The following is a 121,896-nucleotide window of genomic DNA, read 5'->3' on the forward strand; positions in this document are numbered from 1 at the left end:
TAACCTTCCAAAGTTTGTATTTAAAAAATTTACGTTGAGGTCTAAAATATTAAATGTTGAACAGAATTATAGACCATATAATTTTTGAACGTGTACAAAATTTATACAGATTAGGAGTGTTACGAACAAACAAAAAATGGAATTAAAATAAGGCATTAATTACACTCTGGTACAAAAATATTTAACTAAAAACATTTAAGTTAATAAGAAATAAATATACCAGAGACGTGCTGCATTTAAGAATAGCAGGTAATCGAGAGCGACAGAGTTCATGTGAATGCTTTCATGCATAACTTTGTTTAAAAACATATCCAGACCCTTTAGGTGTTTTTGTTTTTTTAAGTTATATTTGCATGTTGCATGAATGTCATTTGACATTGAATGGGAGGGGGGTTTAAGGTTTTTTTTTTTTTTATTCAGGTAAAAAAAAAAAAGCCATTTATTGGAATCAAATTTATTTTATTTGGAATTTTGTGTAGAAAGTTAGAAAGCAGCAGAAATTAGGACAATGACTTTAATGAAAACTGATTTGGAGGCAAGTTACAGCTTATTATTTTCATTAAAATCAGCCGTAAATTGACAGTCCATACGTGTGGAAGATGTGCATGAAAGGGTTAAATAGATGTGCAACTGAACACGTGATTTGTAAATATAATTTGGTGGTATTTATTTTCGTGTTCTTGCTCTCTCTCTTGCTTGCACACACACACGCATGCACACACACGGGGGGACACACCCGAGGGTGGGGCAAGTATTAGGTTTCTAAAGTGAGGATTGTTAACAAAAGAGCTTAAGTTTTTAACATAATCCCATTTCCCATGGGAAACCACTGAGCACCAGCCGTTGCATCCATATCACATCCGTATCAGCTTTCAAGTAGCAGAAAGACCATTTGGCATAGCAGTGCAAGAAAGTCATGTGTAAAATTTTGCTAGAATGTATTCGTCAGAACAACTGACTCAAGAAATGTCTAATCCTCCTTAGGTAAGTGGGTTACCCACACCTGATCTGATCTGGCAGCTGAATGGCCACACCATCCGTCCAGATTCCTCCCACAAAATGCTGGTGAGGGAGAACGGAGTCCATTCCTTGGTAATCGAGCCTGTCAGTAGCAGAGACGCAGGAGTTTATACATGCATTGCCAGCAACCGGGCCGGACAGAACTCCTTCAACCTGGAGCTCATTGTTGCTGGTATTCCCCCACAACCTTTACTGATAATGAAGAAGAACAGACGTGAACACCTTTATACACAACAAACCATTTGTCATTTGTTTAGTGCTAAAATGTCTCACATAACAGTTTTTAATGTTCTGTGTTACAGCTAAAGAAATGCACAAAGCTCCTTCCTTCCTCGAGAAACTCCAGAACACAAGCGTTGCCGAGGGTCACCCTGTGCGCTTGGAATGCCGTGTGTCTGGAGTCCCGTTCCCTCAGATTTTCTGGAAGAAAGAGAATGAGTCAATCACTCACAACACAGACAGGATAAGGTATTTTACTTTCATCACTCAGCCTTTGTTGACTGAACCGCAAGTTTCACTGATCATAGTGCATGAAATGATTTATATTTAAAAAAAAAAAAAAACCTCAAATAGGAGCCTAAGAATAACAAATGAATAATAGACTAGCATCACCTCCTTTTTTTAAATTGCACAACAGCAATTAGAGTGGAGATATGTTGTCGATATTGTCATAGAAACAAAACGTGTGCAGCCATGTGTTAAAGCTTTTTTTGATGAAGCACTGGGATGAAGCGCTCCCCAGTGCCCTGTTAGCACTTTTCTTCCAGAGAAAAACATTATATGGACATGCCCTAATATACAGTCTATATATAAATATATATCCACTTCAAATTGAGACACATTTATTTTGGTTTTGTCTTAGAAGTATGGACATTTTAAAGTATGTATTCATAAGTATATCAAAGATACAGTATTTAGTATTCAGACACCGCAAATTACCAACATTAGTACTTTTGTTGCAAAACCATTGTTGGCAATTACAACATCAAGACGTTTACAAGAAGTAATTCAGTTTTTGCAGCGTTGTGGCTCAGTTCTGGTCCGTTCATCTTGTCCGGTCATCTTCACTTCCCCAATGTTCCAAAAGTAAATTTGATGGCCTCGCAAATTTCAAAATCCTCTGTAAATTTTCCATGAGATTCTGTCTGAGGTGGTTGTTTTGTTAAAACTCCCCAGATTCACTGTCTTGGCTGATGAGATGAAATTCTCCTCTCACGTTCCAGTTCACACCTCCATCCACCTTTCCTTTGATAACATGTAATGCCCCAGTACCAGTTACAGAAAAGCAGCCAAGTATTACGATGCACCCTGCCTTCAGGTCGTCCTGCAACTCTTTTCGAATGACTGCCAGCTTCTCTCTGACCTTCCTTATCATTTAATGTGGGAGTGTGTTGGGGAAATTTTGCATGGTGCACCTAGATTAGTTGTGGCTAATGCATATTATTAAGTTGTACTGACCAGGATTCTGAAGGTCTTTATAACACGTTCCAAATTATTATGCAAATTGGATTTAAGTGTCAAAGATTACATTTTTTGTTTTTCAATTAAATTCATGGATGGTATTGTGTCTCAGGGCTCTTTGGCTCACTGAAATCAATCTCCGACACCTGTGATAATTAGTTTGCCAGGTGAGCCCAATTAAAGGAGAGCTACTTAAGAAGGACGTTCCACGTTATTAAGCAGGCCACAGGTTTCAAGCTACACTACCATTCAAAAGTTTGGGGTCACTTTGAAATGTCCTTATTTTTGAAAGAAAAGCACTGTTCTTTTCAATGAAGATCACTTTAAACTAATCAGAAATCCACTCTATACATTGCTAATGTGGTAAATGACTATTCTAGCTGCAAATGTCTGGTTTTTGGTGCAATATCTCCATAGGTGTATAGAGGCCCATTTCCAGCAACTCTCACTCCAGTGTTCTAATGGTACAATGTGTTTGCTCATTGCCTCAGGAGGCTAAGGCAGCTGGGCCATAGAAGGTTCACGCTGCACGCTACACGCTACACGTTCACGTGAAGAACCGGACCCTGGGCCATTAAACTTCATGCTTGGATGTTCACGTGTTGCGTCTGTTCTACTTTGACCGAGTAACCAACAATATGGACTCTTCGGATGACGACGATTGCCTCATTCTGCTTTTACTGAGACAGAGGAAGAGAAAAAGGAACAGAATTTGGAGCCGAGAACACTTCCTTCTGAGAGAAACCCGTGGTGAATTTCACCGAACATTCTATAATCTGCTTGACAATCCCGATGAAGAACTATTTTTCAATTATACCATTCAATTATATTTTTTCTGAAGTTTTCCCCTGAAAGCATAGAGTTATCTCCCTAGACCCGTTCTGATTGGCTGGCGTGGCGGTGACCGCATGCATTGACTGGAATTTCCATCTTCACGCCTAGAAAAAAGTGTGCATGTTCATTTCTCGCTTCACGCGTGAAGCGTGCAACGTGAACGCTGTTCTATGGCCCAGAGCAAGTCATGCTACGTTTGTCCACTTTTCTTTACACGCGTGTAGCGTGCAGCATGCAGCGTGCAGCGTGAACCTTCTATGGCCCAGCTGCCTAATGGATGATTAGAAAACCCTTGTACAATCATGTTAGCACAGCTGAAAACAGTTTAGCTCTTTAGAGAAGCTATAAAACTGACCTTCCTTTGAGCAGATTGAGTTTCTGGAGCATCACATTTGTGGGGTCGATTAAATGCTCAAAATGGCCAGAAAAATGGCTTGACTATATTTTCTATTCATTTTACAACTTATGGTGGTAAATAAAAGTGTGACTTTTCATGGAAAACACAAAATTGTCTGGGTGACCCCAAACTTTTGAACGGTAGTGTATATGGGAAAGAAAAAGGATCTCTCTGCTGCCGAAAAGCGTCAAATGGTGCAATGCCTTGGACAAGGTATGAAAACATTAGATACTTCACGAAAACTTGAGCGTGATCATCGTACTGTGAAGAGATTTGTGGCTGATTCAGAGCACAGATGGGTTCATGCAAATAAAGGTGTAGGATCCTCCAGAGGCTTGCAGTTGTGCATAAACCCACTATTCGGCCACCCCTAACCAATGCTCACAAGCAGAAACGGTTGCAGTGGGCCCAGAAATACATGAAGACTAATTTTCAAACAGTCTTGTTTACTGATGAGTGCCGTGCAACCCTGGATGGTCCAGATGGATGGTTGGTGGATGGCCACCATGTCCCAACAAGGAGGTGGCGGAGTCATGTTTTGGCTCGGAATCATGGGGAGAGAGCTGGTAGGCCCCTTTAGGGTCCCCGAAGGTGTGAAAATGACCTCGGCAAAGTATATAGAGTTTCTGACTGACCACTTTCGCCCATGGTACAAAAAGAACCGTGCCTTCCGTGGCAAAATCATCTTCATGCATGACAATGCACCATCTCATGCTGCAAAGAATACCTCTGTGTCATTGGCTGCTATGGGCATAAAAGGAGAGAAACTCATGGTGTGGCCCCCATCCTCCCTTGGCCTCAACCCTATTGAGAACCTTTTGGAGTATCCTCAAGCAAAAGCTCTGAGAGTGGGAGGCAGTTCACATCAAAACAGCAGCTCTGGGAGGCTATTCTGACATCCTGCAAAGAAATTCAAGCAGAAACTCTCCAAAAACTCAAGTTCAATGGATGCAAGAATTGTGAAGGTGATCTCAAACAAGGGGTCCCATGTTAACATGTAACTTGGCCTGTTAAGATGTTTTTGATCGAAATAGCTTTTGATTTCAGTAAATATGACCTCCTAATGCTGTAAATTCTGAAAATGACCATTTTCAGTTATTTACAGCCTATAAAATGTTTTGAAACTCTGTTGTGCATAATTTGGAACAGTGCATTTTGAGAGTTTGTTTGTTTAATTATTTTTGAAAAAAATACTGTTCTCATTGGGAGGTTTGTTCAATAAAATTCGATTTATACTCTAACGGTTGATGACTTATACTGACTCATTTGCATCGACCATTTAGGAAAATCAGAGAAAAATATCATTTGCATAATAATTTGGAACGCGGTGTATTGCTCTGTAGCATTTTTCCATTCGAGTTCACTGAGAATTTTAGGAAGCTCCTACTTCTTCACCATGATTGCGTCGTCTTGTGTGAAGTCTTCCCAAACAATAGGCGCTTTCAGACCGGAGGAACTTTTTCCATAGTTCTTAGAACCGTTGGAGGAAGTTCCTCCTTTTTTGTGTGTCTGCACTACAGGAACTGAGAACAATCATAGTTTTTAGAATGCTGTTTTTTGGGACTTTTAGCTCCATTCCCCGGTACTTCAGAGCAGGTACTCTCCCAGCACAAGAGGAACCATGAGTGATGCAAATGCATGGCGATTGGTTGAACACATGAGCTAATGCAGCACCAGCAACTGCTACTGTATTTTTAAAAGTCCATGTAAACAGCTCTTAGCATTAAAAATGGGAGGGGGGACATGGACAAATGGATAGACAATGAAGTCCAGGCTTCTTTGAATAAGATGTTCCAGAACAAGTTGCACCACCATGTAAAGTGGAGCAGGTTGTGTCCACTGGTGTCAAATTGTTCCGGAACAAATCGTGTTTACACGGGCAACTTGTTCCGGCGCAAGTGCCCATGTAAAAGCAGCATTCCATACAGACATGAGGAGAGATGAAATTTGTCTCTCTCTCTCTGGAGGTAGGTTTCATTCGCAAAGCAGGCGAAGCTGTAGCACACCGGCAGCTCCATAAATGGCAACTCTGAGCAGCTGGAGTTGACAAGCTGGCTAAAAGGTTACAATATGTATATACAAACAGCGACAGGCAAGGCCTTGTAAAGGGGAGCGCATACACAGTACAGTACACAAACAGCGTCTCCACCACCTCAGAGATGTCTGAGATTTACAGCTTCTGTACAGAGCCTGGCTTTCTTTAAAACAGCAGAAAATAGTTAGTCTTAACCAAAGCAAGTTTTGGGTTTTTTAATTGGTGGACCACATCAAGAAAGTAGTAAAAGTGCTGTTTTTGGTGTGAAGGACGCAAAGTGTGCGCGTACACTGATTTGGTGGAATTACGTATTAGTCGTTGCTGTGTTGTTGGGTGTGGGAGTTTTGTTTTTTTGTTGTTTTTTTTGGGGGGGAACCACTTTTGGCATTTAAGTCCTTGCCTAACACTATAATGTGCTCCACTTCCCAGCATGCACCAGGACAACTTTGGCTATCTGTGCATGATTATTCAGCCAGCTTTGAAGGAGGATGCAGGCTGGTACACGGTATCAGCCAAGAACGAAGCAGGCATTGTCTCTACCACAGCACGACTCGATGTTCACCGTAAGTATTCTACATGCATGTCCAGATCACATACAGATGTTTTACAACACCTTCAGCTTAACGCTCAAATGATACGGTCATGAAAGTGGACCTGGCATGAAACATTTTCATGTAATTTAGACCGAGGGCCAAACTCAGGTGACGTAGATGGAAGTGGCGTGTGTGTGTGTGTGTGTGTATAGATGCAGGCAATCCAAGCAACCCCCCTCCCCCTTCCTAACATCTTTACATCTTTACTTTACTACTGTTTTCCATCAACCACATATAGGTGGTGTTTACATTAGACCGTATCCGTCTCGTTTTCGTCGCGGATGCACTGTCCGTGCACATTAAAACGCCGGGAAACGACTCCACAGGCGGAACAACTTGAATCCGCCAGGGCCCACGTATTCAACCCAGTTCGTATCTGATCCGGTGCTGTGTAAACATTGAGGAACGAGGAAACGCAGTGCTGAGCTCTAGCTGACGTCGTCATTGGACAACGTCACTGTGACATCCACCTTCCTGATTCGCTGGCGTTGGGATCACACACACAGCGGCTCATGGTGCGTTCATGTGCTATGGGAATTATGGTAAATACCAAACGCCGACATGGAAAGCAGACATGAACGCCCCCTCTTGTGGTATTTTCCACTGGGCAACTCGTAGAAAATTTTGATACACGAGTTGCCGAGATGAGATGAACTTTAACCTTTCAACATGGCGGCGAGCGGTACAAGACTAGCTTATGAACCAAGAAAGAAGTGGTTTTCACCTACGGAAAGCTGACTCTCACCTTTTAAACGAGTCATGTTATGTATATTATATTATTATAATATGTATATTATAGCCTAATGCAAAATATTCTGTGGCTGTCCAAAGAACGCCAACAATGATCTAGATACTGGCTACTCTCATTGTGGCTACAGCCAAATTTCCAAAAACTGCATGGCATTCAATGTGTTAAGAAAATCTCTACTTGTCATGATGAGGAAATATTCAGCATTATTTACCTTTTGATAACTCATATTCCTGCTGCAGCTGATGAACAAGGCAATCTATAATTGTTTTAGCCAAATAACAGGCCTGATTCTGAATCTGGTCAACCATCTTTAATTTGTCAACAACAACAAAAGCATGTGAACACAACACACTGGTAAATACCACTTCCCAACTGGAAAATATCATCTTCCCATAGCACATGAACGCAGCATCAGTCCCGAATCACTGCTCATGCGCTTCACTCACTCGCTCTGTGAGCTGCACAGGGCCGGAGTGCGCACCCTCCAGAGGGTGTTCAGGGCGGAGTGATTTGGAGCGCAGGAGGAAGCGCTGAGCCACACTGAGGTTTATTTACACATTTCAACTTATTTACCTCCTTCAGGCGCTTAAACTCAGTGAGAACATGAACATCACAGCCAGGTGTGTTTATCTGCTGGAGGAGGTGTTCACTTGCCATCCTTCCACTTGCAAGTGGTGAGTGACTTGCACATGCCCGATATGCACTGGGATCATGTGACGTGCCGTCTAATTAGTCATGTGATTAACGTATCCGTGTATTGGCGTTGCTGTGTGCACGCGAATCGTTTTAAAAACGTTAATCTGATGATCTGCTGATACGGTCTAATGTAAACACCACCTTAAAATCAACTCTGTTACATGTGACAGAGTTCAAGAAGTTCACAAAGCATCATGCTACTGTTATGGGAGCGTCTTGTAGAGAGGACTTGTATAGTAACCATTAAAGCATGCTGGAAAGCCTTAGTTATAAATAAAACGATTGTGTATGTATAAAGTGCTAAATGTTTCCCTGACGCAAGTGTAATGTCATGCTGTCTTTGGGTCATCTCCACTTAAGGGTTATTATTATTATTATTATTCCATGCTTAATAAAAAGTTGTGCAAGATCGTTAGTGATTGTTGGTTTTTAATTGATCACTAGCTTTACCTAACTAAAGAAATTTCATTCTCTTTGCCTCCTAGACCAATATCAGCAGACACACACCCCAAAGCCCAAGAAGGTACGCCCTTCGACCAGCCGCTACGCCGCACTAACCGAGCGCGGTCTGGACGTGAAGGCAGCTTTCTTCCCAGACTCCAGCCCCCTGCCCCCTGGCACCCTGGTGGAGAGTGATGACCTGTAGAGGCTTGCTCCGGCTTGACACTATAAACCCTGACCCTATGAACCCAGTGCCACTGTCCCAGAAACAGACACCATCACGGCCATACCAGAGCGATCTGTCGACTGTTCTCCGATGTTTGAAGAAGCTCAGCCAAAGAAAATCAATCCCGGGGGGAAATCAGTTTTTTCCACAGAGAAATTCCAATTCATTACAAATTTGGAAGATTTTATTTTGGTCCTTGTGAGAAGAAGTGAGGAAGTGTGATAGGCATGGAAGTGAGGTCATATCCAGTTTCTTTCAGACTGTACACACACACTCTGCTTATTTGAAGGAGGAGGTCCTACACCAATGATCCCCTTTTCTGCCATAACTACATAGTGCCTGAGATATGATAAAATGCTTACAACAAAAATCTATTAATTTTCAATAAAGACAAAGAGCGAGTTCTGCATGTGTTACTATGGTGCCATTGTGTAGTACTTGATACTCAGTGCTTTAGTCTGTATTTGAGTTGCTGTTCGTTTTGTCGCAGAAAGACTTGTGGGTAATGGGGTGGTGTTTCTCAGAGAACATTCAGCATTGGATAGGTCTAATAGTTAGGTTTCTGTTAATGGCGTTCCCTTATTTGTCGCGAACTTTTTATGTGAACCACAGCAGTGTGAGTGTAGATAGACCGATCACACTACCACAGAGATCCACCAGGTCTGGATGCCGTAGATATTGCACAAGGCCAGGCTTTATTTTTATTTTTTTTTCTCCATCTTGTATTTTGGGCATAGGGAAGTGGATACAGGTGCCGAACTGGACTGAGATTGAATGAATGGTGTTTGTGGACATAAGTGACTGAGGTGGAGGGATCCTAGGAATGAAGGCAGTTTGGTGCAGGAATACTAGCTGAGGAGAACATGGCATGTACTGGCTGTGGCGAGATTACACTGTCACTTTAAATGGAAAGTGAATGTGAAGTAAAAATTACAGTTCAAAAGAATTTACATGATAGAAATTAGAGACACCAGTGATGCTGATGCTGTGGATGATAAAGGTTTTTTTTTTCTTTTTTTTTTCTGGTCATACAAACATACATGCACAAGTTCAAGTTATAGCAATGGCAGAAGTGTATTTAACACTTGCACACAACCGTGGACTCTTTTTCATATGAGGAAGACGGAGAACAGTGGAGTGGAGTATTTATAGCCAGATTCAGACATTAAATTATATTAGTGATTTTCTCATGGCTTTATGCACAGTCTTTAACTCTATATTTACCACCATTCGGATTATTTACACTTATATTTTTCTTCTTATTATACATACATACATACATACATACATACACACGTCACGCTGGTACTTGTATTACATTACAATATCGTAGTAAACTAGAATCAAGGGTAGCTGGATTGCGCAAATGTAAAGCTTGCAAAAATATAGCCTAGACATATGACTTCAACTCCTTTCGGTATGTTTTGTCTTTTTAGTTTTCTTTTCTTTTTGCTGTTACTTCTGTCTCAACACAATACATACTTAAGGACTGCTGAAAGATTTTGTTCTTTTAGTTCCAAGCTGATATGCCTGTATATGAAATGTTTCTTCTGACTTTTTTTTTTTTTTGCTTTTATGAACTATCTAAATAAAAATCTCTCTGGAAATACTAGGCCTGTAGGGAAATGTGCCTTTATTTGTTCAGGAATAAAACACTCAAAGCTGTGCTGTTGCAGAAAAATAATCAACTCCATATACAGTACTGTGCAAAAGTCTTAGGCACTGTTTTTTTTTTTTTCTTCATATAAACCTTGTTATAGATTTCTATTTGACGACTTTTACATTATCGAGTCGGTACAAAAACATTTTAGAGTCCAAATGTATGTTTTCCAGCACAAAATTAAATATTACAGGGGAAAAAATGCTTGTATCTGAGCAGCATATTCCATAAGAGAGCACGTTTCAGATTAAAAAAGAAAACATAATGAAGGCTGCTGGGTTTTGGTGCAAAATGAAGAAGTGAGTGTGACAGTCAAAGTGTCCAGAAGAACTGGGGCTGCTTCTGTAAGACGCTCAGTAAAACCTACAGCTCATTTCCTTATCAAACTGCACTCACTGTACCTGTGACTATTTTTTTTAAAGCAAAGGGTCGTCGCACACCAAATATTGACTGTTTAATTTATTATGGCTTACTGCTGTTTATTGTATTCTTTTTTTTTTAAACGTTGAAACATTTCATTATATTTAAGCCACTTTTAGTCTACAGTGCTTCTTTACACATGCCTAAGACTTTTGCACACTACTGTATATTGCTGATTATTTTCCTGTAACAGCACACGCTATGTTTTATTCCTTTTATACCACAGCACACTGACAACACTTGCAGTTTTCTTATTAATGACCGGTCATAATTTTGAACCATTTATGGAGACAACTTGTGTACTTCCTTTAGTATTAGGAACACCCGTACACCTACACATTCATAGAGTTATCTAATCAGCTAAACATGTGGCAGCAGCACAATGTGTAAAATCGGGCAGATACAGGTCAAGACCTTCAGTTAAATGTTCATAGCAAACATCAAAATTAAGAAAAAGTGTGATCTTTATGACTTTAACCATGGCATGGTTGTTTGTACCAGATGGACAGGTTTGAAGATTTCAGAAAGTGCTGATCTCCTGGGGGTTTTCACATACAACCGTCTCAAATATTGAGAATGGTGTGAAAAACAAGACATCCTGTGTGCAGAGAGTCTGTAGGCTGAATCACCTTGTTGATGAGAAAGATCAGAGGAGAACGAGCTGACAGGAAGCCTATAGTAACTCAATCACTCTTTACAATCACAGCGAGCAGAAAAGCATCTCAGAATGCACATCAAACATGAGGTGGATGGGCTACAACAACAGAAGGCCACATCAGGCTCCGTTCCTTTCAGCCAAGAACAAGAATCTGAAGCTATCATGGGCCCAAACTTAATGAAACTGAAAGGTTCAAGACTGGAAAAAGACCAAATAATTTTTTTTTTTTTAAAGATTTGTTTTGGGCTTTTTTCACCTTTATTGGATAGGACAGTGTAGAGACAGGAAATGAGCGGGAGAGAGAGACAGGGAGGGATCGGGAAATGACCTCGGGTTGGAATTGAACCCAGGTCCCCGGATTTATGGTATGGCGCCTTATCCACCCGAGCCACGACGCCCCCAGACCAAATAATTTTTAAATTAATCGTTGCCTGTCCAACTCTGCTACATGTGTATTTTTCAATATTAACAGGATGTTCTAGGGCGGCACGGTGGTGTAGTGGTTAGCGCTGTCGCCTCACAGCAAGAAGGTCCGGGTTCGAGTCCCGTGGCCGGCGAGGGCCTTTCTGTGCGGAGTTTGCATGTTCTCCCCGTGTCCGCATGGGTTTCCTCCAGGTGCTCCGGTTTCCCCCACAGTCCAAAGACATGCAGGTTAGGTTAACTGGTGACTCTAAATTGACCGTAGGTGTGAATGTGAGTGTGAATGGTTGTCTGTGTCTATGTGTCAGCCCTGTGATGACCTGGCGACTTGTCCAGGGTGTACCCCGCCTTTCGCCCGTGGTCAGCTGGGATAGGCTCCAGCTTGCCTGCGACCCTGTAGAAGGATAAAGCGGCTAGAGATAATGAGATGAGATGTTCTATGATTTCAGGTGACACATACAAATTATGTAGTGAGGATGAAGATCTAAAGAACATTTGTCGTTATATTCCACACTGATGCTTATCATGAACACAGCCTGCAGTGAGTCCAGATGAATCCTTACACACTCTTTAGGGATTTACCTAGTTTTGTTTCAGTTTATTTCAGAAAAATGAGCATCAACTGTTTTCAGGGCCTTTCTTACTATATAAGACCTGGTATGTGTATCTTTGCGTGTATGGTATCTCAATGACTGGAGGCAGAGTAAAGATGACATCATTCCTCGACTCAGATCCTCCACACGTTGACCTCTGACCTCATCCTTTGGCACAATGAGTGTACAGCCACAAGCCGACCCCCTACCATCCCCCCAAATCACTCAGTACGCTAAAAATAAACCTCAGCCCCACTCTTAATCCAGCTCAGCTGTACGTCTGTGATGAGAGGCTGAGCAAAATTTCTCTCATGGGAAGGGAGGATAAAACAAGAGTTCCTATTACACTGCAAGAAAGTATGTTCTGGTGTCATTTTTTAAAAATATAATCTCTGTGCTCTAAGAGTTTAAAATTAGTGTATGTGTGAAAAGATGAGATTATTCAGTTGCAAGCCCTGCAGTGAATCCTGTAAAATAAGTGCGATATATTACAGCACATGAATTACTAAGCTATTAAACTGTGTATATAGGATTCTCACATGGTTTCAAAGCTACACTATTTGACCAAAAGTGTGTGCACAGCTGACCGTCAACATAAACAGCTTTTAGATGCACACAATTTTACAGAATGTTACATTACAATTTCCCTTCACTAGAACGAAGAGGCCCAAACCTGTTCCAGGACGACAATGCCCCTGCGCATAAAGCAAAGCTCCATGAAGACATGGTGTAACCAGGTTGGTGTAGAAGAACTCGAGTGTCCAGCACAGAACCCTGACCTCAACCCCACTGAACACCGACTGCACCCTCTTCCCTGATATCAGTGCCGGATCTCACTAAAGCACTTGTGGCTGAGCACAAATCCCCACAGCTACAATCCAAAATGTAGTGGAAAGACATCAGAAAAGAGTGGAAGCTGTTACAGAGATGTGAAAAAGGAGACCAACTCTTTGTGCTGTCCACAAACTTTTGGCAGTACACAATGGTACTGGTATAATGCAGTCTAAAATGACGTTGTATTATGACTGAAAGTGATAAGCTTTAATGTGTGAGCGAGTTAGAGACATGTAGCATAAACTCTCTCCAAGTCAAGGATGTTCAATCTTATCCTTATAGGATCAGTTAAAGAACTGAAGGCAAATTTTTTTTATCTTCAAAATTCTATTTCTCATTTTATTAAATACAGGAATGCATTTCTGACGGCTATTTTGTCACTGCTTTAGCAAGTTATGAGTGTTTGAAATATGCTCTGTAATACACTACCGTTCAAAAGTTTGGGGTCACTTTGAAATGTCCTTATTTTTGAAAGAAAAGCACTGTTCTTTTCAATGAAGATCACTTTAAACTAATCAGAAATCCACTCTATACATTGCTAATGTGGTAAATGACTATTCTAGCTGCAAATGTCTGGTTTTTGGTGTAATATCTCCATAGGTATATAGAGGCCCATTTCCAGCAACTCTCACTCCAGTGTTCTAATGGTACAATGTGTTTGCTCATTGCCTCAGAAGGCTAATGGATGATTAGAAAACCCTTGTACAATCATGTTAGCACAGCTGAAAACAGTTTAGCTCTTTAGGCTACATCCACACGACAACGGCAACGAGATGTTATTTAAAAAAATATCGCGTCCACATGGGCAACGATCAGTAAAATATCAGGTCCATATGGCAATGCAACGCTTGCTGAAAACGATGCAATACACATGCCACACCTCTAGGTGCGCTGTAAGACGGTCCCTTCGGAGACACCAGAACAATAGAAGAAGTAAGGACGCATGCGCATAAACTATTATGCGCGAGACTTCATATTAGCCACAAAGTCAGAAAAATCTGTTCGTAAAATTACATTATAATGACCAAATACAATGAAAAGTATTTTTCCAGTCTCACCTGTGAAAGGTAATCCCATGTGATCTCGTTTGGACGGTAAACCTGTTGGTACAGTTAAACGCAGCACATGAATGAGGCATCTTTATTCTCTGCTTTGACCCATCCAATATGGCGGCGAGGATGACGTATGATTCTACGCGGAAGGCGGCGTCTTTAATGGTCCAGAATAAATTGAATGCTACACGTTCATCTCATCTCATCTCATTATCTCTAGCCGCTTTATCCTTCTACAGGGTCGCAGGCAAGCTGGAGCCTATCCCAGCTGACTACGGGCGAAAGGCGGGGTACACCCTGGACGAGTCGCCAGGTCATCACAGGGCTGACACATAGACACAGACAACCATTCACACTCACATTCACACCTATGGTCAATTTAGAGTCACCAGTTAACCTAACCTGCATGTCTTTGGACTGTGGGGGAAACCGGAGCACCCGGAGGAAACCCACGCGGACACGGGGAGAACATGCAAACTCCACACAGAAAGGCCCTCGCCGGCCCCGGGGCTCGAACCCAGGACCTTCTTGCTGTGAGGCGACAGCGCTAACCACTACACCACCGTGCCGCCCTGCTACACGTTGTTGGATTAATTTGTTCTTCTACGCCCTTTTTGAGGAATGTATTGTAGGACTTAAACCAACATCTGAAGAGGTGAGATCGCTCCTTTTTTTCCCTATTTTTGCTGGCGGGATTGACTCTGCCCTAAGGGCTATTCTCTCTCTCTCACTTTGCACCATTACACAATAAATATTCACAGTGAAAATATTTTGTAAGCGCGTTTCATGAACCAAGTTATAGGATTTGTTGACAACTCGCATCGAGTTCATTACACTTCTACCCGGCGTGAAGCACTCACAGTCATGTGGTTGTGACGTCATCGTAAACAAATCTGTTCTACTCATACAGACGACTTCGCAACGGCAACGTTGCCAGATCTTTCCACTCTGGAACCTGTTCTCAAAAGATTTCGTTTTGGGGCACCCAAAACGCCGGTGCCGTGTGGACGCCAGGCCGAAACGATAAACAATTGTATCGGATTCACCTGAATCCGTTGCCGTGTGGACAGGGTCTTATAGAGAAGCTATAAAACTGACCTTCCTTTGAGCAGATTGAGTTTCTGGAGCATCACATTTGTGGGGTTGATTAAATGCTCAAAATGGCCAGAAAAATGGCTTGACTATATTTTCTATTCATTTTACAACTTATGGTGGGAAATAAAAGTGTGACTTTTCATGGAAAACACAAAATTGTCTGGGTGACCCCAAACTTTTGAATGGTAGTGTACATCAGTCCATATGTCAAAGCAACGGCCGTAAACGAGATGCGTTGAGACCTGTGCGAGACATCGTAGGATGGAAGTAAAACATACAGCGGAAATCAAAGTGACTGACGTCTGCCAACCTTGTCAAAAGACGGGTGCGCCCTCTTTCGAATCCTGATGTAATCAAGCCGGAAGTTTTGTTTGTTCTGATAACAATCAGGAAAGTTTGAATAAAAGCAGGCAGTAATCGTCATTTAAACTCGTTTTTGTGCAATATTTCATTTGGAAAACAGTTTTCAAAATGGCGGCACTGACACCTGGCTGACACTTCGCATTTCGAAGTCTCGCACAAGTCTCGTGAAGATCGCGCAGATAAGCGACGCCTGCCGTGGACCAAACAAACGAAAATCAACATGGCTAAAAACCGAATAGGCTGATAAGTATAATATTTAATTGCAATTAGTTGCCAATACGAGTCACAATATAAGGTTACTAAAACCGAAAACGTAATTGAATAACACGTTAATTAAGAAATAAAGCAAGTTTAAAAATGACTTCAGTTCTCCTTTAAAAGGTTTTTCATTTCAACCAAGCACCAGGCTCCTGCTTGGTTGGAATGAAAACCTTTAGCTACACTGATGTTTTGTAGATAGGATTGGATACCCTTACTCGAAAACAGTGGTTCGCAAACCTTTTGTAGCCAAGGACCCTTGAGCTTTCTATTCCTGAAATACCCACTGATGGGACACATTAAGCCTGAGTTGACTTTGGTGCTTGGACCCCTAACTGTAATACCTTTGATAATATATGACACGGTAATTTCCATTACTGTAACCAAAAAAAAACAAAAACCCACAACTATAATTCACACGGATATCTGGTTGTTCCTGGACCCCAATTTGAGAACCACTGCTCTGAAATGACCAATAACTCACTTTATAAAGCACTACACATGAAATATTTGACAGAAATTCTAGACCTTGCACTTATTAGTGTCTGCAGGTCATGTTCCCAAAGACTGAACAACAGATTTTGCTGAATGGTGCAGTGTTGGTACATGTGTAATTTATATATTTATAATTTATGTGCACTACCGTTCAAAAGTTTGGGGTCACCCAGACAATTTTGTGTTTTCCATGAAAAGTCACACTTTTTTTTTTATTTACCACCATAAGCTGTAAAATGAATAGAAAATATAGCCAAGACATTTTTCTGGCCATTTTGAGCATTTAATCGACCCCACAAATGTGATGCTCCAGAAACTCAATCTGCTCAAAGGAAGGTCAGTTTTATAGCTTCTCTAAAGAGCTCAACTGTTTTCAGCTGTGCTAACATGATTGTACAAGGGTTTTCTAATCATCCATTAGCCTTCTGAGGCAATGAGCAAACACATTGTACCATTAGAACACTGGAGTGAGAGTTGCTGGAAATGGGCCTCTATACACCTATGGAGATATTGCACCAAAAACCACACATTTGCAGCTAGAATAGTCATTTACCACATTAGCAATGTATAGAGTGGATTTCTGATTAGTTTAAAGTGATCTTCATTGAAAAGAACAGTGCTTTTCTTTCAAAAATAAGGACATTTCAAAGTGACCCCAAACTTTTGAACGGTAGTGTATAACCAAAAAAGTGGAGATGGTTCACATAAATGGCTGTTGAAACACTATGGACAACTGCGATCATATTTACAAAGACTCTCCTGGAGGGGAGATGGAAATTTGAATTCAAGCTATGTGACTACATGAAGTTCTTCATGTCCTTCCTTTGTTATGAAAAGCTCCCTTATTAAGGACAATGAGATGAGATCCTTGATATGAGTATGTATGTGTGCGCATGTATGTATGTGTGTACATGTTCTGTATGTACGTCTGTATGTTTCATATATGTGCACACATTCTGTTCATTATTTTTTCACTGAAGAAACTGGAGATGTCAACTGCTCATTGTCCAATAAATAAAGATTAAAAAAAAAAAAAGCTCCTTTATTAGACAGACTTGTCATACTGCTAGTCCCATCAACAGAGGCTTACAGGCCAAAATGGGCAGAATCAGGAATTACATGGTCAGCTGTAGTCCTCCATCCACCAACAGGACGTGCCCTGTGATGTACGAAGACTCCAAGAGGAACAGAACAGCGTGTGCCACTTCCTGTGGCTCACCAAAACGACCCAGTGGAATCCTCTTTCCGTACTCTTTTTCGTTCAGACCTGCTGTCATGTCAGTCCGAATGAGTCCTGAAAGAGGTAACAGAGACAAAGAGAGATTCACTGTAGCGCATGCTTCATTACTACGTACTCCCTGTGTACTAATAAACTCCACATGGACATTAGTTCAGGAAAAGATATAATACCATGATCCAGGAAGTTATATAAACCACAACTACCTAAAGAAGAAAGGAGTCTACCTGGAGCTACCAAGTTGACTCGTATGTTTCGAGAAGCCACTTCTTTGGCCAGAGAGCGTGTGAAGCCCTCAAGGCCGGCTTTACTGGCGCTGTACGCACTCTGACCAGCGTTTCCCTTCACACCCACCACTGAGCCTGTGGGAATGTAATCTTCCATTAACATGCAGGAAATGTTAGCTTCTCTCACACACACAGGAAATTATTCTAGGCATATTTTAATAAGCATTTCTCAAAGATCATACCATCTGATCCAGTGAAATGACCTCAAGTTTCAAAAGTTCACTTGTTATTCCATCAGGTTAAAAAGGGAAGTGGAGACCAATTATGCTTTAATGCCACCTAGTGGCAATTACACGAATTACACACATGTCCCTTAGGCATTGTTTTCTTTGACTTATATTCTTGGAGCTCCATACTGACTAATGATGGGAATTCCAGCTCTTTTCATCTTTCAGCTCCCAAACAACTCACTGGCATTTTTTTAAATAAACTGGACAAAGTTTGTGATATTCTGGATAAGCATTTCATGGGAAATGTCAGAGGACACTTCATATAGGCACACTCAACTCAACTTTACGGTCATTCTTCCACGTATACAGAAGAACAAAATGTCGTTCTCAGTAGACCAAGGTACTTAGACAGTGCAAACAACAAGGATCATGACAAAACATTAAACATTAAATATTACAAGAGCTAAGGTAGGTGTGATAAGTGTGATGAGGTAGAGAGATAAGAATAAAGTGCTAATGCACAGTTTAAAGCAGGGGTCATCAAACTACGGCCCGCGGGCCAACTACGCCCCGCCACCCCCCTTTGACTAAAACTTTAACTAAATTGATATTTAGTTATAAACTGAACTATTCATATTTTCCGAATTTTCGTCATATGCTCGTGACCAAGCAGTGACAGGCAGCGCACGCGCAGAGAACTGTCAATGTTCAGGACAGCAAAATGGCTAGCGGTCAGCGAAAAGCTGACAGAGAGTGCAGAGTTTTTAAAGAACAGTGGACCACCGATTATTTTTTCGTTCAGTGTAAGGACCGTGCAGTTTGTCTTGTATGTAAAGAAAGTGTGTCGGTTTTCAAAGAATATAAACTGCGTCGTCATTCCAAAACCTGCCACAAGGAGTATGCTAGTTTGCGAGGGCAAACAAGAGAAGACAGGATTCGGAGGATGAAATGCGGACTGGCTGCACAACAGAATGTATTCCTTCGCCAAACCCAGATCAACCAGGCTGCTGTCCAAGCTGGCTATAAGGTAGCTCACCTACTAGCTACCCATGGAAAGCCGTTTGCTGATGGGGACTTTGTTAAAGTATGCATGCTTGCTGTGGCCGAGGTGTGTCCCGACAAGAAGGATGCGCTCAGCGCGGCGAGTCTCTCCGCACCTGCTATGACCAGGCGAACCGAAGATTTGGGGGACAACGTGTATGACCAGCTGAATGAGAAAGCGTCAGAATTCGAGTTTTTTGCTTTGGCCATGGATGAGAGCAATGACGTGCAGGACACAGCACAACTGCTGTGATCTATTGATCTATTGCTCATTATAATTTCACTGTTTTTTTTAATGTATTTATTTTATAGGCCTATTTATTTGACCTTTATTAAGTGCTGCACACAATTATTATTAATATTATTAATAATATCAACAGGCCTACCTACAATTTATAATTTTCCACTCACCTTTGCCAGTGTCAATCACCTCAACTAGGCAGATGTTTCTTACCTTGACAGCTTTGATGTTATTTTTATTAGAAAATAAATAAATGGAATATCTGTGGTATTTCAAATTAAAACAAAGTGTGAAGACTTGATTACTACTTTTGCAAACCACTAGTAAAGATAAACAAATATGTGCCAGGAATCAAGTGTTGATATAGTAGTGGGGGATATAGTAGTGGGGGATATAGTAGTGTGGGATATAGTAGTGGGGGATATAGTAGTGGGGATATAGTAGTGTGGGATATAGTAGTGTGGGATATAGTAGTGTGGGATATAGTAGTGGGGGATATAGTAGTGGGGGATATAGTAGTGGGGGATATAGTAGTGGGGGATATAGTAGTGTGGGATATAGTAGTGGGGGGTATAGTAGTGGGGGGTATAGTAGTGGGGGGTATAGTAGTGGGGGGTATAGTAGTGGGGGGTATAGTAGTGGGGGGTATAGTAGTGGGGGGTATAGTAGTGGGGGGTATAGTAGTGGGGGATATAGTAGTGTGGGATATAGTAGTGTGGGATATAGTAGTGTGGGGTATAGTAGTGTGGGGTATAGTAGTGGGGGATATAGTAGTGGGGGATATAGTAGTGGGGGATATAGTAGTGGGGGATATAGTAGTGGGGGGTATAGTAGTGGGGGATATAGTAGTGGGGGATATAGTAGTGGGGGGTATAGTAGTGGGGGGTATAGTAGTGGGGGGTATAGTAGTGGGGGGTATAGTAGTGGGGGGTATAGTAGTGGGGGGTATAGTAGTGGGGGGTATAGTAGTGGGGGATATAGTAGTGGGGGATATAGTAGTGGGGGATATAGTAGTGTGGGATATAGTAGTGGGGGATATAGTAGTGGGGGATATAGTAGTGGGGGATATAGTAGTGTGGGATATAGTAGTGTGGGGTATAGTAGTGGGGGATATAGTAGTGGGGGGTATAGTAGTGGGGGGTATAGTAGTGGGGGGTATAGTAGTGGGGGGTATAGTAGTGGGGGTATAGTAGTGGGGGTATAGTAGTGGGGGGTATAGTAGTGGGGGGTATAGTAGTGGGGGGTATAGTAGTGTGGGGTATAGTAGTGTGGGGTATAGTAGTGTGGGGTATAGTAGTGTGGGGTATAGTAGTGTGGGGTATAGTAGTGTGGGGTATAGTAGTGGGGGATATAGTAGTGGGGGATATAGTAGTGTGGGGTATAGTAGTGTGGGGTATAGTAGTGTGGGGTATAGTAGTGTGGGGTATAGTAGTGGGGGATATAGTAGTGGGGGATATAGTAGTGGGGGATATAGTAGTGGGGGGTATAGTAGTGGGGGGTATAGTAGTGGGGGGTATAGTAGTGGGGGGTATAGTAGTGGGGGGTATAGTAGTGGGGGGTATAGTAGTGGGGGGTATAGTAGTGGGGGGTATAGTAGTGGGGGGTATAGTAGTGGGGGATATAGTAGTGGGGGATATAGTAGTGGGGGATATAGTAGTGTGGGATATAGTAGTGTGGGATATAGTAGTGGGGATATAGTAGTGGGGGATATAGTAGTGGGGGATATAGTAGTGTGGGGTATAGTAGTGGGGGATATAGTAGTGGGGGGTATAGTAGTGGGGGGTATAGTAGTGGGGGGTATAGTAGTGGGGGGTATAGTAGTGGGGGGTATAGTAGTGGGGGGTATAGTAGTGGGGGGTATAGTAGTGGGGGGTATAGTAGTGGGGGTATAGTAGTGGGGGTATAGTAGTGGGGGGTATAGTAGTGGGGGGTATAGTAGTGGGGGGTATAGTAGTGGGGGGTATAGTAGTGGGGGATATAGTAGTGTGGGATATAGTAGTGTGGGGTATAGTAGTGTGGGGTATAGTAGTGTGGGGTATAGTAGTGTGGGGTATAGTAGTGGGGGATATAGTAGTGGGGGATATAGTAGTGTGGGATATAGTAGTGTGGGGTATAGTAGTGGGGGATATAGTAGTGGGGGATATAGTAGTGGGGGGTATAGTAGTGGGGGATATAGTAGTGGGGGATATAGTAGTGGGGGGTATAGTAGTGGGGGGTATAGTAGTGGGGGGTATAGTAGTGGGGGGTATAGTAGTGGGGGGTATAGTAGTGGGGGGTATAGTAGTGGGGGGTATAGTAGTGGGGGGTATAGTAGTGTGGGGATATAGTAGTGGGGATATAGTAGTGGGGGATATAGTAGTGTGGGATATAGTAGTGGGGGATATAGTAGTGGGGGATATAGTAGTGGGGGATATAGTAGTGGGGGATATAGTAGTGGGGGGTATAGTAGTGGGGGGTATAGTAGTGGGGGGTATAGTAGTGGGGATATAGTAGTGTGGATGGCTGTGCCAGGCTAGTACTAATCTCTACTACACAATGAGGCCTGCTGGTGGTCATATTTGTCTGGGTCATACAATTCTATGTTATATAGCTGACCCGACCCCGGCCCCCCATCACAGTCAGGAACGACAATGTGGCCCCCAGAGAAAAAAGTTTGGTGACCCCTGGTTTAAAGTATCTGTATGCAGTTTGTGTATTGACTGTTCATTATCCCTTTATTCAGTGACGGAGCACAGACACTTGGGATCCCCACTGTCTATTATGTGTAGACAGGGTCCTCACGTGTTTGCTTCACACACCCTATCTGCTACAACGAAACCGTGCTATGAGTAAATCCATTGAGGGAAATAGAATGTTTCATCAATTTCTATTCAATCTACCATTACAATAGTTCAACAAAATCATCCAAAATTGTCCAAACAATGGGCCACCAAATACATTAGTAGCAAACCTTGTCCTCAACCAGCGAGTGGCCTAGTGGTTAGCATGTCCGCCTCTCGATCGGGAGATCGCGAGTTCTACTCGTGGGCGGGTCATACCAAAGACCATCATAAAAATGGTACCTACTGCCGTCTGGCAAGGCACGCTGCAATACAGATGCGAATGCGGAGTCAAACTCTCGTGGTTACCAGAGGACTAACCCCCCACTATAACCCTAGCTATGTAATAGGCGAGAGGCCGAGGGCTACGGAAACGGAGATCGGCGCCGCCCTGTGCACCACATGGCGTGGGAAGGACTTAGTCCTCAACTACAGTGTCTTGCAAAAGTATTCATCCCCCCTTTGTGTTTGTCCTGTTTTGTTGCATTACAAGCTGGAATTAAAATGTTTACGTTTATAAAAGGTTTGCTCCTGCAGTCCAAAGATATGCGGAGGAGGTGAACTGGCTGCTCTAAATTGCTCATAGGTGTGAATGTGAGAGTGAATATCTCTCTGTCTCATCCCGGTAAGAGATGAATGTAACCCAAAACAAACTTAATTGTTCTTTAATCTTCAAAGTACAAGAAAGTCTTTTGAAAAAGCTATATTTTATTTCTTACACATGATTATAATTAATTATACTTACGTGTAGCCCTGAGCTCAGAAGCAATGTGCTGCCCGATACATACGACCCTGGTCACACTATTGGTCCCACTCCAAAAAATGTCATGTCTAAGATCCTATTAGATCACGTTAGATATTTATCACCAAAAGCACAACATGTCATAATCGTGTTCATATAGGACTAGCTTGGGTAGCATCATGATTTTTTTTTCTGATCTATTTCCAGGTGACCACATAGGTGACCCCAAAGCCTCCCATTTGGCCATATGCCGTGTTGCATGCAGATACAGGACCAGATAGGAACTGTTCATAGTTTTTGCATATTTAGCATAGCCTCTACATTTCTTGTTGGCTGAACTACTAAGAGTTGATAGTTTAAATGTGTAGTAAGATTCAAGCTACATGTTGAATGTCAGTCCCACCAGATGCAATGCAAACCCATGGTTCCATGTGTGACATTTTCTGGAAACAACTAAGTTATTTATAGTAGGCTGCTGTGTCCCAACAGGTAACAAGAGTGCTCTGAGAGCACAATGTCCCCCGCTGGCAACTAGGCCATAATTCTGGTAAAATGCAACTGAATTGAATGAAATTACAATACGCGCATTACCGACATATAACAAAGAATCCGGCCAAGTTTCGTGAAATTCCTCCAAAAATTGTGAGAGGAGTTGATTTCAGAAGGCGAGTACCCTTCCCAGGACAGACAGACGGACAGACATCGCCACGACATAATCTCCATTCAGGCCTTTTGTCCAGCAGCGGATAAAAATTGTGAGGGAAGTTGATTTCAGAAAGCAAGCACGCCTTGATGAAATTGCCCAAGTACAAGTTTGCTACTAATCAAGGGCATAACTCTGGTAAAATTTCATCTCATCTCGTCTCATTATCTCTAGCCGCTTTATCCTGTTCTACAGGGTTGCAGGCAAGCTGGAGCCTATCCCAGCTGACTACGGGTGAAAGGCGGGGTACACCCTGGACAAGTCGCCAGGTCATCACAGGGCTGACACATAGACACAGACAACCATTCACACTCACATTCACACCTACGCTCAATTTAGAGTCACCAGTTAACCTAACCTGCATGTCTTTGGACTGTGGGGGAAAACGGAGCACCCGGAGGAAACCCACGCGGACACGGGGAGAACATGCAAACTCCGCACAGAAAGGCCCTCGCCGGCCACGGGGCTCGAACCCGGACCTTCTTGCTGTGAGGCGACAGCGCTAACCACTACACCACCGTGCCGCCCCTGGTAAAATTTGCCCAAATTAAACGAAATTTCAATATGCGTATAACTGTCATATAACAAAGCCTTCTGCCGAGTTTGGTGAAATTCCTCCACAAACTGTGAGAGGAGTTGATTTCAGAAGAACGTACACCCTCATGAAATTATCAAAATACAAGTTATTTCATCAAGAATCAAAACTCTGGTAAAATTTTCACAAACGAAATTAAATCGCAATATGCATATTACTGTCATACAACAAAGGCCTTTTGGCAAGCTTTGAGAAATTCATCCAAAAATTGTGAGGGGAGTTGAGTTCAGAAGGCGAGCACACCTTCATGAAATTGTGAAAGTACGAGGTTGCTAATCAAGGGCTGTAACTCTGGTAAAATATGACCAAATTGAACAAAATAACAATAAAGCATACTACCGACATAACAATGCCTTTTGCCAAGTTTCGTGAAATTGGTCCAAAAATTGTGAGACGAGTTGAGTTCAGAAGGGAAACACACTCTCATGAAATTGTCAAAGTATAATTTTGTTAATCAAGGGCTGTAACTCTGGTAAAATGCGACCGAATTTAACGAAATTACAATATGTGTATTACCGACATATAAAAAAGAATCCTGCCAAGCTTTGTGAAATTCCTCCAAAAATTGTGAGAGGAGTTGATTTCAGAAGGTGAGCACCCTTACCGGGACAGACGGACAGACATCGCCACGACATAATCCCCCTTCGGGCCTTTCGGCCAGCGGGGGATAAATCTGGAGGAGTCATTCAAAATGCTCTCTGAGAAGGCTGAGTCTAACATATATAGGTTTAATACACAGACTTCTGAAACCCTGAGGATTTTAAAATGTGCCATCTGGCCAAAGTTCATTTGACTATTTTCCATAAACATTTATGTCACATATGGAATGTCAATTGCCTCTGTGTCTGGTGGTCCGATTCTGCTGAAATTTTCACGTTTTGCCACAAAGAAAAAGTGTGTTTATCTTGCTTGGCTCATTGACAACCCTAGGCAAAGTGAATTTTAGAAACATTGAGTTTACACCATCTTCTTATTTGAAGCAGAAGAGCCTTCTTGTTGCTTCATTCAGAAGCCTGGATAACGTGCACTAGGTCCCATTAAGCTCTCGCTCCCTGTGATTTGTTAATGTTAGGGTATTAGGAAATCATAAAGTATAGTACTGGGTATATACAAGGATGTTTCAATTTTACCCCTTGTGCAACATAACTGGGATCAATAGCATGATCAGGGCCATACACTTTTTTGGGGGGATGGGGGTGGTGTAATCATTGCAGAGAGGAGCTTTATGAGTATTATAAACAGATAGAGATGACAGGTTACAGCTCACCTATATTGACAATAGCACCTCCATTACTGAGCATGGTCCGTAACACTGCCCTGCAGGTAAGCATTGAGCCAAGCAGGTTGGTGTGAAGAACAGAAACCATGTCCTCATATTTACACCTCATTAATAATGCATCTCTGAAAAACAAAGACAGAGAACCAGGTTAGTAATCACAAGACATGAGGCAAGCCCTTATCTGAGACTCTGTACACCTGTTCAAAGTTTAAAATAGCTTCAGATCCGTTACACATCATGAATCCTATGGCACTGCGTCAACTGTTCGGGTCTGTAAAGCATATGGTGCACTTATAACCAAAAACAATGCACACTTTGGTGTCCTCTCTGACCTGTTGATTCCTGCTGCATTGACTAGGTATCCCACAGGGCCACAGGTCTTAGTGATGGTATCGAACACTCTCTGCACCTCCTGCTCTTTGGAAACGTCACAACTGAGACCCACATGTTCCACTGTAGTTAAAAACAAATAAATAAAAAGAAAAAGAAAAAAAAAAACTCATCCTAGTTCCATTTTTTAAGTTTGGAAAGTTGCATGCAGGTATCTTGAAATATGTTTTAGGGTTAAAGTGATCTACCTCCAGAAAGCGTCTCTGCTGTGGCCTGTGCTGCTTCCTTGTTCCGGGAGATCACCACAACTCGATGCTCTCTTTGAGCCAACAGTTGGGCTACTGCTCGCCCGATACCACGGGAGCCGCCAAACACCACAGCCAATCTGGACATCCGCTGTCAATATGATGGGGGGGGGGGGGGGGGGGGGGGGGGCACATTAAGATCCCATTTTATTGCCAGCAACACGCCAGTTTTTATATAAGAACTTAGTAGCAGAAATGCAAGATGAAAAGGCAAACGCACAAATGTTAGATGTTCCTTCAGGTGTTGACAAGAATTAAAGTTTTTAAAAAATAACCGTTCTTATGGAACTTGGATTAAACAAAAATCCTATATATTAAAAAATCCTATATATCAAAGAAAAACCTTTCTAGAATTCTGTAGAAAATAAACATCAGCCGATAGTCACATGTTTTATTTCATGTCAAATAATCGGAACAAAGGAACCAGGAATGCACTCTAAAGATTGAATAATTAACATGCTGAGGTTGAATTCTGGGATGTAAGTCTTACACAGCAGTCAGGACAGAGTGGCTGTCATTTTGCTGCAGTAGAAGTGTGGACACATGAGTGGCACAAGGATGTCAACTGCCACCCTAGAAATAAGCCTTGCCACCCCAAATCGGACATCTCTGTGACATCCTGCACACTTAGTGAATCATATCTACTTCCATCCATCCATTCTGGCATATCACTACAGGTGACGTGGCCGCTCTGACGGCTTCAGCCATCAAAATGCTTAGGGAACATTACAGTACTGGTTTCCCGTTGCCTTCTACTAGATTATTATAGAGGTTTTCTCCTTTCACCCATTCACATGCACATTCACACCTATGGACAATTTAGAGCCACCAGTTAGCCTAACCCGCATGTCTTTGGACTGTGGGGGAAACCGGAGCACCCGGAGGAAACCCATGCAGACACGGGGAGAATATGCAAACTCCACACAAAAAGGCCCCCGCTGACCACTGGGCTCGAACCCAGAACCTTCTTGCTGTATGGTGACAGTGCTAACACTACACCAACGTGCCACTCCATATCTACCTCATGGTGGTTTAAATCACTGTAGTATTGTAGGTATATGCAGTAGTGTCATTATCCATCCATTATCTCTAGCCGCTTATCCTGTTCTACAGGGTCACATGCAGGCTGGATCCTATCCCAGCTGACTACGGGCGAAAGGCGGGGTACACCCTGGACAAGTCGCCAGGTCATCACAGGGCTGACACATAGACACAGACAACCATTCACACTCACATTCACACCTACGCTCAATTTAGAGTCACCAGTTAACCTAACCTGCATGTCTTTGGACTGTGGGGGAAACCAGAGCACCCGGAGGAAACCCACGCAGACACGGGGAGAACATGCAAACTCCACACAGAAAGGCCCTCGCTGGCCACGGGGCTCAAACCCGGACCTTCTTGCTGTGAGGCGACAGCGCTAACCACTACACCACCGTGCCACCCCGTATCTACCTCATGTGCTTTAAATCACTGTAGTATTGTAAGTATATACAGTAGTGTCATTATGTGGCTGTTAATTTCCATAAGATTTAGTTCTGTACATAATTAAGTTGTGCATGCTCTTGGTCAAAAGATCAACAAACCGCATTAAAGTCCTGTTCATCAGTTACACTACTGTTCAAAAGTTTGGGGTCACCCAGACAATTTTGTGTTTTCCATGAAAAGTCACACTTTTATTTACCACCATAAGTTGTAAAATGAATAGAAAATATAGCCAAGACATTTTTCTGGCCATTTTGAGCATTTAATCGACCCCACAAATGTGATGCTCCAGAAACTCAATCTGCTCAAAGGAAGGTCAGTTTTATCGCTTCTCTAAAGAGCTCAACTGTTTTCAGCTGTGCTAACATGATTGTACAAGGGTTTTCTAATCATCCATTAGCCTTCTGAGGCAATGAGCAAACACATTGTACCATTAGAACACTGGAGTGAGAGTTGCTGGAAATGGGCCTCTATACACCTATGGAGATATTGCACCAAAAACCACACATTTGCAGCTAGAATAGTCATTTACCACATTAGCAATGTATAGAGTGGATTTCTGATTAGTTTAAAGTGATCTTCATTGCAAAGAACAGTGCTTTTCTTTCAAAAATAAGGACATTTCAAAGTGACCCACTCTTTTGAACGGTAGTGTATATCTCATTAAGACATAAATGTTCGTTTTAATAGTTATTCCTCTAAATGACTTTACAAACCTTTGCTCGACTTTACAGGTTCCAGTGGGAGATCAGTGTGTCCCAGCGTGGTTTTTATTGCCTTTTGCTGAAGAGGAAAATCTGAAAACTAACTACTTCAATACACAAGTCAAAATTTGCACTAAATCCTGTTTTTCGTCTTTGAAAACAAGTTATGAACCTAGCAAGGCTTGTAACTAGCCAGGTCATGCTCTTAAACTAACAAAACATGCCAAAATGATTATATTACTAGCCTTCTTGTAGTTCTATCATCAACTTCTCCCGTGTATCCTCAAAACAAACATGGGTGTCGCCATCTTGGATCAGCTGTGTACCTTAACCACGCCCACAACAGAGCGTGACGTGTTTACGCCTTAAAGGCGTACGCTGTTGTTTTGTTTTCCTCACCCGTATTCGAACCAGCCCCTGTGCAGTTAATCCTCAAAAGAGGCGTGGCTTTCCGGAAAAGAGGTGGGAAAATGTTCTAGACGGATTCTACGCAGCTAGCTTAATTAAAATGGCGGAGCTCAAGGAAGAGGACGCAGTGCAGCTTCACCAGGAGGACGCCAATATTAAAGGCAAGATAACTCATGGTTTTCTATCGTAATGCATAAACAACTGCGTTATGATTTTTCGAAAATGACGTTAATTTCTATAGATGGCTGCATGTTGCATCTAAATGTGCTTTTAACGTGACTTTTAAACTGCTGAAGTAAATATGGGCCTCCTCACGGAGCTTCATCACAGGACCTAGATGCAGATAGCAATAAATAATGAAATGCATTTTCGTCCCTGTTGATAATATTCGAGGATTCAGTTATTCACTTTGTGTGCACGAGGTGAAACTGTGTAAGGATTTATAAATTTACAGTCAATTGGAAGTGCAGGTTGATTTAACTGTGGTGTAGTGGTCTGATCACGGAGCTCCGCAATAGGGCCGTTACCCGTGGTGGTTTCCCGGTTATTATTCAATTGTGTCACATGGGGGTGCCCTACTGTACTGTGTTTTAAGGATTTAACTTCAAAATCTTGCACTAACGAACACCCTGACGTCATAAACGTTCACTTAAAGGGGGAGTTTATCATTTGACCCTTTTTGAGTATGAGAGTGCTCAGGCAGGTTGTTGGCTTTATACATCCAGCGGAAAAACTCAGCTGTGGCTCAAGTGGAGGAGAGCCCGCAGCAGGCCAGGATCTCATCCTTCGGTGTAGAGTAGTTGTCCACGACGTCTTCAGAGAGTGAATGGTAGGCCCACTGCGTCCACAACCAAGCCCCCTCAGAGTTGGATTAAACCCCTCCATCCTGTGCCTCCAAATACTGGCCCCTGGTGTAACCTAGCCTGGGCCCGCCCATCCTAAGTGTGACGCAACACGAGGGCCTGTTGCGAACTTAGTCTGGCAAGGCAAGCTATCTCCAGCTCTTCCAAGCTCCCGAAAAATCGGGAGCCAATCAACTTTGAGCATCTCCAACGCCCCTGGGTAGAGGCGTGTTCAAGGCAGTGACGTAGTAGAACTGCGACCGGAAACCATAGATTGTTTACAGACTCTATGCCGGAAGCGTTCATTCACTAGAAACATTACGAACGTGGAGCAGCGGCAAGCCTTTGACACAGCGGTAGGTGCTGTATTGAAAGCATTCAACGGGAAGTTCTCATTGAAAACGGAGCAAAGAGCAGCCCTGGAGGTATTTATCTTCTTCCCGTTACTCAAGCAGTTTCCGTCGCATCACATACGTCAGAGGAAAGAGTGATGTGATTGGTTTAAGCTTCGTCACAGCCTTTTCTGGCTTCGACCAGTAGCAAACTGAGGCATTTCAGGGAGGCGGGTCAACCACGTGCTTTGGGAAACGGTTGGGCTTAATATCTTTGCCAGACCAAATGCTCGCAGAGCTTTGAAGTTGCGTTAGCCAGACTAGGTGTAACCAAAATTATGACTTGGTCTTTTTGCCTCAGCCCCTGGTATAACTTTAATTTATTAAATTATAACAGCTGCCTGCCCCCATCCAGGACCACTCCCCACACTGAATCACCAATCACCCGAATCACGACGGGATTATATTGGCCATCGTGAAGAAAAGTCTATCTTTGGTTTTGTTTTTATCTTTAAAAAATTATGTTTTGAGGAAACTTTTTTATGTCACCGACTCATACTTGGAGTCATAAATTCATCTGATTTATAACTTTTTTTATTTTGCAAAACAGTCATTTGTGGGGGGGGGAGCCTAAAACTGCATGTATAGACATAAATACTGTCTGAAGTGATTAGAAATCGCAGAATATTTAGATCTCCTCTTTTAAATGTTCATTTCATTCAGATGAACATGCAAGAAAATAAGGCAAGGTAAGGCAATTTTATTTGTATAGCGCATTCCTTACATCAAGGCATTTCAATGTGCTTTACAGAGAAAAAAAAATCACACATTTACAATAAACGTTTAAAGCATAGACAATGGAAACCTATGCATAGACGATGAAAAGCATGGCAACAAAATAATAAACCTTTAGTAAGTAAGGGATAAGAATAAAAGATTAATATAAAACTAGAGTACAAAAAAAGTAGAATAAATAAGTAAATAGAATAAATAAATAGATAGAATAAATAAGTAAATTGATGATTAAAAAAAAAGGAACCATTTAATTGAAAGTGTCACTAAAAAGCTTAGTCTTCAGTTTGAACTTAAAAATAGCAATTGTGGGAGCATTTTTCATCTGGGAGTTTATTCCAAAGTCTAGCCCTATAAACACTAAAGCCTAGGTCACAACCGGACGTACGATTTTTTGGCTGTGCGATTTTTTTTTTTTTTTTTTTTTTTTTTTTTTTTGGGCATTTCCCAAATCGCTGCGTTTTTTTTTTTTTGTTGTTTTTTTTGTTCATGGAGAAAGACGCACGTTGGCCGTAAGTTTGTCTTGCAACCTGAAAAAAACGTAAGCGCCCATAGAGTCTGTTTGACATGACAAAGAACCTCTGCAGTTGGTCTACGGCTCGAAAATCAGCACGTCGCACGCGCGCTCTCGGTGCATTTCTTGCGTTTTTTGCACGTAGACCGGCCGTAGGAGCACGTACGGCCGGTTGTGACCGAGGCTTAAAGGCTGACTCACCACATTTAGTATTGGCAGCAGATTGAACGAGAAGATTTTTATTTTGAGATCTTGTTGATCTGGTAGGGGCATGCTGTCTAAACAGGTCATGTATGTAGTTTGGTCCAATGCCATTTAGTGCTTTAAAAACAAGAAGTAGTGCTTTAAAATCAATTCTATAACTAACAGGAAGCCAGTGTAGGGACCTTAGGATTGGAATAATGTGTTAATTCCTTTTTGTTCTGGTTAACACCCTTGCAGCTGCATTTTGTATGGTTTGTAGTTGCTTTATAGTTTTTCTTAGGAAGTCCAGTTAAAAGTGCATCGCAATAATCTATCCTGCGCGTGAATAAGTTTTTCTAGATCACTCTTGGACATGAGGTTTCTTAATTTTGCAATATTCTTCAGGTGAAAAAAATGCTGATTTAGTGACTCTTTTCACATGGTTGTTGAAGTTCAAATTACTGTCAATGATGATGCCAAGATTTCTCACGGCATCCTTTGCCTTAAGTCCTTTTGTGTGAAGTAGGGCAGTAATCCTAACTCTTTGTTCCCAAATATAATGACCTCAGTTTTATCCGTATTCAGCTGAAGAAAGTTTTGTGACGTCCAGGTGTTTACTTGGTCGGGACACTGAAAGGGAGTGTCAAGGGGTGCATAATCATTGGGAGACAGAGCAAGGTAAATTTGAGTGTCATCTGCATAGCTATGATAACACATTGAGTTTTCCCTGACGATCTGGCCGAGTGGGAGCATGTAGAGATTAAACAGTAAGGGGCCTAGGATCGATCCCTGAGGAACACCACAGGTCAGGGATGCTGGTGTTGAGGTGCAATAAGAATATTTATTTAATTTAATGCAATGCATATTGCTTGCTATAGAAGACTCTGTGAAGATGGCAGTAGCTTCTGAGGATGAGAGCAAGCAGATGATGGTCACATCCAGTGACACTGTGAAAACTGACGACAGTCAAGGACAAGCTCCTGTCTCATCAGTGTCAGGTGGTAGCTATGTGGATGAGAATCCTTTTCTGGTTTGGTTTCTGAAGGAAGCCACTGAAATTACCAAGGAAGCTATTCAATTAATCTTTGTTTGTTTTTAGAGAGACATATATCCATCCAGACTTCACTAGAAGGTCTGGAGATGCTAGTGGACTTAAATGGAGGTAAAGACGACTTTCGGTTGATTATGAAATATTGGAAATGACTCTGAACCTGTAGTAGTGACAAACAGTAATGCTCACTTTACCTCCTCTTAAACATATTGATTGTGTTTGTCAATTGAATTTCTTCACAGCTGGTAGAAAGTCTTGTCCGTTATGCCCAGAGGAGAAGTTCAAAGCCTGTTACAGCCACAAACTGAGACGCCACCTGCAGAACCTTCACTGGAAAGTCTACGTGGAATTTGAAGGTAATTAACTGAATGCGTGTTGAAGCAGCACTGTATATCATTTTAATTAAAGCAGTATGACGTGCTGTGACAATACTTTTTTAAATTATACACGTTCTGTATAGCTCATCGTATTTAGGGATAATGACTGACTTTGCTTGTGTTACTTCTCACAGGTCAGAGGATGTGTATTTGTCATCTTCCATGCAGACAGATGAAGTCCAACCAGGGGTTAGATCAGGTGAACATTCAGTTTTACTCTGAGTCTCTTTTGAGAATTCAAGTCTTCAATGGACTGAAAATTAGAAAGCATGAGATTTGAGACGTGCTTTATGTATTTGTCATCAGAAAGCATTTTCAGATGTACTTTAGCCTCCAGAAATCGCAAGTTCGAATCCTGATGTCACAGCCATCCATGACCAGGAGGCTTGGAGCAAAATTGGCCATGCTTTCTGGGTAGGAGGGATGGTATACTCTCTCCCATGCCAATCATGGTGGTCTACGAGGTCATGTATGTGGAAAAGGGCAGATAGCACTTTCCTCTGAGAGGGTTACACCAGCCTGTGATGCAGCATGAGCAGCAGCTCAAAAAGATTCGCTTGGCAGCTTCATGTGTCTCTGAGGAAGCATGTGATGTCTTTCAAGGCTTCTGAGCTGGTAGCTGTCACATGATGGGGACACCTAATGTATAAAATATCCCAGAAAAGTTGGGATATTTTTCAAACTGCAATAAAAACACACACAAATCTGTGACTTGTTAATTCACATGAACTTTTATTTAACTGACAAAAGTATAAAGAAAAGATATTTTCAACAGTTTTACTGACCAACTTAATTGTATTTTGTAAATATAAATCATGTTAGAATTTGATGCCTGCAACAGACTCAAAAAAAAGTTGGGACAGAAGCAAAATAAGACCAAAAAGTTTACAAGATATTCAAGTAACACCATTTTGGAAGATTCCACAATAAGCAGGTTAATTGGTAACATGATGGGGTATAAAAGGAACAGCACCAAAGGCTCAGTCTTTGCAAGCTAGGATTGGTCATGGCTCACTCCTTTGTGCCAAAATTCGTGAGAGAATTGTTGGTCACTTCAAAGAACATTTCTCAACATGATTTTAGGTCTTTCAAAATCTACAGTCCATAATATTGTGAAAAAATTCAGGGAATTCTGAGACATCTCGGTGTGTAAAGGGCAAGGTCGGAAACCACTGTTGAATGTGTGTGACTTTCGAGCCCTCAGGCGGCACTGCCTGAGAAACTGTCATGCTAATGTGACAAATATAGCCACGTGGACTTGGGAGGACTTTGGAAAACTGTTCTCACTTAACACAGTTTGCTGCTGCATCCAGAAATGCAACCTGAAACTGTATTGCACATGGAGGAAGCCATTTATCAATTCTATGCAGAAACGCTGCCGATTTCTCTGGGACTGAACATGACAGACCGAAAGACAGTGGAAACGTGCCGTAATCAGACGAGTCCACATTTCAGCTTGTGTTCGGTAAAACCAGACATAGAGTTCTCAGTGCCACAGGTGAACATGACCATCCAGTTTGTTAGCAGAGAAAGGTGCAAAATCCAGCATCTGTGATGGTATGGGGGTGCATCAGTGCCCACAGCATGGGTGAGCTGCATGTGTGTGATGGTACCGTTGATGTATTGGGATTTTAGAGAGACGTGTTCGTCAAGGCGATGTCTCTCTTCCTGGGAAGTCCATGCTTATTTGAGCAGGGCAGTGCTAGGCCTCGTACTGCACGGGCTACAGCAGCGTGGCTCGGTAGACACAGAGTGCATGCACTTGACTGGCCTGCTGCCAGTTCAGCTTTGTCTCCTGTTGAGAATGTATGGTGTATCATGAAGAGGAGAATCAGACAACAGTGACCATGGACTGTTGAGCAGCTGAAGTCTTGTATCAAGCAAGAATGGACAAAAATTCCACTTGCAAAACTGCAACAATTAGTATCCTCGGATCCCATACGATTAAAAAGTGTTATTAAAAGGAAAGGTAATGTAATACAATGGTAATAATTCCTCTGAGTGTGTTGCAGGCATCAAATTCTAACTTCATTTATATTTTCAAAATACTTTGCAAAATAGTTTTACAAAATTCAGTAAAACTAGTAAATCTTTTCTTTGTACTTTTGTCAGTTATATAAAGGTTCAGGTGAATTAACGAATCACAGATTTTTGGTTGTATTTCATTTTGGAAAATATTCCAGCTTTTCTGGAAATGGGTTTAGTATGTGCTTATCTCAGGACACCTTTTCACAATAATGAACATCATTTTCACACACTTGGTATTGTTTGTTTTTGTATACTATAACGTTTTAGAATTCCACTATCTGGTGTTTCCTTTTTGAATCTTGTTCCTCTCAAAGTTTCTTCCTCATGTCGTCTCAAGGAGTTTTTCCTCACCGTTTGTTTCCTCTGGCTTGCTCTTTCGGGATCTAAATTTACATCTGGAAGCACTATACAAATACAATTGAATTGAATCGTCTAGGAAACATGACTCATTTTGTTATCTGCCTTTTCGAACATGCGCATGTCCTCCAGAGTCAGACCCGGCTGGTGGCACACTACCATTGTGTGGTATGCTCCGTCACCATCGCCCGAAAAACAGACATGATTAGCCACCTCAAACGGCACATCAACAAAGGCGAGACCGAAGCAAGCTATTCTGGTGCTTCAGATGCATCATTTGAGGAACCGGGTAAGAGGACACACGCTGTCTCTCTGTGTGTTGCCTTCAGGTTTGAGAGCAAATTGTCCATTGTCCTTCTTTCTATTTCTTTCAGTGCCAGGTCAGGCATATGAGATCATGAAAGAACTGGGCACCAATGTGCAGCTCATGCCCAACTATAGCACGCCCATGAAGACGGACACATATTTCAACCGTAAGATGAAGACCAACAGGTCAGTGTAACACACTAGCTTTTATCTCTGTTCGAACGATAGTTTTCCGCAGAGCTGGTTTTCCATATAATGTGAAGTTTTTCTTTCTTTGGTAGGCAGTTGGTGTTTTGTTCTCTTGCTGTTCTTGCTGAGGAAAGGAGTCCACTAGAATGTCTGGATGCATTTGGAGCCACTGGTGATGCTCATTGCCTTGATTAACGCAAATGGGATTTCTAATGAGAAAGTTTGGGGGTCAAATTAGAAGCAGCAACTTCACAAAAGGGCATGCTTGTTAACATTGATTGACAGTAAGCATGTGGTAGCAAGGATGTAACATAAGTTGCCAAATAAGATGAATAGCAATTATTGAATTTATCTGTTAGACACACGTTACAGAGCAGACCAAAACGGAACAGATTTTGAGCTTTTGCAAGGTAAAAAATGCTTCTGTTAAACATCTGTTCTGACTCGTTGAAGTCGTCATCTCCTCCAAAGGTGCACAGACTACAGGAAACTGGGGTGGGTTTTAGTTTGAGAGACTGTAGCTATAGTGTTTGTGCTCATTTTCACCTCCGTTCACTGACAAGTTTTTATTTTTAAAGCTATTTCCTGATGGTATGCTCATGAGGGGTCCTATCTGGCACCATGAGACGAACACATAGCAGTAAAACAAAAAGAACTTTAAATACTCTACATACTGTACTCAAGTAGGAATAGAGAGGGTTTTTTTAATAGGCACGTAACGATTCATCCAATTCCCGATTCGATACACTTCAAGATTCAATTTTCCGGGGCGTCGTGGCTCAGGTGGAAAGGCGCCATACCATAAATCCGGGGACCCGGGTTTGATTCCGGCCCGAGGTCATTTTCCGATCCCTCCCCATCTCTCTCTCCCGCTCATTTCCTGTCTCTACACTGTCCTATCCAATAAAGGTGCAAAAAGCCCAAAAAAAAATCTAAAAAAAAAATTCAGTTTTCCCACAATATTTAAAAAAAAATTAATTAAATGAAAATTTTATTACCAAAAAATGCAACATTTTATTTTTCTATTCTTTATCAGCTTAAATATTAATTTTGTTAATTTAAAAAACACCTTTTGCTTCATTTTTCTCCCCCCGGCATATAATGCGGGGGATATAGCTATCGCTCTGTCCGTCCGTCTATAAACGTTTTAGTTTCCGGAGCATAACTCAAAAACACATTGGATTGTTGAATTGGTTGCCATGGAAATACAGGGGGGGTGTTTATGTTTATGGTGGGGGGGGGGGGGGGGGGATACGTCATCTCCTGATGACTCTTGTCTTAATAACCAACAATAATTATTGCCCACATTTGTAAGTGTTGGAGTAAAATATAATGGTCTATTAACTAAGTTATTCCTTTTATTAAAATTGTAAAAGCTAATAACAAATAGACCTTTTCGTAATAAACATTTATGAACATTTGTACTCCCTCTGTTTGCTTCTCTTTTAGCTTTCAGCAGTCTGTAAAAAAGAGTTCTGATTTCTTGTTGAATCTAGTTGTCAATCACACAACAGCTCTTTCTCATTTTACTTTTTTTTTTTTTGTTTGTTTTCATGGCATTAGAGCCGTGTTACTTCCGCCTACGATGAAGTTGCATGCATTCCCACTATTGTAAATTATGTAGACCCCTCTGCTCTCTCAACAACGCAGTTACAGCTAGGAAAAACTAATTGTCGTCAGCCTGAATAATCACAATTTTTTTTTTTTATCTCATGGATATGAATCATCATTTGTATTCTGATTTATCATCGCACAATTTTTTTTTTTTTAAACTTCTGGGTTTATCCCCATTTGTCACCAAATCAATTGCTGCCCACTGGCCAACTCTCTCCTGTCACATGACCTCTGCCAATGCAAGGAGCCTGTGGCAAGTACATACATCCTCTGAGCCACGTGAGGCTAGTCTTTTCAAACTGCTGCTCATGCAGCATAACTCACTCGGAGGAAAGTGCTATCTGCCTGATTCTGCATGCATGAGCTGACAGATGCCCATGATTGGCTAGTGTGGATCTGATTCACAGAGTGAAATTATGCCATCCTTCCAGGCCATGTCTTTTATTCTTCCTATTCTTTCTCACTTCGATCATGATTTTGTTACGTACAGTACGTGGCAGTCATTTCTAGATGGTTCCATTCAGTTGATCTCTTATAATGGAAGATTCCTGCTTTGTTTAAATCTTGTGTATGGTACCTACAGTATTTTACTGTTCCTGTGCAGGGATAATGGGCTTGCAGTGGGCCAAGCACCTCCGCAGTGCCGTTAAAGTGACAATAAACGACATCAATGAAGCCTGTGTCAATATGATTAAGGAGAACTGCCACCTCAACCACATTCAGCTGGAGGGGGGAGACACAGAAGATGGCGATGCCCCCATCAACACTGTGGAAGTGACCCAGATGGATGCTAATGTCCTCATGCACCTGAGAGCTTTTGATTACATGTGAGTAAAGTCAGAGTGCCATAATGCAAACAGAGAAAAGGACAGGTTTCCTGAAAAACGTTATAGTGCCCAGATAGCATCATATCAGTGATGAATCTTGTGTGTAGTTGGAGTGTATGTAAATTTGAACAATGACTGATTTGCAGTTAAATAAACCCAATTATCAGTGTCATTAATAGTCAACCAGATAGACTGTGACTAAAGTCACAGTCATTTGCGCTAATTGTTACAAACCAGGACATCTGGTTCACTGTACCCTGTAGATCCGGAACAGTAAGAGATGATGCTTAGTGAGGAACAGTTGCGCCTGGCTACCCTGAACAAAATTTAAAAAAAAAAAACTAATTGAGGGGGTGGCACGGTGGTGTAGTGGTTAGCGCTGTCACCTCACAGCAAGAAGGTCCAGGGTTCGAGCCCCGTGGCCAACGAGGGCCTTTCTGTGCGGAGTTTGCATGTTCTCCCCGTGTCCGCGTGGGTTTCCTCCGGGTGCTCCGGTTTCCCCCACAGTCCAAAGACATGCAGGTTAGGTTAACTGGTGACTCTAAATTGACCGTAGGTGTGAATGTGAGTGTGAATGGTTGTCTGTGTCTGTGTCAGCCCTGTGATGACCTGGCGATTTGTCGAGGGTGTACCCCGCCTCTCGCCCGTAGTCAGCTGGGATAGGCTCCAGCTCGCCTGCGACCCTGTAGAACAGGATAAAGTGGCTACAGATAATGAGAGAGAGAGAACCTAATTTAAAAAAAATCACGAAAATTGACAGTTATAAGTGATTTGAAAAAAATCCTGTTTTTCATGGATCATTCCGGATCACTACCAGAAGTCATGGCAAAGTAATTCAGCCCAGAGGTATTCTTCATGTGAAATTTGATGATTTTTTGAAAACTGCGGGAGAAATAGCGTCTTGAAAACATTCGGAGAATAATAAGAAGAATAAAGTAGAAAGATCCTGAGTGAGGGTACCAGTTTGTGCCAGCGCTACTAGTGCACACTGATGAGGAAAATTTTATTACCAAAAATGCAACATTAAAGGGATCCTCCAACACATTTATTCTCAGTAATTTTATGTAAAGTAGTTACAGATTTCAAAAATCAAACTTTCATTTTCGGAGACCAAATAGTGTTCGAGAAATTATTTTTTTAAATTAATTAATTCATTTTTTTAATGCCAGATGGGCTTCCTGTGGTGGTGACCTATGCGATGACGTCAGGTAGTGGTCGCTTGGAGCAACTCATCTGTTTATATCTCTGTTTCCATTGTAGTTTTTGATTAGTTTTCCAAGTATTTTATCAAATTTATCAGTTTTTAAATAAGTATGCCTCATTGTGTAGCATATAAATGCCACAATGATGCTAAAAAGAAAGCACAAGCTGGAATTAGACTGCACTTCCGCAGAATAAATGCCAAGTGTGCTTGCTCAGCTGTGGCAGAAACAGGATCCGACATAAGACCTCGTGCTGCAAAACCCTTTTTATTTATTTATTTTTACATTATCTACAGATAGTGTGTGGAAAATGTCATCTGATTTGTGTTTTAACAACATTTTGCTCAAGAGTTATTGATCTGGGAAGTTTGAATCTGTGACCGTATATCAAACTTTACTGCAGTTCAACCCAAACATGAAATAGAACTTGATTAAATCATGTAAATGAGCCACATTACCCAGTTTATTCTCCACATTACCCAGTTTATTCTCCACATTACCCAGTTTATTCTCCACACCTCATTCAAACCATAGATTCAAACATTAGTTATCATGTTATAACGTGACAATATGCAATACACTTCCGTAACACACTACCCTTACAGCACACTTTACTGCTACCATTAATTTCACTAAAAACATTAAAAGAAACCGTTAATTTTTTTTTTAATTCAAGATTTTTGAGGCTTTTGTTTGTGTGTGTTTTTTTTTTTTAAATCTATCTATCTATCTATCTATCTATCTATCTATCTATCTATCTATCTATCTATCTATCTATCTATCTATCTATCTATCGCTGAATGCAATTGTTTTGACAGGTGCATGGGGTTTGGGCAAATCATATGCATGTGACATGTAAATAATAGACTTGCGTCCATGCAGCTGAAGCTGATTCATTAGTTTAATTTGTGATGTTAATTTCACAATTAGTTTTGGTGCCATGACACACAACAGTGGAGATTTGTTGATGCGTCATTCAAAGCGCACTAATCTGTGGAATTTTATTTATTTTATTTTTTAACCCAGCATTGATAAATTGTTCACAAATCCCTGCCATCAGAAGCGTGTAAAAATGTGCTACTTTCTTTTCTTGCAGTACATGCTGTGCTCTAAACCAGGAAATAATCCAAGTCGTTGAATGAGTATTGAACTAATCAGGAGGGTCAATGGCTTGAATGTTGAAGACACTCAGTAATAAGCACAATTCATACACGCTGTGTTCAGATTCATACCATGACGCTGTTTTATCCTGACAGACACCTGGACCCTTTTGGTACATCCGTGAACTACCTGGATGCTGCCTTCCGGAACGTACGCAATTTGGGGATCGTTTCTGTGACCTCAACTGACACCGGCTCACTCTACTCCAAATCTCCGAATGTGACGCTCCGCCATTATGGTTGCCAGATCGTCAGGACAGAATACTACAGAGAGCTTGCAGCACGCATGGTGGTGGCCTCTATAGCTAGGTAGGGCTGAAAATATTTAGCTCATCTGAAAGGGGTTAATCAGTTAAACTGTAAGTATTGTGAAATTCATAGTATTTCCCTGATCCACATTTTTTATTTATTTTTTTTTAAACCTCACATATATAAAGGAATCAAAGGCCACCGCTCATCTGTGGCAAGGTGCAGGATTAAGTGAAAATTTTGAGTAAATAGAATACAAATCCGCACACTTGAAGTCTGTGCAATGATTTCTTTACTGAGATAGCAAGCTTTCGGTCGCTAGACCTTCATCAGGCAGAGTGCATAGTCCAACAAACAGTGCTGAGTTAATACATCTTAATTAGGAGCACCTGCAGTCAGTGCTGCAGCCACTCTGTGTCAGTAGAGCATCATGGGAAATGTAGTGAAAATAGTCATGAAACATATACAAAAAAGAACAAGTCCATGCTGTGTACACATCAGGCTCCTGCCATCATAAAACAAAGCATAAACAGTTCAACATTCAATAAACAATTCAGAATTAAATAAATACACTCATGTCAAAATCCTCGTTTAGACCTGATGGTTGTAGTGCTTCTAACGTATATATCCAAAAGAGTTCCCATTGGCATAACTTCTTGTCAACGTCACCCCCTCTGTGTAAGGTGACTTGTTCTATACCTCTAAATCTGAGTGAGGAAACAGGATGTGATGATCATTAAAGTGACAGGCAACAGGATAGTTTACATCTTTCCTATAGAACTCTTATGTTTGCTAATTCTTTTTCAGAGGGCGGATGGTTTTACCTATGTAAATTTTGTCACATGGACATGTTAACATTATAGATAATATTCTTTGTGTTACATGTGATGATCCCCCTGATTCCAAAGGTTTTCCCAGTTCTAGGGTGCTTAAAAGTGTTTTTCACTGAGTTGTGACAATGAGCACAATTTCCACAGGGATAATTCCCTTCTCTAATGGGAGTTAATAGAGTCTGTTTCGGAGGAGGTAAGATGGTAGCTCTGACCAATTTATTACGGAGGTTTGGTCCTCTTTTGTAGACAAAAAGAGGTGGATCCTGAAAAAGTGCAAACAAGACTGGATCTGTGGTTAGAATATGCCAGTGTTTCATAAATTTTTTTTTTTTTTGATAATGTGGGCCTGGGGAGTGTATGTAGTGATACAAGAGACTGAAAAGTGTCTCTTTTTTTTTTTTTTTTTTTTACACTTTTTTCAAAAGGTCAGCTCTGGACTTACAACCCCGATTCCAAAAAAGTTGGGACAAAGTACAAATTGTAAATAAAAATGGAATGCAATGATGTGGAAGTTTCAAAATTCCATATTTTATTCAGAATAGAACATAGATGACATATCAAATGTTTAAACTGAGAAAATGTATCATTTAAAGAGAAAAATTAGGTGATTTTCAATTTCATGACAACACATCTCAAAGTTGGGACAAGGCCATGTTTCCCACTGTGAGACATCCCCTTTTCTCTTTACAACAGTCTGTAAACGTCTGGGGACTGAGGAGACAAGTTGCTCAAGTTTAGGGATAGGAATGTTAACCCATTCTTGTCTAATGTAGGATTCTAGTTGCTCAACTGTCTTAGGTCTTTTTTTTGTCGTATTTTCCGTTTTATGATGCGCCAAATGTTTTCTATGGGTGAAAGATCTGGACTGCAGGCTGGCCAGTTCAGTACCCGGACCCTTCTTCTACGCAGCCATGATGCTGTAATTGATGCAGTATGTGGATTGGCATTGTCATGTTGGAAAATGCAAGGTCTTCCCTGAAAGAGACGTCGTCTGGATGGGAGCATATGTTGCTCTAGAACCTGGATATACCTTTCAGCATTGATGGTGTCTTTCCAGATGTGTAAGCTGCCCATGCCACACGCACTAATGCAACCACATACCATCAGAGATGCAGGCTTCTGAACTGAGTGCAACTTGGGTCGTCCTTCTCCTCTTTAGTCCGAATGACACGGCGTCCCCGATTTCCATAAAGAACTTCAAATTTTGATTCGTCTGACCACAGAACAGTTTTACACTTTGCCACAGTCCATTTTAAATGAGCCTTGGCCCAGAGAAGACGTCTGCGCTTCTGGATCATGTTTAGATACGGCTTCTTCTTTGAACTATAGAGTTTAAAGCTGAACATGCAATTTTTACAAATCCTCCAGGTCGCTGAATGTTCAGAGGTAGGGGTGTGTGTGTGTGTGTGTGTGTGTTCAGGGCAGCAGCACGCTGTAATAAAGGTATCGAGGTTTTATTGGCCGTGGCGTTGGAACATTTCGTGCTGGTGGTGGTGCGGGTGCTCAGAGGTCCCACGCAGGCTGACGAGACGGCCAAAAAACTGCGGCAGCTGTTGCATTGCCAGTGGTGTGAGGAGAGAGTGTTCCTCAAACCAGGCAGTATGGTGGAGGGTAAGTATAGAATTGGGACCAAAAAAAAAAAGTTTAAGTCTGTGCATACACTTTTGTTGTGTTGACTAAATACAGTTTTAACATCTGCACTATTGAGCTGCACAATATATCATTTGTTAGGCCAGTTGTTGAAATATTGGCCTTGAGTCATTTTTTTCCATCAAATTCATGAAGGCACAGGTTCACCGGGGTGATTTCGTGGATTTTAAATAGATCTTGTGCGGTTATTTTTTAATGCAACTCAATCATATATACATAAAAAAATGAATTTGTTTTTTTTTTCTCTAGAGAATCAGTACAGGCAGCTCCCGTGTCAGTGCCATGGCAGCATGCCGGGGAAGACTGCAGTCGAGCTGGGACCTCTCTGGTTAGATGTGCTTCATGCATTCATTTATGAAACCTCATGCTCTGCTCACAACATGATCTTATTGTCCTCTATTTTCCCTTTATAACAAAAGTAAAAATAACTGGGAAAGTCTGTTCTTCGCCGTGTTTATGGAAATAGACGTAATATCCTTTTCCAGGGTTTGGCTTGGTGAACCTTCTGAGGTCATGTGATAACCTGAACATAACCGCTAAAAAAGAAATGTAATTTTCATATTTATTAAAGATGTAAACTGGGTAAAAATGGACATTATTTGGCATGTAACACTATATCGTGCAATGATGAATCGCAGTATAAATTTGTGACTATTCAAATCGATGAAATTAAAAAAAGAATCACAATTATCATTCTGCTTAACCTGTTTTTTCCTAGCTGTAATTGCATTGTTTAGACAGCAGAGGACACAAAGTGCAATAGCAGAAGTGCACGTGACTTCAGCGTAGGCAGAAGTAATACAGCTCTAATGTCATGAAAACACCAATAAACGGACGTAAAATGTGAAAGAGCTGTTGGGTGACTGACTGACTGACTGACTGGACAAAAAGATTTAACAAGAAATCCGAGCTCTCTTTTTACAGACTGCTGAAAGCTAAAGAAAAGAGAAGCAAATGGAGGGAGTAGAAATGTTCATAAAAGTTTATCTAAAAAAGGAATATTTCGTCTTTTGTATTTTTATTTTAACAAAAATATTTAAGTTGATAAAGAATAAGAAAATGTTGCTTTTTTGAGTAATATTTTCATAAAATTTATTTATTTTCTATAACACCATGGGGGAAAATTGAATTGTGAATTGCGTGAATCATTACATACCTAGATATTTGATATTGTTACTAACCATTAGGCCATGGGGGAGCTATAGCCTAATGATTAGAGAAGCAACTTTGGGACCAAAAAGTTGCCGATTTGATTCCCTGGACCAGCCGGAATGGCTGAAATGCCCTTGAGCAAGGCCCCTAACCCCCAAGTGCTACCCAGGCTGTCCTGGGTCTACTGCACGTTGCTCTGGATAAGAGCGTCTGCTAAATGCCTGCAATGCAATATTGGAAGTTATTATACATACAGGACACCTTTTTTTCGATGGATTAAAAACATGTATTCTATTCTCTTCTAGTGGGTTCCATTCATTTGGTTTGATAGCATGCAATATTGTTAGCGTATCGCTTATCCTACATGTATTATGTCACTCTATCCAATGGAGAATGAGCGTTGAATATGGTTTACAATGTTGAATGGTTGTCAAGACATGACGACGTCACACGTCGGAGACGTAAAACTTCCGCACAAGTGAGCGACTGGGACAATTTGTAAACAAATATGGCTGCCAGGTTTGCTTCGTTAAATATGGAAGGTTTTAGGAGAATTTTGAAAGAGAAAGAAGCGTTAAACACCTGAAAGGAATGTGTTTTATTATTATTATTATTATTATTATAGTAATTGTTCTGGGGTTTTTTGTGGTATATCAGATGTATTCCATTCAGCTAGCATGATATTGAACTTGTCTTTGGCTCGTTCAGTATCATGCTAGCTGAATGGAATATATCTGATATACCATGAAAAAAGCCAGCCAATATTATATAATTGATTCACTGTGTGTGTGTGTGTGTGTGTGTGTGTGTGTTTTTGTTTGTTTGTTTCCCAGGTCAGGGTCTCTGTTCAACACTGGCTTCTTGAGGCGTATGCTGGTGGCAGCAGTGCAGCACAGCATGGAGGACATTCAGCCTCTGGTGAAGACTCTGATCTGTGAGGCAGACTGCACCACGCTCAAATCCTTCTCTGTCACAGGCCAACTGATTCTAGCCAACCAAGGTATGTGAGCGAGCGCACACACTCCTACTAGGGCTTAGATAGACTTCCTTGTCCTTTAAAGCCAAATTTCATCAAGGCCAGTGCTGTGGAAAAGATCATTTTCACTGCTGTGGGTTGCACATCACAGTCCAATCCCACCCAGCTGGTTTAGTGTTGGATCAGCTGTGCTGACCATGCCAGCTCAAAGAGGCCAGTCCACATGTGTTTTGGGGATGTTGCTGAGATTGGCATAGCATCCTTCTTCCAAAAGAAGGCTGGTCATTAAGCTCTAAGGAGGGTGACAGGAGCTTGATTTTAGCTGAGCCACATCGCCCAATAGTACATGTTAAAAATCAGTGTATCTTTAAATAGTGTACTTTTTGATCCACTGCGGCTGTATGGCTTTTGATTAAAGTGCTAAACGTATTCTTTGCACTTGCCTGTGAGAAATTAACTGAACTAATAAACTAGTCTAAAGTAGCAACGTCCTGAATCAGTTTTTGGAAAATGGCTGGAAGCTAGAAAAATATCACTAATATGGATATTTAGGCAGTGCCTAAAAGCGGAGCTTTTGACAAGTGAATGAGCAAAATATTTACAAGTACACAAAATCAACCTGAATAGAATATTATTATTGCGTATGAACCATTGAATTGTGTAGTGTTGTGTATTTCACGTCAATTTTCTGCATCGTCTTGTGACAGTGATGCTAATAATGAGATGCGCATTGCAGTTACGAATACTTATATTTATTCCTTTCTTTGACACCACATGCCATGCGCCAGAAACAACACCACGGCATTTATTATAGTGTGACTCTGCTGGGTGCCTGGTGGACAGCAGTGTACCAGCGCTTTCACTTTACATCAGTATTGTATAGTTACGATCGAACATCAAACTTGATGTCAAACAGGTGTCTGGTTACATCTCTCATGTCCATGCGTGTTGGAGCTCGCGCACCGCCATTAGGACTAATTACCATGCACCTGTTCCTGATTAGAGCTTAGTCACAGCACATACGTATAAGGACTCTCAGCAATGCACAGACTTTGTGAAAGCCTTATATTTTGTATCACTTTTCTGGTTTTGACCCTGTTTGTGTGTTTGGACTGTGAGTATTGCGTTACCTCTGATATCCTGTCTGTGCCTGACTCGAACACTGCCTGTGGTGGTGTTTTTTTTTTTTTTTTTTCTTCTTTGCCTTTGTCTCCATTTTGGATCTGTTTGCTAGCGTGCTTTCAATAAAACTCTTCCTGCACTTGCATCCATCAACCGCCATTTTATATGAAACTGTCATGTTTTAAAACGTTAGTAAATCCCACATTTATTTTAAAAAAAATTTTTAAAATAAGCGCTGGATAAAACCCCATCTGTCCTATGTAAATAAACATAACAAATTTCATTGTCCGGTGATCAAGTGTTTGAGAGACGTTGCCTTGCACTTCAGATCAGGTTCCCTGTGATGGGATGCGTACGTCGTTCGTACGGACGTTATACGGTCAAAGCCATCAAAAATCAGGTAGATGCATTTGTAGAAGTATGCACGATTAGTAGCTTACTACTTACTTAACCATATTGGTCTTGAATACCTACTACTGTGATGTATGTTAATATCTAATCTTCACTGATCAGTAAATTTCATAATAATGCTAAAGGATGCTCATTTCTTTTCTTTTGGCAGTGGAGTGTGGTGTCGTCATCAAGACGTTACAGAAGGTGGCAGAAGCAGACACTGTTGATCAATCAGGTAGTACTGTAGTTTTGCTGGTTATTCAGACCTTTTAGTAATCTCTTTCTCCCCTGGAGCTGTTTCATTGTGATTCAGAGAAGGAACTCATGAATTGGCCAATAAACCAAAGGTAAACTGCTATAAAAATGTGTAAATCAGTCATTTTCAGTAATAAAAGAAATTTCCATGTCGTTGTATTGAATGCTTAAAGCAAATGGGTTGAGCTTTTAAAAGCTGATTTTCTTATATATACATACAGTACTGTACAAAAGTCTTAGGCACCCTATTTTTTTCATACAAACTTTGTTATAGATTTCTATTTTATGATTTCTGCATTATCAAGAAAGTACTAAAACATTTTAGAGTTCCAAGCGTTCATTTTCCAGCACAAAATTAAAATGTTGCGGAAAAAATGTTTGTATCTGAGCAGCATCTGTATAATAAGCAGCAAAGTTTGTTTGTTTATCTTAAGCGAACGTTGCCATTTCTCGACAGATTTTCACCAAGTTTGGCAAGTAAGTCTGGAGATGACTTGGATTTTTGCAGATATAAACAAAATTCATGTACGGGCCCCAGGGAGGTCCTGAGGGGGCACGACATCCACCCACCCCCCCTTCCTCAATGCCTTTCACGTTACATTTAATCAACACAAACTCTTGATAGATCTTCACAAAACTTGGCATGTAGGTACAGGAGATTGCCACAATTTGGCAGAACTCAGAAATTCTATATTGGGGCCCCTGGGTGGTGGATGTTTTGGATTTTTGTTTGTCTTGGGTTAACATCACCATTTCTCAACGAATCTTCACCAGATTTGACATAAGTCTGGGGGCTGCTTCTGTAAGACGCTCAGTAAAACCTACAGCTCATTTCCTTATCAAACTGCACTCATTGTACTGGAGACTACCAATTTTTTTTTTTTTTTTTTTAAAGCAAAGGGTCATCTCACACCAAATATTGACTGACTTTCATTTATGGTTTACTGCCTTTTTTTTTTTTTTTTTTTTTTTAAATGTTGAAACATTTAATGTCATTATTTTTTAAGCCATTTTTGGTCTATAGCATTTTGCACAGTACTGTGTGGGGTGGGTTTCCCCCCCTTCAAACCTACACGGGGCTGCAAAAGTAGGTATACAGTAAGGATTATTCCCGTATTACCATAGTGGTGCTAGGTTTCATTTAATACTAACGTTTTGTGTGAACGTTTTGTTTTTCATTACTGTATACCTACTTTTGCAGCCGTGTGTGTATTTTTTATATATAAAAGAAAGGGAGAAAAGAATAGGATGGATGTTTTTGCACTGTGTCTTGCCCCCTAGGTAAGCGGAGGATTGGAGAGGAGTCGAGTAATGTACTGAAGAAGCTGAAATCAGACGTGTCCTTGGAGCACCCTGCATTCTACTACAGCATCCATCGCCACAGCATCCGTGGCATGAACATGCCCAAGTGAGTCCGCTTTCACCTCACTGTGGTTTTGTAACGTGCGGCAAAATTTAGTTGTTAGAAAAGTGTTCCAAATACGGTTTTTTTTTTTTTTTTTTTTTTTTTTTTTTTTAAGCTTTCTAATAAAACATTTTAATTAGTATGATGGTGTATTAGGGCCATTGTAGGTGAAAATGTGAGGAGCTCACAGATATCTTTACAGACATCAACATCTCGTTGAGCCAGGCTGTTGTCCCCACATGCCTCAAAGCCACCACCATCATCCCGGTCCCGAAGAAGCCATCTCCCTCCTGCTTCAATGACTACCGCCCGGTCGTACTCACTCCCATCCTCATGAAGTGCTTCGAGCGGCTAGTCATGCGGCATATCAAGTCTGCCCTCCCCCCGCCCTGGACCCTTTCCAGTTTGCAGATCAGTTCGACTGATGACGCCATCTCCACTGCCCTCCACTCAGCCCTCACCCACCTGGAGACAAAAGACTCGTATGTCAGAATGCTGTTCATAGACTTTAGCTCAGCATTCAACACAATCATTCCTCAGCAGCTCATTCATAAACTGGACCAGCTGGGACTCAACACCTCCCTGTGCAACTGGCTGCTGGACTTCCTGACAGGGAGACCACAGGCTGTACGGGTCGGCAGCAACTCCTCCAGCACCATCACATTGAACACGGGGGGCCCCCTCAAGGATGTGTGCTGAGCCCCCTCCTCTTCACTCTGCTGACCCACGACTGCACACCAACATCCAGCTCCAACCTTTTCATTAAGTTTGCAGACAACACGACTGTGGTGGGTCTCATCAACAATGGCGATGAGACAATCTACAGGAGTGAGGTGAGCCGCTTGGCCATGTGGTGCAAGGACAACAATCTCCGCCTGAACGTGGAGAAGACGAAGAAGATTTGTTGTGGACTTCAGGAGAGCACACACCCAGCATGCTCCACTAACTATTGACGGTGCTGCAGTGGAGAGGGTGAGCAGCACCAAGTTTCTGGGTGTGCACATCTCTGAAGACCTGTCCTGGAACAACACCACCGCATCACTGGCCAAAAAAGCCCAACAGCGTCTGTACTTCCTCCGCAAACTGAGGAGAGCAAGAGCCCCGGCCCCCATCATGCACACATTCTACAGAGGCACCATCGAGAACATCCTGACCAGCTGCATCACCGTGTGGTACGGCGCCTGCACCGTGTCCTGCTGCAAGTCTCTGCAGCGCATTGTGAGAGCAGCTGAGAGGATCACTGGTGTCTCTCTCCCTTCTCTTATGGATATCTATAACTCCCGCCTCACCCGCAAAGCCATCAGGACTGCAGGTGACCCCACCCACCCATCTCACAGCCTCTTCAGCCTGCTGCCATCGGGGAGGAGATTGTGGAGTCTCCGGGCCAAAACCAGGAGGCTCAAGGACAGTTTCTTTCACCAGGCGGTCAGGAGGCTCTGCTCCCTCCCTGTTCTGCCCCCTGCCACAGATTCTGCCCACACACACCCCTGCCCCCCTCTTCAGCATCTAACATAATGTCACCCTCACAGTCGTCCCCCCCCCCCCCCCCCCCAAAAAAAAAAAAAAAACACACACACACAACATTCATTCGCACACTGAACTCAGGGACTGTTACCTTGCTCATTTGCACTATTCTGCACTACCTCACCTTGAAAGCTATTAGTTTGCCCTTGACTGTTTTATTTTACAGTGGTGCTTGAAAGTTTGTGAACCCTTTAGAATTTTCTATATTTCTGCATAAATATGACCTAAAACAACATCAGATTTTCACACAAGTCCTAAAAGTAGATAAAGAGAACCCAGTTAAACAAATGAGACAAAAATATTATACTTGGTCATTTATTTATTGAGGAAAATGATCCAATATTACATACCTGTGAGTGGCAAAAGTATGTGAACCTTTGCTTTCAGTATCTGGTGTGACCCCCTTGTGCAGCAATAATTGCAACTAAACGTTTCCGGTAACTGTTGATCAGTCCTGCACACCGGCTTGGAGGAATTTTAGCCCGTTCCTCTGTACAGAACAGCTTCAACTCTGGGATGTCGGTGGGTTTCCTCACATGAACTGCTCGCTTCAGGTCCTTCCACAACATTTCCATCGGATTAAGGTCAGGACTTTGACTTGGCCATTCCAAAACATTAACTTTATTCTTCTTTAACCATTCTTTAGGAGGGCGACTTGTGTGCTTAGGGTCGTTGTCTTGCTGCATGACCCACCTTCTCTTGAGATTCAGTTCATGGACAGATGTCCTGACATTTTCCTTTAGAATTCGCTGGTATAATTCAGAATTCATTGTTCCATCAATGATGGCAAGCCGTCCTGGCCGAGATGCAGCAAAACAGGCCCAAACCATGACACTACCACCACCATGTTTCACAGATGGGATAAGGTTCTTATGCTGGAATGCAGTGTTTTCCTTTCTCCAAACATAATGCTTCTCATTTAAACCAAAAAGTTCTATTTTGGTCTCATCCATCCACAAAACATTTTTCCAATAGCCTTCTGGCTTGTCCACGTGATCTTTAGGAAACTGCAGACGAGCAGCAATGTTCTTTTTGGAGAGCAGTGGCTTTCTCCTTGCAACCCTGCCATGCACACCATTGTTGTTCAGTGTTCTCCTGATGGTGGACTCACAAATATTAACATTAGCCAATGTGAGAGAGGCCTTCAGTTGCTTAGAAGTTACCCTGGGGTCCTTTGTGACCTCGCCGACTATTACACGCCTTGCTCTTGGAGTGATCTTTGTTGGTCAACCACTCCTAGGGAGGGTAACAATGGTCTTGAATCTCTATATTACGTTCATTATGTCTTCTTCTTAAATCAAAATAATTAGTTTTTCTTTTGTTTCAGACATGTAAAAGCTTTTTTTACCTTTACCTGACATGTTTCGACGGTGTAACTTCCGTCTTCATCAGAGGGTCCCTCTGATGAAGACGGAAGTTACACCGTCGAAACATGTCAGGTAAAGGTAAAAAAGCTTTTACATGTCTGAAACAAAAGAAAAACTATTTTGGTCTTGAATCTCCTCAATTTGTACACAATCTGTCTGACTGTGGATTGGTGGAATCCAAACTCTTTAGAGATGGTTTTGTAACCTTTTCCAGCCTGATGAGCATCAACGACGCTTTTTCTGAGGTCCTCAGAAATCTCCTTTGTTCATGCCATGATCCACTTCCACAAACATGTGTTGTGAAGATCAGACTTTGATAGATCCCTGTTCTTTAAATAAAACAGGGTGCCCACTCACACCTGATCGTCATCCCATTGATGGAAAACACCTGACTCAAATTTCACCTTCAAATGAACTGCTAATCCTAGAGGTTCACATACTTTTGCCACTCACAGATATGTAATATTGGATCATTTTCCTCAATAAATAAATGACCAAGTATAATATTTTAGTCTCATTTGTTTAACTGGGTTCTCTTTATCTACTTTTAGGACTTGTGTGAAAATCTGATGATGTTTTAGGCCATATTTATGCAGAAATATAGAAAATTCTAAAGGGTTCACAAACTTTCAAGCACCACTGTATGTCCGTTTTGCTCCAATTTGTGTGTGTGTGTGTGTATATATATATATATATATATATATATATATATATATATATATATATATATATATATACACACACACACCTGTGAGTGTTTAGTCTATTTCTTGTCTAGAGTGTTTATATTGTTTATTTCAGTTATTCTGTTTTTATTTATTGCATTGCTTGTTTACACCGTGGGTCAGAGAGGACTGAAATTTCATCTGTGCTGTATGTTGAGCATGTATAGCATATTTGACAATAAGCTTGACTTGGTAATAATGCATGCTGGATGCCAGTCGTTAATTATGCCAATGAGACTTTTGGCACCTGTGTAAAGTGTGTTCCTTTTCCCAGGCTGAATAAGTTCCTGCAGTACCTGAGTGAGGCCGGATTCAGGGTGAGCCGCACGCATTTTGACCCGACGGGAGTTCGCACCGATGCCACACTGGAGCAGTTCAAGTCTGTGCTCACCAAGTACAGCGTGCCGACCTACAGCTCAGGACCACCGAGCAGTCTCAGCACAGAGGACACGATGGCCAAGAAGGACTAAATGTAGACAAACTGAACAGTAGTAATAATAATATGGTGAATAGTGTTGCTCTAGCAGCAGGATGCCACAGAGCTGTGTGCACACATCCTGTCTGCTCATACTACTGTACTCTATAGTACACCACTTGGAGTATTACTGTGCTATACGGTACAGTAAATACCATGTTAAACTATTACACCAGTATTGATTCACCTGCTAGCTTGGGCCAAGTTTCCACAAAGATCAGCGTTAAATGGTTGAGTGAGCATCACACTGAACTCGCTCTCTCTGTCTCAGAAAAGAGGAGTTCAACTTTGTGATGCTTTTGGGAAACTCATCCTGTTTAGTTGGATGGTATTTAATAGTAATACTTGGCTTTCAGAGGTGACCAGTATTTGTGCTTCCTGCTATCTAGGAGGTTCATGCTTTCTGTTAAAGTTTTACTCGACATTATACCTTGACATTCCGTGTAGGTTACTATTTAGTACAGTCGTATGCACAGGGATCCTAATGCACTGAAACTTTTATGCCATGTTTTTGTTTTTCTCATGACTTGTTTAATCTGTTGAACTGAGCCTGTATGCTTTCAGTATCTGTCTATTTATTTTTTCCATGTTGGAATATGAATATTTTAAGAGCTATTTGATATTTTTATTAAGCTTGATTGTGCTTTTCTGTGCCTTTTTTTTTTTTTTTTGGTATTGCAGGGCTGTAGCCTGGGAGCTGCCTAGTCACATTTCAACAGCAAATGTTCAGTTAGCCTAGACAACTTTTAATAAACTCCATACAACATGAATCAGCTGTGGAAAGCTGTCTTATTAGAAAATGGAAACACACAAGATATGCAGATAAACTAAGTCATGTCTGAGTTCGTTGGTGGAAAATGTGGCCGTCTTCATATAGGAGGAAATCTTTCACTGGCATTCGAACATCGACTTGTACAGTATTTTTAGCTAACGCTGAAAGAATTTTCATTCACCAATGTCCCCAATCTTTATTATTAAAATGTTAGCTTGCTGGATGACATCCACTAAATTTACAGGGCATTAAATGTTACTTTTTCAGTGAAATCTAATTGATTTTGAAGGCTGTGTGCCTGCATATACTAGATTTAAAAAATAATAAAACTATTTTAAAAAAAAAAAAGAAAGACATGGTCTGTGTTGTGCAGACACATGTCCAACTTTTAGGATGCCAAAATTATACAAAGCTTTGGCTTTAAAAGCTGTGTTTTTTCTGCTCGCCCCTCATAACTATTTTACAACCCCTATTAAAAAAAAGGGGCGGTGTAAAATGTAATAAATAAAACGGAATACAATGATTCGCTAATCCCTTTTGACCTATATTCAATTAAATACAATACAAAGGCAAGATATTTACTGTTCACACAAACTTTTATTGTATTTGCCTGGGCAATATTTACCACTGTGTTGTGTCGCCTTTTCTTTTAACAACACTCAGTAAGTGTTTGAGAACTGAGGACACTAAATGTTGAAGTTTTGAACATGAAATTCTTTCCCATTCTTGCTTGATGTATGACTTTATCTGCTCAACAGTTTGGGGTCTCTCTGTTACTGTATTTTGCACTTCATGATATGCCACGTTTTCAATGAGAAGCAGACAGGCCAGTTTAACACCCACACTCTATGTAGCCATATTGTTATAACTTGTGCAGAATGTGGCTTGAAATTTTCCTGCTGGAATAAGCAGGGACAGCCCTGAAAAAGACATTGTCTAGATACAGTATATGTTGCCCCAAAACCTGTATGTACCTTTCAGCATTAATGGAATCTTCACAGATGTGCAAGTTACCCATGTTGTGGGCACTAACACGCCCCCATATCCTCACAGATGCTGGCTTTTGAATTTTGTGGTGGGTTTCTTTAATTTTTTTTATTTTTTGGTTGGTCCTTTTCCTCTTTACCCTAGAGAACACAATGTCCATGATTTCCAAAAACAATTGGTCCACTTTGTGCTAATCCATCTCTGATGAGCTCAGGCCCAGAGAATTCAGCAGCGTTTCTGGATGATGTTGATAGCCTTCACTTTACATTTGTAAGTGCAGCAGCAAACTGTGGTTACTGACCATGGTTTTCTGAAGTGTTCCTGAGTCCATGTAGTAATCTCCTTTCTACAATCGTGTCAGTTTTTCATGCAGGAGGGATCGAAGGCCACATGAATTCAGTGTTGTTTTTTTGCGCTTGCCCCTTACATGCAGAGATTTCTCCAGACTCTCTGAAACTTTTAATGAGATTATGGAATGTCAAAAATGAAATCCCTAAATTCCTTGCAATGGTATGGTAAGAAACGTTCGTAAATGGTTGGACTATTTGCCCATGCAGTTTTTCATAAAGTGATGAACCTCTCCCCATCCTTGCGGTGAACAATTGAGTCTTTCGAGGATGCCCCTTTTACCTGTTACTAATTAACCTGTTTACCTGCAGAGTGTTCCAAGCAGGTGTTTTTAAGCATTCCACAACTTTCCAAATATTTTGTTTCCCCCATCCCAACTTATTTGGAACGTGTTGCAGGCATCAAATTCAGAATGAGAGTATTTACGTAAAACATTCATTATCTTGTCTTTATATGGTATTCAACTGAGTAGAGGTTGAAAAGGATTTGCAAATCATTGCATACTGGTTTTATGTTTTACACAGAGTCCCAATTTTTTGGAATTGCAGTTATGATTATTATTATTATTGTATTTTTGAGATATAGACAGTTCACTTCCATTTACCAAGATACGTTTTAAATATCTGGCTTCATGAGATTGGTAAGTTACTGCTTCAGAGATGGCTTTTGACACTACTTCTAGAGTACAACACAAATTCCAAAAAAGTTGGGATGGCGTGTAAACTGTAAAAACAGAATGCGATAATTTGCAAATCGGTGAAACCCTATATTTCATTAAAATAGTACAAAGACAACATATCAAATGTTGAAACTGAGACATTTTATTGTTTTTTGAAAAATATATGCTCGTTTTGAATTTGATATCAGCAACACATTTTTAAAAAGTTGGGACAGGGGCATGTTTACCACTGTGTTGCATCACCTCTACTTTTAACAACACACTGTAAACGTTTGGGAACTGAGGAGACCAATTGCTGTAGTTTTGAAAGAGAAATGTTGTCTCATAGGGCGGCATGGTGGTGTAGTGGTTAGCGCTGTCGCCTCACAGCAAGAAGGTCCAGGTTCGAGCCCCGTGGCCAGCGAGGGCCTTTCTGTGCAGAGTTTGCATGTTCTCCCCGTGTCCATGTGGGTTTCCTCCGGGTGCTCCGGTTTCCCCCACAGTCCAAAGACATGCAGGTTAGGTTAACTGGTGACTCTAAATTGACCATAGGTGTGAGTGTGAATGGTTGTCTGTCTCTATGCGTCAGCCCTGTGATGACCTGATGACTTGTCCAGGGTGTACCCCGCCTTTCGCCCATAGTCAGCTGGGATAGGCTCCAGCTTGCCTGCGACCCTGCAGAACAGGATAAAGCAGCTAGAGATAATGAGATGAGATGTCCCATTCTTGCCTGATATACAATTTCAGTTGCTCAACAGTTTTGGGTCTCCTTTGTCGTATTTTGCACTTTATAATGCGCCAAATGTTTTAAATGGGAGACAGGTCTGGACTGCAGGCAGGCCAGTTTAGCACCCGGACTCTCTTACTATGGAGCCATACAGTTTTAATATGTGCAGAAAGCGGTTTGGCATTGTCTTGCTGAAAGAAGGAAGGCCTTCCCTGAAAAAAAGATTTGTCTGGATGGCAGCATGTTGCTCTGAAACGTGTTTATATCATACAGCATTAATGATGCCTTCCCAGATGTACAAGCTCCCCATGTCATGTGCACTAATGCACCCTCATACCATCACAGATGCTGGCTTTTAAACTGTGTACTGATAACAAGCCAGATATTCCCTCTCCTCTTTAGCCTGGAGGATATGGTGTCCATGATTTCTAAAAAGAAATTCTACTTTTGATTCATCAGACCTCGGGACAATTTTCCACTTCGCCTCAGTCCATCATAAAAGAGCTCGGGCCCAGAGAAAGTGGCGGTGTCTCTGGATATTGTTTATATCTGGTTTTAACTTGCATTTGTGGATGTAGTGATGAACAGTTTTCACAGATGATGGTTTTCTGAAGTGTTCCTGAGCCCATACAGACACATGTCTGCTTGTAATGTAGTGTCGCCTGAGGGCCTGAAGATCACAGGCATCCAGTGTCAGTTTTCAGCCTTGTCTCTTGCGTACAGAGATTTCTCCAGATTCTCTGAATCTTTTAATGATACTATGTACCACAGATGATGTAATCCCCAAATTCTTTGCAATTTTACATTGAGGAACATTATTCTTAAATTGTTGCACTGTTTGCCCACACAGTCTTTCACAGAGCGGTGAACCCCTCCCCGTCTTTACTTCTGAGAGACTCCGCCTCTCTGGGATGCTCTTTTTATACCCGATCATGTTACTGACCTGTTGCCAATTAAACAAATGTTTTGTTTGCTTGTTTTTTTTTTTTTTTTTAGCATTACACAATTTTTTCAGTCTTTTGTTGCCCTTGTCCCTACTTTTCTGAAATGTGTTGTTGACATCAAATTCAAAATGAGCATATATTTTTCAAAAAACAATGAAATTTCTCAGTTTCAACATTTGATTTATTGTCTTTGTACTATTTTCAATGAACTATAGGTTTTCTATGATTTGCACATTATTGTATTCTGTTTTTATTTACAGTTTCACAGCATCCCAACTTTTTTGGAATTGGGGTTTTCGCATGGCCTGGCAATTTACACACACACACACACACAGAGAAGTTTCCACCAGCAGGCACAGTATTTACCACAGACTTTCTATTGTTAACCAAACAGCAACGGTCTCATGAAAGCTTGGAGTTGCAGCTCTGGTACCATAAATAGACCATCTCCCCAGGGCATCTTTGGGTCAATCGATTCATTTTCTCCATCTACAACACAAGTCCATTGTTCTAGGTAATGATCAGAACCCTGGCTGAAGTCATTTGGATCATGAGGGACGTTGTTAACTCCTTGTTCTTTAGCCATCGCCCATGTTCCTGCATTTTTTCTTTGTTGTTGTTGTCCTCCAGAGATTTAGGAAAAGTGAGAGTGAGCCGTTCTGACATTCTCTGGTGCTCCTTTTTGCCAGCAGTTTTCATGTTGACTTATAACATGAGGAATAAGAGTACAGAAAAGTACCACCAGACTTTGTGCACTCATCTCATCTCATTATCTGTAGCCGCTTTATCCTTCTACAGGGTCGCAGGCAAGCTGGAGCCTATCCCAGCTGACTACGGGCGAAAGGCGGGGTACACCCTGGACAAGTCGCCAGGTCATCACAGGGCTGATACATAGACACAGACAACCATTCACACTCACATTCACACCTACGGTCAATTTAGAGTCACCAGTTAACCTAACCTGCATGTCTTTGGACTGTGGGGGAAACCGGAGCACCCGGAGGAAACCCACGCGGACACGGGGAGAACATGCAAACTCCGCACAGAAAGGCCCTTGCCGGCCACGGGGCTCGAACCCAGGACCTTCTTGCTGTGAGACGACAGCGCTAACCACTACACCACCGTGCCGCCCCTTTGTACACTCATATTTAAGAAATGAACATGTAGCTTTTTCAAAAGGTTTACCCATGTCTTTAATCTTCAAATGCAAAGTCAATGAATAACAACAACAATCCGGTATTAGAGAAACTTGCAGGAAAATTAGCCTGGCTTTAAATAAGTCAAGTAAAATCTAAAAGTTGGTTATGAAACTGAAAAATGCGAGAAAAGTAAAGCAGATTGTTGATTCTGTTCTGAACCAAAATCAGATTTCCCTCATTATGATGTTGGAGAATCACAATATCACTGTAGATCAGTAGTCAGTGGGGTTAGAGTTAGAGGCTACAGTGTCAAGGCTGTAATCTGAACTTGGTCTTGAGTACGGTACAAGACCATAAATGCAGAAGCACAGAGCTGAATCTTTGGTACTTTTTGGACAATCGCCACTATAAGGTAGTCTGGTAGTATCAATGGGATCAGCATTAATATTGTACAGTACATGGTCCCTTACTGCGAGCTGGCCTAGTGGTTACTGTGTCCACCTCTCGACCAGGAGATCGCGAGTTCTAGTCACGATCGAGCCATACCAAAGACCATCATAAAAATGGTACCTACTACCGTCTGGCAAGGCACGCTGCAATACAGATGCAAGTAGGGAAGTCAAACTCTTGTGGTTACCAGAGGACTAGCCCCCCACTGTAACCCTAGCTGTATAGGCGAGAGGCCGAGGGCTATGGAAACGGACATTGGCACTGCACTCATACGCCTCAAATAGCTGGTTAGTACTGGGATAGGAGACTACCTGGGAAGACCAGATCCTGGCATGGAAGGGACTCTGATTTGACTTTGACATAGTCCCTTACAAATAAAATAAAATAGAAATGAAAACAGACATACTAGCTAGTTAAGTTTTACGTTGTATATGGGTAAATATTCAACTATGGTCCATTTTGATCTGGAAAATTTTAGAAAAATCTAACTTTTATTCAAAAACAAACTAGAAATCTGAAATTGTCACTGACAATTTCGAGTCTTCATCTATTTCAAACGTAAACTGACAACGTTAACAGCCTCGTGCCATTTGCATCGCGCTGAACGACAATCGCCTCGCACCACGCGTCTTTTGCCTTGCAACATTCGCCTAGCTCCTAAAGCTGTCTAAATATTTGAATCACCTCGCGCCAAGCGATATTCACCTAGCGAATCACTTCACAGACAGTTACCCCTACACAGACACACAGCTCTGTAATGGTACTCTTCTTACAGTACACTACAATACACTACATCTAATCTACACTTTCACTGCACTATTTACCAGTTACACTTTTTAAAAGCCTGATGATAATTTCTCTTCTTACATACTGACAACCAAATATGATACAGTTCTCTTTTAAAGAGAAATTTCTTATGTATCATTTTATAGAAGCTCCATCTGTTTGTAATTTATTTCCATTATAATATGCACTGAAGATTGTGTTTATTGTGATACCTAAAGTATCTGTACATGTAAACAGCTGACAACATTAGTGCATTAAAAACTGAAAATGACCTACCTGACCTTGGAAAGGAGGTCAAATATCAAATCTGACAGTTGTTTCAGGTAGAATGTGTATATATTTGGGGTAGTTTATTATAGCATTTTATCAGCCAAAAACATTATTTTGTGGTGAAAATTACATTTTTGTCTCTTTTGATAGTTTTTCAGACTTTTGACTTTGACCTAGTCCTGGGTTCGAGCCTAGAGTAAAAGGCATCTTATTATATAATAAAATGAATGACTGAGCATTCATTCATTCAGCTAGCTTCCTTCCTCTTCGCATGAAAAGTGTAACAGACAGACAAACAAAAAAATAATAATAAATATAGAAATGTTTTCCGGCAGCACTGTGGTGTAGTGGTTAGTGCTGTTGCCTCACAGCAAGAAGGTCCGGGTTCGAGCCCCGTGGCTGGCGAGGGCCTTTCTGTGTGGAGTTTGCATGTTCTCCCCGTGTCCGCGTGGGTTTCCTCCGGGTGCTCCGGTTTCCCCCACAGTCCAAAGACATGCAGGTTAGGTTAACTGGTGACTCTAAATTGACCGTAGGTGTGAATGTGAGTGTGAATGGTTGTCTGTGTCTATGTGTCAGCCCTGTGATGACCTGGCGACTTGTCCAGGGTGTACCCCGCCTTTCGCCCGTAGTCAGCTGGGATAGGTTCCAGCTTGCCTGCGACCCTGTAGAAGGATAAAGCGGCTAGAGATAATGAGATGAGATGAGATACAAAAATTACCAGAGTTGAAGAAAAACCCATATACACTAGATACACTGCATTACAATAACTTTTGTTTTGTCTTTCTGTTTGGAACACTAAGAATTTTTAACCCATGATTTGAAAGTTTTTGTTCCTAACTGATCAGATTTTTTATATGATATATTTAACAGTTATTCCATGAAATTTAGTCGTACATGAGCTGATAGCCAACGAGGTGCGTAGCACCGAGTTGGCTATCAGCCATGTATGATGAGATTGAGTGGAATAACTGTTTTATTCTGTCCACATTCACTGGATTTTGAGAAACAGAGCATTTTTATTTTTTGCAAATTTGATAAATAAAAACTTTATACAAAACATCCGACAAAATCATTTCCGCTTAGAATGTAAACAAACTGGCGAAATGACAGTAGCAATTTGTGAAAAATGCTATAATAATTCTTGAAAAAAAAAGATATGTTCTTACCATCAAATACTTTCATTCCACATTTTGTTGCTTTTTTGGGGATTTTGTTTTCAAGTAGAGTTTTTATTTCGTCCTTGGTTGGTTCAGCAACACACTCCGCCATTTTGTTTTTCTCTACTCACGGTATATGAGCTGATAGCCTTGGAATAGAGCAGCCAATCAGAGTGTGTGATTGCTCATATCCAGTGCATGTAGAGATTTTATATATATATATTAGTGCTGTCAAGCGATTAAAATATTTAATCGCGAATAATATCGCGACTGTCATAGTTAACTTGCGATTAATCGCAATTTAATCGCACATTTTTGTCACATGAAAAACCATTGTAATTCTCTTATCAGCATAAAAAAGTGAATGGGCTTGCTTTGTACCAATGTTTTTTTTTTTATTGCAGAGCATAACACGTCTTGTCACAGCCACTGCAAAGTTGGGCTGGAGCCGCCGATGGGAAAACGAAACCTAAGTTCCTGGCAGTTTCAAAAGCTTATGAAAAACCTACATCATGTCACAGAGCGTTAATCTCGAGATAAAAAAATTATCGCTGTTAAAATTGAGTCAAGTTAACACAATAATAACGTGACATTTTTGACAGCACTAATATATATATATATATATATATATATATATATATATATAATTTTCATAAATAAAGATTTTTCTCGTTTGTCTTAGAATTTTTTGACACCCTCGTGTGTGTATTATTCATGAAAATAAAGCTATTTCTCTACATATTCTCCATTTAAGTCTGAACACTTCTGCAAGCGATGTTGCCATTGGAGAATTCCTTTTTTGAATTCCTTTTGAAATTATAACATCTGTCTTAGAACTTTTTGACTTAGCCTCATATATAATATTATATATATATGGACACAACTTTTTTACTGGGAAATACACCGCTTGTATTTTTCATACGGGCTACATCTGGGACATGGAGATCCAAAACTGTAACATATTTAAATACTATTGCCTGGCGTTCAGTTGTATATCAGATATATCCCATTCAGCTAGCATGATACTGAGCGAGTCGAAGATGGGTTCAGCATCATGCTAGCTGAATGGAATATATCTGATATACCATGAAAAAAGCCAGCCAATATTATTATTATTATTATTATTATTATTATACACATTCCTTTTAAGTGTTCAACACGTCTTTCTCTTTCAAAATTCTTTCAAAATCTTCCATATTTAAAGAAGCAAACCTGGCGGCCATGTTTGTTTACAAATTGTCCCAGTCATTCACTTGCGAGGAAGTTTTACATCTCTGACGTGTGACGTCATGTTGTCTTGACAACCATGCAGTGTCGTAAACCATATTCAACGCTCATTCTCCATTGTGTAGAGTGACGTAATACACGTAGGACAAGCGATATGCTAGCAATATTGCACGCTATCAAACCAAATCAATGAAGCCCGCTAGAAGGGAACAGAACATGTTTTTATTCCATCGAAAAAGTGTCCTGTGTGTCTAATAATTCCCAATATTTCACTCCAATGATGTCACTCCCAGTGTTTTCCTGCTGACTAGATGCGCGTTGTTGCCAAATTTCACATTTATAAATGCAAATTCTCAAATAAGAAGCCTCATTTCTTGGTGCTCAAGACTGAAACGGAGCAGTACATTGCAACAATTTTGCTTGTACAAAACAAAAAAGCAGCTAAAATGATTAATATATACGCTACAGTATGTCTTTACTTGATTTTTTTATTCAGTAACCTTGCGTTTACTGTTTTTTTTATTATTAGCATGTGCGTTTATGTATTTATTTTTTATTATCATCTGTTTATTTTATCTTTTTCTTCAGTTCATCCAATCTGTCTCTTCTTGTGAATGTTCAGTGACTGAAATAAAGTTGTTAAAAAAATAAAATAAAATAGACACGCGTTGTCAAGATGGCGAACCGGTTCAACATTAAAATGCTTTTGATTAACTTGTGGGCTTTTTTTTTTTTTAATGTGTCCATATAATATACAGAACATAAACTTCATATCTTAGCGCCACCGTGTTAAGTTTCACGAGTGAGACACTATATATATATATATATATATATATATATATATATATATATATATATAGACTAATATAGTTGTATACTGGTTGTTTAGTTTATTCCCAGTTACTCGCATTTCCCCGGAACCTTCAATCACAACTCCTTGTTTCCGGCGGAATGTTTCACCAGCGAACCCCGTCATGTTGCTATGATGTTTGTTCCCATTCAGACACTTGACGCTGCGTGGTTATTGTTAGCGTTAGTGTTTCTGGTCGCTTTCATTATCTGTAAATTCTCTCTAAAATTACCGGGAGACCTCGAGCACAGTTTCCAGGATCTTATTCGTTACGGAAAAACTAAAGCAGAGACCCAGCAGCCCAGACTCTTCCCCTTAGTTTATGTTCCGAAAAGGTGCTAAATGCTTATCATTAATTATTATCTCTCTGGGTCATAAATCGCCTCTGTTCTTTTACTCCAGTGTATTAACTTGTCCTCTGTCCGTCCTGGAGGTGGTTCTGGCATTTCTACGCCGTGTCTGTCCTCTGGAATGGACTTCTCCTGGGTTTCTCCATCCGCACTGTGGTCCTCGAGAAGCAGCTCCCTGACTTCCTGTCAGATCTTCTTGGTGTTTTGACTGGACAACCAAAGGCTGCCTGGACTGGTACCTTTTGTTTGTTTAATGGATATACTTTAAGGATAATACAGATAACATTACAAAAACTACGGTGGTGCTTGAAAGTTTGTGAACCCTTTAGAATTTTCTATATTTCTGCATAAATATGACCTAAAACATCATCAGATTTTCACACAAGTCCTAAAAGTAGATAAAGAGAACCCAGTTAAACAAATGAGACAAAAATATTATACTTGGTCATCTATTTATTGAGGAAAATGATCCAATATTACAGATCTGTGAGTAGCAAAAGTATGTGAGCCTTTGCTTTCAGTATCTGGTGTGACCCCCTTGTGCAGCAATAACTGCAACTAAATGTTTGCGGTAACTGTTGATCAGTCCTGCACACCGGCTTGGAGGAATTTTAGCCCATTCCTCCGTACAGAACAGCTTCAACTCTGGGATGTTGGTGGGTTTCCTCACATTAACTGCTCACTTCAGGTCCTTCCACAACATTTCAATTGGATTAAGGTCAGGACTTTGACTTGGCCATTCCAAAACATTCACTTTATTCTTCTTTAAACATTCTTTGGTCGAACGACTTGTGTGCTTAAAGGAACAGTCCACCGTACTTCCATAATGAAATATGCTCTTATCTGAATTGAGACGAGCTGCTCCGTACCTGTCCGAGCTTTGCGCGACCTCCCAGTCAGTCAGACGCGCTGTCACTCCTGTTAGCAATGTAGCTAGGCTCAGCATGGCCAACGGTATTTTTGGGGGCTGTAGTTAGATGTGACCAAACTCTTCCACATTTTTCCTGTTTACATAGGTTTATATGAGCAGTGATATGAAACAAGTTCAGTTACACAAATTGAAACGTAGCGATTTTCTATGCTATGGAAAGTCCGCACTATAATGACAGGCGTACTAACACCTTCTGCACGCTTCGGCAGCGCATTGATATCTGAGCTCCGTATCAATGCGCTGCCGAAGTGCGCAGAAGGTGTTAGTACACCTGTCATTATAGCGCGGACTTTCCATAGCATAGAAAATCGCTACGTTTCAATTTGTGTAACTGAACTTGTTTCATATCACTGCTCATATAAACCTATGTAAACAGGAAAAATGTGGAAGAGTTTGGTCACATCTAACTACAGCCCCAAAAAATACCGTTGGCCATGCTGAGCCTAGCTACATTGCTAACAGGAGTGACAGCACGTCTGACTGCGTCTGACTGACTGGGAGGTCGCGCAAAGCTCGGATAGGTACGGAGCAGCTCGTCTCAATTCAGATAAGAGCATATTTCATTATGGAAATATGGTGGACTGTTCCTTTAAGGTCGTTGTCTTGCTGCATGACCCACCTTCTTTTGAGCTTCAGTTCATGGACAGATGTCCTGACATTTTCCTTTAGAATTCACTGGTATAATTCAGAATTCATTGTTCCATCAATGATGGCAAGCCGTCCTGGCCCAGATGCAGCAAAACAGGCCCAAACCATGATACTACCACCACCATGTTTCACAGATGGGATAAGGTTCTTATGCTGGAATGCAGTGTTTTCCTTTCTCCAAACATAACGCTTCTCATTTAAACCAAAAAGTTCTATTTTGGTCTCATCCATCCACAAAACATTTTTCCAATAGCCTTGTGACTTGTCCACATGATCTTTAGCAAACTGCAGATGAGCAGCAATGTTCTTTTTGGAGAGCAGTGGCTTTCTCCTTGCAACCCTGCCATGCACACCATTGTTGTTCAGTGTACTCCTGATGGTGGACTCATGAACATTAGCCAATGTGAGAGAGGCCTTCAGTTGCTTAGAAGTTACCCTGGGGTCCTTTGTGACCTCGCCGACTATTACACTCCTTGCTCTTGGAGTGATCTTTGTTGGTCGACCACTCCTGGGGAGGGTAACAATGGTCTTGAATTTCCTCCATTTGTACACAATCTGTCTGACTGTGGATTGGTGGAGTCCAAACTCTTTACAGATGGTTTTGTAACCTTTTCCAGCCTGATGAGCATCAACAACGCTTTTTCTGAGGTCCTCAGAAATCTCCTTTGTTCGTGCCATGATACACTTCCACAAACGTGTTGTGAAGATCAGACTTTGATAGATCCCTGTTCTTTAAATAAAACAGGGTGCCCACTCACACCCGATTGTCATCCCAATGATTGAAAGCACCTACTCTAATTTCACCTTCAGATTTACTGCTAATCTTAGAGGTTCACATACTTTTGCCACTCACAGATATGTAATATTGGATCATTTTCCTCAATAAATAAATGACCAAGTATAATATTTTTGTCTCATTTGTTTAACTGGGTTCTCTTTATCTACTTTTAGGACTTGTATGAAAATCTGATGTTTTAGGTCATATTTATGCAGAAATATAGAAAATTCTAAAGGGTTCACAAACTTTCAAGCACCACTGTATATAACCATATGTGTCTCCATTTTAGAAGTTAAGCTGACAGTCTTGGTGTTACAAGCTCTGCTGTGGACCCATTCCCTCAGGCGCTTGCTAGAGTGTCTGTGGGTCAGCATTTTCTCTAACGGACTGATCAATGTTGTTCAATATGCATTTGGTCTCAGCTATTACATCCTACTAGGGTTGACTGTCCTGTCTTTAAACACCTCACTACCTACAGAAGGTGAGTATGAGTTCCTGTGATCACTCACATTAAAAAATAAATTAAAACGGTGTCTCCCATAACCCGGTACGGAAAGTATGAACCGGAACGGGACGGTACGTTACAACAATGTTACGTTTTCTAAATATTCAGGGGTTTCATACTTAACATCTTGTACTCACACGTATCACTGTCATATATTCTTTGATTATCCAGTATTATATCCCGTCGCATTGTATTAATGTTATATTCACGATATTTTCAATCGAAATTGATCTAAAAGCCTGGAACTTTAGTTACGGAATATACCTCGGTGTGACGTCACAAAGAAATCCCGTGTTTTGACAATAAAACTACTAAACAATATTTTATTTTTCTTCTAACTTTATCATACGTGGCAGGACGGGTTCATCTATAAAGGCGGGATGACTAATGCAAGTACCGATTAATAAAATGGTGGACGTGACGGATGTCTCTGTGAAATTGGAACAAAAAAGGTAAGATTATACATTATGTAAATAAATGTCACAAAAATGGTATTGCGGGACGGAACACTTGTTATACATGGGACAGAACAGCATATAAAAACCCGGAAGGCAAATATAAGAAAATACGTGACACGACATTAAAATACGTGACGATACCGGGTTATGGGAGATGCAAATTAAAATTCGAATAGTAAGTTTGAACATGATTTAAAAATACGTATAGATGAACATGGTTCAGAATTTTTATATACATACATCCAGTTGAAGCCAAAATTTTACTCGACCAAATACATACACACTGATTTTTTCCCATCATCAGGGTATCTACTTTACTTCTGTAAGAGATAATTTCAGAATAATAGCCAAGAGCCATCGTCTTGCAGCCACTTTAGAGGTATGCTTAGGATCGTTGTTCTGCTGGAAGTCCCAGTTGCAAACCAAGTTTTAATTCCGTCTGATGTCTTGAAGTGTTGTTTCAGTATTTCTCGATAATCCTCCTTCCTTATGAAGCCATCTATTTTCTGAAGTACAGCAGTATCTTTGCTAGTAAAACACTCCTACAGTGTGATGCTGCCACCCCCATGCTTCACAGCTGGGAAGATGCTCTTCAGATTGAAGTGTATGTAATCCCTTAAAATGAATATACATCATTAGTAACGAGGCCTTTCTGTGTGGAGTTTGCATGTTCTCCTCGTGTCCACGTGGGTTTCCTCCGGGTGCTCCGGTTTCCCCCACAGTCCAAAGACATGCAGGTTAGGTTAACTGGTGACTCTAAATTGACTGTAGGTGTGAATGTGAGTGTGAATGGTTGTCTGTGTCTATGTGTCAGCCCTGTGATGACCTGGCGACTTGTCCAGGGTGTACCCCGCCTTTTGCCCGTAGTCAGCTGGGATAGGCTCCAGCTTGCCTGAGACCCTGTAGAACAGGATAAAGCGGCTAGAGATAATGAGATTAGTAACGACCAAAATGAATTAATAAAGCAGGGGGGAAATTATTTTATTATCAAGCACAAAACTATCAATAAATTGCACCTTGCCCCAGGGCAAGGCGTGCATGGAACCCCAGTTATCTGGGTCATTTCGGTTCATCTGACTCCGTGCTTGTTTATTCACCGAGATTGGATATCGTTGCAGAAATCTTCTAGAAATAACGATGGGAAAGTGCCGAGTTGTGCTGGAATGTTCAAATCCATATACAACAGAACATTCAGTTCATGAACATTCAGTTCATTCAGTAGGTTCCAGCTTGCCTGCGATCCTGTAGAACAGGATAAGCGGCTACAGATAATGGATGGATGGAATTCTGATGCAGTGAAATAAAGCTGTCTCTAATCAGTAGTTTCAAAACGTTGTCTGCTGTGAACACAGTAGATGCCTTAATCAACTTGCTGAAAGAAATGTGTGGAGATGTGAAAATCTGAGATGGAGTATCTTTAGCTTAGGTGTATGTAAACTTTTGGTTTCAACTGCAAGTGGTGCCCAAATGCAGACGACTTTTCCTGCTGTGAGTCCAGTACTGTTCATTAATTTCCCTGCTGGAACACCGACTTAACCTGACGCATTGTGTTTAGAAAGTTTCTAAATATCATATATACTGAGACAGATTTGAAAAAGTGGTTGTTTTCATTCTCTCTTCAGGGACCTCTGTTCTGACCTCCTCACAGTTCATATGGCACATAGCAGGAGTCCTGCTGTTCCTCTGGGCCTCACTGCTGCAGCACCGCTCACTCTCACTGCTGGCCAGCCTGCGCACGAGCACCTCAGGTAACAACTTATGTCTTAACTAGATATCGGATTAATGAGGAATCAGGAAAGTTCAAGGGCACGAGGATTAACTTGAATATAACTGGTAGTATTGTATTTTCCTGTTTTATGAACAAATCACCACACATCATTGGAGACATCAAGAGGCCTCTGTGTTGGTAGGTTTTAATATTTTAATCTTCAATAGATTTTAATTACCTACAGGTCGGCTGGAGACTTTCGCCCACAGGATACCACGTGGAGGCTGGTTCGAGCTCGTGTCCTGTCCTCACTACCTGGCTGAACTGCTGATCTACGCAGCCCTGAGCGTGTGCTGTGGCTGCGTCTCTGTCACATGGTGGCTAGTGGTGCTCTACGTTCTCTGTAATCAAGTTCTGGCGGCTCACCTCTGTCATGAATATTACAGAAACACATTTAAAGCATATCCATCTGACCGCAAAGCCATCATTCCATTCTTATTCTAAGGTTTTTTTTTTGTAAACCTGCTGAAATTGTGCAATTTAAATATGCAAAAATGGAGGAAAGATCAATATAATGGAAGACAAAGTAGTCTGGACATCAGTTTGTAATCAAATCTACAACTTGCCATTGAACACACTGAAAAGAGCCATACTCCTCCTCATCATCATCATCACTTTCTCACTCTGTTGTATGAAAATGCTCAACTTTGTTACTCAAAAGGCAACCACTTACCCTTCACCTAGCAACAACCTGGAATACAGCAACCATCAAGCAACACCTTCACAACCACTTAGGATACCATAGTACCTGTCTACCAACAAGATAGCAACCACCTATCTTTCACCTAGCAACATCCTAGAACCAACTGGGATACTACAACACCTGCCTTGCCAAACAGCAACCACATAACCATCTGGAATTATACAGCATTCTCCACCGAGCAGCCACCTGCGGTAAAATAGCAATCAACTACCTAACAATCGCTTGGGTTAACCATAGTACCTGCCTAGCAACACTCAAGCAACCACCTGGGTTCCAACCACCATCTGTTTAGTCATAGAAGCCACCTAGTAACCTCTTAGGATCACTGCCTGATCGCTCTGCATTTTCTTTAGGAAAGGCACTTTAGAACTGACTGAAAGCAAAAGTTCCCAGAATGTGTGTATGACTGACACTGGGGTCTCCCTGACGACATAACTTGTGAAGTACTAGAACATGTAGGAAAGACAAAACCACACTTTTGTCATTACATAGGAGTGTTATGTACGCTGGAATCTGTGTATTATACCAACTGTCACGTATTTCATGTGACGGCACTCTCAGCTCCGTATGTTAGCAATACATAATCCAACTAAACCTGAACTGTAACCACACAGTCGACAGCGTGCCAAATAAACACCAGCAGTATCACATAACAGCCATCATAACGTTTGTAAGAAATACAAAACGGCACCTTTTCAGACCCGAGAGTGTTGATGCTGATTTTTTATTGCACACTGAAAATTAAAAATACACAAAATATAAATAAGGTAGAAAGAAAGAAAAATGGGAAGCGGGGGGGGGAATTATGAATATTAGTGTTTTGCTGAACTTTTGAGTTTCTCCAACTGAAGCAGCAGATGATACTGAACAGTGGTCTTTTGCACAAAGAAACTAAACTCAGCCACAAACTTTGGCAGACAGTTTGCTGTATGAAAGCGGTCCTCCTGACTGCGAAGCCGATTCTCCTTATCCTGGATCTGCTCCAGTTTAGACCATACGCACATATTAACCTACATACAGACAGTTTCATATGTTCCCAAATGTAGTCGGTTTGTTCTTTAGTTTTGACCTGGAGCTTTGAGCATAATGAAGTCTGTCGCAACAGAAGTCTTAGTATATGTTCTTTTTAAGCCTCCAGTGTTCCAAAATGGCGGCTCTTGTAATGTTGCAGCTGTACTGCTTCACGCTGAAGTTTATACATTACAGTAACTCAGTATGCTGAGTGAACTGGATGTGAATTGAAGAAACTATTTATGCAAAAGATTTTGGGTGAGACAAAAACAAATACGTTTCACTGATTGACTACTGTACATACCATATACTACATTTTATTCCTGGCAAGACTGTTTCTCAGGATCTTTGGAATTTCCACAGCAGCTGGAAGATTTAAAGGAGAACTGAAGGGAGAACGTTTTTTTTAATCATCAAAATTCTATTTCTCATTTTATTAAATATCGGAATGCATTTCTGATAGCTATCCTGTCACTGCTAATAGCAAGTTATGAGTGTTTGAAATACGCTCTGTAATATATCAGTCCATATGTCAAAGCAACGGCCGTAAACGAGATTCGTTGAGACCTGTGCGAGACATCGTAGGACGGAAGTAAAACGTACAGCGGAAATCAAAGTGACCGACGTCTGCCAACACTGTCAAAAGACGCACGCGCCCTCTTTTGAATGCTGACGTAATCAAGCCGTAACTTTTGTTTGTTTTGATAGCAATCGGGAAAGTTTGAAAAAAGTAGGCAGTAATCGTCATTTAAACTCGTTTTTGTGCAATATTTCATTTGGAAAACAGTTTTCAAAATGGTGGCGCTGACACTTCACGTTTCGAAGTCTCGCACAAGTCTCGTGAAGATCGCGTGGATAAGCGACACCTACCGTGGACCAAACGAACTAAATTCAACACGGCTAAAAACCGAACAGGCCGATAAGTACAATATTTAATTGCAGTTAGTTGCCAATATGAGTCACGATATAAGGTTACTAAAACCGAAAACGTAACTGAATAACACTTTAATTAAAGGGGCGGTCACACAGCACTCCGCGTCTATATCGCGTACAAAAAGATACAAAAATCTGGTGGACGTGGTCGTAAGTGCTAATTTTTGGTCAATTTTGGCTTTGCCGTGCTTTGTACGGGGTATGGCCGTCGGCGGCTGTTTCACTGCTGCAGCACTGCCTAAGCACAGCTAACCAAGTCCAGCCACGCACCCAGATGTTCCGTACCACCCTCCTCCTCCTCCTTCTTCTCTCAGCAAGGATATGTTGAGCCTGTATCAGTTGGTTCTGTTGGTGCTGGAGCATTAAGATGAGGACATCACAGCGTTGAGGGTTCATGTTCACCCCTTGACATCTAGACTGCAAGTGCCGAGGTCTCAGAAAATTACGGTATTTATACATGCCGCAAATCAGAAGTGATGCAGAAGTGATTAGACAGTGATCAATCGAATTTAGAACTTGTTTGAGACGTCGTTTAACGGGCTTAGACAGTGCTATGTACGCGGAAAAATCCATTTCTCAGTGATAAGCCGCTAAACACACGCTATATCCCGTGATACCAACGCGTAACACCCGTCCGATGACCGTGCTCTGCCCGTGATAGACCGCCAAACTTTCGCGTCTTACCACGTCTCCCCAAGTTTTAATAACGGCCGGGACACTGATTATCACGTGTTTTTCACATGTGTTGCACGTCTTTACCACGTGTGCCGGCCGTGGTTGTCCGCGGTCTAAAGTTTTGAGCAGTCCAAAACTTTTTGCCGCGTCCGACGCCGTTCCGATTTTCCCCTGCGTCCTGTCACGTCTGTATATCGACTGTAACACGTCTTAACTTCGACATCAACACGAACAACATCGTCTGCTTCACGGGAGAGCACTTTTTGACGGGTTTTGGCCGTGATAAAGCCGTAAAGCGCTGTGTGACCGGGCCTTAAGAAATAAAGCAAGTTTAAAAATGACTTCAGTTCTCCTTTAAACTTGCATCAGAGTGAGATATCACTTTATTCTGAACCGGAAATAGATTTCAGACAAATCTTCACCAGCCACTTTATTAGGAACATCCATCCACTTGCCTTTTTATATAGTTATCTAAAATCAGCCGATCCCTTGACAGCAGCACGATGCATAAAATCACGCAGATACAAATCAAGAGCTTCAGTTAATGTTCACTTCAAACATCAGAATGGGAAAAATTATGATCTCAAAGTATGACTTTCACTGTGGTATGGGTGTTGGTTTGAGCCAGATGGACTGGTTTGAGTATTTCAGAAACTGCTGATCTCCTGGGGTTTTCACACACAACAGTCTCTAGAGTTTACACAGAATGGTGTGAAAAACACTGAGTGAGTGACAGTTCTGTGGGTGGAAACAAACGCCTTGTTGATGAGAGGTCAGAGGAAAATGGCCAGATTGGTTCGAAGTGCCAGGAAGGATATAGCAACTCATATAATCACTCTTTACAACCGTGGTGAGCAGAAAAGCATCTCAGCACGCAACAGTAGACCACCACGCTGGGTTCCACTCCAAGAAGAGGCATCTTAGAATCAAGAACAAGTTCCTATTAAAGTGGCCGGTGAGTGTATACTACACAGCAAAATACAAATAAACACGAGCGAGAATATGAAATACTAATACCAAAAGTATGGAATGCCATGGAAATGTGAGAAGTTCAGGATTTGAATAGTGGATTTTCCAGACTATAATTTGTATATGATTGATTTATTTGTGCTCTTTAAAGCAGACGTTGCGACTGGAAATGAAGCGAAGCTGAAGATGCTGTCCAAAGTTGCATTTCCATCATCATTCTGGAATTTTCACTGCAACAACTATGAAGGATACAGAAATGAACCGTGAAAAGTGTGTGCAGACTGCACAACAGCCATGTATATTTTTCCTGTTTGTTCCGTTGAGATTAACATGCTGAAAGTTCCCGCAGTAAAAACGTGCCTTAAACGTCAGCCACCAGCAGGCTACGCTGTACTTCTACAAATCAAAACATCTGCGACAATGTAGTGACTGACAGATGCGAATACATTGATTTGGAATATATTTAGGTGTTTTTTAGTTTTATAGCCTGGAAAATATGCCAGTATTTCTGATGCGGGACAGTAACTGAGACTGGAGAGGTTTTGAACCCCCACGATGTGGATATTTAGGATGCTGGAATTCCACCACCGATGGGCGGAGTCGACAGAGGTGGCAGGAGAAGAGACTTAAGCTTGAGTGACATGGCAGCGATCTCGGGGTCCTGAGATTCGTACATCTTCACCAGTCTGGCAAACTTCAGAACACCTGAACAAAAACCAAACCAAAAAGGATACGCTCAGTGGTCATCTTTACAAAGCACTACTCTACGCAGTTCTGACTGTAACTCTAAAATGAGGTTAAAATCATGACTGTATACAAGTCCAGAAAGACCAGGAGGTATCTTCTCATGATCTCAAGATAAGCTGTTTTCTTGAGGTCACAACTTCCCATGCTGTCCAAAGGCATGAGGTACATCAGTTTCACTGCCAGCCAGTTTGAGGGACTGGGATGTCTCCATGGTTACCGCGTGAGATTCGAGAGACAAGTATTGTAAAATCGGTGATCCCAGGAGATCACCACGAGTTGGCCTAGTGGTTAGCGTGTCCACCTCTCAACTGGGAGTTCTACTTGTGATCGGGTCATACCAAAAGACCATCGTAAAAGTGGTACCTACTGCCATCTGGTGAGGCACCACAATACAGGCATGAGTAGGGAGTCAAACTCTTGCGGTTACAGGGGTGATAGCGTTCCGGCGCCACGCCGGATTTCCGGCGTACCGCGGCGCCGGGAAAAAAAAATCTAGTTCGCCCATTATCCCGTGTCATTCTGAGATGCGCAGATAGACAGTAAAGGGAATTCCGAATTCCCTTTACTGTCTATCTGCGCATCTCAGAATGACACAGGATAATGGGCGAACTAGATTTTTTTTTTTTCCCGGCGCCGCGGTACGCCGGAAATCCAGCGCAGCGCCGGAACACTATCACCCCTGCGGTTACCAGAGGATCAACCCACCACTGTAACCCTAGCTATGGAATAGGCGAGAGACCGAGGGCTACTGAAACAGATCGGCGCCACCCGACGTGCCTTGTGGCATGAGAAGGACTTTAACCATTCTTGTGGTAAACAGACTAAACACAGCATGTTGAATTCCTGTCTCCACCAGTTAGCAGTGTCTAAAGGACATTATAGCCCTCATCAAAAAAGTTCCCATGCAGGGATTGGCCAAGGATGGCTCACGACATAAAATAGTTCCACCATTGTTTAAGCAACGTATCTTGTGACGTCAAAACAAAAAACTGATATGGTGCAAGTCAGTCATGGTATATCCTGGATATACCATGAACTGATGTCAATTTCAAGCTCTACAGCCGACTCGAGTCAGATCTGAGGCTCTGTAAGCATTTCTGCATGTCTGTAGATCTATGCATCATGATCATGCCTAGCGAGGCAGGTGACAGCATGGTACATTGAAAAAAATGCAGGTTGAAGGTCGCGCCGACATAAACAAAAATGGCTGCCTCCAGTGAGTTTACACCGAGATTCAATCTTAACACTTTTAGTTTGGAATTTTTTGATGAGGGACGCAAGTCTAATATACCACACACTGAGAGGCTCTGTATGGATTCTCTGAGGTGAATGGCATAGTACTCAGAAAACAGTACTATGCCAGTCACTGAAAAGAATCCATATGCGGTTAGGTTAATATGGGACGGCCTCGGTGCCCTTGAGCGAGGCACCTAACTCCCAACTGCTCCCCGGGCACTGTTAGCATGGCTGCCCACTGCTCTGGGTATGCGTGTGTGCTCATTGCTCACGTGTGTGTTCACTGCTTCAGATGGGTTAAATGCAGAGAGGAATTTCACAAGTGTGTGATGAATAAAGTTGTGCTTTCTTTCTTTCTAATTTCAACTGGGGTCTCTCAGTGCATGGTATATATGATTAATATGAAGGCTGTTTGCCATCATTTGCAGTGTTGGAGTCAGCGACAGCCTTGATGTCAGGTAACGTTTTACAGAAATAGTTTGCTTTAAAAGGTACAGGTTTGATTGGTTTCTGCATGTTGATGGTTACTGGTAACACATCTGGAAAGCGTACTCTAATATTAAATCTAAAGCAGATTATATTGCACTCTGCCATTTATTGGTAATAAACAACAAACAAACTTGAATGATCTATGGAATTGGTAGTTAAATCATAAAATAATGGTGTGATGACGGTTTCTCACCCTCTCCTTCGTTATTGAAGCCGTAGGCCTTGATCACTTCCTGCTGGATTTGTGTAGCCACAGGTAGAACCAGCTGGAGCATCTTACCCATGTCATTGCAGGCACTTTCTCTCGCCTCCTCCATTCGAGAGGCATTCTCAGGCACAGAGAAGGCCTGGATCACCTCACTCAGCACCACTGCAACAGCAAATCACACACACACACACACACACACTATCATCTACATTACACAGGAATAGGGTTATACTCATTAGGATGAGTGAAAAGTTTAACTTTACCTCTGGCTTGTTCTATTGTCAGTGTGGGCTGCTGGGCTGGAGCTGATGCCATTCTGGGTTACCCCTAATTTATTAAACAAATCACAACAGTGCTAACGTGTATACAGGACAAACCAATGAAGAAGAAACAACAACAATAATAATAATAATAATAATACCTACATTTGAATAAACAGCTAGCTATACCTACAGTACACATATAGCTAAAACTAACAATCCTGAATGAAACAGAACAGCCATTTCTTTCCATTATCTTAGCAGTAAACGCTTCATAGTTTTGTTCTAGTACTTACTTACAATAAAGAGCGCTTCTATTCTGTCAATTAGCACAACAAACGACTTTAAAATTAGAGCAAACGCTTGGCTATGCGTTATTTTTCTCCCCTCCACCAGTATTCCAACATCTCTCCCCCCGCCTGTGCTAAACGACTGGTAAGTCTATTGGCTAATCCCAGACGGTTTAGGAACTACGAACCAATCAAATCACAGAAGACGATGCGGAAGGCGGGATTTGGTGAAATACGGGTGGGAAAAAAAATAAATCGGCAACCAATGCACGACAATTCCGGGTGTTGCACTGATCGGTGCAACCCTCAGAAATGTCCGTGTGCAACATAGAAAGAGGAACTGATATTATTAAAGCAGTTTAGACATTGACAAAATGATTGTTTTATTTTTAACTATGTACCACAATATATTGGATCTGAAATTAAATATAAATATGATTTCAAAGTGCAGACTTTCATCTTACAGCTGTAGGAACAGTGTAGTAATTACAACACTTTTTATATAGAAGAAGCCATTATTTGTCACATGCACACTCAAGCACAATGCAATTCATCCTCTGCATTTAACCTATCTGAAGCAGTGAACACACACACACAGAGCAGTGGGCAGCCATACTACAGCACCCAGGGAGCAGTTAGGGATTAGGTACCTTGCTCAAGGGCACTTCAGCCCAAGGCCGCCCCACATTAACCTAACTGCATGTCTTTGGACTGTGGGGGAAACCCACGCAGACACGGGGAGAACATGCAAAATCCACACAGAAAGGCCCCCGTTGGCCACTGCGCTTGAACCCAGAACCTTCTTGCTGTGAGGCGACAGTGCCACCCCATGGTCCCACGTTTCTTTCTTTTTTTAAGGGGAGGGGGTTCAACCCCTCATTATTTCACTTTTTATCTGCTTAATTATAAGTCGAGAGTGATTTGTAATCTGCATTTAATTTGGAAAGGGTTGCTGTTGACTCAATATGAAGATCAAAAGAGCTGCCACTGCCTGTGAAACAAGCCATCATTAGGCTCAAAAATCACAAGAAACCCTTTAGAGAAACAGAAAAAAACCCCATTAAGTTTGGCCAAAAATAATAAGAACATACTGGTAAATCAGGAACACCAAAAGGTGTCTTTCCCTGGTGAAGAAAAACCCCTTCACAGCAGTTTGCTAGATCAAAAATACCCTCCAGGATGCAGGGTATCTGTGTCAATCAAGAGAAGACTTCACCAGAGTAAATACAGAGGATTCACTACAAGATGTAAAACAATTGGAAATGTTTCAAGAGTTTGGAGTTTGCCAAAAAAACATCTTTGTCCTGGACAGTTTTGGAAGAACATCCTATAAACAGCTGAGACAAAGATCAACTTGTAGCAGAATGATGGGAAAAGAGAATGGAAGGAACTGTATGTATGGCTGCCAGGGGAACCGGTTCCCTTGTATTTATTGCTGTGACTGCTGCTAAAAGCAGCAGGATGAATTCTGAAGTGTATAGGGCTATATTATCTGCTCGGATTTGGCCAACACTTCACACTGCAGATGGACAATGACCTGAAGCATACGCTGAAAACAACCCAAGAAGTGGGACGTCCTGCAATGGTCAAGTCATGCCCTGAATCCAAGTGTGGATGGATTTCAATTGCTGAACGCAAAACACCCAAAGTCCAAGCAGAAACTGAAGACAGCTGCAGTAGAGGCCTGGCAGAGCATCATCAAGGAAGAAACCCAGCATCTAATGCTGTCTGTGTATTTCAGATTTCAGGCAGTCAGTCAGTCAGTCATTGACAGCAAAGGATTTGCAGTGGTATACAAGTATTAAATTAAATTGAAGTTATCATTACTAGTGCATCTCAAAAAATTAGAACATCATGAAAATTTTCTTTTTGTAATTTAATTCAAAAAGGTAAACTTTCATGTACTGTATTATACATAAATTAAAATTTCTGAAGACTTGAAATTTCACTTTTGAGGATTATGGCTTATAGCTCATGAAACTCAAATCCAGTATCTCAAATTATTAGAATATTTCCTAAGATTAAAAAAAAAAAAAAAAAAAAGATTTTCAATACAGAAATATCCAAATTCTGAAAAGTATGTTCATTTATAATCTCAGTACTTGGTTGAAGCTCCTTTACCACGAATCACTGTATCAATACAGCGTGGCATGGAGGTGATCAGCCTGTGGCACTGCTGAGGTGTTATTGAAGCTCAGGTTGCTTTGATAGCAACCTTCAGCTCATCTGTATTTTTGGGTCGGGTGTTTCTCATCTTCCTCTTGACGATACCCCAGAGATTCTCTATGGGGTTCAGGTCAGGCGAGTTGGCTGGCCAATCATGCATAATAAATCTCATGGTCAGCAAACCATTTGGTGGTAGTAGTAGTAGGCATATCAGGTGAAAATTCAAATTCCTTAAAACTGGTCTCTGTGAATTTACAACTGAATCCAGAACAATATACTTTTTACAGAATTAAAGCGTGTTTATCTGTTCTTGAGATATTACCAATCAAAGATTGAAAAAAAAAAACCAGCTTAATTTTTAGAAAGCTGCCATAATATTATGTATTGGGTCCAAAATGAGCCTAATTAATGAATGAGAAATTTTTTTTCTTAATAACTAAGATATTTACATGGAAAGTAAATGGTTGTAGATGGTTGTATACTGGATACAAAGTAAAAAAAAAAAAGTAAAAACTAATTATGCAAATTATTTAATTAGCATTAATTATGCCAATTAGGTAAAACCATTAAATCGGTATGCTCTCTTTTTCAAAGTTTCACCAAATGGCTTTATTTGTGCAATATAAAGCTGATTTTAACTCTCATTTATACATCACAAAGGAGGAGAAGTCAATGCTAATTATAAAAGTATGCATAAATAAGCATTGAATGTCATTCACATCTACCATTCTCTATCAAAATAAAAAAAAAAAAGTAATAAAAATATTTCTAAAATACCCTCCTTGTGCTCTGTTGGTCTTTATATTTCTAAGTAGGGCCTACTAGTGTTTATATGAAAGAATATAAACGATTAATATTCACAGCTTTCAAGGCCAAGCTTAAAAAAAAAAAAGCCATATCCAATAAACAATTCCAGTTAATTGAAAATTGATACTCGCATTTCTGACTTTTTTTAAAAACCTAATTCCGACCACTAAGATCTTAATATTTTATCAAAAACAACTGCAGTTATATTATAAAAAATTATTTATTTACAGGAATTAGTTTGATTTGAAAAAATAAGTAGGTAAAGCTATGAAAACTCGCGTCAAAGTTTCTCGTGAATCATAACGTCAAAACTAGCAGATGGAAAATTTTGCTGAATACGACATCAGAAACAAAACAGTGAGAGCTAGAGAACATCCCTATAAAAGTTCTGATGGTTATGAGTAATCCAGTCAGAAAACCGATCAGAAGAGAGAGAGAGAGAGAGAGAGAGAGAGAGAGAGAGAGAGAGAGAGCCTGACCACTTTCCCGGGACTCAAAAAAGCACCGGCCATTTCCCGATGTCAGGTGAGCACAGTTTTTACTCCGCTGTACCAACTTCAACCTGCCGCTACTCCCAAAGTACTGAACAGATCTTAAACAAGATAAATTTCCTTGGAATACAGAGAAGCTTTTTAAAAATGATAGTATTCATAATAGAAAATATTCAAGGAGTTAAGCAGTGACGGGTTTGGAACCTCAGATGAGCGTCTGCATGCACAATTTTCACACCACGGCCAGCGAGTGTCTGATATGCCTAATAGTAGTTTCGTCACTGTGGGCAGGTGCCAAGTCCTGCTGGAAAAGGAAATAAGCATCTCCATAAAGCTTCTCAGCAGATGGAAGCATGAAATGCTCTAAAATCTCCTGGTAAACGGTGCTGTTGAGTTTGGACTTGATAACCACAGTGGACCAACACCAGCAGATGACATGGCACCCCAAATCATCACAGACCGTAGAAACCTCACACTGGACTTCAGACACCTTGGATTCTGTGCCTCTCCACTCTTCCTCCAGACTCTCGGACCTTGATTTCCAAATGAAATGCAAAAATTTACTTTCATCTGACGTGAGTACTTTGGACCATTGAGCAACAGTCCAGTTCTTTCTCTCCTTAGCCCAGGTAAGACACTTCTGACATTGTCTCTGGTTCAGGAGTGGCTTGATATTAGGAATGACAGTTGTAGCCCTTTTCCTGAAGATGCGTGTGTGCGTGGTGGCTCTTGATGCACCGACACCAGCCTCAATCCACTCCTTGTGAAGCTCTCCAAAGTTCTTGACAATCCTCTCAAGGCTGCAGTCATCACTGTTGCTTGTGCACCTTTTCAGCAATGACGTTCTGTGGCTTACCTTCTTTGTGGAGGGTGTCGATGATCGTCTTCTGGACAATGGTCAAGTCAGCAGTCTTCCCCATGATTGTGGGTGCATGTACTGAACTAGACCAAGAGATACACGGCATTTATATTATTTGAATAGTAATTTACTCAAACTCGAAGTGAAATATTCTAATAATTTGAGATACTGGATTTCTGATTTTCATAAGCAATAAATCCATAAGCATTAAAATTAAAACAAAAAAAATGCTTGAAAAATTTAACCATGTATAATGAATAGTATAAATGAAAGTTTACCTTTTTAAGTAAATTATGAAAAAGAATGTTTTCACAATATTCTAATTTTTTGAGATGCACCATTATGTTGGTTGGTGGGTGGCACGGTGGTGTAGTGGTTAGCACTGTCGCCTCACACAAGAAGGTCCTGGGTTCGAGCCCCGTGGCCGACGAGGGCCTTTCTGTGTGGAGTTTGCATGTTCTTCCCGTGTCCGCGTGGGTTTCCTCCGGGTGCTCCGGTTTCCCCCCCCCCACAGTCCAAAGACATGCAGGTTAGGCTAATTGCTGTCTCTAAACTGACCGTAGGTGTGAATGTGAGTGTGAATGGTTGTTTGTCTCTATGTGTCAGCCCTGTGATGATCTGGTGACTTGTCCAGGGTGTATCCCGCCCTCTCACCCATAGTCAACTGGGATGGGCTCCAGCTTGCCTGTGACCCTGCACAGGATAAGCAGCTACAGATAATGGATGGATAGTATGTTGGTTTGTCCCTTCGAAAGAGGGGAACCACATGGCAAAGTGCTGTAATTCCTGCATTGTTCACCTGATTTATATGTAAATTCCCTCAAATTAAAGCCAAAAGTCTGCACTTTGAGATCTTGTTCATTATTGACTTACTTTCAACTCCTATACACTATGGCACACAGCTGAAATAACCCTGACTTGATCAATGTCCAAATATTTATGGAACTGGCTGTACATCTATCTATCGATTGATAGATAGACCCTTGTTCTTGTTTAACTGCTATGGCATGCATAGATAGATAGATAGATAGATAGATATCCTTGTTCTTCTTGGTTAACTGCTATGGGATAGATAGATATCTACTAAAGGAAGGCTGGCTGTTCACCTCGGCAAATCGACACAGCTGGACACACATTCTCCATACTTTGCACATGGATTTGAGACACCCCCCCTTAAGCCTTTAATTACCCTTAACCTAGAGTGTTAGTTGTTTAAGCCCTTCAGCTAGTTAAAAAAAAAAAAAAAAAAAAGAAGTGCAGAGACGGGGCTTCATCTGTTATTGGGGATAAACTAAAGTCCAGTTCAGGTTCTCCTATTCACATACTTGAGCACCTCCTGTGTGTACACATAGCTGTATTTTTATTAATACATTTAATGCTAGGATTCACAACTTTTATATGACTTATAGCAATTGTTTTTGATCTGTACAAGTCAAAGTTTCGAGGTAGACATTTGGCACAAATAATTAAAAAGCATACCAGGGCCACAGATTACATTTACATTTTTTGGTTCATGATAGTGTTTCATGACACTTAAAGCAAGTCGTGTATAAATTGATTTTTTATTTTTTTTTAATTGTGAATTTAGTCCAGCAGTGAACGTCAGTGATTGGTTCTTTTCTTTTATTCAAGTTACTAAGTGGCGATACATCATACTGTAAATGTTCCACTACACGGAAATGTGAAAGTCTAGCGATCCTTGTTTGTTTAGCTATTACCTTCTTTTAGGAACAGGAAAGCAAGTAATTCTGTGCAAGTTCTGATTCACAGCAAACTACAGTTTAGGTACTGTAGTATCCCCAATTTTTCAGTTGCCACAAAATTCTACACGAAACCATGGGAACATGCACTTGACAGGTTTTTTCCATTATCTGTTAATATTTCAAAAGTCATATATTGTATTGAAGGCTTAACAAAAATCACCTAATTCTAGGTAGCAGCAATACACTATTCTTATTAAACAGGTTCGAACATAAAAGGCTCATTAAACACAAATAGTCACTTTTGCATTTGATAAGAGTGCTCTGAGAGCACGATATCCCCTGCTGGCAACTGTGCCATAACTCTGGTAAAATGCAACTGAATTGAACAAAATTGCAATATATGCATTACTGACATAGAACAAAAAATCCTGCCAAGTTTTGTGAAATCCCTCCAGAAATTGAGAGAGGAGTTGATTTCAGAATGACAGTACCCTTCCTGGGATGGATGGACAGACATCGCCACGACAATCCCCTTTCAGGCCTTTTAGCCAGCAGGGGACAAAAACTTTATGCCAAATTACATGAAATTCCTCCAGACATTGTGAGGGAAGTTGATTTCAGAAAGCAAGCACACCTTGATGAAATTGCCCAAGTACAAATTTGTTAATAATCAAGGGCATAACTCTGGTAAAATTTGCCCAAATTAAACAAAACTTCAATGTGTGTATAACTGTCATATAACAAAGCCTTTTGCCAAGTTTGGTGAAATTCCTCCACAAATAGTGAGAGGAGTTGATTTCAGAAGAATGTACACCCTCATGAAATTGCCAAAGTACAAGTTATTTAATCAAGGGTCAAAACACTGGTAAAATTCTCAAAATGAAGGTAATACATATATTGCGATTTAAATGTCGTATAACAAGGCCTTTTGCCAAGCTTTGAGAAATTCATCCAAAAATTGTGAGAGTTGATGTCAGAAGGAGAGCACACCTTCATGAAAGTACAAGGTTGTTAAATCAAGGGCCACAACTCTGGTAAAATGTGACCAAATTGAACAAAACAATATGCATACTACCGACATATAACAATGCCTTTTGTCAAGTTTTGTGAAATTACTCCAAAAATTGTGAGGGGAGTTAATTTCAGAAGGAAAAAAAACCACTCATGAAATTGTCAAGTTATAATTTTGTTAATCAAGGGCTGTAACCTCTGGTAAAAGGTGACCGACTTTAACAAAATGACAATATGCATATTACTGACATACAGTGGGGCAAAAAAGTATTTAGTCAGCCACTAATTGTGCAAGTTCTCCCACTTAAAAAGATGAGAGAGGCCTGTAATTTTCATCATAGGTACACTTCAACTATGAGAGACAGAATGGGGGGAAAGAATCCAGGAAATCACATTGTAGGATTTTTAATGAATTAATTGGTAAATTCCTCAGTAAAATAAGTATTTGGTCACCTACAAACAAGCAAGATTTCTGGCTCTCACAGACCTGTAACAACTTCTTTAAGAGGCTCCTCTGTCCTCCACTCGTTACCTGGATTAATGGCACCTGTTTGAACTCATCAGTATAAAAGACACCTGTCCACAACCTCAAACAGTCACACTCCAAACTCCACTATGGCCAAGACCAAAGAGCTGTCAAAGGACACCAGAAACAAAATTGTAGGCCTGCACCAGGCTGGGAAGACTGAATCTGCAATAGGTAAGCAGCTTGGTGTGAAGAAATCAACTGTGGGAGCAATTATTAGAAAATGGAAGACATACAAGACCGCTGATAATCTCCCTCGGTCTAGGGCTCCATGCAAGATCTCACCCTGTGGGGTCAAAATGATCACAAGAACGGTGAGAAAAAAATCCCAGAACCACACGGGGGGACCTAGTGAATGACCTGCAGAGAGCTGGGACCAAAGTAACAAAGGCTACCATCAGTAACACACTACGCCGCCAGGGACTCAAATCCTGCAGTGCCAGACGTGTCCCCCTGCTTAAGCCAGTACATGTCCAGGCTCGTCTGAAGTTTGCTAGAGAGCATTTGGATGATCCAGAAGAGGACTGGGAGAATGTCATATGGTCAGATGAAACCAAAATAGAACTTTTTGGTAAAAGCTCAACTTGTTGTGTTTGGAGGAGAAAGAATGCTGAGTTGCATCCAAAGAACACCATATCTACTGTGAAGCATGGGGGTGGAAACATCATGCTTTGGGGCTGTTTTTCTGCAAAGGGACCAGGACGACTGATCCGTGTAAAGGAAAGAATGAATGGGGCCATGTATCGTGAGATTTTGAGTGAAAACCTCCTTCCATCAACAAGGGCATTGAAAATGAAACGTGGCTGGGTCTTTCAGCATGACAATGATCCCAAACACACCTCCTGAGCAACAAAGGAGTGGCTTCGTAAGAAGCATTTCAAGGTCCTGGAGTGGCCTAGCCAGTCTCCAGATCTCAACCCCATAGAAAATCTTTGGAGGGAGTTGAAAGTCCGTGTTGCTCAGCGACAGCCCCAAAACATCACTGCTCTAGAGGAGATCTGCATGGAGGAATGGGCCAAAATACCAGCAACAGTGTGTGAAAACCTTGTGAAGACTTACAGAAAACGTTTGACCTCTGTCATTGCCAACAAAGGGTATATAACAAAGTATTGAGATGAACTTTTGTTATTGATCAAATACTTATTTTCCACCATAATTTGCAAATCAATTCTTTAAAAATCAGACAATGTGATTTTCTGGATTTTTCTCATTTTGTCCCTCATAGTTGAGGTATACCTATGATGAAAATTACAGGCCTCTCTCATCTTTTTAAGTGGGAGAACTTGCACAACTGGTGACTGACTAAATACTTTTTTGCCCCATTGTATATAAAATAGAATCCTGCCAAGTTTCGTGAAATTCCTTCAAAAATTGAGAGGCGCTGATTTCAGAAGGTGAGCATCCATCTAGGGATGGACAGACATCACCATGACATAATCCCCCTTTGGGCCTTTCAGCCAGCAGGGAATAAAAATTACATTGAAAATTCATGCAAAATGTACAATCGTGCCAAAGTGATTTACTCCCTCACATTAGCTCGCTAATATAACTCACATTGCTTCCTTGTGTGTGTGCGCGTGCATGTGTGTTTTTCATTTAAATGTATAGTTTATTTTTTATGAGACGCAAATTACTTTTCACCCCGCTTTTATCATAATTATTCATTTGTGAGCACAATACATAAAACAAAATGTAAACACATTCTTTCAACAGAAGCATAAATTTAAGCTTCTTAGTCAAACCTAAACAATAAAACTACTTAAAACCCACTTTACCTACCCCCCCACCTCCCGAAAGTTGTAAAAACTACTCGAATTGTTTTAATAAGGTCAGCAAACTACAGCATGACCACTTTTAACGCCTCTCCATGTCCAAAGTGTCCTATAGGTTTGATCACAGCGTGCTCCTTCACCGTGTGTTTAAGCCGACCTCTCCATGGTCAGAGCAGTCTTGGGGTACATCCTCCACTTCAGTCACTTCCATCACAAGGTCACGGATATCCTTGATGCAGTCTAAAGGTTTGGCTGCTTCAGTACTGGGATCTGTAGCATTGTTGGCAACATCCGCAATCATTTCACCCTTTACTACATCCTCAGGTTTAGGGATGGCTGTTGTAGTTTCCATTGTTTGGTCATCTTCCACAACGTTGTCTCCCTCCTCCTCTGTGGTCCAAGATGAATCATCAGAAAAATCTTCTGTCATGTTGCTCACGCCGACCTCATCAATTGGAGCGCCAAGGGAAGCAAGATCATTTGCCAGGACTTTGTCTCCAGTGGCATTGCTAGTTTGCACCTCTACAACAAGGGGTTGTACACTTGAAGAGCTTTGCACACCTGGAGCAGTTTCTTTGGTTGAACCGATCCTAATGTTGGCTGCACTCTCCATTTCAGTCTCTGTCGAGACAGGTTGGAGACTTGAAGTTTCACTCTGTGATACTTGGCCCATGGCCCCTGTCTCCCCCTCTGGAGGACTAGCCTGGACCGGTGTCTCATTGGCTTCTTGTTCGACTGGCTTTGGAACTGGTTCAGCCAATGTTTGGCCTGCTGGTTCAAGGGCAAGTTCTGTATATGATGAGCTAGATGGATCCACTAATGTTTCTGTGTTGGTAGCAACTACATCAGGAGGCTCTGGGTGTATTTTCTCCTCCAATCTCTGAGCAGCAACAAGCATCGCCTCGACAACTGCTGTGGGTGCTGTAGGTGTCTCAGGTGTACTAGATCTGGCTTGTGTCTCTGTTGCAGCATTAACAGGCACCTCATTATCCTCCACTTTGTGCTCTTCATTAGCTTTAACATATGGCTTTGGAACTGGTTCAGCTAATGTGTGGGCTGCTGGTTCGAGGGCAAGTTCTGTATACGATGAGCTAGATGGATCCACTAATGTTTCTGTGTCGGTAGCAACTACATCAGGAGGCTCTGGGTGCATTTTCTCCTCCAATCTCTGAGCAGCAACAAGCATCGCCTCGACAACTGCTGTGGACGCTGTAGGTGTCTCAGGTGTACTAGATCTGGTTTGCGTCTCTGTTGCAGCATTAACAGGCACCTCATTATCCTCTTCATTAGCTTTAACAGATGGCTTTGGAACTGGTTCAGCCAATGTGTGGGCTGCTGGTTCGAGGGCAAGTTCTGTACATGATGAGCTAGATGGATCCACTAATGTTTCTGCGTCAATAGCAACATCATGAGGCCCTGGGTGCATTTTCTCCTCCAATCTCTGAGCAGCAACAAGCATCGCCTCGACAACTGCTGTGGACGCTGTAGGTGTCTCAGGTGTACTAGATCTGGTGTGCGTCTCTGTTGCAGCATTAACAGGCACCTCTAGTACTTCATTATCCTCCACTTTGTGCTCTTCATTAGCTTTAGCAGATACATTAATAACCTCCGGTTGTGCATGTGCCTGAACTTCGACTTGCTGGGTCATAATTACCTCTGGCTCCATCGACTTCTCAGCCATGACTGTCTCTTCACCAGTAGGTACCTTAATAAGCTCTGGTTGCACATGTGCCTGAACCTCTTCCTGCTGGGCCATGATTACTTCTGGTTCCACCTTCTTCTCAGTCATGACTGGGTCTTCACCACCCTGGCTTTTCATTATACCATCACTCAGCAAAGGGGAGGATGGCAGAGCATTGCACGCTTTTGTCAGTGTACTGGTGTAGTCCGGAGTGCCAGGTGGAGTGACGTGCACACTGGAATCACTGAAACGGTACCTGGACTCCATGAATAAGTTGTACTTCTTCATACTTGCTGCTTCCTTCACCACTGTAAATAAACATGAACCAGTCAGTCAGAGAAAGAGTTAGACAAGATGCCCAAGTTGAATAAAATGACAGCCATTGTTTAACTTACCTTTGCTAATGTCCTCCTCTAGTATCTGTTGCAGTATTTCCTCACAGACGTTCTCCACGTTGATGAAATTTACATAATCATCAAATATGTACTGTTCCAAGTTTGGTATATCCTGAAAGGAATTTTCAGAAAAGGAAATACTGTGTCCAGATTTGTACTGATTAGTGCAAAGATGTTTTACTATAATATATTGTTGCTACTGTTCACGAGTCCAACCACACTGCACCATTAATCCAAACACCAACAAAATCAAAATGTTTGAGTATAACCCTCTCATTTTATCGCTGTACCTTTTTGAATGTAGGATCTAGAAAAGCTTTGACTCTGGGTAGAGTGATGTTGAGCAGAGCTTCTTGGAAAATCTTCTTTCTCTGTGTACTGCTGTCATAATCATATTGCTGGTGGATACACAGTTGTACACAATAACTGTTCACTGATGTAAGCCACATGATACGGTGCATTGAACTTGTATATGATAATCTTGCAGACAAGAGGTTATTGTTAGGCTTGATTGTGGGTAAAGCAGTACTGCATTTAGCTTCTGCATTCCACAAGACGGTGGAAATAAACACAAAGATAGTAATGTGTAAGTGGGTGAGTGTACACGTGTGCTCACCTTTAGCACCCTATGTTTGGCTTTTACCATGGCATCTAATAGGTTGGTATTATCTTGTGGAGTCTTGTTCAGAAGCAGTCCAAAGGTATATGCCACGCTGTCCACCAGCTGCACCATTCAGAACAAGTGATGTTTAAATCAACAGACATTAACATTTATTAAAAGAGCTGGAGCATTCACCATTGTAACAAATTGCTGAAATTATAAAACAAGGCTACAGGTAGTCGTGGTTAAGAATTAGGGCAATTTTTTTTTTAATGCTTTAAGCCTTTATGTACATATTCCTCAGTGGCGGCTGCTGGTTTTTAAAACAGGGGAAGCCCATTTTACGCATTCATCGTAAAACCTGTAGGCCGGATATCAAAGCATAGAAAGGTGCGCCCCATTAGCATAGTGAACTAGACAACCCTACCTAGTGGCAGAAAGTATTTTTGCTTGTACATTTCATGTTATAGTCTGGCTTGCCAGGCTAGTGCCTCATATCCTTAATCAAAAATATCAAACATCCAAAAATCACTGGCTATTCAACAAAGAGCCTTGAACATCATACCCTGATATGCAACACAGAGTCTTTAACACAACACCCAGCTGTGCAACACATCCTTGAACATCTTCTGCAACACAGTCTGGAAATTCATAACCAGGTAGGCTATGCAACACACAGAACCTTGAATATTATACCCAGGTATAACCTATAACACAGAGCCCACCATTCTCTTAACATTACTGAACAATATACACACTTCAGATTCATGAACATTATATGATGCACACTATTTATACACAAATTCTGCCCTCCACTCCTTTTCCAGAAAATGGTCTGTGACCCTGTCATACTAGCTGGTTGTGCTTTCCAGAGACTTCACCAATTTCTGTTAGCAGCTAGCACTGCAGATCCCAATGAGGCTCAAGCTAGCCTACAATCAGATTGAACTACAAATGAAATAAACGAGTGAATTCACGAATGATCAAACTGATAGAATGGATGAAAGTTAACGGAGCACAACGAGTAATATTTACATTTATTTACAGAGTAATGTACAGAGACATCAATGAGAAGAAACGTTTATATGAAAAGAAAGTCGGACAGCACTTTGGCACATGACTACACTTTCTCAACATCCGCTGGGAACTCACTGATCATACTTCCGTGTTCCTCGCCGACGCCGAAGTACAGAGCCCGCCCTCCTCATGTCTTTCAAACACTACCTCCAATAATCCTTCATCAGCCCAGCTTCTTGGCCCTCCCACTGTCTCGTTTAGTCCCAGAGAAGCCCGGCTTCCCTGGAAGTGACGATTTTGTCGATTTTAACCAATAACAACTAGCCGAAATTGGCTGTTCAGAGCCCTCTCATAGACTGCAACGGATACCCGGCTGCCAGCCATAGAGCCCATTGAAATAAGAAAGGTTACAGCCAGTGTTGCCAGATTGGACGGTTAAGTGCATTTTGGCGGGTTTTGAACATATTTTGGCTGGAAAACGTCAGCAGTATCTGGCAACGCTGGTTACAGTCTGGCAGCAAAGGTGATTCTCGTAGCGAACTGCAAGTTTGTCAGACATCACTCAAATAAGTTACAGGATAGTTATGAACGTAAATACAATCTTGGGCATATATTATGTTATGCAAGTTATTGTTTTAATGAGAATTCAATGTCGTAGATGCCGCAGTTTGGGGAGAGAATTTTAGGGGAAGCTCGGCTTCCCTTGTTGTCTCTGAGAAATCGCCCGATATTCCTTGTTCTTGTAATTGCAGAGCCGTCATGCAAATCTTCGAAAAAGGCTTTAGATAACTATTCTTTCAAAAGTTTAGTTCAGAGTAAGGGTTTATTGTAATTATACCTGTTGTATATCGATCTGTGTGCTGTGCTCCAGTCCTCTGCAGTTGGGGTAACTGAACTCTTGGATATGACCCCTCAGGCCACTCACTTTCTCATAACAGCTCTCCAAGTTTGGTTTACTCACCTCCACCAAAGACTAAGACAAGAAAGTATATTAAAGTCAATTCTATTCATCACAGACTGGATGCAAAAATACCTGCACCCCCAGTATACTTTAGATATATTCAAATAAAGATCATATATAAAATCATTGATTTTTGCCTTAGTGCAGTTGCATTACAGGCATCCATGTGTTCCTATGCTTTAAAGACCACCTCACCTGTTGCAGCGCCTCTCTGGTCATGCCCTCCTGATAATTCTGGCACAGGTGCTCCATCATGCCCTCACTGACCTGCCGTGCTTCTTCAAAGCCCAGGCTGATGGGGCCCATCATCTCCTCCAGCACAGCAGGCAGACGAGGCTCGATGTTCTGCTTGCAGTACTTGGTAGCCAGCTCGGCTACTGCGGCTGTAAAAGAGTAAGAGTAAATAAAACTCTTACTTTTCTGTGTGGAGTTTGCATGTTCTCCCCATGTCTGTGTGGGTTTCCTCCAGGTGCCCTGGTTTCCCCCACAATTCAAAGACATGCAGTTAGGTTAACATGGGGCAGCCATGGCCTGAGGTTGGGCTGAAGTACACCTAACCCCCAACTGCTCCCCACGCGCCATAGCATAGCTGCCCACCACTCTGGGTATGTGTAATGTGCCCATTGCTCACCTGTGTGTGTGCGCGCGCATATGTGTGTTCACTGCTTCAGATGGGTTAAATTTCACTGTGTGCTTAAGTCTGTGCTTGAGTGTACATGTGACAAAGGCTTCTTGGCAAATAAACAAGTTCATTTGCGATTTGAGGTACATCTCAATTAAGACAACCTTTTCAATCCTGGTATGGACCATCATAGTCTTTCTGATGACATGCTGCAGGAGCTGAAAGTTAATCAGGCTTTGATGGCTGCTGAAGAGGAATAGGAGGTTGTGTGTGTCAATATCCTCTACACAGGGAAGCTTTGAGGTGAACTCTAACAAACATGCCATATAGACACCAGGCAACCCATGTTACCAAGCAGGGAAACCAAATGCGTGTGCAAGTGCTTGAAAAACTGCCTACAGAGAATACTGCTGATTCTCTAGATGTGGCCCAGCAGAACCTGTGCTTGTTGGCCCGGAGCAAAAACTCATGACAGTTTGTCATCTGAAACACCTGACAAAATCATAGCTCTGAAAGGCGTTCCTGTGTAAGGGATATAGTATGCGATGAAGCCCAGATACGTACAAGTTTTTATCACTGTGAATATTGTCTCCTGCTGCTCTTTCCCATCTATAATCATCATGTAAAGAAGAGGAACGTGGTTCAATAAAAAGTTCAGGTCTCGCTTCCAATGACCTCTATGAAGAACGGTTTTGAGGTGCTGTTCAGTGTGCTCTGCAGGCATTAATTTAATAATATATCTCTCTCTCACACACACACGAGGGTGCCCTATCCCATAATTCTATCCTACATGCTGTATCTTGTTCCTCTCCTTTTCTGTAAATGTATAACCATATGTTTAGTAAAATACACCGTGTGCAAAAGTTACAACTCTGGCACATTCAACACAGCCACTTCAAACGCATAATGTATTACAGTTGTTCAATGCCCACTACTTGTGGATATACCGAGTGTATTGTTTGGCAGGGTCAATTACAGTTCCATGTGGCATTTTGTGAGCGTGGACATGTGGGCTCCCCAAATAGCGCACATACGAACACTATGCATAATAATATAATATCAGTTAGGTCCATATATATTTTACGGAGCCGTAGAGGGGACATGGTGAATAAAAAAAATAAAGCGTGGGAACGGTGAATAAAAAAAATAAAGCGTGGGAACGACTTATAAGGCGTGTGCACGAGATATTAATGCGCGCGCACGAGTTATAACCCGTGCGCACGCTTTGCGTTAAGGCGTGCGCTCGGGTAGTTAAAAGTGAGGGGACGAGTTATAAATCGTTCCCTCGCTTTCATTAAGGCGTGCGCTCGAGTTATAAAGGCGTGCGCACGGGTTATTAAAAAGTGAGGGAACGTCTTAAAACGCGTTCCCTCGGTTTATATCCAAGGCGTAGGAATGATATCCCATGTCGTTCCCTCGACTTATTAAAATATTCCCACAATATCCTTGTTTTCGTTTATCTCGTTGCCTACACACAGGCTGTAGGTCACCATGGTAGCTCCGGAAATACTAGACGCTATTTCTCGTCTCGTCTCGTCTTCTTCCGCTTATCCAGGACCGGGTCGCGGAGGCAGCAGTCTAAGCATGGAAGCCCAAACTTCCCTTTCCCCAGACACCTTGGCCAGCTCCTCGGGAAGAACACCGAGGCGTTCCCAGGCCAGCCGAGAGACATAGTCCCTCCAGCGTGTCCTGGGTCTTCCCCGGGGCCTCCTCCCAGGGGGACATGCCTGGAACACCTCCCCAGGGAGGCGTCCAGGAGGCATCCGAAAAAGATGCCCGAGCCACCTCAGCTGGTTCCTCTCGATGTGACGCTATTTCATTATATTTTAATATTGGACTCAGATACACAGAAATCCTCGATGCACTTGCATCCCAACATGGCTTTATTATAAGTCTGAAACACCTCAAGAGAGTTTAGGTCAGAAAAACTACGACGGCGAAGCCCATTCTCTCTCAGAACTCTCTTGAAGAGTTTCTGTGTGGAGTTTGCATGTTCTCCCCGTGTCCGCGTGGGTTTCCTCCGGGTGCTCCGGTTTCCCCCACAGTCCAAAGACATGCAGGTTAGGTTAACTGGTGACTCTAAATTGACCGTAGGTGTGAGTGTTTTACGTGTCTTGAAGAGAGTTCTGAGAGAGAATGGGCTTCGCCGTCGTAGTTTTTCTGACCTAAACTCTCTTGAGGTGTCTCAGACTTATAATAAAGCCATGTTGGGATGCAAGTGCATCGAGGATTTCTGTGTATCCGAGTCCAATATTAAAATATAATGAAATGGCGTCTAGTATTTCCGGAGCTACCATGGTGAGCTACAGCCTGTGTGTAGGCAACGAGATAAACGAAAACAAGGATATTGTGGGAATATTTTAATAAGTCGAGGGAACGACATAGGATATCATTCCCACGCCTTGGATATAAACCGAGGGAACGCGTTTTAAGACGTTCCCTCACTTTTTAATAACCCGTGCGCACGCCTTTAACTCAAGCGCACGCCTTAATGAAAGCAAGGGAACGATTTGTAACTCGTCCCCTCACTTTTAACTACCCGAGCGCACGCCTTAACGCAAAGCGTGCGCACGGGTTATAACTCATTAATAAGCGCATTAATATCTCGTGCACACGCCTTATAAGTCGTTCCCACGCTTTGTTATTTTTTTATTCACCATGTCCCCTCTACGGCTCCGTAATATTTGGACACTGACACAAATTTTGTTTTTTTACCTGTTTACTGAAACATATTCAGGTTATAGTTATATAATGAACATAAAGTCCAGACTTTCAGCTTTCATTTGAGGGTATCCACATTAAAATTGGATGAAGGGTTTAGGAGTTTCAGCTCCTTAACATGTGCCACCCTGTTTTTAAAGGGACCAAAAGTAATTGGACAATTGACTCAAAGGCTATTTCATGGGCAGGTGTGGGAAATTCCTTCGTTATGTCACTCAATTAAGCAGATAAAAGGCCTGGAGTTTATTTGAGGTGTGGTGCTTGCATTTGGAAGATTTTGCTGTGAAGAAAACATGCGGTCAAAGGAGCTCTCCATGCAGGTGAAACAAGCCATCCTTAAGCTGCGAAAACAGAAAAACCCATCTGAGAAATTGCTACAATATTCGGAGTGGCAAAATCTACAGTTTGGTACATCCTGAGAAAGAAAAAGAAAAAGAAAGAAAGAAAGAAAGCACTGGTGAACTCATCAATGCAAAAAGACCTGGACACCCACAAAAGACAACAGTGGTGGATGATCGCAGAATAATTTCCATGGTGAAGAGAAACCCCTTCACAACAGCCAACCAAGTGAACAACACTCTCCAGGAGGTAAGCGTATCAATATCCAAATCTACCATAAAGAGAAGACTGCATGAAAGTAAATACAGAGGGTTCACTGCACGGTGCAAGCCACTCATAAGCCTCAAGAATAAAAAGGCTAGATTGGACTTTGCTAAAAAACATCTAAAAAAGCCAGCACAGTTCTGGAAGAACATTTTTTTGGACAGATGAAACCAAGATCAACCTCTACCAGAATGATGGGGGGGAAAAAAAAAAAAAAAGTATGGCGGAGGCGTGGTACAGCTCATGATCCAAAGCATACCACATCATCTGTAAAACACGGCGGAGGCAGTGTGATGGCTTGGGCATGCATGGCTGCCAGTGGCACTGGGTCACTAGTGTTTATTGATGATGCGACACAGGACAGAAGCAGCCGGATGAATTCTGAGGTATTCAGAGACATACTGTGTGCTCAAATCCAGCCAAACTGATTGGTTGGCGTTTCATAATACAAATGGACAATGACCCAAAACAAAGCCAAAGCAACCCAGGAGTTTATAAAAGCAAAGAAGTAGAATATTCTTGAATGGCCAAGTCAGTCACCTGATCTCAACCCAATTGAGCATGCATTTCACTTGTTAAAGACTAAACTTCAGACAGAAAGGCCCACAAACAGACAGCAACTGAAAACCGCTGCAGTAAAGGCCTGGCAGAGCATTAAAAAGGAGGAAACACAGCGTCTGGTGATGTCCATGAGTTCAAGACTTCAGGCAGTCATCGCCAACAAAGGGTTTTCAACCAAGTATTAGAAATGAACATTTTATTTACAATTATTTAATTTGTCCAATTACTTTTGAGCCCCTGAAATGAAGGGATTGTGTTTAAAAAAATGCTTTGAGTTCCTCACATTTTTATGCAATCATTTTGTTCAACCCACTGAATTAAAGCTGAAAGTCTGAACTTCAACTGCATCTGAATTGTTTTGTTCAAAATTCATTGTGGTAATGTACAGAACCAAAATTAGAAAAAATGTTGTCTCTGTCCAAATATTTATGGACCAAACTGTACATCATGGAGTGGTACCTCTGAGCTTGCTCTCCAGAAAGGTTCGGGAGCTCATGATCTGATCCATATTTGACCGCATGACTGCACTCTGCTGCTCGGTTGTCTCTCTGCACTCGCTGTTCAGAGCAGCCATGCCCTTCATCAGAGTCTCCTGCACCAGGTTATATGCTGCCTCAATTGTCTATGGGTCAGAGAAGAGGTGATGATTCACTACAAGCATGCACTACATCTGTGGTATGTGCCACTGGACTGAAGATAAACCAGAGGGACATTTCAGTCTGAGCCATAACTTGAATGCGATGCCCCAACCCTGTTTCTGAAGAATTCATTTAGATCAAGTGAAGTCAGTTTTTATTGGCATTCCAGCAACTTGTACATACAGTGAGACAGTCAGTCATGCATCCAGAACCTTGGAGTTGAGGTTCCCATTTTATCAAGTTTTTCAGGTGAGCTTTGTAGATATACTGTACAACTGCTGACTGGAGTGCATTTGTCGTCTTGCACAACACGTGAGCTCTCTCTGTGCTGTCCGTCATAGAAAAGGACTACCATAACGCTGCTGACCAGATACATTAGTATGTGCGTCTCAGTACAGCAGTGACGCTGACATGATAGCGATCCGTAGCAAACACTCTACTAACTTACTGGCCACCATCTTTTTGGCATGCTTCCAAGACTACTGGACGGCTCCTTTTGGTTTGGGGTCATTTCCCAATTCAGCAGTGACATTCCCCCCAAATCCATTTAACATCACTGCACTGCAATAAAACATTAGCATCAATGCCACACTTCACTAATACTACTATAAATTACTATAATAGTGTGCTGAGAAAGTCAACCACTTAATGTGGTCAGCTATATACCTATACATTCCTGATAAGTCATGATTTAGATGTTGTAACTTGCAGCACTCGCCACAATTATTGGCACCCCTTAGAAAGATAAAAGGATTGGGTGTGTATTTTTTTTTTGGGGGGGGGGGGGGGGGGGGGGGGAGGAAGAGAATCCACCTTTTGGTAAAAGTTCCTTCATCTCACACTGAAAAAAAAAAAGAAAAATCCTCGGGGGCGTCGTGGCTCAGGTGGATAAGGCGCCACACCATAAATCCGGGGACCCGGGTTCGATTCCGACCCGAGGTCATTTCCCAATCCCTCCCCGTCCGTCTCTCCTGCTCATTTCCTGTCTCTACACTGTCCTATCCAATAAAGGTGAAAAAAAGCCCAAAAAATATCTTTAAAAAAAAGAAAAATCCAACCTTTAATTGAAAATTTTATTTCAGAGAATAACAAATCCCTCATCAAGAAAATTTTCAACAAAAAACACATGTGCCACTATTATTGGCTCCCCTGGAATTTACACTGAACAATGTAAGTGAAGTATTTAAATTGTTCATCAAGTTGACTGGAGTGTGTATGAACTTTCAAGCTGTAATCCATGACTTCCTGATTAACTGGGGTACAAGTACGAGATGACACTGAGCCAAATTCCCTTGGTCATCCATCAACATGGGAAAGATACGAGAACACACAAATCAAATGAGGGAGAAGGAGGGGTGCCAATAATTGTGGAGAGCATGGTGTTAAGCCACAAACATGGCAAATGAACACTAGGAGTAATGTATGTACACAGGACGATGTAAAGCATATGTAGGACAAGTGTGTAAAAAGGACTTTTTTTTTTTTACAAAATTGGAGTGGCAGAGATCAATTTGAAGGTGGGTTTATGTCCGCTGCCACCAACACCATCTTGAAGCGTGTGTGAAGAAAAAGGAAAGTGAACCACATCATTGGTAAACGCGTTTGTCCCAGTTTGCAGCACGTCTTAAAGCCTTGTCTGATTTGGGGTGTGACCAGCCCAAAATCTACAGTACCAATTTAAAAATATGTCTTGAATCCAACATATCAGCTACTGAAAAATAAATGTCTTCGGGTACATCTGAATATTAGAGGCAGGTTTGTTGGAACTATGCAGGACTGGTACTAAATTCTGTATGGTTTTAGATGTCCAAGAGTAGAGTTGGGCATCTCTTATAGCACATCCTCAAGCAAAGCTGTTTTTCATAAAGCAGAGAAGGGTTGGAAGGGAAGGAAGGAAAGAAAGAGCATCAGGGACGCAGTAGCTCACACGGCTGTACCATGAAAAACCAGACTTGTTTATAATTGGCCAAGTTGCTCTTCATGAGAAGAATTAGAACAATCTGATCTTCCAAACAAAATCTGAATCAAAATCCATTGAAAAATGAGGGAGGAGCAGCGATTTTTCTGAAAAAAAAAAAGTTTGGTTAAATCAGCCTAATTAGTGACTTGTTAATGAGAAAAATCACAATCAGGGAATAGCTTTTATGCAGATTGTTTTGTTTGGAAGATCTAATCAATCAGAATCAAAATCCATTGAAAACTCAGGGAGGAGTAGTGATTTTTGGGAATTGTAGACAGACGGACGGACGCCGTGTGAGCCAAGTAATAAAGTTGCTACTCACAGCAAACCACATCTTTTTCTTTTCCATCTTCTTGGCCTTCAGACGAGGAAGCAAGTCTTTCTCTAGACATGGCAACAACTCCTCCATGGTTAGATTAGCCAGCACCTATTAGTACAGAGGAGTACGTTCAGGGATTCAGAGTAATACATGACGACATGTACACAGCACGCAGATAAGTTTTTGCTCATCCAAAATTACTGGAATGAATCCTGAATTTAAATCTTGGTGTTTACAGGGACATGATCTCTGCCACATGGATATATTCACTAGCTCGATACTTTGTTTTCTAAAGGGTCAACCTGAGCTGACATTTTCAGTTTCACCAAGTCACCCAAGAGCTGACTTATTCCTCTTAGTACGATGTGTCAGTATTAGACGTTGACTGCTGTAAAGCAGTGAAACAGGCAGCTGAAAACAATGCAGCGACACTCCCCGTTTGCATTCTCTTCCAACATAAGTTGCATTCCACAAAAATAAAGCATAAAGCAAAAGATAATCAAAATATTGTTGATTGTGGTGTGTACTCATATATACCGGTTTGGTGATCTATGCTTGTTGCGCATGTGTCCGGGTGTGCATGTGTAATAAAACAATAGGGCAAAATTAGTCATAGCATGAAAGGGTGTTTCTTAAATCATAGTATATAGCGCTAACAAAAAGCTAGTTGTACTGCCTTGTTACATAGACTGTTACACACCAATGGGCGCTGTGCTACAGCATCGAGAAATGACTCCTACCTGTACATCATTGCCCATCATATCCCACGGTTCATAGTAGCCCTTATCCTGCCTGTAGAGTTGAACAGCCTTGATGAAGGCCTGCACCTCATATGTAGTCTTCTTTAAGAAGTCTGGAAGGAGGATAAATGACAGACATAAATACATTGGAAAGTAATCTTTCTAACGCAAGACTTGCTGGGATGTGGTTCTGCCTCTCCAGCATGTGCAATACATAAGATGCAGTAGTGTTACCTTGATTCTGGTGGCGAATGCAGTCAGATAACACCGAGATAAACTTGGCTTGTTTGGCCTCCTGGGGGAAGCAGAAGTAGTTGTCTCTCTGGTATGGCAGATGGAGGTACACAGGAAACTGGCCTGGCATACCCACCAGTGGGGGAGCAACATCCTCTTTCACATCTTTAACACAAAAAACACATACTCAGACCACAGTCAGAATCAGTCTGGTTTAAAATATAGTCTACAATTCTCTTACCGCATGTCAAACATGACCAAATATACACCATTTATAGTGAAACAGGTTCTACTCAAATTCCTGAATAGGAACTCCGAACTTGTGGGAAACGGTGCATTCCCCTTAACTGAGGCCAAGTTTACATTAGACCGTATCTGTCTCGTTTTCTTCGCGGATGCACTGTCCGTTTACATTAAAACGCCTGGAAACGGGAATCCGCCAGGGTCCACGTATTCAATCCAGATCGTGTCAGCTCCGGTGCTGTGTAAACGTTGAGAATACGCGGATACGCTGTGCTGAGCTCTAGTTGGCGTCGTCATTGGACAACGTCACTGTGACATCCACCTTCCTGATTCGCTGGCGTTGGTCATGTGACGCGACTGCTGAAAAACGGCGCGGACTTCCGCCTTGTATCACCTTTCATTAAAGAGTATAAAAGTATGAAAATACTGCAAATACTGATGCAAATACTGCCCATTGTGTAGTTATGATTGTCTTTAGGCTTGCCATCCTTCCACTTGCAAGTGGTAAGTGATATGCGCTGGGATCTCACACACAGCGGCTCAGTCCTGAATCACTGCTTGTGCACTTCACTCACGTGCTCTGTGAGCTGCGCAGGGCCGGAGTGCGCACCCTCCAGAGGGCACTCGCTGTTCAGGGCGGAGTGATTTGGAGCGCAGGATGCCTGCGGAGCCGAGCGTATCCGTGTATTGGCGTTGCTGTGTGCATGTGAATCGTGTATTGGTGTTGCTGTGTGCACACTAATCGTTTTAAAAACATTAATCTGATGATCCGCTGATACGGTCTAATGTAAACCCCACCTGAAACAGTTAAGTGGCACATTTTACTATTTGTCACCCTTACTCTGAAGCACTTATTAGACAGACACATATAGCCCATCCACCATCCATTATCCGTAACCGTTTATCCTGTGCAGAGTTGCGGGCAAGCTGGAGCCTATCCCAGCTGACTATGGGTGAGAGGTGGGGTACACCCTGATCTCTGGTGAGATCATCGCAAGGCTGACACACCATGCGTTTACATGCACATAGAGAAAATCGAATTTCTGCCGTAGCTCGACTGAAATCGAAGTTCTAAATGCCATGGAAACACCTTAGCTCGGCTGAAATCGAACTGAACTGGATTCCTCGTAATCGAGCTACGCGACCTAGATTATGTGATTGTAGCCGAGCTACTTAGTGCATGTAAACCCTATTGAGCTACGTAGTCGAGCTACTTACTTCAGCACTGCCCCTTCCGGAAGTGATGAGTGACGAGACCACAAGCAGGAAACACAACAGTCTCGGTCAGCATGACAACAGTAGTAGTAGCGAGCAGCAGAAGAGGTCAGGAGGAACAAGGAGAATGAACGAACGAAGAAGAGAAAATGGCGAGCAGAAACGTGCACTTCTGGAGCAATGAGGAATACTCTTGAATAGCTCTTCATGACGACAACCGGAAGTGTACCAACACGATGGGGCATGTAGCGCCACCTGTGGCTCGGGTGCACAATGTACCTCACACAATAGCTCGATTTCCTTGTGTGCATGTAGAATTGGATTTCTCTGGCACCCCTGCTGGGACCCTTAGCTCGATTACCGACAGCAGCTCGATTTGGATGTGCATGTAAACGCACTGACAGAGAATCATTCATACCTATGGCCAATTTAGAGCCAACAATTAACCTAACCTGCATGTCTTTGGACTGTGGAGGAAACCCACATAGACATGGTGAGAACATGCAAACTCCACACAAAGGCCCCCGTTGGCCACTGGGCTGAAACCCAGAACGTTCTTGCTGTGAGGCGACAGTGCTAACCACTACAGCACCGTGCCACCCACATATAGCCCATGAATGTCAATTACCTTTGACAACTTTTCATCTCCATTTGTCTGTCTGCTCCCAACGTAACTCAAGAAGTAGTAAACAGATTGAGATCATTTTGAGGAAAGGTGGGTCATGGGCCAAGGAACAATTGATTAGATTTTGACGCAAACCCTTCTAGTTAAAAATGTAACTATGGTTCTGTGAACCCTGGATAACTACCAGAGGAGGTAAGAACCACCTGTACACCTTGTGTACATGCGCGCACAATGTCCCAAAGTGACGTACCAAACAACAATAAAATTGTTGGAAGGTCTCAGCATGTGGGCGCACGTGTACAAAGGTGTCCAGGTGATCCTGGTTGTTCAGAGGGTCAATCTGAACCCATATTCAACTTTGTACATTTTAGATGCACTTTGTCCCACTAGCGGTGACTTGGTCAAGTAACAAATTATGGAGAATGAAATAAAGCCCTGGTTCCTTACTGTCAGTATCAGGGGTGTCAGGGAAGCACTTATCTATCACTTCCATGTATTTCTCTTCTGTGGTCAAAATAGTGCCTCCTGTTGTTGGCAGCTTATACAGTGGCGGTGCACCTTTCATAAAAGTCTGCAAAAGAGAGAGAGAGAGAGATTTGCTTACTAATTCTATAGTTGCCAGGACATTATTAGTCCATTTTTCTTTTGTAGAGGTGAAAAACTTGCCTCATAGCTTTCATGGCACTCCAGAGAGTAATTAGAACGAACCACCACAAACCTCTCCTTCCATTTCCTGTTATCATAATGGGCAATAGGCTCCCGGTAGATCACCTCTGTTTCCTGTGGGGGCTCCTGGGTCATTAAAGAAACACACAGAATGAATATTTGACAAAACTTATGTCTGTCACTTTTTTTTTTTTTGAGTTATAATAAAGCTTAAAGTGCTGATGACATGTTTTTGACATCTTTGGCGATGTTTTATAACATAAAAAGTAATTCCCGATGATCCATAAATTAATTCATGAAGGCACCTATTTTACAAGTTATGATAAACGCGGCTATTTGGGCAAATTTGACAGGGCTGCAGCACCCAGGAGACGGAGACGAAAGAGGAGGAGGAGCTATATGACGTCAGCGAAAGCACCTTCCTCCTAACTTACCAGTTTGTTGTTGATGCGACAGGTGTTCAGTTTGTCATTTTTTTTATATTTTATATATATATATATTTATATATATATATATATATATATATATATATATATATATATATATATATATATATATATATATATATAAATAAAAGTTATTATGCCTTCGCGTTGTGTTGCCGGCTTTTGCTCCAAAACCTACAAGGATGGGGTAAGTTTATTCAAGTTTCCCAGAGATCCCGAGCTGCATGCGAAGTGGGTGAAGCAAGTCAGGTGCACTTGTGACAAGTGGGAGCCCTCACCAACATCCGTCCTGTGCTCTGAACACTTCGATTTGGATTGTTTTGACACCCTTCCCAGCTTAAAAGAATCTCTTGGGTGTTCAGTTCAGCACAAACGTGTTACTACCATCAGCAGTGCCTACACAGTGTTGCCAGATTGGGAGGTTTCCCACCCAGTTGAGCAGTTTCAAGTGCATTTTGGTGGGTTTTGAACATATTTTGGGCTGGAAAACGTCAGCAGTATCTGTTGCCAGATACTGCTGAAGTTTTCCAGCCCAAAATATGTTCAAAACCCACCAAAATGCACTTGAAACCGCTCAACAGGGTGGGATTCCTCCCAATCTGGCAACACTCCCAGTATTCCGGAGGGGGTCTACTAGTAGCTATGCCGGATCCAAAGACAGTCCTCCTGTCAGAACACGTGTTGTGAAACGACATAAGATAAAAGGTATGTAGAGCTATAGATTCTACATGATAATCATAAATGTAATCATAAAGTCGGCGTGCTATCAGTCATGTATTTGCTTGTGAAAGCTTGCGGCTTTCATGTAACTGCCGCCTAGCAATGAGAGGCAAAGGGTAAAGAGGGTAGGCTATCATAGATTCTATTCGGAAGAGATCAACACAATTCTAGACTCCCAGAAGAGGAAGAGCTAGCACTAGAGAGTTCACCGGCGTTTTCATGCGCCATTTCCACTGAGTAGAACCAGAGTAGAACAGCCAGTGAACCGCAGCGTGTTCTTCCGCTGACGTCACAACATGGCCGCGAGCCACGGACCCAGTTTTCTTGCGCTGTGCAATTAAAAGTTGGATATTTGCGTAACAGCTTCTTTTCACGTAATTATAACAGAAATCTAACATGTTTGCCATGTTGTATAGTTTATTTAAGAAATTGCACAGAGTCATGTTCGTGTCATCAGCACTTTAAGCCACCTGAGACTAGTTAAGTCTCCAAGCAGTCCTTACCCGCTGTTTAAGGAGTTGAGTATGCTCTTGTTTGCGTTGTACCAACTCATCATGAACATGGGAGAGAAAGGCCAGAGTGTATTGCTTCTTGTAGATTGCTGTAAAATTCCTCAGCTCCATCTCAGTACACCCTGAAATACACACAAAAACACACTACTGAACAGCTACTTATTTACACACACACACACTTTTCTGCGACCGCATATCTGAGAGCACAATTTTTTATTTTTTTTTTAAATGGGCCTCGACTTGTTACAAGTATGAATAGGTGGGCTTTAGAGTAGAAAAGGTTGAGAACCCCAATCTATAAGGGGGGGGACAGGACCAAAAAAAAAAAACCCAACCAGGCCACCTTTATGCTGAGCAGACAAAATCAGCCACAGTATTTTAAACCCACCAATTTGCGAGCTTTATTTACTAATTCACAAACGTTTTCAGTACAAAAATTTTCTTCGCTGCTTAAACCTAGTGAAATACCACATGGAAAATATTGCCAAAACGGCAACTAAAAAAAAAAACAACCCACATGCTACAAAACAAATTCCCCTGACATTCCAGGACTACAATAGACTTGGAAATTCCATGATATTCCAGAAAATCCATGACCTGTGCAAACCCTGGGAGACATTTTATTAAAAAGATACCATAGTGTGAGTAGACTTTTAGAAATTGTTTTCGTTCTGTTTCTATTGCGAGCAGTTATAAGGGAATTATGGGATAGGGGAATTTTTTTTTATTGTTTGCATCTTAAATGTTTAAAATTGTACTACTTACACTTGAAATGTGTTTGGAAAAATACTATAATAAATAAAATTGATAAAATCCTCAAAACATTGCATCAAGATTCAAGATTAACTTTATTGTCTCACAAAGTGAGAAATTTGTTCTGGGCCATTCGCCCATGCTGCAGCCACAACACCGAACATACAATACAACACAATAACAAAACATACAATAGATATGCGCATCCATATCATACAAGGTGCCTAAAAGTGCAAGAAACATTGTGAATTTAAAAAAATAAAAAAAAATTTAAATAATAAAATAAATAAATAAATAAATAAATAAATAAATAAGAGAATGAAAAACACCTAATAGGTGTAATAAAATGCTAAAATTCTAATAAGTAAAAATACTAACCTGTGCAAAACAAACAACCACAAGTCATCTGTGCTCTGGTCTTATCTGACCTTGTTTACCGGCTTAATTGACCACAGGAACAAATGAGTTTTTAAATCTGTTCAGTCCGCAGTGAGGAACTCTAAACCTTCTACCAGATGGTAGCAGCTCATACTCGCCATGCATGATGTGTGATGGATCACAGATAATCTTATTTGCTTGTTGCAGAGTGGCCTGTTCATAAATACTCCGAATGGAGAAGTGCTCTTTAACACCAATAATTTTTCCAGCAGCATGAATTAGCCGAAGCAGTTTGTTCTTTAGCTGCACAGAGAGGTTACCAAACCAAGCTGTGATACTATACTGATCAGACTTTCCAAGACCGCCTTATAAAAAAATAAAAATAAATAAATCTTTGATCAACACCATGAATTCTCAGACGACGAAGAAAATGCAACCGTTGCTGTAGTCTGCAACAGAGGCTGTCGACGTGTGTCTTCCAGAGGTGAGTGCATGGTCAATAAAGACACCCAGATGTTTGTATGACTGCACCTGGGCAATGGCTTGATTATGGATGACCACGGGCCTGTGGTCACCCACTCCTCAAGGGTCGAACGCCATTTCTTCCATCTTATTCACATTCAGAATGAGGTGGTTATTGTCGCACCACTCAACAAACCTCTGAATTTCCAGAAAGTAGTCAGATATATCATGATTCTTTTTCAACAGTGATAAAATTGCAGTGTCGTCTGAGAACTTAAATGATGTGATTGTTTGTATAAAAACCTTCTACGCGCATCTGTGTCCAAAGTGAACAGAACCGGTGAACTCACGCATCCCTGTGGTGCACCTGTGCTCAGAGTTTTAATTTCAGATAAAGTTCCATTAACACTGACCCGCTGTCTACGATTTGTTAAAAACGAAAAAGTACCATTTAATAATAAAAGGATGAACATCAAAATAATTTAATCTGCTAATTAAAAGATGTGGCTGCAACGTATTAAAAGCTGAACTAAAATCAACCAATAAAAAGACGTGCAAATGAGCTAGAATCCTCCAAGTGCTTATTGATAAGGTGGGTCACAGCTAAAATGGCATCTTCAGTACTTCTGTTGCACTTGTAAGCAAACTGAAAGGGATCTACAAAAAAACCACTAACTTCGGTCTTCAAGAAATTGATCATGATTTTCTCAAAACACTTCATTACCAACGAAGTCAGTGCAACAGGATGGTAGTCATTATTCTCTTTACAGCTTGCTTTTTTAGGCACAGGAATGATAACAGAACTTTTCCAGAGATAGAGGGAACAGAACGAGTGTCTAGTGATTTCTGGAAGATGGGACACCAGGCTTCTGCCAGTTCTTTGCTACAGGACTTCAGTAGGCGCCCAGAGATGCCATCTGGACCAGAGGCCTTTCTGGGGCAGATGCATGAAAAAAAAGTCTCTCCACAGCATGCTGGTCAATACTCCAGGGCCTGATTCAGGTACACCATCCATAGCGATTTTCTTCTCATATGAGAAGTCTCGAGTCAAATCAGCAAAAAAAGTTATTCAGCTCATTAGCCTTTTCCTCATTTAACAGATTGATACACCTCTTAGCTGGAGTCATGTTTGTCATGGTTTTCATAGAGTCCTATAGTTTTTTAGTATTCATACCTGAGCAGTGAGATTCAAATTTCTCCCTCTCCTTCCTCCTAGCAGTCCTTAGTTTGTGATTAAGTTCCTTCTGCGTGTTTTTCATGCTTAGTAAGTCCCCATTCTTAAATGCTACTTTCCTCTGTACTATGCACTCTTTAATCTCCTTGGAGATATCTCATCTCATTATCTCTAGCCGCTTTATCCTGTTCTACAGGGTCGCAGGCAAGCTGGAGCCTATCCCAGCTGACTACGGGCGAAAGGCGGGGTACACCCTGGACAAGTCGCCAGGTCATCACAGGGCTGACACATAGACACAGACAACCATTCACACTCACATTCACACCTACGCTCAATTTAGAGTCGCCAGTTAACCTAACCTGCATGTCTTTGGACTGTGGGGGAAACCGGAGCACCCGGAGGAAACCCACGCAGACACGGGGAGAACATGCAAACTCCGCACAGAAAGGCCCTCGCCGGCCACGGGGCTCGAACCCGGACCTTCTTGCTGTGAGGCGACAGCGCCAACCACTACACCACCGTGCCGCCCTCCTTGGAGATATACAATTGATTATTTGGGTACATAGTGAGAGATTTTTGAGTTAACACATTATCTTTACAGAACTTAATATAATCGGTGATAGTATCTGTAGCCTCCTCTAGTTCCAGACGATGAAAGAGGTCCCAGTTGGTGCAAGAGAAGCAGCTTTTCAGAGTTTCTACACTATCATTGTTCCATATAGAAACAGTTTTAACTTGTGGTTTGTTGCTTTTAAGCAGGGACCTGTAAGTAGGGATTAAACGGACAGTGTTGTGATCAGAGGACCCTAAAGGAGGTTTAACCTTAGCAGTATAGGCGTTTTTGAAATTTCCATAACATTTATCCAATGTGGGTGGCACGGTGGTGTAGTGGTTAGCGCTGTCGCCTCACAGCAAGAAGGTCCGGGTTCGAGCCCCGTGGCCGGCGAGGGCCTTTTTGTGTGGAGTTTGCATGTTCTCCCCGTGTCCGCGTGGGTTTCCTCCGGGTGCTCCGGTTTCCCCCACAGTCCAAAGACATGCAGGTTAGGCTAACTGGTGACTCTAAATTGACCGTAGGTGTGAATGTGAGTGTGAATGGTTGTCTGTGTCTATGTGTCAGCCCTGTGATGACCTGGCGACTTGTCCAGGGTGTACCCCGCCTTTCGCCCGTAGTCAGCTGGGATAGGCTCCAGCTTGCCTGCGACCCTGTAGAGCAGGATAAAGCGGCTAGAGATAATGAGATGAATGGGATTTATCCAATGTGTTTTTACCTCTGGTATTACAGTTAACATATTGGCTGAACCCAGGTAAAGCAGCCTCAAGTTTACAATGATTAAAATCGCCTAGAATAAAACATGGTGCTTCAGGGGTGCGTTTCAGCTGTCTGTGAACACAGTCTGCTAGGATATTAGCTGCCTTAGCAGCACTACCCCCAGGCGGGATATATGCAGTACATAGTAAAATATTCCCAAATTCACGTGGCAGGTAGAAGGGTCTCAGGCTTAAACGTACCAGTTCAAATGTCGGGATTACAGACCGACTCTCTCATGGTGAACCGCGAGCACCAGAGGTTGTTGATGTAGACATGGGTGCCACCACCTTTGCTCTTGCCGGAGTTGTCATTCCCATCAGAGCGCACAAACGAGAAGCCATCTAGGGAAACTAGTGAGTCGGGCACGTCCTCCTGCAGCCACGTCTCAGTGAACACAAGCAGGCATGATTCCCGGTACTTGTGGAGAAACCTGGCATTAACTCAATCACAATGTTTCCACTCATGGAACCGAGCACATCTCCCTGCCATCTAAATCAGTGTTGATCTGAAGACTGGATGAGACACAGTGCCGTAGATGCACACAACAAACACTTAGCTTCTCAGAAGACAGCAGGTGAGTGCATCAATGCGCCTTACTCGTCACACTTTCCCATAAACCCTGTCTCTGCAGGCAAACGTGCTTCAACGCAAGCATAATCAGCACTTGCTCACACCAGGTCTACCAATCAAGAGAAGTTTTGCTCAAAATACCACAAGGATAAAAATACCACAGCTCCCTTCTCACCCTGTCTAAACAGCCCTGTTCAAAATAGCTGATTTGAGAGCCTATATGAGCCACTTTTCACCCCACCTTCCTCTTCTGGCAGCCAATCAGGTAACACTTTCATCAATATTCAGTCACAAAGGAGTTCTCGAGCCAAGAGTAGAGATGCGCAGATGAAGGGGTGGGACAATTCTAATGATCTCCTGGGATCTCTTATTTCAGAGATTGCAGGTTAGTAGGCACTCCAGATACCCAAATGTATCTGCACAAGCACTGAAATTTTCATACCATGTCCCCTTTAAAGCGACCACCTATACTCAAATTGGAATATTAATAAGGTTAAACTTCGTTAAAATTGGTCATTTTTATCCATTTTAACAATAAAAAGAGTGCTCTGAGAGCACAATATTCCCCGCTGGCAACTATATCTACAGTGGTGCTTGAAAGTTTGTGAACCCTTTAGAATTTTCAACATTTCTGCATAAACATGACCTAAAACATCAGATTTTCACACAAACCCTAAAAGTAGATAAAGAGAACCCAGTTAAACAAATGATACAAAAAAATATATATACTTGGTCATTTATTTATTGAGGAAAATTATCCAATATTACATATCTGAAGGGCGGCACGGTGGTGTAGTGGTTAGCGCTGTCGCCTCACAGCAAGAAGGTCCGGGTTCGAGCCCCGTGGCCGGCGAGGGCCTTTCTGTGCGGAGTTTGCATGTTCTCCCCGTGTCCGCGTGGGTTTCCTCCGGGTGCTCCGGTTTCCCCCACAGTCCAAAGACATGCAGGTTAGGTTAACTGGTGACTCTAAATTGACCGTAGGTGTGAATGTGAGTGTGAATGGTTGTCTGTGTCTATGTGTCAGCCCTGTGATGACCTGGCGACTTGTCCAGGGTGTACCCCGCCTTTCGCCCGTAGTCAGCTGGGATAGGCTCCAGCTTGCCTGCGACCCTGTAGAACAGGATAAAGCAGCTAGAGATAATGAGATGAGATATGAGATTACATATCTGAGAGTGGCAAAAGTATGTGAACCTTTGCTTTCAGTATGTGGTGTGATCCCTTGTGCAGCAATAACTGCAACTAAACGTTTCCGGTAACTGTTGATCCGTCCTGCACACCGGCTTGGAGGAATTTTAGCCCATTCCTCTGTACAGAACAGCTTCAACTCTGGGATGTTGGTGGGTTTCCTCACATGAACTGCTCACTTCAGGTCCTTCCACAACATTTCCATTGGATTAAGGTCAGGACTTTGACTTGGCCATTCCAAAACATTAACTTTATTCTTTAACCATTCTTTGGTAGGATGACTTGTGTGCTTAGGGTCGTTGTCTTGCTGCATGACCCACCTTCTCTTGAGATTCAGTTCATGGACAGATGTCCTGACATTTTCTTTTAGAATTCGCTGGTATAATTCAGAATTCATTGTTCCATCAATGATGGCAAGCCGCCCTGGCCCAGATGCAGCAAAACAGGCCCAAACCATGATACTACCACCACCACCACCACGTTTCACAGCTGGGATAAGGTTCTTATGCTGGAATGCAGTGTTTTCCTTTCTCCAAACATAATGCTTCTCATTTAAAACAAAAAGTTCTATTTTGGTCTCATCCATCCACAAAACATTTTTCCAATAGCCTTCTGAATTGTCCACGTGATCTTTAGCAAACTGCAGCTGAGCAGCAATGTTCTTTTTGGAGAGCAGTGGCTTTCTCCTTGCAACCCTGCCATGCACACCATTGTTGTTCAGGTGTTCTCCTGATGGTGGACTCATGAACATTAGCCAATGTGAGAGAGGCCTTCAGTTGCTTAGAAGTTACCCCAGGGTCCTTTGTGACCTCGCCGACTATTACACTCCTTGCTCGTTTGGGATGGACGCAACAGGATAGAGGAGATTGCACTTGAGTTTGTGAGTTGTAAAGACAAAAACAGGGACAACATTACCTGGAGGTAAAAAAGAGTAAGAATAATACTTCAACAGAAGAATGAAGATGATACTTAACCAGGAAGAAATCCTGTCTATTCATTACAATGTGTCCATAAACCAGAGAAGAGAAGAATCACTTCAGATGCATCACTTTAGCAAACCCTGATTGGGCTTTTAAATAAATTGGTTTATAGTACAGTATGAGCAGAGCATTTCCCAATATCTTATCACATTAGGATCATACTGACTGGATGGTGATCCATCATGTTATTATAATTTCTGAAAAGCAACAAACTTTAAAAAAAAAAAAAAAAAAAAAAAAAAAAAAAACCTTGATTGTTCCTCCTCGCAAGTATAACTCAAAACCACTACCCACCAACCTACAACGCTTCACTCTACCACCCGATGCGACGGCAATTAAAACTGGAAATGTTGAGAGAACTTAGAAGTTTGAACATTCTAAAACAAAAAAAAGTAAAACGTGTAATATCTTGACTATTCAATATTGAACACGTTGCACTATTTCCAAGTCCCTCTTTAAATTTATGCAATTCAGCAATATCCCATGAGAGGGAGTGCTGAACATCAGCACAGCTGTGATTGGGTCACAGTACCTAATTAGCCATAGCCAATCACAGCTGTGCTGATATTCAATACAACAGTACGACCTCTCATGCAATACCTATTTTATACAACAGACTACACACTCACTGGCCACTTGAATAGGAACTTGTTCTTGATTCTAAGATTCCTGTTCTTGGCTACAGGAGTGGAACCCAATGTGGTCGTCTGCTGTTGCGTGCTGAGATGCTTTTCTGCTCACCACAGTTGTAAAGAGTGATTATACGAGTTGCTACATCCTTCCTGGTAGCTTGAACCAATCTGGCCATTTTCCCTCTGACCTCCCTCAACAAGGCGTTTGTTTCCACCCACAGAACTGTCGCTCACTCAGTGTTTGTTTTTTGCACCATTCTGTGTAAACTCTAGAGACTTGTGTGTGCAAACCCCAGGAGATCAGCAGTTTCTGAAATACTCAAAACAGTCCATCCGGCACAGACACCCATGCCGCAGTGAAAGACACTTTGAGATCACAATTTTTCCCATTCTGATGTTTGAAGTGAACATGAACTGAAGCTCTTGATTTGTATCTGCATGATTTGATGCATTTTGCTCCTGTCAAGGGATCGGCTGATTAGAGAACTGCAACAAACAGCATGTAGATGAGTGTACCTAATATAGTGGCCAATGACTGCATAAACAAGAAATTAATAGAGTAAGTGACATTTTGGACACAATATGGCCAAAAGTTTTTCATTTTTGCTCCACTAGTGGATATAGATCCCGATGGAGCCACACTTACTTTATAGCGTTTCAATTAGCTGGCTAACTTGCTCACATTAATTTGTACATTCCCATTAAAGATGCTTCTGGTAAAACTGGCGTCCCTTCTTCCATTTCATCTTCACCTGTCAAGCTTTCATATTTTAAGTTAAAAATGATACTCCTGAAAAAGTATCGATTGCCATGTCCGCTGATGTCGCAAACAACTGCAGCAACCGTGAGTGGAATTTTACATGCAGGAAACAGACAGGTGGACTGAAACACACAGTAAAACATCCCAGTACTGTTATGGGAAATATCAGCACTCTTGGAACGACACTCAGTTGATCAAATTAGTGCACCTGAACTACCTGATGCATAATGGGATACTGACGATGTGAACTCCATTGTACAGAAGGTCAGATTTTCAGCGAGTCTTATGCCTCCTGTTGAAGTGTGTGTTCACACGACACTTGGATGGATTCCATCCAACACGGATCATCAGTTTTTGCACAAACTTTGTACGTCAGCTTGAGTGCACACGGTCATCAAAGCAAAAAGGGGACATACCAAGTATTAAATCAAGAAATTCATATAAAAACTTCTTAAAAGATTCTCCTTTTCACAAGTTATCACCAATAATATCGTTTCACTAGTGGTCTCAGACTTTTAGACCCCACAGTACATCTCATATCATCTCTATCCGCTTTATCCTGTCCTACAGGGTCGCAGGCGAGCTGGAGCCTATCCCAGCTGACTACGGGCAAAAGGCGGGGTACACCCTGGACAAGTCACCAGGTCATCACAGGGCTGACACATAGACACAGACAACCATTCACACTCACATTCACACCTACGGTCAATTTAGAGTCACCAGTTAACCTAACCTGCATGTCTTTGGACTGTGGGGGAAACCGGAGCACCCGGAGGAAACCCACGCAGACACGGGGAGAACATGCAAACTCCGCACAGAAAGGGCCTCGCCGGCCATGGGGCTCGAACCCGGACCTTCTTGCTGTGAGGCGACAGCGCTAACCACTACACCACTGTGCCACCACCCACAGTACGTATTAAATAAATTGTAAGTTTGAGACTAATGCTAAGAGGTTTAGTTTATAATCATTTAGTTGTAATATTTATCACATCTACATCCCCAAAGTTGGGACACTCTATAAGCTGCAAATAAAAACAGAATGAATTTGCAAAATCATGGAAACCCAATATTTCGTTGAAAATAGTACAAAGACAATATATCAAATGTTGAAACTGAGAAATTGTATTGTTTTTTGAAAACTATTGGCTCATTTTGAATTTGATGTCAGCAACACGTTTCAAAAAAAGTTGGGACGGGGCATATTTACCACTGTGTTGTATCACCTCTACTTTTAACAACACTAAATGTTTGAGAACTGAGGAGGCCAACTGCTGTAGTTTTGAAAGAGAAATGTTGTTACATTCTTGACTGATATACAATTTCAGTTGCTTAACAGTTCGGGGCCTCCTTTGTCGTATTTTGTGCTTCATAATGCACCAAAAAGTTTTACATGGGAGACAGGTCTGGACTGCAGGCAGGCCAGTTTAGCACCCGGACTCTTATGACGGAGCCATGCAGTTTTAATATATGCAGAAAGTGGTTTGGCATCGACTTGCTGAAAGAAGGAAGGCCTTCCCTGAAAAAGATTTTGTTTGGATGACAGCATATTGCTCTGAAACGTGTTTATATCATTCAGCATTAATGATGCCTTCCCAGATGTACAAGCTCCCCATGTCATGTGCACTAAATGCACCCTCATACCATCACAGATGCTGGCTTTTGAACTGTGCACCGATAAGCCGGATGGTCCCTCTCCTCTTTAGCCTGGAGGACGTGGTGTCCATGATTTCTAAAAAGAATTTCTACTTTTGATTCGTCAGACCTCGGGATAAATTTTCCACTTTGCCTCAGTCCATCATAAAAGAGCTCAGGCCCAGAGAAGATGGTGGTGTTTCTGGATATTGTTTATATCTGGTTTTAACTTGCATTTGTGGATGCAGTAACGAACTGTTTTCATAGACGATGGTTTTCTGAAGTGTTCCTGAGCCCATACAGTGATTTCCACTACACACACACACATCTGCTTTTAATGCAGTGTCACCTGAGGACCTGAAGATCACAGGCATCCAGTGTCAGTTTTCAGCCTTGTGTCTTGCATACAGAGATTTCTCCAGATTCTCTAAATCTTTTAATGATATTATGTATCATAGATGATGTGATCCCCAAATTCTTCGCAATTTTACATTGAGGAACGTTATTCTTAAATTGTTGCACTGTTTGCCCACACAGTCTTTCACAGAGCGGTGAACCCCTCCCCGTCTTTACTTCTGAGAGACTTCGCCTCTCTGGGATGCTCTTTTTATACCCGATCATGTTACTGACCTGTTGCCAATTAACCAAATTAGGTTTTTTAGCATTACACAACTTTTTCAGTCTTTTGTTGCCCCGTCCCAACTTTTCTGATACATGTTGCTGACATCAAATTCAAAATGAGCATATATTTAAAAAAAAATAAAATAAAATCTGTTTCAACATTTGATATGTTGTCTTTGTACTATTTTCAATGAAATATAGGTTTTCCATGATTCGCAAACCTTCACATTCTTTTTTTATTTATATTTTACACAGTATCCCAACTTTTTTTGGAATTGGGGTTGTAAAAACAGCCAAATTGTACTCCAGTAAAGCCGTGACTTGTCAAAAGTGGACAACAATTTACAACTAACTGTCCATATTCACTGTTAAATAAATGTAGTTAAATGGGCCTTACAGTTAAATGTATGTATGTAGTGTTCCCCCATTATAAGATTAAAAATAAACCAAATATAAAGATTAAATATATTACTAGATATTTTCACAAAGCTTAATTTCTTCTACTAACAGTTTTTAAAAATTTAAAGAGGTGCTGCACACTTAAATGTGTGTGTTTTTTTTTTTTTTGAGCTGTAAACTAAATGATATGAATGCATTGTGATGAAACATCAATGCTGGCATTAATCTTGACAAAATAAACATTTGTATTTTTTTAAAATGCCATTTAATGGGTTGAAAATGGCAAAATAAGTCATCTACTGATGAACTCTTGAACCTTGAAAGGCTGATGCTGACAGAGTCGACCATTTGGTACTTCTCTACGCCATGAAATTTGGGAGTCTGTAAAACACAACTATATATTTGAAAACGAGCTATCAAGACTCCTCATTCATAATAGCTGACGCACCCCCAGACCCCCTTGCTCAACCCCTTCCCTGCTTTTTTTTTTTTAAAGCATTTTTCTAAATGACAGCGGGTGGAGTTAGGCTCAGAGCGGCGTTGAAGTTACCCTTGAAGCATTTATTTCTAGAAATAATCAAAATGATCAGCCAATAAAATCAGCAAATATAAAACTTGTAAATTTGAAAAAAATCTAGACAGGTTTAATAATCTTAAATTTGTTTATGATACTCATAATAGGAAATAATACATTTAACTATAAACCATGAGTTTCATTTGCCAAGATGTTTTTTTTTTTTTTGAGGTGTTATCCATGTCCACTCGCAGCACTCTTCCAGTGAAAAGTCTGAACTAAATCAAGATACAATCACATGCAGTATACATTATTTTTTTCCCTTTATAACTAACCACCAAATGCAGACTGCATGTACGGGAGTGTAGATGTTTGTGGGAGTGTACACGTTTTGCTGGTTTGAGATGTCTGGCATTCCTGAGCCATGAAACCAGTCCCAGATGACAAGGCTGCATTAGGCATTCACACCTGACCTGCAGGGCCAGTTCTGCCCTTACATACCTTATACACAGGTTTCACCTGTGATATAGAACCTCCAAAACAAACACACACACGTTGTTAAACGGGCTATACACAAACTGACTTGACACATACAGAACTGCTCTAATGTGTCAAATAGGGATGGATAAAAAGTGGTCTGCTCACTCTTTCTAGAAGTGTAAAGTGTAATACGTGGCAGAATGATAAGGAAATAATAGATAACTGTGTGTAAAATTTACCCAATGATTTAACGTTTCCATCCTCACTGAAGGAACACACAAGGTACAAAGGCTTCGCGAATAAATAATGAAATTGAGATTTTCGACCAGTGTCCCCGTACTCTCCATGACCGTCACTCCCTCAGTTGGCGATTTTGACGTCTTGATGTCATTTGGAGGAACGGTGTTCATTCTTCCTGTACAGTTCCAGAGATCTGCAGAATCTGTGCCGAGGTGAACTGAAGCTCTTCTGGCAACTCACATCATACTAAGACACTTTATGCTGGTTTTACAGCCTGTATTAATACATCTGCAGTGCTGGAATGTACCCAAGTACATTCATTCAAGGTACTTGGACTTTACTTGAATCTTTCCCTTTTACACAGCTTTACACTTCTACTCCACTACATCACAGCGGCAAAGATTGCACTTTGACACCACTACGTTTATCTGACATTTTTTCAGATGACAATTTTTCATCGCCTTCCTTTCTAGTAAAAACAGTGCATCTCCAAATGTACCGATTTTGAAAGTTTATCACAAACTAGAGGATTACGTATTCCTCAAGTCTTCCACGGGCTGAGAAAATTGTTCTTAAGCTAAAGAAACTATTGAATAAATAACCCTCTCGGATCAGCTGCAAAATACATCACCACCACCACAAATAAAAACAGGGCTGTTTTACCGAGCTCATGAAAATGGGACTATTTTAGAGATGTACTGTACCTGGTTCCCACAGGACAGCGACACTACAAACATATGAGGTGCTTATAAAATATGAAGCTTTGCTGTAGATTTAACTATCCAATAATAAATATAAAGTAATTAAAATGAGCTCAACCTTAAAGAGCCATTCCACCATTGGATGTATTCTTTGGCATAAAATACAATATATTTTATGACAACATGACTAGACAGAGAAATCTTTTAGCTTCAAAATGATATATCAAACATAATTTTTTGACAACGACAAGTATATTAATTTTGCGACCAAAGTCACCTACCCTTTTAATTTCCGCGCGGTAGTGAAACGTGATGTCATCGGCAGGTTCCCCTTCTTGTGTACCACGTGTCGGTCTATTTTTAGACCAGGAAACCCCCAAAGTGAGAGTCTCATTTCGCCTCGTATATGGGGGCCAAAAAAAATTGCGAAAAATTGAGTTAATCTTTCAGTTAGCTAGATTTATTGGTATTAGCTAGATTTATTGGTATTATTTTTATCGCGGGCGGCACGGTGGTGTAGTGGTTAGCGCTGTCGCCTCACAGCAAGAAGGTCGAGCCCCGGGGCCGGCGAGGGCCTTTCTGTGTGGAGTTTGCATGTTCTCCCCGTGTCCGCGTGGGTTTCCTCCGGGTGCTCCGGTTTCCCCCACAGTCCAAAGACATGCAGGTTAGGTTAACTGGTGGCTCTAAATTGACCGTAGGTGTGAATGTGAGTGTGAATGGTTGTCAGCCCTGTGATGACCTGGCGACTTGTCCAGGGTGTACCCCGCCTTTCGCCCGTAGTCAGCTGGGATAGGCTACAGCTTGCCTGCGACCCTGTAGAAGGATGGGGCGGCTAGAGATAATGAGATGAGATTTTTATCGTGTTCTATCTGCCATTGCTGATATGTGCCACGTCACACGGTACACAAGAAGGGGAACCTGCCGATGACATCACGCGTGGAAATTAAAAGGGTAGGTGACTTTGGTCGCAAAATTAATATACTTGTCGTTGTCAAAAAATTGTGTTTGATATATCATTTTGAAGCTAAAAGATTTCTCTATCTAGTGATACAATTTATACATGTTGTCAAAATATATTGTATTTTATGCCAAAGAATACATCCAATGGTGGAATGGCACTTTAAACATCCACAGCAGTAAAATGCAACATACACATGAATGCAGCCTTATTACATATAGATGTAAAATAACAGAACCCTGACAAGGATAGTTTTACTTAAAGCAAGTACATTTTGCTGATAAAACTTACTTTTACTTAAGTCAGGTTTTGAATGCAGGAGTTTTGCCTGTTGTGGAGTATTTTCATAGTGTAATATCAGTACTTTTACTTCAGTACTTCAGTACTCTTGTATGTAGTTTATGGCCATTTCAATAAAATGAGGTGTTTTCTATTCACAGGTGAAGACTTGAGTCTCTAGACGTTAATTAGTCAGTGAAAGGATTTATTACAGCCATAACATCACTCAAATTAGTTTTTTCTTAGCGTTTTGGCACAAAAAAATACACTTTTCTGCCCCTGTAGTCAGCTGGGATAGGCTCCAGCTTGCCTGCGACCCTGTAGAACAGGATAGAGCGGCTAGAGATAATGAGATGAGATGAGATGTAGAAGACAGTGTTTGTGTATGAACTTGTAGCTAATGGAGCTGTTTACAAAAACACTTGATTTGTTTCTAGACCTGACTTTAGCTTCCTGAAGAAAAAAAAAAAGTGTGCTAATAAAGTGTGCTAGACTGACCTTTAATGAAGTTTAATTTATTTTCATCCAAAAGGCTGGAGGATAATCCCATAATGGCGGAGTTATTAGTATTTAAGCTGCTCTGCTCTCAGGTTTTCAGGTGAAGCTGCATTTTTTTTCTCTCTCTCAGTCAAGCTTTTAAATCTAACCTCGCACACCTCTGCTCTCGGCTCCGCCCACCGCCTTTAATAGCCAATGGCTCTGTCCCAAATGACGCAGGTGAGCTTCTAGGTTTCAGGATGCTCACTAGCGCCCTCTGTGATCCAAAACGCCTCAACCTGGAGCTTGGGGGCGGGGTTACACTTGGTTGGCCGAGTATCACATGATCAGTAAGGCGCCGATTCGATTAAATTCACGATACTACATTCCAGTGGCGGCTGGTAGTCTTTCAAACAGGGGAGGCTGGTCGGTTACGATATTTCCAGATTCTAAAAGAAAAAACATCAATTTTGCCCATATTCTTTCCTCTGATCTGGCTGATTGTTGGCAGCGTCACAAACTGTGAAATAACAGGTTCTTTTGGCCCACTAGCCTACTGTCAGAGGCGATTCTAGGGTCTGGTGGGGCCCCAAGCAGAAATCCCCCCCCCATCAACAAATTCTAAACAATATAGTTTTTTTATTTCACAAGTTACAAATTGTGAAGTTACGAACACATGCAGTTCAATAAATCAACAACAAATTGTGAACAGTAATGTTTTTTTATTTCACACGCTACAAAAAGTGAAGTTACAAAAAGTTACAAATCCATTACATTGATTTAATATTTCCATATTATTTTAACAATTCTTCAAAAACACAGTTCATTGTTTATTGTAGACTAAAACCAATGGAATAGTTTAGTTTACACAAATGATTTGACACTGCAAAATCTGCACTGGTTGATTGCTGAAAAAATACTTGGTTTATGCAGAAATGCAGTTGCAGCTACAAATAAATACACGAATAAATAAAGCCAGACGAGTGGCCTGTCATAGATTGCCTGATGACAGCTTTCATCTCAGCTTTCACCTCTTCAAACCACTAGTGTCCAATAATATGCCAAATTTCAAAACAATACATGCATTAAATTTTCCGGTTTGAAAATATTCGAGTGTCTTCCTCTAGCTACGTTGGTCCCAGCCTGATAACGATGGTGGTAGTTATTTATCTGCTGCTAGGGCTGACCAATCACACTGTATGGGCATGCATGGCACACCGTGCGGTCTGTTGGAGAGCCAACTTAAGTTAACTAACTTTGCTGTCAAATTAAACCAGGCAGTGACTGTAGTACAGTCATTAAAATCAACAAAAGAAAAGTATGGCCATGCTAACGCGAGTGAAACTAGACTAGCACCATTATATAGCACTACATCATTCATTATTATTTCGACTGACTTACCACTGTCTTGCTTTCTTCTCTCCTCTTCCTCTTTTTTCTTTTTACATTCCCGGGTGGATAGCTCCTCTTCATTTTCTTCTTGACGTCGTAATTACAAGAATAGCTGGTTTATGTACGACAGGCACAATTTTCTATTTGCAGGTTAATACGCGCAATGACTTTTCAAAACGCAAGTGTCAAATCTCGACTCTCTTTCGCCACCTAGTGGATCAGGAGCCCCAAGCAGCTGCCTGCCTTGACTGGTGACAAGATGCGCCTCTGCCTACTGTCCAATATACATGATGGTGGTGTTGGGGGGGTATATTTTAACATTTTATATTTTAAAATTGTGGCATGTTGTTTAAAAATTGATCATTATTGAAAGCAGCTCTTTGTCAGGAACCTCAGCAGTAGAGCTGGGTGCCACACATTTCATTCAATGACACTTTCCCTATATTTTACTTACTTTGACTGAGAAATGTTTTATTGACAATTTTGATAACCCTTCACTTTTAATCCAGGTCTGTAGTGTGAAATGTTCTCGGCTGTGTTTTTGTTTAAAAATGTTTTCCAAATTGTAGCAGTGTTTAATTCATATCCAGAAAAATATATATTCCAATATAATATACTCAGCATAAACATTTTAAATAGATTCTATATTTTTGGTCCATCCATGACATATTACTAAAGTAGCCTATTTACTGTTGTTGATGTGGGTCACTTGCTGTTAGCCAATTCACTTTCTCGTACCAGGAGAGCTGAAAGGAACGAGTATTATTCCCTACCTTTTTCACCAAGTCAATTTGAGGCGTTGGTCTACCCTGCTCTTTAATTTTAATTTTTTCCTCGAAAGGAAGACTGGCAAATGGCTTCGCCAAAATTAAATCAGCAATGCTTGGCATCCGTGCGCAGCTTTCTTGCTAGCTGACTAGCCCCCTCAAGTTCAAGTTCAGTCACTCAAATAAACGAAATTTCTGGAACTAAGATAGCAAACTTGACAACACTATATTTACACTTTATTTACAATGAAAATATATACAAACTAAAAAAGCTGGTAGAAACCGTATGTAATGAATGAAATCGAAATGTAAGCTGATCTCTTACAATACACCACAGCACTTGCGAATCCGCATGGGACTGAACTGAAATTCACCGCTGCCTGTCTATATTTGAAACGAGCTGTCAATCAAAGAAAATATCCAGCCACTTTCACCAATCACCAGCCTCCTCGCGGAAACTGCCATGTCCCTCCCACTGTGAGGCTGGGAGTCCGTGGGCGGGCATTTTCGCAGTATTTGTCCAATAATCGTCTTGCATTTTGAGATTGAAAAGCGCAGGGCTCCCAAATGCCATTGAAGTCCACTGAGGCTGGGAATCCGTGAGACTCCGTGGGCGGGCGTTTTCGCAGTATTTGTCCAATAACCGTCTTGCATTTTGAGATTGAAAAGCGCAGAGCTCCCAAATGCCATTGAAGTGCACTGAGGCTGGGCTGCATCGCGCTGTCACGAGGGGGAAAAACTCACGCACACATTAAAGTTATAACGGAATGATTTCGCACTGTAGTGGGTTGAGCCATGGGCGCCGCCAGGGGGGGAAAGGTTAGAACAATTCTAGGGGCCCAGCACTGCCATGGGGCCCTTTAAGGGGATGATAATATGCTTTTAATGATTTTAATAAGACTTTTGAAATAACAACAATGCAATATTCCATCTGGTAAAATGAGCTAATTGAACAAGGTTGTCTATTTCTTGAGTTCTTCAACATATTGTCATTTAACCCTCCCCCTTTTGTGAAATGGTACGGTCCAGTTCTGGTAGAAGCGCGATGCGTTAAATCTGTGTGCTGATCAGTGCAACGCTACTTGCTGCTGTGTCGCGGTGCAGCAGCCAGCCAGCCAGCCAGCAGTGGAGTGCGTACAGTCTATGATCGCTAAATATGAAGAGTGGCTGTCAAAAACGTAAAGAAAGGCAGCTGAAAGCTGAGAGGGACCGGAGAGGCAGGCAACTGGTCACTCAGTTTTTCCCAAAGAAAGGTAGCTATCGCTCACGTGTGTTCAAAATATTAGCGAATGGTAAATGAACAGTATGAACGTGGTTGGATTAGCCTATCAAGAGAACACTTTTACAGTTTGTACAGTGACATTTTTTCCATTTTAATAACTGAACTGACTTGTGTGATAAACAAGATGAAATATTACGTTATGCTGGTGCTAATAACTAGTGCTAATAACCAGTTTCATAACTAATGGGATGCCCTAAATATGCACAGATTCAGCCTCAGGGGGACCTCCGCCCTACCAAACCACTGAACCCCCCTTTGGAGAAGGAGGTAAGCAGCAATACAACCCATAAATGCTTTAGGATTGAAGTTTTTAATGAGCGAGCGCCATATACAGTTTGCTAGATTAAAGTGTTGCTAATAACGGACACCAGTCAAGTGTTTGACATGGTTACGTCACGTCAACTTTTTCTATGATTTATTAGCAGTCACATCACACATTTCACTACCAATTGTCCTAGCACAAGAAGGCATGTGGCAAAATCTTGCATTTTCATTTGTGATTGTAAATGCACCAGAATTAGTCACTGACCAGTTTTCATCTAGTCCCTGGTAGGTTAATACATAAAATGTAATCACAAAGTCACAAACTCAAGGTCCATGGGCTATCAAAAGTCAAATAATGACAATAGTGCAATTGTGACGAGGGTGGGCAAAGTTGGGGGGCCCAAAATTCTAATCTTTTATGGGGCCCAAAATTTCTGGCGGCGCCCCTGGGTTGAGCACATATATTTCTATGATTCTGGATCTGAAATAGCAATGTTATAAGGTCGGCTATAACATAAGCCTAGCGCAATTCATCCTACACGATGTTCGTCATTTTTAGAGGAGGCTGAGCCTCCCTCGTTGTCTTAGAGCAATTGCCCGTGCTACATTCACGATTTCTACATTGTAAATACGCTAAACCGGGGCGGCACGGTGGTGTAGTGGTTAGCACTGTTGCCTCACAGCAAGAAGGTCCGAGTTCAAGCCCTGTGGCCGGCGAGGGCCTTTCTGTGCGGAGTTTGCATGTTCTCCCCGTGTCCGCGTGGGTTTCCTCCGGGTGCTCCGGTTTCCCCCACAGTCCAAAGACATGCAGGTTAGGTTAACTGGTGACTCTAAATTGACCGTAGGTGTGAATGTGAGTGTGAATGGTTGTCTGTGTCTATGTGTCAGCCCTGTGATGACCTGGCGACTTGTCCAGGGTGTACCCCGCCCTTCGCCCGTAGTCAGCTGCGATAGGCTCCAGCTTGCCTGCGACCCTGTAGAACAGAATAAAGCGGCTAGACAGTGCCGAACAAGATCATTTATTGATTATCTCATCTCATCTCATTATCT

At 41.6% G+C, this 121,896-nt stretch overlaps 6 protein-coding genes across 15 annotated transcripts in view; 3 read left to right on the forward strand and 3 right to left on the reverse strand.

The window, feature by feature from the left end:
• Positions 1 to 10,055, forward strand: part of palld (palladin, cytoskeletal associated protein) — a 178,636-nt gene extending 168,581 nt beyond the window's left edge. For 2 of the 4 annotated variants that reach the window (XM_060917425.1, XM_060917426.1), the window contains exons 10-13: positions 985 to 1,192; positions 1,323 to 1,488; positions 6,177 to 6,310; positions 8,273 to 10,048. In XM_060917425.1, coding sequence (XP_060773408.1) covers positions 985 to 1,192; positions 1,323 to 1,488; positions 6,177 to 6,310; positions 8,273 to 8,433 — 669 coding nt within the window. In that variant the 3' untranslated portion in view covers positions 8,434 to 10,048. Of the gene's footprint in view, positions 1 to 984; positions 1,193 to 1,322; positions 1,489 to 6,176; positions 6,311 to 8,272 lie in introns of all 4 variants that reach the window. The other 2 variants (XM_060917423.1, XM_060917424.1) reach the window with 2 other exon arrangements.
• Positions 10,056 to 17,323: 7,268 nt separating this feature from the next.
• Positions 17,324 to 28,563, reverse strand: cbr4 (carbonyl reductase 4). Of its 3 annotated transcripts, XM_060916043.1 has the most exons (7): positions 28,486 to 28,511; positions 28,253 to 28,319; positions 25,995 to 26,142; positions 25,749 to 25,869; positions 25,405 to 25,538; positions 17,746 to 17,901; positions 17,324 to 17,596 (listed from the first exon to the last, which is right to left on the reverse strand). In XM_060916043.1, the coding sequence occupies exons 3-7, from the start codon at positions 26,137 to 26,139 to the stop codon at positions 17,418 to 17,420; spliced, it is 735 nt and encodes a 244-aa protein (XP_060772026.1). In that variant the 5' UTR covers positions 26,140 to 26,142; positions 28,253 to 28,319; positions 28,486 to 28,511; the 3' UTR covers positions 17,324 to 17,417. The 3 variants fall into 3 exon arrangements, with proteins under 3 accessions (XP_060772026.1, XP_060772028.1, XP_060772027.1); XM_060916045.1 differs by having other exon boundaries at positions 17,767 to 17,901; positions 28,253 to 28,563; XM_060916044.1 differs by lacking the exon at positions 28,253 to 28,319 and having other exon boundaries at positions 28,486 to 28,554.
• A 176-nt stretch (positions 28,564 to 28,739) lies between these two features.
• trmt1l (tRNA methyltransferase 1-like) lies at positions 28,740 to 53,318 on the forward strand. Of its 2 annotated transcripts, XM_060917427.1 has the most exons (16): positions 28,740 to 28,809; positions 32,190 to 32,309; positions 32,411 to 32,473; positions 32,605 to 32,718; positions 32,874 to 32,938; positions 35,257 to 35,413; positions 35,499 to 35,616; positions 35,712 to 35,791; positions 37,838 to 38,060; positions 40,519 to 40,731; positions 42,925 to 43,115; positions 43,404 to 43,482; positions 45,140 to 45,306; positions 46,967 to 47,032; positions 48,334 to 48,460; positions 52,348 to 53,318. In XM_060917427.1, the coding sequence occupies exons 1-16, from the start codon at positions 28,749 to 28,751 to the stop codon at positions 52,541 to 52,543; spliced, it is 2,040 nt and encodes a 679-aa protein (XP_060773410.1). In that variant the 5' UTR covers positions 28,740 to 28,748; the 3' UTR covers positions 52,544 to 53,318. The 2 variants fall into 2 exon arrangements, with proteins under 2 accessions (XP_060773410.1, XP_060773411.1); XM_060917428.1 differs by lacking the exon at positions 32,190 to 32,309 and having other exon boundaries at positions 28,749 to 28,809.
• A 9,666-nt stretch (positions 53,319 to 62,984) lies between these two features.
• On the forward strand, positions 62,985 to 69,704 carry srd5a3 (steroid 5 alpha-reductase 3). The gene is made up of 5 exons (XM_060917429.1): positions 62,985 to 63,198; positions 63,297 to 63,448; positions 65,860 to 66,051; positions 68,156 to 68,281; positions 68,486 to 69,704. Exons 1-5 carry the CDS (start codon positions 62,996 to 62,998, stop codon positions 68,743 to 68,745), a joined length of 933 nt encoding a protein of 310 aa, XP_060773412.1. The 5' UTR covers positions 62,985 to 62,995; the 3' UTR covers positions 68,746 to 69,704.
• Positions 69,705 to 69,709: 5 nt separating this feature from the next.
• On the reverse strand, positions 69,710 to 75,962 carry grcc10 (gene rich cluster, C10 gene). Of its 3 annotated transcripts, none has more exons than XM_060917432.1 (4): positions 75,829 to 75,962; positions 75,536 to 75,599; positions 75,258 to 75,434; positions 69,710 to 73,297 (listed from the first exon to the last, which is right to left on the reverse strand). In XM_060917432.1, exons 2-4 carry the CDS (start codon positions 75,585 to 75,587, stop codon positions 73,158 to 73,160), a joined length of 369 nt encoding a protein of 122 aa, XP_060773415.1. In that variant the 5' UTR covers positions 75,588 to 75,599; positions 75,829 to 75,962; the 3' UTR covers positions 69,710 to 73,157. The 3 variants fall into 3 exon arrangements, with proteins under 3 accessions (XP_060773415.1, XP_060773414.1, XP_060773416.1); XM_060917431.1 differs by having other exon boundaries at positions 75,833 to 75,961; XM_060917433.1 differs by lacking the exon at positions 75,829 to 75,962 and adding an exon at positions 75,698 to 75,814.
• Positions 75,963 to 85,015: 9,053 nt separating this feature from the next.
• On the reverse strand, positions 85,016 to 118,700 carry niban1a (niban apoptosis regulator 1a). Of its 2 annotated transcripts, none has more exons than XM_060917435.1 (14): positions 118,543 to 118,700; positions 102,629 to 102,759; positions 100,960 to 101,085; positions 100,741 to 100,864; positions 98,211 to 98,375; positions 97,977 to 98,089; positions 97,240 to 97,344; positions 94,779 to 94,941; positions 90,008 to 90,195; positions 89,690 to 89,824; positions 87,850 to 87,957; positions 87,524 to 87,631; positions 87,234 to 87,345; positions 85,016 to 87,146 (listed from the first exon to the last, which is right to left on the reverse strand). In XM_060917435.1, the coding sequence occupies exons 2-14, from the start codon at positions 102,746 to 102,748 to the stop codon at positions 85,294 to 85,296; spliced, it is 3,420 nt and encodes a 1,139-aa protein (XP_060773418.1). In that variant the 5' UTR covers positions 102,749 to 102,759; positions 118,543 to 118,700; the 3' UTR covers positions 85,016 to 85,293. The 2 variants fall into 2 exon arrangements, with proteins under 2 accessions (XP_060773418.1, XP_060773417.1); XM_060917434.1 differs by lacking the exon at positions 118,543 to 118,700 and adding an exon at positions 117,163 to 117,279.
• Between the last annotated feature and the right edge of the window lie 3,196 nt (positions 118,701 to 121,896).

This window comes from Neoarius graeffei, chromosome 3 (assembly GCF_027579695.1).
Source record: "Neoarius graeffei isolate fNeoGra1 chromosome 3, fNeoGra1.pri, whole genome shotgun sequence".
Lineage (NCBI taxonomy): Eukaryota > Metazoa > Chordata > Actinopteri > Siluriformes > Ariidae > Neoarius > Neoarius graeffei.

Bases quoted from the DNA above. Each gene is read 5' to 3' on its own strand.
- srd5a3 (XM_060917429.1), top strand. From the start codon at position 62,996: ATGATGTTTGTTCCCATTCAGACACTTGACGCTGCGTGGTTATTGTTA. The intron at 63,449-65,859 runs GTACCTTTTGTT...TCTCCATTTTAG, and splicing joins ACCAAAGGCTGCCTGGACTG to AAGTTAAGCTGACAGTCTTG. The intron at 66,052-68,155 runs GTGAGTATGAGT...TTCTCTCTTCAG, and splicing joins CACCTCACTACCTACAGAAG to GGACCTCTGTTCTGACCTCC.
- trmt1l (XM_060917427.1), top strand. From the start codon at position 28,749: ATGGCGGAGCTCAAGGAAGAGGACGCAGTGCAGCTTCACCAGGAGGAC. The intron at 32,939-35,256 runs GTGAACATTCAG...CATGTCCTCCAG, and splicing joins CCAACCAGGGGTTAGATCAG to AGTCAGACCCGGCTGGTGGC. The intron at 45,307-46,966 runs GTATGTGAGCGA...TTCTTTTGGCAG, and splicing joins ACTGATTCTAGCCAACCAAG to TGGAGTGTGGTGTCGTCATC.
- cbr4 (XM_060916044.1), bottom strand. From the start codon at position 26,139: ATGTCCAGATTGGCTGTGGTGTTTGGCGGCTCCCGTGGTATCGGGCGA. The intron at 25,870-25,994 runs GTAGATCACTTT...TTTTAACTACAG, and splicing joins AGCAGAGACGCTTTCTGGAG to TGGAACATGTGGGTCTCAGT. The intron at 17,902-25,404 runs GTGAGCTGTAAC...ACATTCCCACAG, and splicing joins AGGTGCTATTGTCAATATAG to GCTCAGTGGTGGGTGTGAAG.
- niban1a (XM_060917434.1), bottom strand. From the start codon at position 117,214: ATGGGATTATCCTCCAGCCTTTTGGATGAAAATAAATTAAACTTCATT. The intron at 102,760-117,162 runs GTCAGTCTAGCA...TGTGTATTTCAG, and splicing joins TAAATTAAACTTCATTAAAG to GGTGTACTGAGATGGAGCTG. The intron at 98,376-100,740 runs GTAAGGAACCAG...TTTGTGTTAAAG, and splicing joins TGACACCCCTGATACTGACA to ATGTGAAAGAGGATGTTGCT.
- grcc10 (XM_060917432.1), bottom strand. From the start codon at position 75,587: ATGGCATCAGCTCCAGCCCAGCAGCCCACACTGACAATAGAACAAGCC. The intron at 75,435-75,535 runs GTAAAGTTAAAC...TTGCTGTTGCAG, and splicing joins GACAATAGAACAAGCCAGAG to TGGTGCTGAGTGAGGTGATC. The intron at 73,298-75,257 runs GTGAGAAACCGT...GTTTTTGTTCAG, and splicing joins CTTCAATAACGAAGGAGAGG to GTGTTCTGAAGTTTGCCAGA.